The following is a 144,179-nucleotide window of genomic DNA, read 5'->3' on the forward strand; positions in this document are numbered from 1 at the left end:
ATATTTAAAACAATTGATTTTATATGCCAAATACTCAGATCTAGTTTATTGTCACAGTTTTGCCCATGATACCATCCTCAATAGCAAGTCATAAAGACTTTTCAATATTAACAGCACGAGGGGGCAACATCTATCTGAAAGTTCACACACACCCCTAAAAAGATATTTAGTGTCTCCTTATTAAACTGAAAGTGCTGTCAAACATGTTTCACAGGCTGAGCCCTGGTGATGATCTATCAAATCCACCTATGATTCAAAAAAGAAATAGACTGAGCAATATATTTGCATGTAACTCTAACCAGGGAACTTGGTTAAATTGGGACTGCATCCTGGAAACAAGCCAGGTAATATTTTGTTGTTGTTAACCCTCATATGAGGATATTTTTTCCAATAATTTTTAGAGAGAGTGGAAGGGAGGAAGGAGGGGAAGAGAAAGAAAGGAGGGAGAGGGAAGGAGAGAGTGGGAGAGAGAAACATTGATGTGAGAGAAACACATCGATTGGTTGCCTCCCGCATGCGGCCCAATCGGAGCCTGGGATAGAACCTGCAACCCAGGTATGCGCGCCCTTGACTGGGAACCCTTCAGTCTGTAGGTCGATGCTCTAACCACCGAACCAAAACAGCTAGGGCAGGCCAGGTAACTTTTAAAAAATGTATCATCCCACTGAACAGAGTTTGGGGGAACAGAATTTCTAGAGGCAGTTTTGTTATTATAAATTTATTTGTGTTTATTTAATATCTGTCTTTCTCATTCACTGCAATATCCACAGATCCTGTTGTAGAGTAGTGTTCAGTAAATATTTGCTGAATAAATAATTGGTTGCTGCTATATGGTCTTTCATTATCCGACCTCTACCCACCTTCCAAGTCCCATCTCCCACCATGCTCCACCAGGCACTTCTGGACTCACATCATATTGACCTTATTTTAATTCCTTGAGTGCACCATACTTTCTACCATCAAAGAGCCTATGATGTTTTCTTTGCTTAGAATGGCCTTCCACCCTATCCCCTAATTGTTACTCATTTGTCAGATATCAGCTCAAGTTTTAGGTTTAGTTTCCTCAGGAAAGCCTATCTTGAGCTCCATGACTAGAGCAAACCTCCTCTTATAAGCTTTGACAGGACCTCACATAGCTGTATTACATTTGTTTGTGTGATTATTTCACTGATGTTGGTCTTTACCTGAACTAGATAGTAAGTTACAAGAAGGCAGGTACTAGGTCTGTTTCCACTTAACATTATAGGTCACAGCACAGTGCTTGGGGCATGGTAAGTGCTTCACCATTATGTGTTAAATGAAGGAGAAAGTAAATGAACTGTGCTACTCTCTTGTCAGGTAGGTATCTAATACCATTTAGGATGGAGGAAGGACATTGAAGAAATCATTACCTATTCTCTCATTTCTTCAATTCTTTTTACACCCTTTATTCTCTTTCTTAGTTTGCTTTCTGTGGTTGGTCAGATGAAGTGGCCCTTAGAACCCTGATAGTCTAGGATAATTATTTAGAGCTGGGGTGGGCAAACTATTACACTTGGGCCAAACCTGGTCTAAAGCCTGTTTTTATAAATAAAGATTTATTGAAAACAAGCTATCCCATTCATTTTTATGATCACCTATGATTGCTTTTGCCCTACAGCACCAAACAGGACCTGTGCTTTTAACCACTCCATCATCCTGCCTTTCTGAATTCTTTTCTCCAAAAGAGTCACCCTATTTATGATTTCTGAATATGAAGACAGTTTATGTGCTGTTGTTTCCAAGTGGAAACACTTAGAGTTTTGAGGTTTGGAGGTAAGATGCAGAAATGCTTTTAAAATCCCAGTGCTTGGCTGCTAGACACATAAAATTAAATCAATAGATGTCATTGTTGTTGGAGGTGAGATGATGTTGAATATGCAGAGCAAGAAGAGAAAGAATTCTCTACTAGGAGTTTCACCTCATCCTCATTGCCAATGAATGAGTAGTTCCCTGTATTGGATTTACTGCTTAGGAATCTGGCTACCTCTGAGTTTATGAGAGGAAGTAGAAATATCTCAATACTTTGATAATTTTGTCCTTGTAAACCAAAAGGAAGATAGAAGCAAGCAGTAATTAATTATAGTATTGAATCAACAAGCCATACTCTATATATTTTTAAATAATTAAAACATAGATACAGAGAACATATTGGTGGTTGCCAGAAGGGAGGGGAGAGTGGGCTAAATAAGTTATGAGGATGTACAGCCTGGTGACTATAGTCAATACAGTATTGCATATTTGAAAGTTGTCAAAAGAGTAAATCTTAAAAGTTCTCATCACAAGAAAAAATATTTTGTAGCTATGTATGAGGATGGTAACTAGACTTACTGTGGTCACCATTTCACAGTATATACAAACATTGAATCATAATACTGTACACTTGAAACTAATAAAATGTTATATGTCAACTATACCTCAATTTAAAAAAACAATAACACATTTCACCAAATGAAATGTGACTGAAAACCTATTTCATGCAGTTTTCTGATATGACTTAACAGACTTCATCAAATAGTACTGTCATCACCACCACCACAATCAATGCTTAGCTCTTTTGTTTTTCTTTCTATATATTGTTCATTGTTCTTATGGGCTCTGTTTAGTTCAGTGATGCACTCGGACAGACCATCCTCTCCTCTCATAAAGTGGTCATATTATCTCAGACATGGACCATTTAAAGGAAAAATGGCCAAATTCCAACAAAATTGAGATTCCCTTCACAAAAAGATAGGCCATATTGTGCTTCAGTTTGCTCACAAAGCTTTGCTTCTGCCTTCTGTAATAACTGCACCATTTGGGGTCAACATTAGCAGCAGTAAATTTTGGTGTCCTCTAGTCTCTTGTTTGTGTTGCAATGAACTAATACTGTTACAATACCAGTAGCCTGATTGTATTCCAGGACTTGGTTATTGGTGAATCTATCCTGAAGATTAATGCTAATTATAGATTGTAGCTGACCCCAACACACCTAATTTGGTAAGATAACAAGTTTAAGGGATGCTTAGATGAGATGTCTAATTCCCATTAATAGGCCCATGCTGTTTTTGAGTCGGGGAACTTGTGAACTTGCTAGAATTTTCAAGGTAGTCAGATTTATTCAAAAGTTGCCACAGCCCAGTTGATGGCATTAGGGCTTCTGTAGGTCAAAATACCATGTGCAATCTTGATGTTCCTCCCCATATTTTTACAAAATCAGCCAAATGATCATGCCCATCAGAAGCATCTTGCTGTTTAATATCTCATTCTAATTCCTTGAGTTCATGGTTGTGAAGTGCTGTATGAGAAAGAATTTTGCCAGCCAGAGGAGTGGTAGGAATATGTTCTTTCTGTGTGCCTACTATGTGTCAGGCTATGTTCTAAGTGCTAAGGGTACAGCATTGCAACAAACCAGACAAGAATCCCCTGATCTCATGGAGCTTACATTCTTGCTGGGAGGGAAATGGACAAACAAATACAGTATGAAAAGTGGTTATAAGTGCTATGAAGAATAATAAAGTAAGATAAGAGGAGGGAGAGAGGGAAAGAGAGAGAGAAAGTGTTAGGGGTGTGTGCTACTTTAGGTAGGGTGGTTAAATAGGGCAGGCTTCTGTATCCACTGAGAACTGAACGAAATGAAGGATGTCAGAGGGAATTGCATTCTGAGTAGCAGCAACACAGGATTTGGGGGTAAGATAGTTCTTGGTTTGGTTATTCAAGAGACAGTAAAGAGGCTTTTGCTAATAGGTTAAAGCAGAGTGAGGGAAAAGGGGGGTGGTACAAGCTGAGGTCAAAGAGATAAGAAGTAGATAATGTAAGGTCTGGTGGGCTAAGTCAATGCCTTAAACTCATATTATGATACAAACTAATCTTGGTTTTACATTTGTCTTAGAGTTTCCATTTGTAAACTGAACCATTGATTAATATAATAATGCTTTATTTAGTTATTTTTATATTTAGTTGTGGTAGAAGCAGCCAGCATATATCTAAGTATCTCAGAAACCTTTATTTTCAAAGGAAACATGATTTTTAAAAAATACAGCACAGGCATAGTGTAACAAAGTTGTGTCTTACTCAAGGCAGACTAGTTCTCAGTGGGTGGCTTACTTTTTGGCATGATAATGTCTGACATTTTCAAAATGTTTTCAGATCTGTGATCTCATCAGACTATCATAACAACCCAAGAGATAGGGAAGACAGGTGGTATTACAGATACAGAAATGAAGGAAGTTGATATGGTTTACCCCAAACTCACCCAGCGTGAGTCAGTATCAGACTCCTGACTCTGAATTCACAACCCCCTCATTGCCTGCTAAAGGGTTATTGAGTAATTTTTGACTCAGAGGTCAAAATGTGGAATCAACCAAATTATTAGCTTCCTCTTCCCTTCCAGCTCTCAAGGGCATAAAAATATGCACTACAAAGTTTAGTAAGGGAAGGGGAGGAAACCTTTCTCTCTGTCTCCCACAGTAGGTCATTGACCAGGAGCCTAAATACTTTGAAAGCATAGCTCTACTTTCACAGAATGACTGGGCATGTAGAAACCCGCTACTTTGAACATCACAATAGTACAGGGGCTATCCTTTTCCTACCCTGGCAGAAACCACTCTGGAAGAGTACAGCAGACCTCTCTGAGTACCACATGTCTAGAAATAAGGCTTAATATTTTACCAAGTTAAACTCCTGCCATCATATTTTTCAATTTAACAGTATATTTACTAGCATCTTCCTAATAATATTTGATAAAAAGGATGAAGTACCACCTCATAGAAATAGCACAAGCCCCTTCAAAAAATGGAATACTGACTTTAAAAGGGTAGAGTTTGGTTTTGGACTTTATTAAGTGGTTAAGTGACAATGCAAAAGAAGTAATTCAGGATTTCTGAATTCCAGAAGTAGGGAGATAATCCATGTACTGTCACAGCTACTTTACATTGCAAATATTGATTTTTCCTGAGGCCCAGTTATCTCCAATCTCACTCTATACTCTCTCCCTGGGAAAGCTCACTCACATCCACAGCTTAATTATCACTTGTCCTCAGATGAGTTCCCCAGTTTATATTTCCAGCTCAAACCTCTGATTGGACCTTCAGATCAGTATATTTAAATGCCTCTGGACCTCTTCTCCAGGATATCCCAAATCCCCCTCAAACTCAACTTGCTCCTGAAACAGTCTTCTTGCAGCCTTTCCTATCTCAGTGGATTGTCTTACCATTCTATCCAGTTGTATGTACCTAGGGAGCTTTTGATACCTCCCTGTTCCTCTCTGACTCTGAACTCTGGTTTTGGTGGGGTTTTATGGCCTAATTTTGCTTATTTTACTTGCTAAAAAAATCTCCAAAATCCATCAACTTCTTTTCATCTCTATTACCACCATCCTACTACTATCACTTCTTTCCTAGACTACTAAAATTTTTCCTTATCTCCTCACATTCACCCTGGCTCCCCTTTTATCTGTTCCCTTGATTGCAGCCTGAATGGTCTTTGCATAAAAAAACACACATATTTTCCTCATGATTAAAAGCTTTATGACTTCCCAATACTCTTACAACAAAAACAAACCTCCTTAGTATGCCCTACAAAGCCCTGCATGATCTGGAACATGGTTATTTCTCCAGTCTCATTTTGAACACTCTCACTCTTCGCATTACAGCCACTTTTGTCTTTAAGTTCTTCATGTCACCATGCTCCCTCCTGTTATGGGGTCTTGGCATATTTTGATTTCTTTTTTGATTCATTTGTTGTTCCTTTCTTTGTCCCTTCTTATTCATTCTTCAGATCTCATTTTGAGTAACTCCTTCGGGGTAGCCTTTCTTAATCCCTTGAGTAGGCCAACTCCAGCTGTTATAAGATGTCATAGCACTGTGTACTATCCTATGTAGCACTTGTCAGTTCCTTTTGACATTTGATAATGTGATTACTTCATTATTGTCTGTCTTCCCACTAGATTGTTAGTTCCTTGAGGGCAAGAACTTAGTATTCCTAGTTCTGAGCACACACTATGTGTCTGGTACCTAGTAGATACTTAATAAGTCCTTGCTGAGTGCATGACTAAGAATATTTAAGTACATTGGGTCAGTACCTTTTTTCCCTGGAGTATAAATACTAAATGTTTTCAATTTTTTACATTCTTTAAGCTACTGACTGGATTCCATAGCCATGCCCAAATTCAAATCCTGCCTGTGTTTTGTAATAGTACATTCAGAATCGCCAAACTAGACCCAGTTATGGCTCCCATAAATTCAAATACCAGTGAAATGAAAGGAATAGAGTTTTGCAACTGGAATTTCTGATATAATCACTGAAGAGAATACCACCTTATAAATACCTTTGGAATAATTTAATTTTTAAATGATTTATCCATTGTGGATTTTTCCCCTTTTAAATAGACTTTATTTTTAGAGCAATTTTAGATTCATAGCAAAACTGAGCAGAAAGTACAGAGAGTTCCCATATACTCCATGCTCCAACATACCCACTGCCTCCCCAACTATCAGTATCCTGAACCAGAGTGGTACATTTGTTACAAATGATAAACTTGCATTGGCACATCATAATCACCCGAAGTCCATAGTTAACATTAGGGTTCAATCTTGGTGTTGTACATTCTGTGGGTTTTGACAAACATGTAATGATGTGTATGCATCATTACAGTATCTTACAGAGCATAGCATTTTCACTGCCCTAAAAATATTCTGTGCTTTACTCATTCATCCCTCCCTCCCCTCCCACCCCTGGCAACCACTGGCATTTTTATTGTGTCCACAGTTTTACTTTTTCCAGAAAGTCATATAGTTGGAGTCATATAGTATGTAACCTTTTCAGACTGGATTCTTTCACTTAGCAATATGCATTTAAGTTTCCTCCATATCGTTTAATGCCTTAATAGCTCATTTCTTTTTAGCATTGAATAATACTCTATTGTCTAGATGTACCACAGTTTATCTATTCACCCACTAAAGGATATTTGGTTGCTTCCAGGTTTTGGCAATTATGAATAAAGCTGTTGTAAACAGTCATGTACAAGTTTTTGTGTAGACATGTTTTAATTCATTTGGATAAATACCAATGAGTGTGAATGCTCAATCATACGTTAAGTGCATGTTTAGTTTTGTAAGAAATTCCCAAACTATCTTCCAAAGTGGCTGTACTATTTTGCATTCCCACCAGCAATGAATGAGAGTTCCTGTTGCTCCACATCCTCACCAGCACTTGGTGTTGGACATTCTGATAGGTATGCAATGGTATCTCATTGTTCTTTTAATTTGCATTTTCCTAATGATATATGATATGAAGCATCTTTTCATATGCTTAATTGCCATCTATATATCTTTTCTGGCAAGGAGTCTGTTCAGGTCTTTGGCCCACTTTTAAATTTAGTTCATTTTCATGTTGTTGAACTTTAAGAGTTCTTTGTATATTTTGAACAACAATCCTTTATCAGATATCTTCTTTCCAAAATTTTCTCCCAACCTATGGCTTGTCTTCTTATACTTTTGACATTGTCTTTCACAAAACTGAAGTTTCTAGTTTTACTGAAGTCCAGCTATCAACTATTTCTTTCTTGGATCTTGGCTTTAGTGTTATATTTAAAATACCACTGTCATACCCAGGTCATCTAGGTTTTCTCCTCTGTTATCTTCTAGGAGTTTTATAGCTTTGCATCTTACATTTAGGTTTGTGATTCATTTATAGTTAATTTTTGTAGACAATATAACTAGATTCATTATTTTTGCATATGATGTCCAATTGTTCCAGCACCATTTGTTGCAAAGATTGCCTTTTCTCCTTTGTCAAAGATCAGTTGATTGTTTTGGTGGGTCTACTTCTGGGCTCTCTATTCCATTCTATTGTCCATTTTGCCTATTGTTTCCCCAGTACCAGACCGTATAGATAACTGTAGCTTTAGAGTAATTCTCAAAGTTGGGTAGTATCAATCTTCCAACTATATTCTTCTTTAGCATTGTGTTGACTATTCTGGGTCTTTTACCTTTCCTTATAAGCTGTAAAATCAGTTTATTGAGAACCACACAATAACTTGTTGAGATTTTGATTGATGTTGTATTGAATCAATAGATCAAGTTGGGAAAAAGGGACATCTTGACAATATTGTATCTTCCTATCTATGAACATGGAATAGCTCTCCATTTATTTAGTTCTTCCTTGATTTTTTAAAATCAGAGTTTTATAGTTTTTCTCATATAGATCCTGTACACATTTTATTTGATTTAAACTTAAATATTTTATTTTTAGGTGCTCATTTAAATTGTATTATGGTTTTAACTTTCACTTCAGCTTGTTCATTGTTGGTATATAAGAAAGTGATTGACTTGCATTAACCTTGTATCCTGCAACCTTGCTATAGTTGCTTATTTGTTTCAAGGGTGTTTTTTGTTTGTTTGTTTTTGTTTTTTGTATTTTCGAAGATGATCATGTCCATCTTGAAACAAAGTAGTTTTATTTCTTCTTTCTCAATCTGTGTACATTTTATTTCCTTTCCTTGTCTTATTGCTTTATTTAGGATTTCCACTATGAGGTTGAAAAGGAGTGGTGAGGGTAGACACCCTTACCTTGTTTCTGACCTTGATAGGAAACCTACTTTCTTACCATTAAGTATATTTTTATCTGTATTTTTTTGGTAAATATTTTATCAAGCAAAGGAAGTTCTCCTCTACTCCTAGTTTCATGAGACTTTTACCATGAATAGATTTTGAATTTTGTCATCTGTTGTTTTGTGTGTTTTTTTAAATTTTATCTATTGATACAATTGTGTTACTTTTCTTCTTCTTTATAGTGCTGATGTGATGGATTACATTAATTGATTTTCAAATGTTCAATCAGCCTTTCCTATCTGGGATAAATCCCACATGGTCACAGTGTATAATTCTTTCTATACATTGTTGGATTTGATTTGCTAATATTTTGTTGAGGATTTTTGCTTATATGTTTCTGAGAGGTATTGATCTGTAGGGTTTTTTTCCTTATAACATCTTTGTCTGGTTTTGGTATTAAGGTAATGCTGGCCTCGTAGAACGAGTTAGAAAGCATTCTCTCTGTTTCTATCTTCTGAAGGAGATTGTAGAGAATTGGTATAACTTCTTCCTTAAATATTTGGTGAAATCCACCAGTAGACCTATTATGGCCCTAATGTTTTTTGTTCTAGAAGGTTATTAATTATTGATTCAATCTCTTTAATAGATATGGGCCTATTCACATTCTCTGTTTCTTCTTGTATGGATATCAGTAGATTATATCTTTTAAAGAATTGGTCCATTTCATATAGGTTATAAAATTTATGGGCATAGTGATATTCATAGTATTTCTTTATTATTCTTTTAATACCCATAGGATCTGTAATGATGCTCTTTATTTCATTTTTAATATTAGTAATTTGTATAATCTCTCTCTATTTCTTAGTTAGCCTAGCAAGAGGCTTATCAATTTTATTAATTTTTCAAAGAACCAACTTTTGGGTTTGTTGATCTTTTTCTATTCATTTCTTGTTACCAATTTTATTGATTTCTGCTCTAATTTTTATTGTGTTCTTCTTTATGCATGCTTTAGCTTTATTTTGATTTTTAGTTATGGAGGGTTCTATTGACATATACTCAAGCTCAGTGATTATTTCTTCATCCATGTCTGGTCTACTACTGAGCCCATCACAGGCATTTTTCATTTCTTTTTATTTTTTTTATTATTATTTATTTTTTTAGAATTTCCACCTCTCTGCTTACATTATATATTTGTTCTTGCATGTTGTTTACTTTTTCATCAGAGCCCTTAGCATATTAATCATTGTTTTAAATTCATTGGTCATTATTCCAACATCCTGGCCATATCTGAGTCTGGTTCTGATGCTCATATACTTCAAAGTGTATTTTTTGCCATTTAGTATGTCTCGAATTTTTTGTTAAAAGCCAGACATGATGTACTAAATGAAAATATCTCCAGTAAATATGCCTTTTGTGATGTGGTAATAATGTGTGAAGTGAGGGAAAGTGTCCTATAATCCCATGATTATAGGTCTCAGTCTTTTAATGACCAAGCACCTCTAAGCTATAAACTTCACCAGTGTTTCTCAGTCCTCCTTCCTCACCTTAGGTAGGACAGGATGGCTGAAGGGAGCTGGACTTTGGTATTTTCCTTCCCCCATGTGGAAGGCTAGAGGGAGCTGAAGTTGGGTTTTTCCCTTTCCCCAGAATTGTCCATTTTCCTTTCCTCATGTGGAAAGCTAGAGCAAGCTGAAATTGAGTATTTCCTTTCCCTTAAGTTAGGCTCTGGTAAAATAGATACTCTTGAAGGTAGTTCTTGTTAAGAAAAATGGTTGTTTTCCCCCTCCTCCTGCCAGAAATATGAAGGGATTTTCCATTTTTCTTCACTGTAAGGATATGGTAGAGAACCAGGAGATAAAATTCACAGAAGTGTGGGTTTCTCCTTGGAGTTTTAACTCACAGACTTGTCTACACTGAGCCTCTAATAATTCATGAATTATAATTCAGGCTTTCCTACCCCAGTACTGGCTCCTGTGACATTTCTGCTTTGGATTTCTGCTTAAGTAAGTTGTCACTCTCTGTATCTGCCTGTCTACCTCTCTAATTGTGAGGGCAGCATTTTGCTCTGAGACCTCATTTCCTTTGTAGATCTAAGAAGAGTTGTTTATTTTTCATTGTGTTCGGCTTTTTACTCTTGTTAAGATGGAGTGACAACTTCCAAGCTCCATATATGCTGGACAGGAAACCAGAAGTGCCTGTTGTGTTTTTAATGCCACCTTTCAATGTGGATGTTATCTCTGCTTAGATTTAAATTTAAAAACAAAAGAAAGTAATGCAATCTGTGTTAAAGAGTAAATTGCTTACTGAAGTGTTGGCTGACTAGAAAGGCACTTTATTGTATATTAGCTCTACAATTAATCAAATAGTTATTATTCTACCCAGGCAAAGGTTTTCTGTAAGAAAAGGTCTTCAGCCTCAGTGGGTGAAGAATTAATGGTTCACTTTCAGAAGACAGACATTACACCCCAAGCCATTCTTTCTTATACTTACTTTGCTTCATATCTGCATCATCATCACCTCCTCTTTTTTAAAAAAATGTTTTTATTTATTTCAGAGAGAGGAAGAGAGAGGGAGAGAGAGATAGACACATCAATGATGAGAGTCATTGATCGGCTGCTTCCTGCATGCCCCCAGACTGGAGATCGAGCCTGCAACCTGGGCATGTACCCTGACCAGGAATCAAACTGTGATCTCCTGGTTCATAGGTTGATGCTCAACCACTGAGCCATAATGGCCAGGCTCACTTCCTCTTTTACTATTAAAAAATGACAATGTTGGCAGAGTCCTCCATGTGTGGAAGAGTGACTGAAGAATCTCATAAGTGATGGAGTCTTACCTATACTCATGTGTGTAAGGAGATCTAGCTGCCATTTCTGTGGTCTTTCAAGGTTTACAGCTTAAAAGCTCTATTCCAATTTGCAGTCTGTCTCTTCCCAACTTTCTTCCAACTTTTCCCCAACATGAATCTTCTGCTCCAATTAGGCCAGTCTCTAGAATCTTTTTGCCATGCCGTGTTCATTCTCAGTTTCTGACCTTGCTCATATTTGTTTCTTCTTCCAAGGAAACACTCTGATGTCCTTTCTTCCCTCCTTCACTGTCCATCTACTTCAAATCTCTGTGAAACCCTCCATTACCTTGGCATTTTTGGACTTGTTTTGACACTTCTAGTGAGCACCACAACATTTATTTATTTAATTATTTATTTATTTTTATTTATTTTTAATCCTCACCCGAGGATATTTTTTCCATTGCTTTTCAGAGAGAGTGGGAAGAACGGAGGGAGAGGGAGAGAGAGAGAAAGGGAAAGAAAAATCAGAGTGAGAGAGACACATCAACTGGTTGCTTCCCACACCCACCCTGACGGGGGCTGGGGATAGAACCTGCAACTGAGGTACATGCCCTTGACTGGAATTGAACCTGGGACCCTTCGGTCTGCAGGCTGTCCCTCTACACTGAGCCAAACCGGTTAAGGCAGCACCACAGTTTTAGCCCATCTTTTTTGTTTTATAGCTTCCTCTGATTTATGTACTCAAATCTTGTCTCCACAATAAAAAATTATATCTTATGTATATTTCACATAACCACGGCACCTAGTACAATGGAAGAGGTATTGCAGCTTCTCCTTGTTCATGACTTGCTTGATTGCTGCCATGGGAAGATCCTCACAGCTTTACTTTACTTTGACTTTGTGACATTTTCTTGGGTAGAGAGGATACTTGTTTAGAGTTACCCAGCTTTTGTTTGCTATGTGGAACCTGTTGGTATGTGCACCAGATCTGTGTAATTCTTCTTAACTTTGTTTTAAAATATCTTTTTTGGTTATCCAGGAGTGATGCTATAGTTATTAAAGACCTAGACCCAACTCTGAAGATCTTGGTCAATTTAACGATTAATGTTGCTCTAACAGTCTTTCTATTTACTTAATCTCCTAAGGCGTTGGTTTTATAATTTTGGTATCTGCTTTGTCTAGATAGGATTTGTCAGTAGTTTTTTGTTGTCTATCACCATAAATATCTTAGGAGATTATGTAACATTTCTATGATATAGTTTAGTATATGACTTTAGTAGTATTTGAATTTATTTTCTTGATCCTCTACATGTCATCTTGTGAATATTTTCCATGGCACGCACTATAAGAGCACTTGAATCTTGTATGAATTAACATGTTAATTATAAAGCAGACTGGAAGTTTACTGTAAAAACTAGTTTCCAAGTTCCTTGTTGGGTCATTAGTCCTGGCTGCCAGAGATAAAAATGAACTTTCTATACAACCTTCTTTTACACCCTTAGTGATAGAAGAGAATGGTCAGGATACTAATATTTATAATATAACTGTATTATGATGAAATCTTAAATGGATCTCATATGACTCTTAGCAACAAGACATGTAGCAAAAGTCCATGAAAAACTGTGCTAACTCTTTTGTCAGTTATTAATATAGTCTAGAAATCTTTGTTCACTGATTTTTTTCTCCTCTGTTACATGAATGCCTGTTATTTCTTGTTGACTAAACAGTTTAAAGAAAATGAGACAAGGAGTAAAATAATGTTATGTTTATCCAAGGGTTACAACAGCCTGGATTTTCAGCAAAGTAATGGTTTGAAGGGACACACTTCATAAAAAGAAACATTGGTCATTGAAAGAAGCAAGTAGCACCCAGTGGGAAATGTTTGCAAAAGGATTTTCAGAGCTTACCAAGGGAGATAAAAGATAAAGCTAAATGTGTCTTCTGAAGGAAGAATGTCCTTGTTGACTTAAGAGACTAGCTAAGGAAGACTAGGGAATTTACAGAGGCCTAGAGCTGTAGCCAGTTACTATGATGTTAGATAAGATGGCCCCAAGGACTCTCAATGGAAACTGCAGTAGAATTCCTTTAGATCTGGGAGGGATAATGATGGCTTAGGCTTGGAGCAGCATTCTTCTACAATGTAGGTTAGCTTAAGAAGTTCAAGTTCTTATCAGAACCGAGGCCTAGAAAACAAGAATTATATAGCACAAATATTCGAGACTTTTTCAGATGGTGAAATGAGATCACATGAACACTGTTATCCAAATTTCATCAGCCACAAGGCCCCACCTGCTCACAAAGGAATTTAACCCCCTTCCAAAGATTCTTTAGTTGTTCCTCAGCAAGGGGAACGTGCTTGTTACAACATGTTACCTATGTACTTGTAACAAATGCACTCATGTACTTATAATCTGGACTACTAGTCAAAGCACCTCATCACTGCCTCTGTTGCTGATTCCCTTTGTACAAATAGTACTGAGCTTCCCGTCCTTGAGGTACTGAGGGCTGGGCCTTTCACTTAACTGTATATTAATTTTTTTCACTTGGGCCCTAAACAGCATTATCTGAGTCCAGAATCATAGAATGCCCTTCATGAAAGTGATTCCTTCAGGTTTGGCTCTATTTTCCCCAATCAGCCTTGAATCCAAAGGGCTAGACAGTGCACCAAGACTTTACTTTCCCCTCTACTCTTTCCAGCTCTCTTTCTTCTTTTGTGTGCCTCAGCAAAAAACTACAGACGAAACCCCAATTTATCACTCTTTCAACTCAAACCCCAAAGGTTCCACTCATACATACTTATGCAAATAGGTCAAGGAAAGGATAAGAGAAAATGTCACCTGATTTCTTTCAGACAAAGTTCTAGCATAAGCTTTAGCCCAACCAAGATACTCTGTTACACATATAATAAAAGCATGGGCTATGTTTCTATTAGGGCCTGGGTGGGAATAGGAATAGCATGTCAGAGGAAAGAAAATGATATAAAAGGAACCACAGCTTCACAAAGAGAATTAAACCTTGAAAGAATCAGTGCCTCTCTTTTTTGTTCTTTCTTACTGTTCTCCTTCATTTTTTTCTCAGTTTTAATTTTAATATTGAGTCAAACTCTTTTTTCCTTCATCATAACATCCAGAAGATGACAGAAATTAATTAGTATTCATGGTTGAACAACCACTAGTTAAGATGATTTATGATGTTGAGTTTGGCAGGCCTCTTTGCCTTAAATCAATTCTATTTCATATCCAAAGCTGAAGTTTTCTGTTCCATAATTCAGTGGAGTATCTTTCCAGGTAAGGCAGCCTTAATGTGAAGATAATATCACTTTTTTCTCTTTTTTTAAATTTGTCTTTATTGATTTCAGAGAAAGGAAGGGAGAAGGAGAGAGAGAGACAGAAACATCAATGATGAGTCATTGATCGGCTGCCTCCTGCACGCCCCCCATTGGGGATCGAACTTGCAACCTGGGCATGTGTCCTGACCAGGAATGGAACCACAATCTCCTGGATCATAGGTCTATGCTCAACCTCTGAGCCACGCCAGCTGTGCAAAGATAATATCACTTTCAAACCACAGTTACTGCAACAGTGAAGTGCAGGTAGCCCTTTTTAGTCAGCTCACGAAGAAGATTTTCAAATTGTAAAATATAAACAAATAGTGAAACTATTACCCCATGTCTTGAAGTAGAAGAATTTATGGACTTGATTTGTTAGATATTGTTACTCATGCGGAAAATGACAATGAACCCCACTTCAACTGATTTGTTGTGAATTTCCAGAAAAAAATGGAGAGGAGGAAAGTCTAGGAGCTGTGAGTGAGGACTCAGGAGATCTTAATGTCATAAGAAAAGTTCTTAAATATCAAGAATTGCTGATAACATAGAGAAGGACCTGGAGTTGGTAAAATATTATAAAGGGTGGAAAGTAAGGTAAGGAAAAGCAAATGACCTAGAGCAGTGGTTCCCAATCAGGGGAGATTTTTGTCCCTTAGGGGACGTTTGGCAATGTCTGCAGACATTTTTTAAAAAATAAACTTTAAAATTTTAGTATAGTTTTAGAGTTACAAAAAAGTTGCAAACACAGTATAGAGACTTCAGAATATCTCTCCTTAGTTTCCCCTATTTTTAACAGTATGATACGTTGTTACAACTAAAGAAACAATTTGACACCTTATTATTAACTAAAGCTCATACTTTATTCAGATTTCTTTAGTTGTTACCTAATATCCTTTTTTTTGTTTGTTTCAGTATCCCATCAAGGAAGTCATATGCATTTAGTTGTCATATCTTCTTAGGCTTCTCTTGACTGACAGATTCTCAGACTTTGCTTGCTTTTTTTGACCTTGACAGTTTTGAGGAAGATAGGTCAGGTATTTTGTAGAATGTCTCTCAGCTGGAATTTATCTAATGTTATTCTCATAATTAGTCTGGGGTTATGTGTTTTTATTTAAGAGGAAGGATGATAGAAGTGAAGTGACATTCTTTTTCTTTTAATATGTTTTTAAAATATATATATTTTTATTGATTTCAGAGAGAAGGAAGAGGGAAAGATAGAAACATCAATGATGAGATTGATTGGCTCCCTCCTGCACACCCCCTACTGGGGATTGAGCTGAACCCTGGGCATGTGTCCTGACTGGGAATCGAACCGTGATCTCCTGGTTCATAAGTCGATGCTCAACCACTGAGCTACACCAGCCAGACTGAAGTGCCATTCTTATCAGATCATATCTAAGGCTATCAACATGACTTGTCACTGACAGTGTTAATCTTGGCCACCTGCCCAAGATGGTGTTTGTGAAGATTTCAAACTGTAAGTGTAAAGTTACACCCCTCCCACCCCATCCCAGTCAATGCTTTATTCTTTGGAAGCAAGTCACTTTGTGCATTCCTCACTTGCAGGGTGAGTAGATATGTTCCATCTCCTTAGGTAGGGGGAGTAACTACATAAAACATTTGAAATTCTGTCTCTTTTTCCATATTTATTTATTCATCATTTATTTACATTTAGTATGGGCTCCAGCATAGCTATTGCAGACATTTTAATTTTTATAAGGGACCTGGGGTGAACACTTATGTCATCTAGTGGTAGAGACCAGGGATACTGGTTCTATAATGCACACGACAGATTCCCACAATAGAAGTTATCTGACTACAAATGTCAATAGCACCAAGGTTGAGAAACCCTGCTCTTGAGCCTTAGTTGTTCTACCCTATTAGGTGTTACATATGGAAATGCAGCTCTAATTTTATAATTGAAGTCAGTAAATAAAAGTTGTGTTTTCAGAGATGTTTGTTGGAATGCATAAAATGAGTATTTTGGTGTTATGTGGATATAAAATAGGTTTAGTCTCTCCAAGGCTCTGTATAAACAAAATGAGCTGGGAAGTTGGGGCAGCTATGCAGACTATTCAAATCCAGTGGTATCCTCCACCTACCACCCTGCAGAAAAAATTTGGCTCCATATATACACATTGGTAGTCTGCATTGAATGAATTTACTGAATGTTTATTTAGTACCAGTGTATGAGTTTCAGGAATAAAGAGAGGCTTTGAAATGAGCCTAGAGGTATAAAAGGTGAGATTAAAAAGAAAATGCCATTTCCTTCAAAGTCAGCCTCCTGTACATGGCCCCTTTTTACTTCCTTGCCTTGAACTAGAACAGTGGTACTAAAGCAAGTTCAGTTTTGCACTCCTCCAAGACATTTGGCCACATATGAAGATGTTTGGTGATAGGTGTCACAACCTCAAGAGAGGAGTGTCACTGGCATCTAGTGGGTAGAGACAATGGATGCTGTTAAACATGCTACGATACACAGGACAGTTTCCCAAATAAAGAATTATCCAGCCCCAAATGCCAATAGTGACAAGTTTGTGAAAGCCTGAACTAGAGGGGAAGAAAACAACCTTCTGGGTTGGTCAAGTTAACTTCTCACAAACAGAGAGAGGTACAGTTATCTTTGTGTGCCCCTTTTTAAGTAGCACACACATGCTCACGTGTGTGTGTGTGTGTGTGTGTGTGTGTGTGTGTGTGTGTGTGTGACTAACCCTTTTTTGTCGACATTACTGTTGGGGTTGGAAGACATTCCAGAGCATAGGTATACATGAGTAAAATAGAACTTTTACCCTAACCTATAAAACCCTGAAAACCAGGCTCTCCCCACCTTTCTCTCTTCTTTCCATGCCCCTCTGCCCTTGGCTCTCTTGATCTATCCAGCTGCACAAGGCCCAAGCCCAGGCTGGCTTTATCATCTTTGCACTTGATGGTCCTTCTGCCTGGACTACTCCTCCCTCAAACTTGGGCATGACTGACTCCCTTTCATCATTCCCATCTCAGCTCAAATGTCTCCTTCTCTGCAAAGCACTTCCTAATCACCCTATCTAAACTACACCTTCACACAAAACATACTCTCAACCTTATAGTTTTCTGTTGTCTATAGCACTTATCACTTTCTGAAGTTATTTGTTTGTCCTCTATATTAGCATAAATGCTCCCTAGGAGCAAGGATCATGTCTCTGTGGTCCAGCTTGTATCTGTGTGCCCTAAACCCAGTCTGGCACAGACTCACAGTTAAATAAATATTTGTTGAATGACTGAATGGATGGATGAATGAATTTGGAATAAAGACTTAAATTTTCTTGGAAATTCTGAATTTGTAGGAAATGTTTTGTGCTTCCTTAGCCTAAGGAAAAATAAAATTGGAGAATAAAATTTTAAAATATGAGATACTTCATTGCCCGGCAGGCGTGGCTTAGTGATTAAGCATCAACCTATAATCCAGAACTCAGTTCAATTCCCAGTCAGGGCACATGCCAGGGTTTTGGGCTTGATCCCCAGCAGGGGGCGTGCAGGAAGCAACTGATCGATGACTGTCTCATCATTGATGTTTCTATCTCTCTCTCCTTCTCCCTACCTCTCTCTGAAATCAATAAAATATATTTAAAAAAATAAAATATGAGATATTTCAAAAGAACCATTTATAGTTTGAATGCTTCATCACCTAGGAACACACTACATACTATTTAAATTTTGTTAGATTATAAAATGGTTATATTTGTTATACTGCATATAAATGAAGAATTTATTCAAGTAATTATGAATTTAGATTGAATTTAAAAATATTAAAATTTTATTTCTAGATTTTTCCCCATTTAACAGAAGCAGAAAACCCCTTGAAGACTGATGAAAACATTAATGCTGAAGCTGAAGGTTTTAGGATTTAAGATCCTATGCAGCAGTAGAACACATTCACTCTTACAAAATGAGCCATGGGTCTTCCTGGACCTAACCCTTGAGAATCTCACATTTTCTGCAACACTGGAAAATTGCTTTATTTTTTTAAATATATTTTTGAAATACACTTTTATTGGTTTCAGAGAGAAGGAAGGGAGAGAGAAATAAAACATCAATGATGCGAGATTCATTGATTGGCTGTGTGGACACTCAACCACTTAGCCACACTGGCTGGGCTAAAAGTTGCTTTCTGATATTGGTTCTTACAGGTCTTTAATATTTACTGATATAGTTAAATGAAATAACAGGAATGTCATAAAAGTACAGACAAGAAATAAAGAAGGCAATGGTAGATGGGACAAGTTAATTCTCAACTCCATGTATCCACTGGGTAAGAAGGAAGTTATAACCTGGAGTAGACCTTTGTACAGCAGTTTGAGCACATGAAGATAATCAACAAATAAATGTATTGGAAAAGTTTGCTCTTTTTTTCCTTCTTCTTAAAAAATTAGGTAAAGGAGAAGAAATCACCTTTCCTCTCAAAATTTCTACTTTCTTTCTTAAACATGCTCCACATAAATTGAATAGACCATATTTTCCCTAGGTATTCCTGCTTTTTTAAATCCTAGAAATTCAGAGTACTTTAATAAGTGTGGTTATGTTAATTTTTCTTATGGTCAAATTGCCAAACCTCTGGGAAATTGATATGATGTAAGCAAGGTGGTAAAGTAGGATGAGCTTTGTGGTGAGAGTCAGGAGATCTGTGTTCCAGTAACCAGTTCTGAAATAACAAGTTTCAGAAACTTGGATAAATTACCCAACCTCTTGGGGAGCCCCAGTTTCTTCCTTTGTAAATAAATGAATGATTGGATTCTAGATTAACTTTAAAGTCCTTTACAGCTCCAAAATTCTATTTGAGAAGTTCATGTGTTATGTACTTTAAATTTCAAAGGCCAGCTAACTCTTTCTTTGTTTACATGTATAGAAATTAAAACTGCTGCTTCAGTTTAAACCTGTATCAACAGAATACTTTAAAAGGGGGAAAAATGGCCCAGGGACACATTCTGAAGCCATGTTCCTCTGTGTACTGGCCAAGTGCTTAAGTGCACTTGCATGTGTGATGATCTACTCTCTGCCCTGAGGTTTCTTAATCTACATTTTGCAATGTGTGTCCTATATATTATCAAATGGAGTAAAACTGGCTCAGACAGGACAAAGAGTAATATCCCAGCCAGTGGCTGAAATGCTTCTCATCTCCTGAACTTTTCCAGTCTTAAATTTTATAACTTCTCTGACCTCAAACAAGATCACCTTCACTTTCACTTAATCTGATGATGCATTTTATTATCTGAAGGAAGATACTGGGTTTTGAACCCCCCCCCCCCAATTCACTTGTAAGGAAAAGTTATAATATATGGTAAAATGATTCTGCCTTGCCACCATAGGGGATTCCCTCCAGGCCTTCTAATACAGGACACAGGGAGCTCTCGGTCATTTCATTGCCAGGAGAGTACAAATGGCAAATTAAGCCCCTGACAAGGAGTCAAGAGCTTAAGTTCTATCTGGAAAAGATTATGTAACATTTAGGTGCAACATAGAATGAGCTTGTTGATAATTTTAGGATTAAAATACAAAGCCAATGGAAAAGGTGAAGCTGGTCATCTCAGATGAAAGTAGCTGACATGGTCTTTGCATTAGTATTTATTTCCAAATTTAGAGGTTTTTTAATGTTTAAAAACTGTACTAGATAAGATAAAGGCTCTATCAAAATTACAGAACTCTACCATGGAGCTGATCTGACCTGCATTATCTAAAGACCTTTTTTTATATTTTTATAACCTTGGCTTTCTTTTGTTAATTTACAGGTGTACTTTGCATCAGTGCTTTTCTTGGGTTTCTGTATTTAGCCTTTCTTTCAGCCCCAGGTGAGCTTGTTTATTTCCAAAAAAGTGGCAGCTTCTGCAAAATGCTGGGAAACTGAGTAGAGTATGGGATGTGGGGGAGGGAGGTGTGATTGAAGCTCAAGGGACTTTTAAGGTAGTGTGTTCTGTTTAAGTAAGCTGTTTCTCCCCTGACTTTTTCCCCCAGTAGAATGTTAAAATATTTACTCCTGCCAAAAGAAACAACCTCTCTACCCTGAATTAAACACATTTTTTTGGTATGTTGGTGACTTATTTCAAGAATCATTATATTTAATTTAAACATAACCTTTGTGATTCTACAGCAGACCAGTGCATACACTTGTTTTCTTTTGAGGGCCTATTTATCAATGGGACTATTTCTACAAATTAATTGTTTTCAATTTCTTTTGAAAATCAGAGTTTTGAAAAACCTTTTTGGTGATATGAGTCAATTACCTTGTAATGTATCATTTGATTCAGCAAGTCTACATGCAGTAGTTATTCTAAGAAACTAATTTGAGAGAAAAGCAAATTTATAATCAAGAATATTCATAACAGCATCATTTATAGTACTGGATAAATTTTGAAAGTATTCTAAATGTTGCACAAACAATAGGGGACTAGTTAAATAAATTATGTGACATCTAGATACATACTAGAATATTATGCACCCCTAAACATAGTGTTTAAAGAATTTTTAATAATATGGGGGAGGGCTCATGTTAAATGTCAAGGAAAAAAAGCACACAACACTATATATGGAGAGAATGGTTCTAATTTTGAGAAAAATATGTGTAAGAAGAAACTAGTAAAAGAAAGATCAAAATATTAATAGTGGCTCTCCAAGGGCAGCAAATATGAATTTAAATATGGATTTGGGTGTTTTTCATATTTTCTATATAACAGTTATTACTTTTAGAAAAAGATGTTAAAAGTTATCGAACATTTTAATGAAAGCAAATTAAACAACATAGCATTGTTTTTCTATTGGATTGACAAGATTTTTAAAGATTGATAATCTTCAATGTTTTCAAGAACATGAGTAAAATAGCACTCTTATACTCGAAGTAGGAGTGTGAATTGGTTTGGCCCTTTTAAAACACAACTCGACAGTATATTTTAAATTTCAAAACGCACATACTCTTTGACCCAGCATTATTTCCACTTATAAGGCCCCTCTATATAGCTGCTTGAACAAATCTACAAATATATATGCATAGGGATATTAATTGGAGTATTGTGAAAAATTAGGAAAGAAATCCTATCCTGAATAAGTCATATCATCAATAAGGATACGACTAATATATTATGGTATATCCATACTATGGAATACTGTATAACAGTAAAAAATGAATTATAATTCTTTAGATATCTATATACAAACATAATGACATGGGATGATGTTTCTGATATATTATTAAGTGAATAAAAGCAATTTGAAGAGCAATATGTATAATATATTCTCTTTTTAAGGGGGGAAGTATATGTGACTGTATATGGGCAAGACAAACATTTAGAAAAATATATACCAGATTGTTCATCATTGTTACCTTTGTAGAGTGGGATCATAGATTCTTTTATTTATGTACTTCTGTTTCAACAAAGGAGGTGAACATGCATTTCTTTTGTAATAAAAAAATAATGAAGAGCCCTGGCCAGGTAGCTCAGTTGGTTAGGGCGTTGTCCCGGTATGCCAAGGTTTGATCCCTGGTCAGGGCATATACAAGAACCAGCCAATGAATGCATAAATAAGTGGAACAACAAATTGATGTTTCTCTCTCTAAAATCAATAAATAAATTTTTTTAAAAAATAATAAAGAGATAGTCAGTGGAAAAGTAGGGCTTACTGTGTGAAAATTTGCTTTGTAAATAGTCTTTCAGGAATTTATTAGCCCATGTATAGTGATGTACAGTTACAAAGAGTTTAGAGACCTTCAAATAGGGCCTAATTTGCACCATGACTCAATAAAGAGAGAGAATAGTCACAGGGAGGAAGTTATTCATAAGCTGATCCAGACTGCCATACATAAATTTTGCCCAGTGGCAACAAAATCAGAAATTTATGATTTCAAAAATATCATTGAAAAGAGCTTGCACAAAGTTGACGTTTGCCGTCAATTCTGAAAGCTACCAGTATAGATGATATGGACTAGATGCATATCATAGCTAAAACTGACTTTAAAACTCTATGAGTTTACCTTCAAGGTAGTATTTGCTTCAAATGTCCTTTCATAGGAGGGGTTACCCCTGGGTCTAATATAGAAGTAAGATATTGCAAAATGAGACTTTGCTTCTCTTCTAAATGGGTTTATGTGATAATGAGATGGACATGTGAAACATTACTTTTTCAGCCATGTACACATTTTCCTCAGAAATAATAGCGTCTGCCCCATAGTCTTATTGTGAAGGTAAAAGGAAATAATACATGTAAAGTGTTGGGGTACGGGGTACAATGCCTGGCACATAGTAAGTACTCAACAACTGGTGGCCATTATTATAAACACAATGCTAAAGATCTTCCCTTTTTTAAAATAACTTGGCCTGTACCAGGTGCCATGTATGGTCCAAGTAAAGGAGAGAGATTTTTACAGCATTTTAGTTTGAAGAAGGATTGCTTTGAATAAATGTTTGAAGGTTGATGCAGAGTGAGTATCTAGGTATAATGATGGGGTTTGTCCATTTCACAGAAGGCATTATCAAAGGGTATATTTAGAGGATTGAAGGAAATGGAGGTTAGCTTGGAGATCACAGAGTGATTTAACGAATAAAAGTAAAGGTGGTGGTGGTAGATCACTTCTTAAGGAATTTAGCCCTTGGCTTTAAAGAAAGTCAGTAAACAGGAGAATGTGAAGAAAGACTGTTGTGGTATAATGGAAGAATATGAGTTTTGTTTCTAGCTTCTTTTTTTTAACTTATCTGTAAAATGAGGAGATTGAACTTGGTAATTAGTAGCCACCATTTACTACATACTTGCCATAAGCCAGGCATTTTATAAGCATGATTTTATTTAATCCTTTCTCAGAAGAGCCTTGTAATAAAGTAACATTATTATCCCCAATTTACAGATGAGGAAGCTGAGGCTCCAAAGAAATTATGTAACATGGTCTAGGATGGTCCAAGTTCAAAGCCCAAATTGTTTCCATCCTGCTACTCTGTCTCTACATGGCTTCCCTACTCCAATAGTTAATGATTCTGAGTAAGTGGCATTTTTGAATTTTGTTATTTGACTTGTCTTTTAAGAATGGGAGATGAAATAAAATCTTCTTGTATGCGAAAGGGAAAGAAAAATAGATTTTAAGGTGAGTTATGATATTGATGACCTTTTCTCCTAACTTAAGCTAGAATCACTGCAGAAAGTGGGTAAAAATATACCACAGGTAACTTTCTTACATACTTCTTGACAACCACAGCCCATTTCATTTGTCTCAGGCCTTATGGATAATATGAATATTTTGTGTTTTATTTTTCATTTTTGAGAAGGTTGGTAAAGCAATTTGCAAGGATACTGCAGAAGATTTTTATTTTGGCAGGATAGGAGTTTGCTTTGTTTTATTTATTTATTTATTTATTTATTTATTTATTTATTTTTTAAATATATCTTTATTGATTTCAGAGAGAGAAAAGGAGAGGGAGAGAGAAACATCAATGATGAGAGAGTCATTGATCGGTCGCCTCCTGCATGCCCCTGACCAGGGATCGAGCCTGCAACCTGGGCATGTGCCCTGACCGGGAATCGAACCCCGATGGCCTGGATCCTAGGTTGACATTCAACCACTGAGCCATGCCCGGCCGGGCACTGTGTTGTTTTTTTTCAATTGAATTTATTGGGGTGACATTTGTTAATAAAACCATACAGGTTTCAAGTATACAACTCAATAAAACACCATCTGCACACTGCATTGCGCGATCACCACCCAAAGTAAAGTCTCTTTCACTTTAAAAAAGACAAAGAATGAGTTAGAGACACTAAAATCAAATTCCATTAAAACCTTGCTGGGATTTTGATTTGGATTGAACTGACTTTATAGATTAATTTGTGAAGAACTGACTTTTTATAATACTCAGTGTTCCCATCCAGACACATTAGATGTCTTTCCATTTTTTTCCCAATTAATTAAAAAACCTGTAAAACGTACTGTACTGAAAAAAAATGGTTGAAATGACATGAATCATTTCTCAAAAAAAGAATATTTAGAACGAACTGCTATGCCTTTGACAATTTTTTAAAAGAGTAGCTTGGGTTATTATTTATGCTCACAGTGAGGCCATCTTCTGTCTAGGTTTCTGATTTCACCAGTTGTTTCAGACATGCCATTGAAGACAATATTGTCCTGGTTATGGGTTCTGAAAAAAATAAAGTCTTATTAATGACAAAACACAATTGAACTATGCAAAAATTATTATAAAATCCTGCTACTTGTAATTTCCTCCACAAGAAGAAATTGTTATTTTACAAACTTGTGAAATATGTTTAACACACAAAGGCTTCTTTCCCAGTCAATGAAGAACTGTTGTTTTCTGCCCTTCCATAAATAACTAATGCCAGCAGCCTGGCTATCTGTTTCAGCTTCTTATTACAGGAGAGTAAAATGGGCATGGCCTAAATATCAGTACCTGCTAGCAGAGCTGTCCTGTTCAATTCTGTTTGGCTTCAAAGAGTTTAATTTTCATGCTTTCAGAGCTTTTTATGTTGTATTTTGAATCTGTCACTTGCACTGTGCAGTTTCCTAACTCTTCAATTTGCATGTTTTTCTCTTCTGTTTCTAGTTGCATTGATTGTTCTGGAGAGGACTTATTAATGAGAAAGTATGATGTAGTGGCAAGCACCCCGGTCTAGGAGTCATCAGAACTGTGGTAGGGAATCCAGGCTCTATGACTAGTTGGTTGTGTGACTGGACAAGTCATTTGACCTGCATCTGGTTCTCTGTCTGTAAAATAAAGATAATAATCCCCTGTCTTCCTAACTAGTAAACAATGGTGCAAATGTTCTTTCTAAAATGTCAGACAGCTGGCAGAGGGAATGTTTTGCTCCTGGGTAGTGGTTCTGGAGGGTTTCTGATGACAAGGAATTAAACAAGGTTTGTTTTGATCCTGAAAAATGAAAAAGGAAAAGCTAGAAATAGTGTGGATTCACTTGGTTTCCTTTTGGGAGATGTAGCTCATTTTTCCTCTACATCTTGGTGTGACTAACTGTAGAGGAAAAGGTGAGCTATGGTAGGAGATAAAAATAACCAGAACTGTCAGCATTAATGAATAGCTAAGTAATAAAGATATTGAAAATTTAAGTAGTTTCTTGGTCTGATAAATATATCTATATTATACATATATGCATATACATAATAGTATTATGTACACAAACATACAAACAAAAAACTGAGAGCTTCAGGCTCTTTCCTTGAAACCTTGCAGAGTTTGAGGAACTGCAGCGAGCTGAGAATTCTGTTCAGAGGAAATTACCTAATTGAAAAGGTCTGGGCTAAGTGACTGACAGTACAGGAAACTGACGGAAGTACTCTTTAATTACAAGTTCTTTTTCATCTTGGTCCAACAGATTGATGTGTTACACTGGGTCAGTACTGCCTCTGTGTTTTTAAAACCTTGTTAAAATAGATTTAAATATATATATATATTTCTTATTGATTTCAGAGAGAGAAAGGGAGAGGGAGAGAGAAATAGAAACATCAATGATGAGAATCATCAATTGGCTGCCTCCTGCTTGCCCCCTACTGGGGATGGAGCCTGCAACCCAGGCATGTGCCTTGATTGGGAATCAACCCTGACCTCCTGGTTCATAGGTCTATGCTCAACCACTGAGTCACACTGGAAGGGCTGTGTCTGTGTTTTAATTCCACAACTAGACACTAAGTTCGTTGGGGGCAGGGATCATCATTTCTTTAGTTTCATTTGTGTTAACCTGACTATAGATGACAGTGCTCTCTGTATAGTAAGTCCCCACTTAATTTCATTAATAATAGGTCTTGCAACTGTAAGCAAAATGAGGTATAACAAAACCAATTCTACCCTAGGCTAATTGATACAAACAAGAGTTAAGTTCCTACAACATCTCATCAACATTATAATGAAATGATGTTGGACAAACCACTTTATTCAAGAACCTGCTCTATGCTATAGGTACCCAGTGAATTATATAGCTGACAAGTGATTATTTCTGGTATTACAACAAGATCTGGTGAAATAAACATGACAATTAAACTTGTTTGAAGTTCTGAACTTTCTAGGTCAATAGAAAAAGGAAGTTCCAGGACTGCCATAGCAATAAGTATAGGCATGTTATATATAAGTGGGTGGGCCTGTTGGAAATCGGATGAGTGATCCCACTTCAGAGTAGTAGTAACATGCAAAAGCTATAACTCCATGCTCTCTAATTGAGCCTCCAACCACCTATAGTGTTACCTGGAATGCTTATTAAAAATTCAAATTTCTCAGCCCCAGTCAGATCTGAATTACAATACTTGGGGATTGTATCTCCAGGCACCCATATTTTAACAAGCATCCCAGATTATTCTGATACAAACCAGAGTTTTAGAATGACTCTAGCCTGTAATCTGCAGCGAGACACACATGCATGTTGTCTCTGGTAATTCTACGGGAAAACGACAAATAGCAAGTGAAATGAAATGTCCGTTAGTAGCAGGAAGAGGAAGCTAGTCCTCCATTATGCATCAGGGAACTGGAAGAATGCTGGCGTTTATTATTATTATTTGTGGTGATACATTCTTGGTCGTTTGTCGTGGCTCATTTGCAATTATGGTCTGTTCCTTTTGAAGTCCCGAGACAGTTTGCCGGAATTTTATTTTTAACAGCAATTTCTTGACTGTCTTGGGAAGAGTGTTTGTAGGACTGGCTCACAAGCAACGATCAGGTCCAGTAAGATGTCACAGAGCTGCAGTGACTTTTCGTTATGCCACCTTGGATATGAAAGGCATAAAGTGAAAACCCTGCATCTTTGTGATATTTCATTACAGGGAGGGAGCGGGGGCGGGGGTCTTAACGCAGTGAGAGGCGAGATAAATGGAAGATAGAGGCACTGGCTCAGGCTTGGAGGAGCAAGGTGTCTTTAATCAGATCGGTAAGCTCTCTCTCCATAGGAAGGGCACTGAAGCCCAAAGATGAATTATCTGCAAAGGGCAGCTGGAAGATGACCTGAGAGGAACTTTCATCCTGGGAAGCCAGCACAGGTGCTGGCGTGGGCCGCTTCAGTGCACCTGGCTGAAAACAGGCGCAGACCTGGACGATGCGGCCAGCCCGCCTGCCCAGCAGAAGCTGCTAGGAAGCCGGAGCTCTAGACCCTGCGGCGAGCCGGCCAGGCGCCGTTAGCCGCCACGGCACCGCCGCAGCGCTCCTCCCTCGCGGGCCTGTGCCCGCTCGGCCCCGCCTTTTCGGCTGACGTCCTGGGCCCGCGGAGGCGGGAGCGTGGGTGGGCCGAGCCGTGGGCCGCCAGCGATTCGGCGGCTCAGCCTCACCACCGCGCGCCTGGACTCCGCCCGCCCCTCCAGGCGCGTCTTTTCCGGGCTCGCGCCTCGCCGCTCCTCGCTCCGCCTCCGCCGGTCGTTGGGGTACGCGCGCGCCGCTGCGGCTTTTTCTCGGGCCTCTCCGGCGCGCCCCTCCTCGTCCCAGCGCTAGCGGACGCACGCCTCCTTTCCGCCAGTTTCTCCAAGGCCAGGCTCCCGCCAGCCGAGGACGCGGTGGGCGACGCCTCCGGTGAGTAACCCCCGCTGGCGAGGCTGTGGCCCCGGAGCCACTGCTGGTCCTATACCCGGCCCCAGTGCCGGCGGCGCCACCGTCCCACGTCTCAGCCCGGAGGCGGTTGAGAGAACGTTCCGGTACCTGGAATCGGCTCGCTTTCTTCTTGAGCCCGAGCGATCTATCGGCCCGCCAACCCCGGGGCCGGGAAGACCCCCTAGATTTCTACATCTTCCCCTTTACTGAACTCTGGGGCCCTTGAGACCCTGGGCTGCCTTTCTGCCGCTCACCGTTCCCGGAGAGCCAGAAGCATCTTGCTGATGGGGGTACTACCTTTTGCCGTGCTCGTTTCCAAAGGGGCATATTCAAGAGCCTGCCAGGCTTCCCAACGACCTTTAGTGCGTCCCTCAACTCCATTTTGTCCCCTCTGGCTCGCTCTGTATCGGAGGGTAAGCAGGTTTATCTTACCCTAGACTGTGATCCACCTTCTGATGTGAGGGATGCCCTAGCTTTCGCTATCCCCTTAGCTTCCGTATCTTTACGTATGTTAGAAAACAGCTGAATTTTAGCAGAAGCATGCTCTTATTTTTTCCTGTTCTTTCTGTCTATATCCCTGTCCTCAGTGGATGCTATATATTTAGTATTAGCTTTATTCACTTCCTCTTCCTCTCATTCCAGTGTACTACAGAAAGAACGGTGGCTGGTGTCTATAGCACATAGAAAAATCGAGGAGACTATGATTCATTGCCTAACCCCCATCAAGGGGTTACATATTTTAAATAAGACGTCATTTCTCGTAGCATCTCCTCCTTCAAAGGCATTTTTTTCACCCTCTTGTAATGAATTTGCTCTATTCGCTATTTGACCTGAAAAAAAATCAATCATCACAGCGGTGAGATGCCGAATAAGGGCAACATGGCATTTAAATTAATCCCTTTACAAAAGTAAGCAGTCTGCTTTATGGTTTAGTCAACCATTTCCTGGTCATTGCTCACCACTTTAGTTTTTGTTTTATTTTGCTCCTAACAAATACTTAAAATTTTTTTTTTTTAATTTACTGAGTTTAGAGAGAGAGAGAGAAACATCGATTTGTTGTTTTACTTATTTATGCACTCATTGCTTGATTCTTGTATGTGCCCTGACCCGGATTGAACCTGCAACCTTGGTGTATCAGGATGACTCTCTAACCAACTGAGCTACCCGGACAGGGCTTAATTGTTCTTGATACATAAGACTGCATACAAATGGAGATTCAATCACATTGCTGTCCGTGAGCATACCAACCAAGATTTTAATAGTGAAGGTCTCTTCCTTGAATTGTAAAGTAGCTCGTGTTTTCCACTGAAGCTGGTAAAGTGTAAGATATGTAAGACTCCTGTAAGAATGAACAAGCTCTCTGCCACTGAGGTGGAGAATGAAACATTAAACATGTTAGTATAGTATTTGCACCATAGAATAAAGTACCTTATTGTTCTGATCTGAGAAGTAATTTGACACCTAAAAGTCCACAGAGGATGTAATGCAACAATGAAAACCTTGAGTAAATTCAGCACCCACCCCCTTAAAAACCCTATTTAAAAAATAAGTGATTTAGCCCTGGGCTGGTAGCTCAGTTTGTTAGAGCATCATCCTGATACACCAGGGTTGTAGGTTTGATCCCCAGTCAGGGTACATACAAGAATCAACCAAAGGCTGCATAAATAAGTGGAACAACAAATAGATGTCTCTCTCTCTCTCCCCCCTTCCTCCCTCTCTCCCTCTCTTTTCCCCTCTCTCTAAAAATCAATAAAAAAGAAATGATTTATATTAAGATTTGTTTCTGTTCTTTTTAAAATTGAATTTATTGGGGTGACATTGATTAATAAAATTGTACAGGTTTCAGGTATACAATTCTACAATACATCATCTTTATATTGTATTGTGTGTTCACCACCCCAAGTCAAGTCTTCTTCCATCACCATTTATCCCCCCTTTGCACTGTTCTACCTCCCCCGATCCCTTCTTCCCTCTGGCAGTCACCATACTGTTTTCTGTGTCCATGGTCGGTTTTTTTTTTCTTTGCTTAATTCTTTTGGGTAAGGGTGGAGAAAGGAGAGTCGTGCCCAATTCCATCAGAAATGCATTGGGATGCTGGAGAGGCTCAGGTTCAGTTCCAGCTCTAGTTAATTTTTTAAAAATATATCTTTATTGATTTCAGAGAGAGGAAGGGAGAGGGAGAGGGGGAGAGAGAGGGGGGGGGAGGGGGAGATAGAAACATCAATGATGAGAGAGTTGTCATTGATCAACTGCCTCCTGCACGCCCCTGACTGATGATCGAGCCCACAACCCGGTCATGTGCCCTGACCCGGAATCCAACCGTGATATCCTGGATCCTAGGTCAATGCTCAAATGCTGAGACACACCTGGCCGGGCAGCTCTAGTTAGTTTTAAAACCTCGGACAAGTTATTTTACCTCTCTTAGTTTTTGCATCTGTAAAAACATCTTGATGGTTGACAGAATGATCCGTAAGTTCCCCAATTTTCATTCTTTGTTCTTATACAAATATGTATTTATCTATCTGATACAATTTGCATCAAGGTTGTGCCATATATAATTAGTTAGGCCAGTTGTTTAGAATGTTTTTCTCAAAGATCTACATATATTAGCTCCAACTTATATATACATAATTCTTAATTCATACTTATCAAATGATTATACTATACATGGAAATCTCTAAATTGGGAAGCATTTTACAAAAAGTCAGGTATTGCTAATTTCTGTCTGTAAGTAAAATGTGTGCATACCACACTTTTTAAAAATTCACACCCAAGGATATATTTATTGATTTGAGAGAGAGAAAAAACAAGAGAGAGGAAGATACATCGAGACATCCATGTGAGACAGGTTGCTTCCCATATGTGCCCTGACCAGGTATCAAACCTGAAGCTTAGGTATGTGCCCTGACTGGGAGACAACCCGCAACCTTTTTGGAGTAGGGGATGACATTCCAACCAACTGAGCCACTCCGCCAGCCTCATACCACAGTTTTGTGTTTTTTTAATGTTTCTATGACTTTTAGAAATTTGTAAGGGGATGTATAACTACTGCCTTGTAACTGTAATGGACTAAGAACTTTAAAAGACTATGCAGGCATCTCATTCATTCATTTATTCATTCATTTAATTTATCTTTTTCCTTCATCTGTCACTTATTTTGTGCCAGGCGACCAAGATATAATGGTTAAGACAAGCCCTACCCTATGAGTTTAGTCTGGGATGGTAGTGATAGAGGTGGGGGTTGTGGAGAGATATATGTATAGACAGTTTATTTTTATTAACAACAGTCAAATCATGGAAATAAAGTTATGAGGATATTGAAGCTCTACAGGGGAGGAAGAGGTTGGTGATCGTATCAGTTGTAGCCTGTAGACTCTCTTCTTTGCATTCCTTTTTTTTTTTTTTTTCTTCCTTAACTTCAAATTGCTGAGACTTTAGCAAAAATAAAAGCATTTTTGTACTCCTAATACTCACTGGCTTGTCTTACTAGTTTTCTTTCTTTTTTCACTGTTTATTTTGAAATAGTTGTAGATTCTTAAACTGTTGTTAAGAAATGATACTTTATCTGATTTTCTCCAGTGGTAACATCTTGCATAACTGTGGTATACTGTCACAGCAAAGAAACTGAATAGATACAGTCCATCCACCTGATTCAGAGATCATCAGTTTTACATATAGTCATATTTGTGTGTGTATTTAGTTCTATGCAGTGTTATCACATGGTTAAATTTGTGTAACCATCACTATAGCCAAGATACAGAACTGTTCCATCACAGTTTTGTAGCCACAGCCAATCTCTCTCCCTCCCTGACCCCTGGTAACCACTAATTTGTTTTTCATGCCTATACTTTTGTCATTTCAAGAATGCTATATAAATGGCATCAAACAGTATGTGACTTTTTGAGACTGGCTTTTTTTTTCACTCAGCATAATTTCCTGGAGATTCATGCAGGGAATGTGTCTTGTATCAACAGTTGCTTTTCATTGTTGAGTTGTAGTCCATGGTGTGGATGTACTAGTTTTTTAAACATTCACCCTTTGAAGGACATCTGGATATTTCCTGTTTTCTTTGGGGGTTTTTGTTTTGTTTTAAACCTGTTATGAATAAAGCTCCTATGAACAGTCAGATAGTGGTTTTTATGTGAACATAAATTTTCATTTCTTTGGGATAGATGCCCAAGAGTGCCATTGCTGGTTGTATGTTAGTTGCTTGTTTAGTTTTATGAAGAACCACCAAACTGTTTGCCAGAGTGGCTTATCATTTTATTCCCACCAGCAATATATCAGCACTCCTTATCTTTGCCAGCTTTTCGTGCTGTTACTATATTTTATTTTAGCCATTCTGATAGGTGTCTAGTGGTATCTTGTTGTAGTTTTAATTTGCATTTCCCCGATGGCTAATGATTTTGAACATCTTTTCATTTGCTCATTTGCCATCTCTGTATCTTCTTTAGTGAAATGTTTGATCATGTCTTTTGTCAATTTTCTAGTTGGAATTTCTATTTTTACTGTTGAGTTCTGAGAGTTCTTTATGTATTCTAAATACTAATCCTTTGCTAGATATGTGGTTTGTAAATATATTCGCCCAGTCTGTAGCATGTCTTTTCATCTTCTTCACAGGAATTTTCACAGTACTAAAGTCTTTAATTTTGATGAGTCCCATTTTATCATTTTTCCCTTTTATCTGTCAGTCTTTCGGGTCAAGGAGTCTTATGTACCTTTGTTATTTAATTTATCCCTTGCTGTTTTCTATGACTGCCAATATTTCTGTGAGCAGTTTGAGTATCTTTCTTCTTTCACAATCCTGGAGTTCCAGTGTATCATGTGAACAAGTGGTCTTGATGGCTTAGAGTGTGAATGGCATACTCACACATGCTCTCACTATATTGAATAGCTATGTCCTTAAAAATATAATTTCTGTCTTACAAGGCTGTCAAATCAAAATGTTAAAATTAATACTTTAAAATTAAATAGGTACACAATGTGCCAAGGGAATTTTTGGTTTCACTTTCTAAATTAAAAATATTTTGGCAAAACTGTATAGTGTTTGTTGTTTTTTAAAAAAGATCAAGGTTTCTGGTAAGCGATCCAAAGAAAAAAATTTGTGTTCTCACTTAAATGTACTTTGGAAAGTTACTTCTGCATTTTGAGTAGTGAGGTTGCAAATCATGACCATGTACTTAGGTTTTTTATACTCATTATTTATTATCAGAATAATGAATAAAAAACTGTTGAATTTGTATGTCTAGACTGTATGTTTTCCTTTTATAGTAGCTACTTAATGTTCATTTTAGTTATCTTTTAAAAAAAACATTAGCTTTAAGGGGACTCGCAATTTTATATTTTGAAAATGTATGTGCTCATATTATGAAAAGAACTTACAGGAAAAGGTTAGTGATTAACTTTGAAAGTATTTGTTTCTGTAAGGTGGTACTGAAATGATTACTTGTCCTTTCAGTGTCACCATATTTGCTCAAATAAGTATACAGCTAGGGTAGTGGATCCCTATGAAAAGATCAACCATTGGTATAATGAAAGAACCAGCAAAATACTGTCAATGGCCAAATCCTGCCCACCGCCTGCTTTTGTAAAAAACAAACAAACAAACAAACACAAAACAAACAACTTCTATTGTAACACAGCCACATCATTTCATTTACGTATTGTGTGGCTGCATTCAAAATTTTAAAATACTATGTCAAATTTGAAACAGAGAACTTATTGCCCTAAAAACCTGTTTAATTTCCTTATAGAAAAACTGTTCTTAGGGACAAAAGAACCTTGCAAGTCATTGAGTCTTTATCTTATAAAGGAAATTTAACAAAATTTACCTCAACTCTTAATATCTCTTAGTTCTATGTCCATGGGAAATTGTGGTTGGGAAGAGTGTATTTTTTTTTTTAACCAAATCCACAAGAAACTTATCTAGGAGCAGCATTAAGAAATGGATGAAGAAAGTTGATTTTGTTGTCGAGTGTGGGCTGTTTTACTGTGAGTGTAAATTTACAGGTATGGCAACTATTGAAATTCAGAAAGAGGCCTATGTGGTCCTGATGTCCTTTGGTGATTCTGTTGTTAACAGAGTGGTAATGAGAGAGCCAGAAATGGGAGTGCTGTTACTCCTGCTCCCAAAACTGCTATGTGACTTTTAAGTACATAGTAGTTTGAGCCTATCAAGCTGAGTTTAGACTGTTGGTTTATTAATTATTATTATTATTATTATTTTTAATCCTCACCTGAGGATATATTTTCCATTGCTTTTTCAGAGAGAGTGAAAGGGGCAGAGAGACAAACATTAATGTGAGAGAGACACATTGATTGGTTGCCTCCCACATGCGCCCTGGCAAGGGCCAGGGATCGAACCTGCACCCCAGGTACATGCCCTTGGCCGGAATTGAACCCAGGACCCTTCAGTCCGCAGGCTGATGCTCTAACTACTGACCAAAACTGTCTAGGGCAGTTTATTATTATTTTTTAACATAACATACTTTTGTAAGTTAGAAGTTGACACTTTAGTTCTTTTTTCTTAAACCTCACCTGAAGATATGTGTTTATTGATTTTAGAGAGAGAGGAAGGGGAAACAGGGAGAGAGAAACATCAATTGGTTGCCTCCTGTATGTGTCCCGACTGGGGATTGAATCCTCAACCTTTTAGTGTACCAGACAACTCTCCAACAAAGCGAGCTACTCCGCCAGGGCAACACTTTAGTTCTTTTAGAGGACTTATGTATAGTGTTGAAAATGGAAATTGAGTTAGGACATTTGGCTATACATTTGGAAAGAAATTGATTCCCACCTCACATCATACACAAAAATAGATTAAGGATATATTTAAAAATATAAGCATATATTTTTAAAATGTCTGGAAAGCATAGGACAACCATAACAAAGTTAAAGACAAATGAAAGACTGAGGAAAATAGCTTCTACATATGCAGTAGAATATTTAATTGACTTCCACTTAACTGACTCACTACATTAAATGATGCTTTTCATTTCCTTTGTAAAATAAACTGTGCAGTGAACACTCGCTATTAGTAAGCTGGTCTCCAGTATGCCAGTATGCTTGAGTACCCATCAGCAGAACAGATGCTTTTATCACTGGACCTATATATGCTAGTTGTTCTTGTTTTTGTAAATATGTAATTGATTTTTATATTTTGTAATGTGATAAAAGATGAGCAGGGGGTATTGAAATTCTTACTGAAAATTTACAGATGAAATTATTTGATGTCTGGGATTTGCTTCAAATGATGTGAGGGATGGTGGAGGTGCAGAGTGCATAGAGATATAAAAGAAATAAAATACAGCACATGGGTAATTTTTGAAGCTGGGTGATAGTTACATTAGGTTCATTTTTTAATACAAACCAAATTTTTGGAAAGAGTCAAAAAAAGCAAATTATTACTGTCCAATTAGGGTAAAATGATAAAAGATTCGTATAAAATAAATATAAAAATCTAAAAGAGTTCGTTACTCAGTACCTTGCCAATGTCTTTTAAGTTCTTTGAAGTTCTTCTATGTTGTCTAAGAATCCTGTTTAAATTTCTTTACGCTCAGTGGGCCTGGAGTTAAAGAAAAAGTTTTGTCTTCTTGGCCCTATCTCAAAAGTTTGATGAATGGGTGTACATTTACTACTGATAAAATGAAATGAAGATAAATGTTTGTCATATGCATTTTTATGATTATTTACCTTAATTGACCTTTTCAATTAACTAATCATCTGTTCCAAATAACATTAGATTAAAAGGCTTCTACTTTATATCCATGATATATAAAGAGCTCCTGCAAATCAATAAAAAAAGCACCCATTATTAAAAGTGGTAGAGGTTGTGAATTGGCATTTCCCAGAAAAAAAATGAATAAAAAAGAAAGGATACTCAAATTCACTCTAGTAATTAGGGAAATAAAAACCATTGTTAAAGAATAGAATTCAATCCAGTAAATTTGAATCTCTGATTGGCTTTATTAAGCAATTTATGAATCAAACAACATTCCTTCTAGCAACTAGAAGGGTGTTCTGAGGGGTTGCATAAAATGGAAGGTTTTTATAGGAAGAAGGATGTGGCAAGAGTGTTATTAGTAAAAGAAAAGAAAGGATCAATTTTAGGCCAGGTCATATTCTTTTTTGGGGGAGAAGGCAATGGCAAAGGTTTTCAAGATTTTTTTAATTGATTTTTTATTTTTTAAGAGAGCCAGGAAGGGAGAGGGAGAGAGAAACATGGATGTGAGAGCCAAGCATCAATTTGCTGCCTCTGGCACACCCCCTACCGGACATCAAACCAGCAACCTTTCAGTTGGATAGCACCCAACAACTGAGTCACACTGGCCAGGGCAGGAATGGCAAAGATTTTATCATACAGGTTACCTCACTGGTATTTATCAGGAAATTTCAGACTGATTGGTTTGAATTTCCACTCTTGGGGGTAGACTGAAACTGCATTTAGGTTATTTATTAAGTTTTGGTTTGGTGGCAGGGCTGAGCAAAAGTGACTCCATTTTGGTTGCTGTTTCCTTTTGTTAAACATGATTTTCAAATACATTTGACAAAAACTGTAATATCCACTTTTAGAAAGAACTGGGCAGTGTCATACACTGTTAATGAGGGTGCAAATTGTTTAACTTTTTGATAAAGGATACCAAAATCCTCTCATTTTTAAATGTACATATATTTTTACCCAGAGATTCTGTTAGGAACCTATTCTAGGGAAATATCTGCACATGTGTATAAAGATATACATAAGATTTTACTGGTGAAACAGGTCATAACAGTGAAAACTTGAAAGTAACCTAAATGTCCATCAATAGGGGAATGATTTCAATAATAATATGCTATTCTATGGAATACCATAGAGCTTTTAGAGGAAAGAAACCCCTTGGACCTATATAAACTGGCATAGGAGTTCCAAAGCATTGTTAAAGGGGTGAGGGGCAGGGGAAAGAGTTATAGAACAGTCCATACATCATTATTCCAATTATCTAAAAAAACCTCACAAGACCTTACCTAATGTGTATGTATAACACAAAAAGGTCTATTTGATACCACGAGTAATTACTAGAGGAAAAGGGAGTGGTGTTAGAGGAGAGCCATTTAGGGACTCTTTTACTTTTTATTCTCTACCATTCTACAGTGTATTTCTAAATTTACGAGTACTGTTTTGATAGTAACTATACAGATCAATAATATAAAACATTTACATACTGGAAGACACTTGCAATGCACTTTCTTCATTGTATATTTTATGACACCGTGCTAGAAATGTAGTGCCTTGTACTTAACGAGCACTCAGGTATTTTTAAAAATTACTTTTCTCCCTTTGTTAAAATACTATTTGTATTTTCTAAATTTTCTATGTTGAAATATAAGTATAAAGAAAAATAAAGACACCTAATCTCATCCCCAGAGAGATCTATTGTCAGCTTTGAATATATATGCTTGTGCATGCATGTTTGTGTACATGCATGTATGGACACTCACTGCCCATATATACACATGGACATGCACATGTGCAAGCATGTATCTTTCTACAAAGTGGGTTCTTACTGTACACAGTGATTTGTAACTTTCTTTCTCTAATTTGCCTCTATGTTGTAAGCATCTTTCACGATTGGTCACTCTGAATAAGTGAAAAAGACATCTTGGTGAGAAAAGAACAACATGGTGCCGTGTAAATATAGTGTTCTATTCTAATTAAAATAACTTCTAGAACAAACTATATAATCTTTAAAAAAAAAAGTCATGGTCACCAAAAGTAAATAACCAAGGAATTTCTAATTCCTCAATGTTGAACCAGTTCAATTCTGATTTGAATTTAACTATGATAATGAATAAGTGCAATATATTAAAATGCCATTAGGAATCTTTTGTGGGTGGAGTTTGGTTTTAATCAAGATTTTAAACTGAGCTTCACAGTGTTTTTGTTCAAGGAAAAACCAACTGCTCTAATTTTTGTTAAAGGTGTAGGCCTAGTTATATTTGTTTACAACTTATGAAAGTGAAGAAAATCTATGTATCTATAGCAACATGAAACTTTGTCTGTGGTACCTCAGGCTATACTATATAAAATTGAATATTAAGAGAACTGTGTTGGAGAACCAGGTTTGACTTGGGCAAGCATGTATATATTCTGCTCTCTTATATGATCTAGAAATATTTGCTAAGCACATGTGCTGAAGACTCAGTATAAAATCTTCATATTTATACTCTGGGTCTTTAGGGTGTAATGCTTTACTTTACACTGAAGACTTTTTGATACTTTAATCTTTTTTCCATGGATTTAGTAGAGTCTTTTATAAAAGAAGAGTCTACCATGTAGACAGTGGTGTTAACATGAAGGCCAGTTAGCTGCTTGTGTTTTTGTTATGGCAATTGAAACAGCATCCCTGATCTCCAGGGCTCTGCTTCGTGGCCTTTTTGGAATTGATTACGCAGCATGAGGATTTTTCTCTCATAGGCACTGTCAAATTACCTGATTTTGTGGGGGACACAGGATAGAAACTCCCTATTTCTCACTTGATTAATGAGAGGGGCATGTGAGATTAGACTATCAGAGAGATGTGGTAAACATTAATGGTGGATTCTAGTGGTTATGAAGTTAATGCAGTAGAAGTCATGGTGAAATACCTATTTTCTCTGAGGTATTCTGCTTCTTACCTATGTATTTAAAGTATTTTTATACTATAAAAAAGTAATGATAGGGTTTTGAAGGACCACAGCCCTGGAGGCACCTGAGTGATGAGTCATCAAAGAAAACCTGGAGAAACGGACAGAGCTGTTATCACTGAAATGGTGATCAGTCATTATGTTCAGAATACAGGTTTCCCTCACCTTCTGAAAATAGAGCATTCTTATGAAACCTTTCCTAAGCTCAAATGGAGTAAAGTGAAGAAGCAGTTACCTTAGGACACATCTTGCTAACAGATGCACAGAATAAATGAAGATAGTGCACAGATGCTCACCCAGTTCAAAATTTTGGTGGCTTGATGCTGACATGCTGAGAATAGGTCCCAGGAAGGAGCTGGGCAGGGCTGTTCTTGCTGTTGGGGGTGCATGCTGCCTCTGTAAGGGCTCACTGCAAAACAAACACTGAATACTATTTTCGCACTTCATACTTTTTCATAAAAGCAAAAATCTTCAGATTTCATTTTGTTAGCAAAACAGGTACTATTGTACCTTTTTTGTAAAAGTGAATTGGCATAAATTGAACTTTTTTAAAGTGGGAGACACCTGCATGTTAGTCATTTCTGCTTCTCAAATGAACTGAAAGCTGGAAACTTCCCTCAGACAGGAAACAGGAACTTGGGGGAATGGGTGTAAAATTCAGTCTTGGCTTTGAAAGGAGAAGAGAAGATAGAACTAGCACTAGTATCACATTAGATGAATCCAAGTGAAAAGTTGCTATGTTCCACATGACCACTGAAGATACCAAATTGAGAAGTAGCTTAAAAGAGTAGTTGACAAATCATAACTTGACTGATAGGTAGAACTGGGCAGAATGAGCTACAAATAATTGTCAGATGAATGTGTTTCAAACAAAACAGGAAAAAAAAATAGACCAGGGGTCATGGTATTCTTATACTTGGAACAACAGAAGCCTCCAGGATTTGGTCAAATGCAAGGTAGTCTAGGATGGTTTAGAATATAATATTTGGAATTCCCTATGTGCTCAGGCAATTCCTTACAGGAGTAGGTTAAAATTCCTGTGAAGTAAGTAGTTTCCATAAGGTGGAAACTAGAAAAGGCAGGGTTCAGGCTCAGTGTCCACGAATTATAGCAATCTGCTGATGGGAGTCAGTGTAGTGTTTATTTCCCCCAATAGAAAGAAATGTCATACATATTCATTCAAATATAGTTCCAGATTACTTTTAAGCAAAATGACTGAACTTGTAAGGATGTTATAAAACTCAAATATCCACCCCCTACCTCCCAATTTTGGGGCTTTGGATTTTGTTTTTAGTGTCAAGTACGAAGGTCAGGATTTTTATGTGGAAGAAAGTTTTTAATTTATACACATGTTCACATTAATTTTAATATTCTCTTGACCACCAGGTGATTGTTGAGTATTAAAATGTTTGCAGGGGAGTAGCTTTATTTAGGAAATATCCCCCCTAAAATTTACTTCTTTACAGATGGTATCCTTTAAAACAGTTTTAGAACTGACAACTGCAAAACAGAAACCTTCATGGTAAAACCCCCATCTCCTTTTTTATTTCTGTTTTGAAATGGAGTTTCCCCACTTCACTTTTTCAGCATTTCTTTTGGGACTGAGTGGGTAGAACAGAATGAGGGATGATTTACTACCCCAAGTATTCAGTGGGGATAAAAAAACACTTGCACCAGCCCCATTAGCTGTCTTGAATCCTAGTTCCATGGGGGTCTATAAAGGTGGCACCTCTGGCCTTTGGAAGAAGATTCCAGTGCTCCAGTAGCCACTCCCCCAATCCCTGTCTTACCTTGGTGGTGCCGTGAATTTAGGCCATTGTTCTTTGGTTACATGAAATGTTGGTGTGGAGTGATTGGCTTATGGTTGCAATGATAACCTTTTGTAAAATGGGAGATTTGTTCCTAATACAATTTTCAGACAGTTGATCTTTTTCTCAAAAAAGTCCTAACCCTAAAGATAATAGTTTATTTTCAAACCTCTTTACCGAGAAAGTTCGTGCTTACAGTTTTGTTTTTAATTCGCCTGAACTAATGAAGACCATTGACTAGCTCCCTCCCTGCCTTTGTTTGAAGGTGGATGTTGCTTAGGGTACTTCTGGCAGGAAAGAGGAGGTGGATGCTATACTAGGACATTACCAAAGGAGGAACAGGTGGCAGTGAATTTATGGTCTATAGCCAGAGTGGACCTTGAGTTTTGAAAAGCAGGAATCTCAACTCTAGTTTGTACTTTAGAGATATATTTAAAAAATAAGTTATAGCCTGTGGGGTTCCTTAAGCTAAGTGTATAGCAGGTCCTCAAACAGAGTCATTTAGTTCAATGTCGTTTTACTATAACGTTGTGAGTTACTGTTGGAAACTAACTCATCAATCAACCCATGATAACAACAGTGGTTTTGCTTAAAGTTGTACAATCTATCGATGATGCTAAGTGAGGATTTACTGTATATGTAGTGAGAAGCCCTGCAGTGTTTAATGATAGCCTCCAGTGGAAATCTGCAGTATTGAGTCAAAACTACTTGTAGTTCTCAAAGGTGTGATATTGTTTTTCAACTTTGTTGATTTCTCTAATATTGCATCATTCCTAGCAAAAGTAATACCGAGGTCATTTTATTTGTCCATTCACTTCTAGAAGTCATAACATTTTCTCATGAGTTCATTTCTTTTGCACTGGGAGGAGTGATTAGGAATGTGTTTAGGATGGAGTTTGGTGCTTGGCCAGATCTGGGGCTGCCTCGCTATTGCTAGACCCTCTTAAAAAAACTTTTTCTTGCTTTTAAGTGGCACTGCCCCATTGCTTTTGAAAGATCAGGATGTTGGCCTGAGCTTGGCACCAGACACTGAACCTCACTCAATGCCTTTCCCCTCTACTTTCAGGAATACCAGCCCTGGAAACCATAAGATGAAAGTGTTATAAGCATTTCGGTAATACCTTAAGATACTGTCATGTAACCATCAGACGTCAAGATGTATGGCAAAAGAGAACTTTTGCTTTCAAAACTTCCTTTGTGTTGACCTTAGTTTTGCTTTTGAAGAGTAAGCAGCAGATCGCCATAGATGTGAGACAGCAAACTACCTTCTTAACTTTTATTGCTGCTGGCATTGGTTGCAGATACTTCAAGGAGGGTTGAATTATAACCTAGTTTAAAGATGGTATGTTTTAGATTAAATATTCACAAAAATAACCGCAAAGAAATGTCTTAAAGGCAAATTACATTGTAGATGCAGAAGTTAAATGCTTTAGGGATAAATGGGTGGTATCTACTAGCAGGAAATAGCAGCACTGTTGAAACAGTAGCAGGTCCTTGGCTGACCTTTGTACCGGAATACGGAATACGGAACACATAACCCCTTCCTTAAACAGTATTTCATTGAGATGGGAAAAGACTTCTGCTCTGCTTGGGAGTTTTTAGTACTTTGGTGCTTCTCTTTAAATCTCTTCTTGAAATTCTTGTTTTGGATCTTATCCTATGCCTGGTATTAAGGAATTTAAGTACTTAAGTAATGAAACCTCCACTTGGTGTGTTCTACAGTGGAATTAACCTATTCCAAAATTTACACTTGCTGGAGTAGTAGTATAACCAGAAGGCAGTGTTGTTTGTAACAGCTGAGAGTAGTCCACAGATGAAATTGATCAAGCCATTTTCGATTTCTGACTGTGTGTGTTTTGTTTTTTAGCTCTGTATGCATTTCCTTTCTCCAATATTTGAAAGAAGTTAAAAAAAAAAATCACGTTTAGGCAAGCCAGTTGATACCTAAGCAGTAACAGGTATAACTGGATAATCCCAGAGGGTAGCTGTTATTATTAGCTTTTAAAAAATATATAATTGTCTGGTTGGGCGTATTATTATTACAGGGTTGAGGGTTGCCTCATGGGTGACCCTCCTTTTCTATTCTACCTATGTCTACTCTCTGTGTTAGTCTAATGTTCACTTAAAGTATTATCTATTGAAAAGTAAGCTCCACAAGGAAGAGGCATATGTTCACTGAATATTTCTTAGACAAATGCATGTGCCTGCATCTTTCACTGTCCAGGAAAAGGGTCGTTAGTGGCTGTACTTATTTTATGTACTTATTTTTAAGTACCAAAAATTTTATTATGGTACTTAATCTTCAGTGATGATGTTTACAAAATGACAGAAAATAGAGACTTAATCATTTGTTTTCTGCTTCAATGAGTCTGTGCTCAATAGGGTGACATCACTTTCATATTTTGGAGAGGCCATATTATGTAATAGTCTATAAAGCTTTCTGTTGCCATGCTAGAAAGTGTAGTGACTTACTACCAGATAAGTTTTATTCTAATGTATTGTTTATATATAGGGATCTCTTAACCAAGTGGATTCTTTCTTCTAGATTTTTAAAAAATATGTTTTTATTGATTTTAGGAGAGAGAACAGGGGAGAGGGAGAGAGAGAGAAGCATCGATGAGAGAGAAACATCAATCAGCTGCCTCCTGCACACCCCTTACTAAGGATTGAGCCCACAGCCTGGGCATGTACCCTGACCAGGAATCAAACATGTGACCTCCTGGTTCATGGGACAACACTCAACCAACTGAGCCACATTGGCCAGGGCTTTCTTCTAGATTTTTAAAATGTGATCTTATTACATGGCTTATTTTTAAAATGAATATTTCAGTTTGGAAAAATTTTAGATTTACAGCAAATTTGTAAAGATAGTCCAGAGGTCCTATATATCTTTACCCAGCACACCCTAATGGTAACATTTTACATAACATTGGTACAGCACTTCTAATTAAACTATAGAATTTATTTGGACTTCCCTAGTTTTTCTATCAAAGTCTTTTATTTTTTCTGTTCCAGGATCCAAAATTGTTATACATGTTTATTTTAGAAAACATGTAGAGATAAAAAGACAAAATGACTGCAATTCCTCTACGCAGAGACAACTACTGAAATCTTCTGTATTTTTTTCTATGGATAATATAAATCCATACCCCCCAAACATTTGGATTTTCCTAAAAGACGGGTTAGAAATGTGTTCCATATACTGTTTTGTAATTTACTTTTTTACTCTTAATATGGTATTTACATTTTTGTGAATATCTTCCCATGTTTGCTGTTTTTAATGTAGTTATAGTTTAATCTATTCTCTCTATCCTTAGGTATTTTGTTTCCATTTCTTTGGTAATTTAATTCTTCATTACTTAAGGTCAAACTGTGCAGGTGTTCTCAACCTTTTCCCCCCTAACAAACCTGAAAATATGACACACTCTTATCAGTAAAAGTAGCGCATTAAGTCAGTGATTTAAATATGTGTGTATTAGGTTGAATCATTTGAAAGTGCTGGGTTTTGTATGTAACAGATTTGTGACTGTTGGCAGTTTTATATGGTTCAACCTAATCGTTTGGAAAAACTTTCTAGATTGTTCTGATCCCTTTCCTCCCTTCTCATTCCACTGAGAATCCCTGGCCTCTCACTCTACTGAGAATTTCTGCATGTTAGAATAGTGAGTCAACTCCGAAACACATTGGAGAGGCAAAAATGTTGAGAAACACCTTTCAGGTGGCTCTGAAAAATACAACATCCTTAAGATCTATGCCATGTGAATGGCATATGCAGAGAACTTGAACTCCAGTGAATTGCATCTGCCCATCAGTATATTGAAAATAGACTTCTGAGCACTCAACCTAAGCTCTGCAAGGTAGCCCCACAGCTGTCTCCTGGTTCCATATCTATATTGGATAAGCAGGGCACTGGTGCCACCCAGTGGTACCTTACAGATGCTGCTGCTGTACTCTAACATTTCAAATACTTTCACTTCTTTTTCTTTTATGCTCTTCCGTGTTCATGATCTTGCCTTCCCTTTCTCTCCACTTATGCCAGTGGCACTTATGTGTTTCATTTAGCCCAGCTGATAATATTCTGGAAGCTATACCAGCCGTGTAATTTTGCTGTGATATTCTTATTTAAATAAAGGCTTTGGAATATGAGACATGAAATAGAGGAACCACACTGAATCAACTACTGTTTCTCTGCTATGAAGCCATGATCCCTACCCAAAATGGGTGTTAAGTTTTACTCTGTCAGAACATGGTACTTCTCACATTTAATTTCAAACTTCTCAGTATATGAGAAGAAGCACTCCTATGTATTTCAGATGCAAAGAGGCATAAATTACTACCTAAAGTGAAGTATTTAACTCAGAAGACATTCTTTGGTTTCCTTTCTCCTGAGTATGACTTGTTATTTCATTCCATATTCATTCAAGAACTATTTAGTAAGCACCTACTGTGTACCTGTACTGTGCTACATTCTGAAGAGTATAGTGGCGGTCAGGATAGACCAGACTTCTGCCTTTAATGGGCTTGCAGCCCAGCAGGGGAACAGAAAACTGAACAAGTTTAAGTGCTGTTCTCTACGGGTACTTGGAGAGCAAATAGCAGAGGAACATAACATAACATGGGGAGGTCAAGGAAGGATTTTAGAAGTGTCATTTAAGCTAAGACCTAAAGGAGGCCAGAAAAAGGGAAGAGAATGTTCTTGGCAGAGGGAAAAGCATGTGCCAGATACAGAGGTGAGATATTAAACTTGGTGCTTTTGAGAAATTTATGGTGGCTGAAGCCCTGAGATCAGTCATTTAAGCCTCACAACAGTCCCCGTAGGTAGTACTATTCCCTCCATTTTAGAGTTGTGGTAAATGAAGCAAAGAGGTTAAATAACTTTCCCAAGGTCATCAAACTCAAGGAAGTGGCACAGCCAGGAATTAGACCCAGACCATCTGGCTCCAGGATATTGGCCCCTAACTACCACAGCAGACTTCCTCTCAGCAGAACATTGTGTCATGTTGGAGCTTCATTGGCCACCTCTGTGGACTTCCATGAAGCATAGCATCTTATCCTGTTAATCTGTGGCCTTTTTTTTCTGATGGGCAATGTTAAATGAAATCTTTCTTAGTAAACTGTACTAGTCACAGACTATTCCTAGAACTGGAACTTATAAGTATGTGAAAAAAATCCCTTAAGCTTATAGTATATGGGTTAGCCCAGCAACTCTCTGGTTTGCTTTAGTCTTTTATCGCTGATTGGAAATCAAATACCTTGTTTGTTATACAACTCTTAAGTTTGCTAACTGGTATTTCCCAGAACAATCATAGATAGGAAGTTATAATTGGTTGCATTTATTTTATTTTTCTTTTTTGCAAAAAATGAGTATAAAGTATGTGCTGCCTGCAAGGCTAGAATTTTTGTTCAGGATGTTCAAGTTAACTTGGTCATATCCTTTTCTCTGACTTTAATAGTTAAAGGGTAAACACAACTTCTTAAATAGGGCTATAGTCTTTTTAAAAGTCATATAAATTAAAAATCTCTACATGGAGATATTTTCTTACAGTGGATCTGATTTATTCTTTATGTACCTAAAATACAAGTGCGTGTTTTGTAAGACGAGGAATTGACTTCAGTGTGAAGTTATTAGTTAAGGTTTTACTCTAGATTTTAAAAGTTGGATGTTCAGTTATACATAAACTATTTAAGCTTGTCACGATTTGATATTGGAAGTGGAAACATGGAATAGAGAGTTTAGTGTGTGTGCACGTGCATGTGTATGTGAAATGGCACAAAGCTGGTGCTTTCATTTACTTTCCCATTTGCATATGACTGTGGATTCGATCAGGAGCTAGTACTTGGAAATGTAGTGAGGGTTGGCTTCTGCTGATGTAGCCATACATTCTTGCCTTGTTCTCTGGGGGACCAAGAATTAGCGTTATTACTAGGGTCATCACTAGGGATGTTTTTGCAAAAAAAGAGGGGGCTCTGATAATTATTACACTGAACAATAAGTGTAAACGAGGGGACATATCTTTTTTTTTTTAAATATATCTTTATTGATTTCAGAGAGAGGAAAGGAGATGGAGAGAGAGATATAGAAACATTAATGATGAGAGTCATTGATCGAGCCCGCAACCAGGCATGTGCCCTGACCAGGAATCGAACCCCAATCGCTTGGATCCTAGGTCGACGCTCAACCACTGAGCCACGCCTGGCCGGGCTAGGGGACATATCTTGACAAGGTGGGAAATGTGGTCACTCTCATTTTAACCAATTCATACAGGGATCAAATTTGTGAACTTAGTTTTAGAAGCATTGGCTCAAATCAGTTGAGGTAACCAGCAGCCACAGGTAGATTTCCCTTTACTTTGGAGCAAAACCATTACATTTCAAGTAAGTGTATTATTGTATATTGCAGTGGAATTGTATGTGTAGCAGCTGTATTCTTTTTACAAGCTTTTGCATTGTGAAGTCTGTGATGTGAGGCCCTGTTGAGGTTCTTGAAGGACACATTCAGAACTGTGAGGCCTCACAGGAAGTGAGATTACTTAATGATACCCTACTGTTGCCCAAAACATTTTGAAATGAAAACTTTGAGGGAAAGAAATGATTCAGCCCTTTCTGACTCCTAATTCTTTTAGACGTTAGCTTAGCTCATACACATTTGTAACATGTTGTTACAGTTGATTGTAATGTCTAATGCAAGACAGTCTTAGGTAAGGTGATATCCTCTGAAGTTTGAGTAGTTAATCCCAGAGTTCAGGTTGTAAACAAGATGCTACTGATGGACAACTAACTTCTGAAATCCCCTCCTTTCATAATTCCCGTTATCACCCAAGTGGAAAGCAGGGAAGTGATACCCATTTGGTGCCTTTTGGCTTGTGATACCTTTTCTGGTGGCAGGCCTCGCCATAAAGGGGCTGGTTCTGGTCAACTGAGAAACCTTTCCCTTTTGGAGCAGAAAAGTGCAAGTATGACGTGGTACTTATTAAATCTTATACAGATATCATCTGGGTCTGGCATTTGAGTTCCTGTTTGTTTTAATAGGATAAGTGAGTGGAGCTCCTCTGAACTTTAAAAAAAGTTACATTTCCATCTGTGCCAAAACCCTCATGGTTGTCTGCTGTTTGATATTTTCTATTCACTTGCTGGTAGAAGTCAAATTTTGTCAGTCACATTTTGACATGGGCGATTGCAAATAAACATTTAACATTTTATAGTAAGAGAAAGAAAATTTAATTTTATTTAGCTTCATAGATTATAGTACACAAGTAAAAAAGAAGTGTCCAATCTTCTTTCTGTAGCAGTTGAGGTCAACTTGTGGCTCCTTTTACAGTGTCACTTTGCCTCCTGAGTAGGTCCACATAGCCATATTCATTGTCACTTATCAACATACACAGAAACACATGAGAATTAATTAAAAGACTGGTACTATATTTTCTACTTATTAAATGGCAAAAGCAATATATTCACTGTAGAAATTTTAGAAAATTTAAGGATAATATAAGGATAAAACAAAATCACCTATAATTCCACAACCCAGAAATGAACTTTTTGTCTTGTAGCCTGCATATATTTTAAGAAGCTGATACTGTACTTTAAGTTTCATGTTAAACCAGTTTCACTTGGTATATTTTCCCATATCCTTAAACATATTTGATAATGTTGCTTTTGATGACTACAGTATTCAGTCATATGGATACATCATTTTACCAATCTTCTTTTGAAGTTATTTCTAGTTTTCCTGTTATTTATATTACAATGATGACTATTGTCTACATTTTTGTGTGTACACTTCTGATTATTTTCTTAGCATATCCCTAGAATTAGGAAGTGAAATTACTAGGCTATGAAGTAAGACTTAAGGCCTCTTGGTACATATTGCCAAATTGCTTTCTAAAAAGCTTGTACCAATTTACACTTCTGTCAACAGTATATAAAGTACCATTGTAAAATACATTTGACAGCACTGAGTAATTTCTTCATTCTTAATTGGCACTATTTTTGAGGAAACCTCAGTTCATTGCTGTCTGTTTTAGTAAGTAAAATTATTCCTGGTAAAAATGAAAGTGGGAATATAATATAAAAGGTAGTACTGCAAGGAACTGATGGCCCCAGATACTTTGAGAATCATCGAAACAGGCAACATTTTAGCTCTAAGAGTCTGTGTTTCTAAAAATATATTTTTTTATTTCTCAAGTAGTTTATCATTCTTAGCTTTAATGTAACAGAAAGTGCTAATTTTTTCTCCTAAAATTATTGCTTCATGAGCACTTATTGTTCATATTAGTCCTTTCTGTGCCTATGTTTTTTGGCTCATATTTTGTTGTCTTTAAAAACAAAATGTAACTTCTGCCAAAAATTGCACAAACTTTTCGAAAGTTTTGATTGTCACACAGGAGTACTTTCTGGTCAAGATCACTTAAAATAACAAACACTCCTTTCAAGTATTGTTCAGGTATTTAGTATTTTAATGAAAGCCTTGTAAATTCAGAACCATCCATGTTTCAACACACTTCTGGAATAAACTTGGAAGGAAGAGATTTGGTAAGTCCAATCTTTAATATTATGCAATCTATTTATCCAAAATATTTAAAAAATAAGTATCATAAGATTGTTGGTCTTGATTCAGTAATTACCAGTGTGACAGCAATTTTCCTCTATTAAAACATTTGCCCCCAGTGGTTGTTTCATAACAGTCAAGCTACGTCTTAGGCAAACCTTACAAATGAGATTTATTGATGTTTGTGACTTTAAAAAATTCTTATTTAAATGCAGTGTTTTTGAGATACTTAGTTTTTAAAAGAGAATGTGTTTTTCTCTTTTAAAAATATTTTTATATGTTTTTATTGATTTCAGAGAGAGGAACGGAGAGGGAGAGAGAAACATCAATGATTAGAGTCTTTAATCGGCTGCCTCCTGCACGCCCCCTGCTGGGGATCGAACCTTGATCTCCTGGATCATAGGTCGATGCTGAGCCACACTGGCTGGACTGTTTTTTTCTCTCTAGATACTGTGGTTAATTTAATCCTAGGTAGCTGAAAGGATAAAAATAGTACACTCTTTTGTTGTTTTCTAATATTCTGATGTTCATCTTAAGAGTAAAACTAATCAATACTGATTAGAAAGAAATTCTTAATTTTACTTTATAGGGAAGATTCTAATGTTCTAGAAAGTGGAACCTATTTTAGCTCCTATGGTCTTTTGAGGGGAGATGGAGAAGAGTTTCTGATTTTAAAGCCTATTTTGGCTCTGAAAGCCTACAACTTTGTAAGTAAGGAGTGAAGTAAATTTGCATGTGGTTTATCTTCCTGTCCCAAGTGAAGTCTGATACTTATATTGTAGACTAGGTACTTTTATTTTTATACACGTACAATTTATGTATATATGTGTGTGTGTGTATGTATACGTGTATATATTTGTGTATATATAATTTACCATATTAATGGTAAAACTTGTCAACCAAAGGTGGCCACCACCAATCTAATGCCAATAGGAGTCTCCAGTCTGGGATTGGGAAAGCAGAGAAACTTTATTCAGATGAACAGTTTGCAAATCAGAGAAGGACAGCCTCTGGTGGAAACGGAAAGTGTGCTCCACCATGATAAATCAGAGGCCACCTTTTTAAATGAAGGCTTTTTTTAAAAAAAAAAAATGTTTTTGTTGATTTCAGAGAGAGGGAGATAGAAACATCAATGATGAAAGAGAATATGGATCGGCTGCCTCCTGCATACCCCCCACTGGGGATGGAACCCGAAACCTGGGTATATACCCTGACCGGGAATCAAACCATGACCTCCAGGTTCATGGGTCAACACTCAACCACTGGGCCACACTGGCTGGCAGAGAGGCCACCTTTTATAGAGAAAGTTCCTGCCTTGGTTCTGGGTTAGTCCATTTTTATTCAAATGAGGTATCAAAATTTGCACATTCTGATTGGTTGTTATAAAGCTGCTGTGATTGGTCAATATAGATGCAAGTTCGAATATAGCTGTGCAGTTCTGATTAGATGTGGCAGGTCTCAGTCTTATTCATCTAAAGATGATGCCAGGGGCTCCCTTATAAGGCAGGAACTCAGTGCAGGAGGTTGGCAGCTTAATCAGGCTTTCCCCTGAAATGCAGAGTGCATGAAATGCTTCTGCCAGCAATTGCAGCTAGACTCTGGTTATGAATTTGGACCCAGTTAACCACAAGGAGTCCTTTTTGGCAGATATATTCCTTCTTGAGGTTCACAAACCGAGTGTGTGCGTGTATGTGTGTGTGTGTGTACATGTGTGCATGCACATGCATTTACCATGTTAATTATAAGGGGAGAAGTTATGTAACAAATGGGTGATAGATATTTCTTAGCTAGAGTTGAAGTATTTCTCTTGGTATTCAAAATAACTCTGTCTTTGAGGTTGGGTAAAGGCAATGGGTGCAGTATTATTTACCCCAGAGTACTGCAGATTTACCTATGCAAAGAAATATCCACTTGTTGTCATGTAATTTATATGTTCTTCCAGTACTGAAAACGAGATTTGAGTTATGAGTAGAACCAAAGATTTTATGTTTGGCTGAAATTGGTTGTCATCTTTCTAAAATACCATGGCAGCTTTTGGTATAAGTACTTTCCCAAAATATCTACTGAAGATGATAAAATAAAATTTTAAAAATCTGGCAAGGCGGTTTGGTTGTTCATTGGAGCAGCTTTTTTCTTTTGCTCAGTGACTGCAGCTCTTCCTTCGGCAGCAAAAGCAGTGAGGCGGTCCAAAAAGAGGCCTAAGACTTACAGCATTGGGTGAAAGAAAATGGCCTGAACCAAGCAGACTGCTTGCAAATCCACAGATGGGAAAGCTCCCGCAAACAGCGGGCCACTAAGCTGCCAGGGAAAGCGCCCCCCACTAGTGGCGAGGTGTAAAAACCTCATCGCCACAGGCCCAGGACCATTGCTCTTTGAGAAATCCTTCATTAGCAGAAATTGACCAAGTTTCTGATCTGGAAGCTCCCTTTCCAGAGGTTGGTGAGGGAGATCACCCAGGATTTCAAAACTGACTGAGGCTTCAGAGTGCTGCCATTGGTGCACTACAGGAGTAGTGCATACCTGATTGGTTTATTTGAAGATACTAATCTGTGTGCCGTCCACACTGAGAGTCACCATCATACCCAAAGACATCCATTTTGCTCTCCAGATACAGGGAGAGAGCGCTTAAGTGAAGGCAGCTTTTATGGTGGTGTAGTAAATTCTGTAAAATACTTTGGTTTAATTTGTGACTTTTTTGTAAGAAATTGTTTATAATATGTTGCATTGTACTTAAGTCATCCCATCTTTCTCTTAGGATGAATGTGAAAAGTTACTGTTCACATACTTTAGTGATGTGAGCACTGTTGCTCAGGAGTGACAACTTGCTGATATGCAAAAGGGATGGCTCATATTTCTTGCTTCTCATATTTCTGTATGTTAATGACTTGTTGCATAGCTATTAAGGTACTGGAATTGATAAATGTGTACAGGGGCCTTTTGTAACAAAACTGGTTGTGAGTTGATCCAAGTGTTTTAACAATTGGGGCTAAGTGTGACCATGCATCACTGTGATAAAATGTAGAATGTGGGATTTTTCAAGGGTGAAGATACAAGTCTTAACCACAGTGTAACTTATAGTTTCCTAAAAAATAACAACAGTAAGTAACCTGGCAGCTACAGAATACATTATTTGCATTTATAGTAGTTGTTTTATATATAGTAGTGTCAATGTTTTAAAATTAAATGTTTTACATTCACATGTGGGGAGTCTTGTCTTTGAGGTGTATGTAATTTAGGGTCCAGATGGTTTTCTCCTAACTAGACTGCACTTGTTTTCATAGTAGTAAAATGTTTAGCAAATTATACCTTGCATAAGTTTTCATTCTACCACATGTTAACCCTCTAGCTGATAAACACTAACGGGGGGATTTTATAAGGGCTCTACAATATAATACAAGTTATTCACACCAGCATCATCTGTTGCTAATATTCTGATCTAGTTAGTGCAGCTTTTCTTTGTGTTGTGGTTGGTCTCATAACTAGGTTGAGTTTTTCTCTACCAACAGGAAACAATACTGAAGTTATTTTCCTTGTGGAATTGGTACTATAATAACCCTTAGAGTGAATTTGCTGTGAGGGAGGGGCACATAGCTCCTGCTTACTGAACCTCTGCTAGTTAAGATGACATCCGCTTAGGTTACATCTGGAATATGGTCCTGGGAAGATCACTTATAGGGGTGATTTTCAAAGTAGTTTTTACATTTATCCTTCTATTGACATTTTTAGGTCAGTTATGTATGTTGACTAAGTTTACAAATAAACTTGTTTATTTAAAAAAACTATCTTAAAAATTATTACAAATAAATGAAATGAAGGGTGATATTAATTGTGAAGGAAAAAATGACTTAAACCAGCCATTTTCTCTGACAATTGTTCTTTCTCTTACCCATTCCAACAAATATGTGATGCTATTTCCAAATTAAAGTGGGATTCAGAGATAATAAGACACAATCCTTGCCTTGAGTGAGCTTACAGTTTAAATAAATGATTACGATAAATTTATAAATAATACAAGGTAATTTTAGAGCTATTAGGGGAGAGCACTATAGAAGTTCAAAAGAAGGCTAGACATTTTAGCTTGATATTGGTGAAGGTGTCCCAGCAAAGTTGGCTTTTGAGAAGAATTCTAGGTGGAAAGAAGAACATGAGTAAAGTTTCTGAAGCAAGAGAATGTGAGTGGCAGTTTTTTAAGGTAATAAGTGGTTTATTCAGGGTGGAATACAGGTAAGGTAGATACTTTTCCTATTAATACAATTGTTTTATAGTAAAATACTTAATGCTGCGTATGGGAGTATAAATAGATGCAGCCATTCTGGAAAGTAATTTTGTAGTGTATATTAAGAGCCTCCTTTCCCAGCCCCACCCTACCACACACACAAAAAAACCCTTCTATCTTGGACCTAGTAATCACACTTTTAGGAAATATGAGGGAATACTTTTAGAATCTTGAAGTGGGAAAATGACCCAGAAGCTACAATGGAGACTAGAGATGATATTTTATTACTTAAAACTTAGAAACCAATATTTGGTCCAAAGCACCCAAAATAAAGAAAAAAAGCTGTGCTGGGAAAGATATTTGTAATACATCAGACAAAGGCTTCTCTCCTTAGTAGACAAAGGCTGTTATAAATCAATAAGGAAAAATGAACAACCAAGTGAAAAAAGGGCGCAAAGGACTTGAATAAGTCACCCATGTAAGAAATTCAGATGTAGTTAAATATTATATGCTCATTAAAATTAAAACAGTGTTTTGGTACCTATCAGAGTTCAGTCTAGTGTTGGAAGTGACATGGGGAAATGTGCACTCCTGATGGGAACATGAAATGGTATATTCTTTTTTAGAGGGCATTAAATTTTTCTCTTGGAAATAAGTTTTAGACTCTTATAAAAGAGTTGCAAAAACAGTACACAATTTCCATGGATCCTTCACCTAGTCCCCCCTAATGTTAACATCTTACATAATTATGTTTTAGTATAATTACCAAAACTGAAGAATTAAACATAGATACAATACTATTAATTAAACTACAGACTTTATTCAAATATTATTAGTGTTTCAAATAACATTTTTCTGTTCTGGATCCAATCCAGGATCCCACATTATATTTAGTTCTCATGTCTCCCTAATCTTCTCAAATCCATGACAGTTCGTCAGCCTTTGTCTTTCATGACCTTGACAACTTTGAAAAATACTTGTCAGTTACATTGTAGAATGTCCCTACTTTGGGTTTATCTAATGATATTTCTTCATGGATAGATTTAGATTGTGCATTTTGGGCAAGAATACCACAGAAGCAAAGTTGTGTCATTTTCAGTGTGTCATGTATGTCATATCAGTGTGCCCTATTTCTGGTGTTGGTGATCTTGATCACATAGTTAAAGTGGTGTCAACTGTGTTTTACTACAGTGAAGTTACAATTTTTCTCTTCGCAATTAATAAACATTAACAATTATACTATATTATATTGTATTAATACATGTTTGGGGGAGATGCTTTGAGACCATAAATATATCCAGTTCAGCTTTAAACTTTTACTCACCACTGTTAGCATGCATTGATGGCTTTTGCCTGCAGCAATTATTACTGTGGTATGCTAATGGAGATTTTCTATTTCCTTTATTCCTTCCACATGTATTAATTAGACGTCTCCTGTAAGAAACATTGGTCTCTTCTCCCTCATTTATTTATTTATTCAATTGATTGTTTGTATTAGTATGGGCCCATGGATATTTATTTTATTCTTTGGGATATAATGTAATACTATCATTTGTTTTGCTCAAGTTATTCCAGCTTTGACCATTGGGAGCTCTTTTGGGTTGGCCCCTGTGTCCTTTTGACATGTCCTCATTTTTTTAAAGCACTTTCTTACTTTTTGGCACCAGAAGATACTAGGCTTAACTTGCATTTTTCCTGCCCTGGCTCTGGAATCAACTAGTTCTCCAAAGAACCTTGGTTTCTTTTATTGGAGAATGGTAATTGGAAACCCAAGATCTGGGTGCTGGGCATGATCATTGCAGCTAAGGTATCTCTGCTTCTAGTACTAAAGGGCAATTTTAATAGACTAAAATCTAAAATGGTCATACCCTTTTGACCCAGCAATTCTGTTAGAAATATATCCTGTAGAAACACTGGCATAAATATATTGCTGAGGATATTCATTGCTGTATTTCTAATGAGAAATTAGAAGAATCCAATATGTCCATCAATAGGGAAGAATGGTTAGACTTACTTTTGATATGGTCATACAATGGAATACCATAGAACTGTTAAAAAATTATTAGGTAGATCTATGTGTTTTGACATGGAAAGACATGTAAGAGAATCATTTTTTAAAAGAAACTGCAAACCTGTGTGTCTGTGTATTAAAATATACTTTTAAGACTCCCCAAGGGTAACCATCAAACTCTTAAAAGCTGTTATTTCTAGAGGATTGAATAAAAAAGATACTTTCACTTTGTATTTTTATTTTGTAATGTTTCAGTTTTTTAAACAGCTTTGCTGAGATATCATGAATGTTTTAAAAACACTTTTTGTTTTAGGTTACCTAACTTTTCCATGAAGCAACATTCTCGTCTATGACAGTCTGGAATTATCTTCATACTCTATACACTGTACACAGTAGATATTAGGTTGTTTGACTTAAGCTATAACATTTTGTTTTGTTTTAAATTGGTGAGAGAGAGAGAAAAAAAAAGAGAGAGAGATTTGTTGTTCCACTTATTTATGCACTCATTGGTTGATTCTCGTATGTTGCCTGACCCGGGATCGAACCCGCAACCTTGGCGTATCTGGACGACTCTCTAAGGAACTAAGTTACCTGACCAGGGCAGGTTATAACATATTTAAAATAAATTTTAATGTTTATGAATCAAGTGACTCACAATTTTATGACCATTTAAGGCTTCTGGAACACTTATACACATGTAGATTCTTAAGGGGAAAAGAAAGGATTCTGCTCTAACTTAAATTCTGAGCAGTAATCTCCAGTAGGTACTTTGACTGGCTTATAACAGTCCTGTTGGCTTATTTTAAATGAGTCATTTTCTTGTTTCTTTATGATTTTTATTTTATTTTTAAATGTGTTTTTATTGATTTTTTTAGAGAGAGAGAGAGGGAGGGAGAGGAGGAGGAGAGAGAGAAACATCAATGAGAGAGAACCAACATCAATTGGCTGCCTCCTGCATGCCCCCTATTGGGAATTGAGCCCGAAACTCGGGCATGTTCCCTGACCAGGAATCAAACCAATGGCCTACCTGTGCGTGGGTTGATGCTCATCCACTGAGCCATACCGACTGGGCTCCTTTGTGATTTTTAAATCAAATTTTAAGTAAACAATTTTTATTTATGAAAATTTTGGAAGATACTACAGCACAAAGAATATAAAGTGTAAAACAAAATTCACCTGTAATTCTACTACACGGCAATAAGTAGCATTAATATTTGGTCTATATCTTGTTAATATTTCTATGAATATGTACCTACTTAAATATATATGTATATAATGGAGTCACACATATTGTTCTATAGCTGTGTTATTTCTTGATTTCACTATTTCTAATCTTTGAACTAACTATACTATATAGTAAGCAGTTTTTATCTACTACTACTTGCCGATATAAGATATATATATTTATCTAAAACAAGACCTATAAAAGACCATTGCTTAGGGAGATGTTTTGTAAGGGACTCACCAGAATTTACTTTTAGATATGAACGCTATGTGCTTAGGACTTTGTTAATATTTTCTACTCTTTTCTGAAACATTCATTCTTATTTTTAAACTTTTTAAGATTGGCCTTTGACATTTAGTACAGGAGGAGGATTCATCATGCTTGAAATATTTCCAACAGATGTTATCACAAGTTTAGTTAGTATTTACTTCCAGAAGAATGTTTCCAAAATATTGGTTAACAGACTAACTCATTTGCAGAGAGGGCATAAACTAAGCACATTAATGGTTTGTTTTTAACTTTGTCTCAAAATATGAGGGTTATCTGAAGGCGAACACCACCACCACCTTGGATTTATGTCACTTTTTCCTTAATCACTCTGTTAGCTGCACGGCTGCTGTTTTGCTCCCTGGTATCCATTCAGTGAGTAAGGCTTTTTCAGTGCTGCCTCATTTCCTAATTGAAGATGATAAACTCTAGATGCTATATTATCTCTTTTTTTTCATACCACCAGGTGATTGTTAAATAGAATGTTGTGTTATTCTGGCAACAGCCTCATATATCTTGTGTTTATGGTGTCTCGATTGCATCATTTTCTCTTCTGCTTGATTTAATATCATGGTGTTTTGCATAGTAACGTGCTGTACTTTTAGAGTGTACTCTTTCTACTTATAAAAATATATAGTATAGTAAATACATAAACCTGTAACAGTTGTTTATTATCATTATCAGGTATTATGTACTGCACATAACTGTGTGCTATACTTTCATATGACTGGTAGTGCAATAAATTTGTTTCCAGCAGCATCACATGAGTAATGCACTGTCCTATAAACTCATGTTATGACATCACGAGGCAATAGGAATTTTTCAGCTCTGTGATGATCTTATAGGGTCACCATCGTATATGCAGTCCATTGTTGACCGAAATGTCATTAAATGTAGCACATGACTATATATGAAGTTACCCGCTTTTGTGTTAACATCAAATGTTAGCCCTCTGGAAGAAAAATAAGAAAATGTTAAATAGCATGCTTTCTGTTTATAAATAGTCTTAACCATTTGTATTCACACATCTACTGATACTGTTGCCAGCACCCCCCTCCCCAAAAGTAGATTGTGGATAGTAACTTGATGTTGAAAAGTAGTTCTATTAACTACCAATTAATTAAAATACCTGCTAGCGTGGATGTTTGTTTTAGGACTTCCATTGGGGTGTCTAGATTTTAAAAATTGAAGGGTTATTCTCACAATCATATGCAAGTAGTACTTGAAATAAGAAGAATGGAAATAAAAGCTTAGTTCTTCAGAATCATAACATCATGCCCAGGACACCCCGGGGGAGCTGAAATGTGAGCAAGCAATATCAAATTCCTGGAGGGCCTTATTTTACTGTCCAAGTATTCAAATGGCAGGGAGGTTTTGCCTGCTTGATCCTCAACTGCAAAATGATCCCTAAACCTTCATAGTGTGTATAGAACATCACAAAACTGACCTGTGTATCCCTTGAGGGGGGATGAAAATATCTCTACCTTTCTACTTAGACCAGTGCTAATTTGGAAAGAGCTGTGCATTATTTAAAGGAAATTGTTCATTTTTCATTTTGATGGAAAATAGGTGCCTGCAGCCATTTGGGGTAGGAGTGTCTATCTAGTCCTCTCTGGTCAGCCTTTGTCTCTGTCTCTGAACTTGGCTCCTATCCTGACTGTGGAGGAATAAGGGGAACAAATAAAACTGTTAAGAACATGACTGCAGCTTCTTGCATTTTCTTTTCTTTTTATTGAGATATAATTGACATGTAACATTGTGTAAGTTTAAGGTATGTACTGTGTTACTTTTATACATTTATATATTATAATATGGTTACCACCATAACTTTAGCTAACACCTCCAGCATGTCACGTAACTGTCATTTCTTTTTTGTGGTGAGGACATTTAAAATCTAGTCTTTTAGCAGTTTGAAGAAAGTAACATAGTATTTTTGATTATAATCACTGTGCTGTATAATAGCTCTCCATAACTTATTTAGCTTCTAGTTGCAAATTTGTACCCCACATTTTCCCCCTAACCTCAGCTCTTGGTCACCACCATTTTATTCTGTTTCTATGCCTTCAGCTTTTTTAGATTCTACATAAAAGTGATATCATACAGTATTTGTCTTTCTGTTTGACATATCTCACTAAGTAGAATGCCCTCAAGGTCCATACATGTTGCTGCAAATGGCAGGATTTCTTTCTCATTTCTGAATAAATATTCCATTGTATATGTATACCACATCTTCTTTATCCATTTATCTGTTGGAAGATGCTTAGGCTGTTTTCATATCTTGGCTATTGTGAATGAATGCTGCAGTGAGCATGGGGATGCAGATATCTTTTCGGTATCCTGTTTTCATTTCCTTTGGATATATACCCAGAAGTGGGATTGCTGAATCATATGATAGATCTACTTTTGGTATTTTGAGAAACCTCCAAGCTATTATTCATAATGGCTGCACCAATTTACGTTCCCACCAACAGTGCACAAGAGTTCCCATTTCTGCACATCCTTGACAACACTTATTATCTCTTGTCTTTTTTATAATGGTTATTATAACAGGTATGAGGTGCTATCTCATTGTAGTTTTGATTTGCATTTCCCTGGTGGTTAGTGAGGTTGCACACCTTGTCATGTGCCTGTTAGCCATCTGTATGTCTTCTTTGGAAAAATGTCTATTAATTCCTCTGCTTATTTTTCAATCTTGCCATTTGCCCATAGAATTTGAACTGCTGTTTCTTAGAGTCAGGCTCAATTACTTTTCTGAGATCCTAATAGCACTGCTACTAGTGAGACACTCATCTCTTATCATTTCTTGTTTCCCCTTTGGTACATGGCTCATCATGAGCTAAGGTGCATATGTAATGTGAAACAGCACTTGAGGTTTTTTTAAAAGGGGTTCTTTATTCATGTCATTGTACCAATAAATGTTGTCTCTTATTGCAGATTGAAATTGTGAAAGATATTTGTGTTCTTCTTAAGAGAAGAGGAAATCTGTAAGTATTCATTCTTTAAAAATTCTAAACTTGTAATTATATCAGCTTTTAGAGAAAATTAACTGCCCATAACAGCAGGCATCTTGACTCTTTTTATAGTGGAAAAACCCTGCCAATATTTATATTTCTGTTAAAAGAAAGGCAGCATTTGGAAAAGTAATAGGAAAACTTTTTACCTTGTGCAACTCTTAGGATTGAAACCATCTGTCACTCTTTATAAAAGGGAAAATGATAATTAATATCTAAATAAAATCTTAAAAATGGAGTCGAAGATTAGAATTCCAGTCTAGTGAGGCTTATAGGCTGTGTGTGTCTTTGACAAGCTATTTAGCTTCCCTTTGTATCAATTTCCTCATCTGTAAAATGGGCTTAATAGTAAGTATCCAGTGATTGATTCATTATTATTGAAGTTCCATTTGTAGTAGTGTATACTTTCGTGCAGTACATTGAAGCTTATTCTAGTTACTTTCTTAAACTGATTTAAATATATTTCTGATCTTCAAAAATTTAAGTATTAGTACTGTGCTTCACTGAGGCACCTATTCTAGACAATAATATAGAATAAAGGAAATACAGCAGATTACCTAAAATTAGAATCATAGTGTTTGAGCCTTGGACCTTGAAAATTACCTAGTCTAGTAGTTCCCTAACATTGATTTTTAGGCCAATGCTTGTCAGTGAAGAGTTTTTACTGATCCATGGTGAAGTGCAGGAAATAAGGACAATAGGCCATGAATTTTTTTAAAGCTAAACTTTTTCCTCTTAAAGGATTGCTTCTTATTATAAGATATATCCTTCTCATTTTGGGAAATTAAACATGTTCTATATTTTATGAAATGATTGTGATAGTAAGTGGTAGTTGTGTGTGTGTGTTCTTTAATGTTCATACCTGGCAAAAGGTTGACAGCTGTGTTATTCCATTTACCATCCTTCTTTCTTTATAATTTTTTTACTGGTCTGTGATATCTTAAAATATGAATCCAACTTTCTCCTTTTATAGATGATGAAACAGAGTAGGAATTATTTAATTTGTTTCAGGTCTTATAGCTCAGCAAGCTGCTTGAACCAGAATCAAAACCCTATATATAGTGCTGCCGCTCATATTTCTGATCTTCTGAGAATTGCTTTCATTATAATAGGTTAAGAAGTTATAACAGAAAATCTACTAGTTTGTGTGTGCTGGTAACTAATTTTGAATTTCAACTATAAAGAAATTTGAGCGACTTAATATTCTTCTATTGCTGAGTGCTAAAATCTACTGATTAGCCTGCATTTAGAAGAATCTAAAACATGGCCAAAGATTTTCTTTAGCAGGCCAGAATTAGCTGTCTCTGAATTCAGCTACTTAAGCAGCATGCTACCCCGTGATTGACAAAGCAGGTATGATGTCAATAAGATTAGCATTTCCTTTGGGAAAGAGACAATGGTGTCTTTATGAGGGCTGTAGTTTTCAGGCTTCTAAAGTTAACTTATTTACCCACAGTGTTTGCTTGCTTCCTCATGCTTGCTCTCTCTCTCTCTCTTTCTCTTTCACACACCCACACCCACACCCACAACCCCCACACACACACCCTACACAGACAGACAAACATCTGTAACACTTGGCCTGCAGCCCATCTAGATGTATAAGAAAAAGCTGCCAAGGTGAAGACTGAGAGTTAGCAGAAGCATTAACAGGAACACCTGGCCAGTCTTTTCAGGAGTTTATAGCCACTTTGGAGTGTCTGTGACACTTTAGAGACTTCATTGACATAGCTTTGCCTTGGCTATCCCAAAATACACTTAAAAACAGAAATACCTAATTTCCTTATCTCCGTTGCGTCACTCACCTTAGTGAAGCATGCCTAGGACAAAGTAAAGAAATGAATGTGAAGGAAGAGAACAGAATGGAAAGTATCTCCCCATCCCTAACATGGAAACATTAACTCTAGGAGTCCTTTTTAATGGCTACTTATATTTGGCTTGATGTGGCTTCCTTCTTTAGTTAAGAATTCTCTCATACCAATAAATTTAATTAAAAAAGGAGATCTTTAATTTCTGAAACATTAGACACACCCATAATGAAATGTTAAGAATAAAAATACATTTTGAGTTATCTGCTGCCTTTGGAATATCTGTGTTCTTCCCTTCTTTACTAGTGCTAATATTTGAGGGTTGACTGAATGGGCCATAAGATTTCCATCTTCAACAGATTTACCAATATTTGAGTTCTTCTTTTATTAGTGTCACTCATAAGCTATATTTAATACTGAAGAGCAGAGTGAGTTTTTTTTTTTTTTTTTTAAACCATGATACAGTTTCACATTATGGTGGCCAGGTAGCTGACTTACTTGTTTCAGTGGTTTATTAGGTCATTTTGTAAGAAATGGTTTAAGAGTACATGGTTGTATGATTTTTAACAGTATGAAGGACCAGGGAACAACATTAACAAAGAGCTAACCTATTAAACTGGCTCCTCCTCTAGCAAATGTAGAGGGTAGATGATGTGGCAAAAGGTGTAGTAAACTCTCCCTGTAACACAAAGATATTCCTGTGGGCACTATTACTGCTATAGTAAATAGATAAGATGACAGGAGATAGATATACTCTGTACAGTAGTCCTACCTTATCCATGAGAGAAATGTTCCAAGACCTCCAGTGGATGTCTGATACTACAGATAGTACTGAACTCTATATATACTATGTTTTTTTCTATATATACATACCAATGATAAAGTTTAATCTATCAATCAGACACAGTAAGAGATTAACAACAATAACTAATAATAAAATAGGACAATTATAGCAATAAAATAAGTGTTACTCGAACACAGACATTGTGATACTGCCATAACCGATCTGATAACCAAAATGGCTACTAGGTGTCTAGTTGGTGGGGAGCATATACAGCTTGAATATGCTGGACAAAGGGATGATTCAAATCTTTGGCAGAATGGAGCGAGAAAGGGTGAGATTTCATCACATTACTCAGAATAGTGCACAATTTAAAAATTATGAATTGTTTATTTCTAGAATTTTCCATTTAATATTTCCAGACCACAGTTGACCATGGGTAAGTGAAACTGTAGAAAGCAAAACCAAAGATAAATGAGGACTGCTGAATATTCATCACTGGGACAAAACACATTTATTATTACAGTGAGTTATTTTTTAAGTTCAATTATGTAACTCAATTACTTTGATTAATTTATGTTAAAATCATAATTGTGTTCCCATAGAGAAAACTACCCAGTAAGTGGAAAACTGTAGAGGCAAAATTGAAGTCTACACCATGGCACAATGGTCCATCTTTTTTTTTTTTAATATATAGGAATTGGCTCACTGTGTTCTTTTTTTAATTTAATATATCTTTATTGATTTCAGAGAGAGGATGAGAGAGGGAGAGAAAGAGATAGAAACATCAATGATGAGAGTCATCAATTGGCTGCCTCCTACATCCCCCTCGCCCCCCCCCCCCGCGCTGGGGATCGAGCCCGCAACCCAGACATGTGCCCTGACTGGGAATCGAACTGTGATCTCCTTCATCATAGGTCAATGCTCAACCACTGAGGCACACTCAGCCGGGCACGATGGTCCATCTTAATTTAGCAGCAAGATTTTGTCTATATGGACCTGTAGCAGTTACTCTTTAGCAGCAGCTGTTGAAATTGTCATTGTGCTATCTGCTCCCCGTCTATAGCACTGAACCCTTTATATTTCTCTCCAAACAACTCCCAAAAGTTTGTTTTCTCCCTTTTCATGATGTCTAATAAAGTTGGATTGTAACATCATACTTTCTCAGTAGATACCACTTCTAGCATGACTTAGCCTTAAAATTCCTTAAATATAGACTTTGGATTAAACTATATATAGTTAACTCCTAACTTTAGAATGTTGCATATTTTAAAATCATGTTGTGCTCCAGCTGGTTTGGCTCAATGGTTAGAGCATCGGGCCATGAACCCAAGGTTATGCGGTTCGATTCTGGTCAAGGTCATGTACCTTGGTTGCAGGTTTGAACCCAGCCCCAGTCATGTCTCATGTGGGAGGCAACCAATCAATGTGTCTATCTCACCTTGATGTTTCTCTCTCTCTCCCTTCTACTTCTGTCTGTAAAGCAATGGGAAAAGTATCCTCAGGTGAGGATTAGGAAAAAACATCATGTGATCACTGAAATGAGGAAATACATGTACACAGTGTATGTGAAATGTATAAGCAGCAACACTCTCTCCTAGATCTCCTCATTTCAACACATATAGATAGGATCCCAATTATACCATTCTGTGACCTAGAAAAAACATTATCTGATGCATACTGGGGAAGTTCTTAAAGGCATTATGGGAGGGAACTTGTGGTAGAGCATGAAAGATCTTCAACATGGCAGCTGAGGTGCTTTCTTTGCTGGGAAAAGCTGGGAAGAGACTGGCAGGATGGAAACTTCAGCAGTTAATACCTCTCCAAGTAATGAAGTAAACAGGTTTGACTAATCTTGTTAGAGAGATGCATCCAAAGATCAGTCATAGTTGTGAGATACTTCTAGTCAAAATAGCAAGGCACAGGTGCAATGTGTTGGTATATGGCATCTATATTATTCACCCTAGGTTTTTATTTTGTTTTGTTTTGTTTTTCAGTTTTCAAGTGTATTTATTATAATTTATTATAACAATAAATGTATTTAGGATCATTTTCAAATTTATTATAATTATCAGGTTTAAAGTTTAATTGTACAAGCTATTTAATATTGATTAGATTGGTCTACCAATTTAAGTCAGATAAGATAAGGAGCAGACTGAAGTATATTCCACATGATTATTCAGTCTTATAGACTGATATTAAAAGATCCTGCTAGCTACTCTTAATGAATTTTATTTTCTTAAAATATTAAGTTTTAATAGTAATATAAAGTTAACTGTATTGTAATGTACCTTCTGTAAAGTTTGATTTTATTAACCAAATGCAGCCCTTAACATAGTATTTGAGCCTTCTCCTGTATGTTTTAAAATCATTTGGAACTTTTTAATAATGTGTGAAAAAAAACAAGATTTTTTAAAAAGCACTCCACCAATTACAAAAGTCTTGATGGTGCAACATCTATGGAGAAATATGTTCTTTTAAAGTGTAATAGGTATAGTTATCTGTTTAATCTCTTGAAACTTTCATAATGGTTTTCTTTTTTAATATTTAGTACATAAAGCTAATCCTTTTCAGAAGGCAAATTATCTCTTTATTTGGCATTTGAATTACCCTTAAATTACCTTCAAATGACTTGAAAAATGTGATTTCTTAAAGTAGTATTTATATAGTTAATCATTGATTTTCAAATTGATATTTTTTTACACTTTTATAAAGTCTTATGTCAAGGACAGATTAATTTAATTTGTCTGTATTGAGTGTTTCAACTTGGCAGATGCAAGGATCCTTGCTTGGTTTAGTCCATTTTCTAAAAGTTCTGAAAAATTATCTTGGCCTTATATAATTTCAGTTTATTAGTTTCTCTCTTTCATTCTTAAATTGATGATTTATCTGTAATATGCTTCTGGGGATGATGATTTCTTCTTTTAAATTTGGACTTTAATCAGTATGTAGTATTTATTTCCTTTCTATACTAGAGCTTAATGTATTGCTAATGCTTTTTGTGTTTAGTCTAACTATCTCAGAACTTTTGAAGTAACTGGAATGAAATAGTTATTATTAAGCTTGGCCTCAAAACAAAATAATAAAATAAAGTTGCATCTTATTTTTCACACAAACTTTTTTTTCCCTCTATAAAAATGCATTAATTTGTAGGGCAGGTCAGTGCTCAAAATTGTTGCCAGGATTTCTTTATACACAAAGTTTGTCACTCTTATCAATTTAGATTACACCAGTATGACCAGAGTCACAGACAGTGTAGCTGAAAGCATGGATTTTAAAATCAGATAGACCAGGGTCAAAAATCCCTACTTAGCTATGTTACCTTGGGTAAATTATTTAATCTGTCTGAGATGGTTGTTACATCAGCAGTAAAGTGAAGATACTACCTTAAAGGGGTTTTCTGAAGGATTAAATAAAATAATGTATCTAAAGAATTGAGCACAGCCCGGCCCATAGTAAATGCTCAATAAGTGGTTATTAATATGCTTTTTATATGGAATGGTAAACCTCAACATGAACAATCAACTATTCCATGACTGAAGATGATGTCTTACCCTTTTCCAGCTGATGTAGAAATAAATGCATTACTTCAAGGAAGCACAACTCAGAGTTCATGTACTACCAATTGTGGGGCAGCAGTGTTACACTTCATCCATGGAAGGACAGCATATCTTTATAAAGACATCTGTACAGAAAGCACATATTACAAACTGTATAGCCCTCATGTTTTTATAACACCAATCTTTTCCCTCTGTGCAACAGTTTGTTTAGTTTTATATTTTTTTATTAAGCAACTAAAAACATGTTCAAATTTATTTTAAGTACCAGAGATTTTAAGAGTATACCATCTCCTAGAGTATTGGCATGGACAAGCGATTTTTTAAAAGATGACTAAGGTTGGTTATCTTTAGGCTATTGTCTTGCATATATATTTGTTTATAGTTTCAGAGCAATTCCATGTATGTTCTTATTTCAGTCAACAAATTTATTGAACAACTAACACATGTAGGTATTTTTGTAGTTGCTGAGGATTCAGCAACAAACAATAAACTCTTCCCTCAAGAAGCTTGTGTTCTAATGGGGACTTTGTTAGTGAACATGAAAAATAAAGCATGTGATGTATTAGTGATAACTGCTAAGGAGAAAAATAAAGCGGGAAAATGATTGGAATGTTGGGGTTCAATTTTAGATAGAGTGACTGGAAAAGGCCTCACTGAGAAGGTGATATTTCATTAAAGACAAAAAGGATGTGAAAAATAAGCTATACAGGTATCTTGGAAGAACATTCCAGGTGAAGAGAACAGCATGTACAAAAGTCCTGAGATAGGATCATGCTTGGTATGTTCCAGAAACAGCTAAGAACAAGTGACTATAGCAGAATGATCTAGGGGAAAGTACAGTAGAAGTTTAAGTCAGACACTTAAGAGCTAGGGGAAAGACCTGTGTTCGTAGTAAAGACTAGTTTTTCCTAAGTGAGTTACGTGAGGATTCTTTGAAAGGTTTTCAGCAGAGGAATGACATACATCTAACCTACGTTTTAATTAGAACACTGGCTGCTGAGTTTAGAATTTATTATCAAGATGGGAGCAGGGAGATCATATTGGCTATTGCATTTGTCCAGGTAACAGATGATAGTGATGGTAGTGGCCTGAACCAAGATGGGAGGAGTGGAAGTGGTGAGAAGTAATCGAATTTGATATCTGTTTTGTAAGTAGAGCCAGTAGGATTTGCTGATGAATTTGGTATGGAATTTATGGAGGAGTGAAAGAGGAAATCTAAGGTTTTTGGTCATTCCAACTGTAATTAACGGAAATGGGCAAGACTGGGTGGAAGAGGTTTGTGAAGGGTTATCAGTGGCTAAGTTTTGAACATCATAAGTTTGAAGTACTTAACTGATTCTAAATGGTTCTATTGAGGAAACAGTTGGATATAAAACCTGGTGTTTAAGGGAGACTTCCAGGCTAGGGAGAGCAGTTAGGAAGTCACCACCATATACATGCTGTTTAAAGCTGTGAGACTAAATGGGATTATCATGGGAGTGAGTATAGATGAAGAAGAGAAGAGGCTCAAAGACTGAGCACTGTAGCCTTTAGAGATCAGGGAAATGAGGAAAAAGCAGCAAAGAAGATTGAGAAGGAATGACCAGGGAAGTAGGAAGAAAACCTGAAGCATATGGTTTCTTGGAAGTCAAATGAAGAAGTTTCAAGCGGGAAAAGTAGGGTCAACTGTGTGAAAGGATGCTGGTGGGCCAAGGGAAATGAGGACTGAGCTTTTACTTGACCTTGGGATCTGACAACATGAAAGTCACTAGTGACTTTGATCTCAGCAATTTGGTGCAGTTGTGGGTGGCAAAAACCTGAATGTAGTGGGTTTGAGAGAAAATAGGAGAAAACATGGAGAGAGCGTAGATGAATCTTTTAAGGAATTCTAAGGAGCAGAAAAAATGGTGCTGTAGCCAGAGAAGAAGGTATAAGAGAAGGAACGGTGGCGGGTTTTTGTTTTTGTGTTGGGGTTTTGTTGTTCTTTGGCTCTCAGACTGATCTTTAGAAAACAAGTCTGATAATATTACTCCCTTCATTACAAAATTTAGTGGTTTACCACCAACTCCTTAGCATGGCATGTTGGTTGCTTCTTCCCAGTTTGTCCTCCGTCAGCAATCAGGGAATGGTTTTTAAGATGAAGGAAATAATAGCCCATTATAATGCCTATGGGAGCAATTCAGAAGAGCAGGACATTAATGAAGCAAGAGAGCAAGGGATGAAATGGGAGAGCAGCACCTCCAGGTTTTTATAGCTTGACAAGGTGCCCTGCATGGGTGAAGGGTGTGGCCTTACCTGGGAGCATCACCAGTTCATCTGTAGTCACAGGAGTGAAAAGAGCATGAGGCTACATATGCTAGTAGGTGGGTAGACACAGTGGTGGGCCATGGGAGCCTGTGAAAGTTCTCTTCAGACTTCCTTAGTTTTCTCAGCAAAATAGTAAGCCAGGTTAGCATCCGAGAGTAAGGATGGAGGGGGAATATTGGTGGTCTGGGGAGAGAGAAGAAGGCATGCAACCCTGGAGAGTGGGCCAGTGCATGGATTAGTGCAGTGCAGTATGGCCCACTTGAGGGAGCAATTACAGATTTAAAGGGGGAAATTCAGCATAGTCAGGTTTTTGTCCAGTCAAATTCAACTGTGTGCATACAGGTGCCTATTGGGTGGAGACTGGATTTAATCAAGTCATGGTTTAGTCCAGTAAGTACAACAAAGTAAGAGAGAGGCAAGATTATTGAGAGTATATTCCAGGGACTGATTATTATTGCCCATGGAATTTAAGCTGAATAAAATGAAGGATGCCACCAACAAAACCATGCAGTAGCTACGAGAAGCAGTATTCCTCTTTTACATATGGTGGCGCTGATACAGAGCTTTTCAGTGAGAGGTCACATAACTTGTTCAAAGTCACACTTCATAGCAGACACTGAGGTTAGAATCCAAATCTCCTAACTAATTTCAGCCCATTTACCATCCAAGAGGACATCAGATGTTCTCTCTTTAGAGAACATCCCTTAATATAATAGCAGGGTGCTTAATCTTGAGTCACCAAATTGTCATATGCATGTGTCTGTCAGTGTATAGTTGTAATCTAGTGAAGTTGACTCTGGAATAATTCAATTTTCCTCTTGCTTTGGATCATAAAAGTGAAACAGCACTTTGTACAGAGAGCATTAAAGCATCTGCTACACTACGTGCTGCTTTTCTGATACATCCTGTACTGTTCTGCTGCATTCATTTGCTCATCTATTTGTTCTCTCTGATCAAACTGTCTTCATTTCCCAATCATTACCCTTTCCTTTTGAAAACACAGGCATCCTTCACACCCACTTCAAATGCTATGTTCTTTTGTGAAACCTTTCCGGATGGTTCTACTTCCTCCCTCTTCTCTTTTTCTCCAAAAGTGGATGCACTCCCCCTGCCTTTTGAATATCTTTAGCATTTTATTCTTGTTTCTCTTATGGGATTTATCACATTCTATCTTATATATTTGTGAACTGATGCCCCTGCCCCTTCCCATATATAGGGTATCCCCCCAAAAATATACACACACTTTGAATAATTATTAAGGCAGTGTTTATTAAAATATGTTTCGTTTTCAACATTGAGCTACCAGCTGTTAAAGTATGTATACATTTTTTAGGATACCCTGTATATGAACACATGTACATGCATACATGCATACAAAGAATGCAGGGCATGTTTTACTCATCTTTGTATTAACTGCTCAAAACTATACAAAGCAGCTCTGCTTTTACTTTTGACTGTATTTGTATTTTCATTTACATATAAAATTATATTCAAATGGATGACCCTCACTACCACTAGAAAGAATTTGAAAACATCTGGACTAAATGATCTCTCTGGTGTCTCCTCACCTGAATGTACTTTGAGGTCTGCCGTGTGTGTGTGTGTGTGTGTGTGTGTGTGTGTGTGTGTGTGTACATGTATGTGTCTCTATACTATGAGGATTTAAGTAGAAGACACTTCCCTACCTCCAAGGCTTAAGACAAACATGTATAACAGATTAACTGTATATAACAACATGAATGACTAAAAAACATACAGTACAGTTTAAATCCAACTAGATTATAAAGCCCTTCAAAAGCTGTCTTTTACTTCTTTATATGTATTCAGCCCCTAGTCTGACACTTTCTCAATTTCTCAAGTGGTACTCACCTCTTAAGGGCACTTCATCAATTAGAGACTTTTGTTTGTTTTCTAGTATTATCCCTGAGAATATGTATGTTGAAATAAGTATTATTTTATTTTGAATTAATTTCTTTTTGATACTCCTTTATAATACCAGTAAGGAATTTTAAAAATTATGTGTGTAGGTGGGTTATTATCTATTACTATCCTTTAAGGTTTATTAAGTAGTGTTATAAAATATTTGGTGTAAGAAAGAGGTGTTGGATTTGATAGAATGGAGAACTACTGATCTGTTTGGGTGCTTAGATATTTGGAAATGATGGCACAATCAAGGATCAGAATGAGTGGTAGACATTTCAAGTGATGAAGGAATTTAGAGAATGGAAAGATTTGTGGATTTGAGTAGTCACAAAATGTCTGATGAAGGAAAGGATTACTAGAGGGGATCTTGCATGTTGAGGACCAGGCACTGTGACAGACACTTGATATACCTTATCTTTTTAAAATGTTTTCTTTAATAAGACATTATAGCATACAACTGAGCCCTTGGTCTGTCAGTTAAACAAGGGGATGTAGATCATAACTTATCTCAAAGAAATGAATGACCAGACTTGTGAGAGAGACTGAGAAAACAATATTTAGGTAGGGTAAATCATAAAATGTGAAGTTGAAAGGGCCCCAGGAAATCATCTAGGCCAGAAATTCTTAGTTCAGGGTTGGTGTCATCCTTTGGGGTTCATGGGTACATTTTAGGGAACTCATGAATCCCCTGAAATTGTGTGTAATGTTTTACATATTTTTCTTAGGGGAATTGGTCCATAGTTCTCACTGAATTCTCAAGGGGGCCCATCACCTCCAATTAAGGGCTACTGATCTAGTCTTATCTGAAGCTCAAACAGATGGCTTTGCTCAAGGTTACACACAGCCAGTTAGTGAACAAGATGGGGACTGAAACCCAGGTCTTTTCACTTGTAGTTTCTTGTTCATTTCACCACACTCAGTTGAAGGACATAAACAAAAGCAGAGGTAGAATTAAGCTACCATTTTATAGAAGTTGGTATAAAAACAAACAACTGTCCTGGGATCAGTAGTCTGCCTGTCTGTTTCCACAAGATTTGCAGAAGGATGAACTTCAATTTGTCTCCAAGTGAACTCATATTTTAAGTTTATGGTTAAAATACACTGCCACTCACCAAAATATCTTTCTCAGCTGAAGGCACACTCCCTGATAGTATCCTGGAGGCTGTTTCTGCAGTTCCTTTCCAATTGGCACTGTTCTCCTGACCTGAAGTAGCCTCCTGCTTTCTGCCTAATCAAATCAAAACTGCTTTGCCAGATTTGTAAGATCCTGTACTATTGTCGCCTATTTAGCCAACAAGTACTCTGTGCCTCAGTCAGGCTAGTGTCTTATTATTGGCACTCTCTACACTCCCAAAGTCCTTTGATTTCTACCTCTGTATCTTCATGTTTTCCTACCGGGAATGCCTTCCATTTTTCTCCTTTATTTCCATATCCTCAACATAAGGTTCAGCTTAAGTCTAATTTCCACAGATCCTCCACTAGTTACTCTTGGCAATTTTGCACTTCGTCTGAACTCCTACTGCATTTATTGCTTTTCCTGCACACCAAAGCACTTACGTATTTCTGCAGGGCTTTTCACTGGAAATGCTTCTGTGGTAACCTTGGGAGTAGGGTTCTAGGAAGTTCAGGGTGGGACTCTGGATACTTCCAATCTTTGCTGCAGCCAGAGCAATTCCACTTTAGTTTTATATCAGGGTAGTCTGCATGGGTTTTTATTTGAAGAAGTGGTTTAGTGGTCTGCCCCCCCCCCCAAAAAAAAAAGAGTTTGAAAATTGCTGGATCTATCTGGTATGCTGATTGCCTCATAAGCATTAACTTGTAACGGGCAAGGGCTGGGACTTACACTACTTCAGACTTAATACTACCACTCCCAAGCAACTGGTGCAATTTTGAGCACAAAGAGGACACTTAGGAAATGGTTTTATGATTGTTTTGCTCTAATTTTTTGGAATAGGAGATAGCGAATAGCATTATCTCAGAAGCTTTCCTTAATGAAGAACTCAGAATAAGATTTATGGGTTGATCTTTGAGAAATAAACCTAAAATGCTGGATTGGTTTTCCCTTTTGGATACAAAACCAAATCTGACTTAAAGCTGATTTGCATATACTTATTTCTAGGTTACATATACATATTTAAGAGAAACACATTATTGGCATCCCTACTCTCCCAAAGTTCAGCCATAATTAAATATCATATTCATTCATTCATGTAAGTATTAGTGTTACACAACTAACTTACAGAATGATGCCCAGAGTATCAATTATACCTAAAAACCTAGGGAAGATTCAATTCAGACGTTTATGGCAATAAGATGAAAATGGGAACTGCCAATCTTTCAGACCAGTTATTTCAGATTTCTGTATCAAATCAATTATATAAACTAATAAAGACCTGAGCATTTAAGTCAATGATGCTATCAACTTGTTAATGCTCTTTTGTTTTTGTTTTGTCTTTTTTTCCTGCTCTCTGCCTGGCTCATTGTCTTCACCTACAGGTGTACTTTATTGTCGGCTTCCAAAGATTACTAACTTTTATCTGTATCATTAAAATTGAACTGCCTTGGCTATACTACTACTCTTGCTGCTGCTTCCATTATTGCCTTCTTCAGCACAATAAGGCTTTTCAAAGCCAAAGAATAACAAGAAATAAACAGCATTTTAGAAGCCTTGCCACTATGAAACTTAAGCTAAATGTGCCCACCATTATTTTGCTGCCTGTCCACTTGTTAATAACAATATACAGTGCCCTTATATTTATTCCATGGTATTTTCTTACCAATGCCAAGAAGAAAAACGCTATGGCAAAGAGAATAAAAGCTAAACCCACTTCAGACAAACCTGGAAGTCCATATCGCTCTGTCACGCACTTCGACTCACTAGCTGTCATAGACATCCCCGGAGCAGACACTCTCGATAAGCTATTTGATCATGCCGTATCCACGTTTGGGAAGAAGGACAGCCTTGGGACCAGGGAGATCCTAAGTGAAGAAAATGAAATGCAGCCAAATGGAAAGGTTTTTAAGAAGGTAAAACATTTTTGTGCTTTTCATTTTTTTAAAATGGGGAGGGTACATTTTACTTTATCATAAATCAGGTGCATTTTAAATATCCTTGCATTCCATTATGGTGCTGTGTAACTGATTCTCAGAAGGCCTCCATAGTTTCGATATATTCACTTAAGTGCAGTTGTAGAGTTTCGCACTTTGAATCATTTTTTAAATTGCTTGTTTGAATAAATGTACTAATATTAGAGAATGTCTCACTTTAACAGTTAATTCTTGGGAATTATAAATGGATGAACTACCTTGAAGTGAACCTCCGAGTGAATAACTTTGGTAGTGGACTCACTGCATTGGGATTAAAACCAAAGAACACTATTGCCATTTTCTGTGAGACCAGGGCCGAATGGATGATCGCAGCACAGACCTGCTTTAAATACAACTTTCCTCGTAAGTGCCTTGTGCATTTGGAGGGGGGAGAGAGGGCTTTGCTTACATGTGAAATTGTCCTGAGATCTTCAAGTTTTCAAAGTAGGTGTCCTTTAGTCATTTATCTGCCTAAATTATATTTGTAAAACAGTGTTTAATGTAGTTAAAAGGTATTTGATAACTCCTGTTAAAGATAATAACTTTTAAGAGCTAGTATGGGATTTGGCAGCTCAATAGATAGAATTTAGAATTTTACTTTTTATTTATTTATTTAATTTATTTCTAATATATTTTTTATTGATTTCAAAGAGAGAGGGGGAGAGAGAGAAAGAAAAAAATCAATGATGAGAGAATCATTGATTGGCTGCCTCCTGCACGCCCCCTGCTGGGGATCAAGCCTACCTACAACCCAGGCATGTGCCCTGACCAGGAATTGAACCAGTATCTCCTGGATCATAGGTCTATGCTCAACCACTGAGCCATGCCGGGCAGAATTTTACTTTTTAATTGGAAGTGAATTGTACTTGAAAATTTGCGGGTTCAGAGGCATTTTGGGGGGCAGCGACCCACAAATAATCACCAAAAAATCATTGCTTAAGATAATTCTAGTTCATTGTTTCACTTCAAGGTCTCTTACTTTACTTTTTCCATTTTACATGTGAAAGAAGTATGTGATAGCTTGAACTGGAATTAGATATGTTGTCCTGGAAGTAAAATTGGGTATATTTCTTTAGCCATTGTGCAAGAAATTATTTTAAAATATTAATAGTCCATAACAGTGCCTGTCACATACTAAGCACTCGGTTATTTGTTGAATGAAATAGAACACTCTAGGTGTGGTGTAGGAATCAAGGGTTTGCATTTAAAACAAACAAAAATAGATAATATGAAAATGACCCCCTATATATGCATCACCCAACTCGAACATTCAACAGCATGGGAAAAGTAGCTGTTCTTAACTATGTTTCTGTTTTGGTTACCAGCTTGGAGCTGAATTTCCAAGCCTATCTAAGTCTAGCAGATGTCCTCTGATTCTAACTGATCTGGGTTTCAGTTTGTTTTCTTTGTCTGTTAAATCCTAAAGAGCAGATGTCCTTCTCCACTCCAGTTTAGGCTTGGAGATCTCCAGTCAACGTGGACTTGAGACCCACTAAAAAAGCTTCTTAGAAGGAGTGAGAACATGATTCATGGCCTATTTTCTGGCTTGAGATCCTCAAAATATGAGGATTCTCAAGGACTTACCCTTTCTTTGGTGCTATGACCAATGAAAGTGAAAGTGTGTGTCACAGGGGAGCCCTTCCTGGGATAGCTCTGACTTGCACTGAGAGTTCAGCCAGACCATAAAAAAGAATGAAATCTTACCATTTTCGACAGCATGGATGGACCTTGAGGGTATTATTGCTAACTGAAGTCAGTCAGTCAGAGAAAGACAAGCACCATATGATTTCAATTATATGTGGAATATAAAGAGCAATATAAACAAACAAAACAGAAATGGAAAAATAGGTACAGAGAACAGACTGATGGTTGTCAGAGGGGGGCAGTTTGGCGGATTGGATGAAAAAAGTGCAGGGACTAAGTACAGATTGGTAGTTACAAAACAGTCATGGGCATTTGAAATACAGTGAAGGAGCCCGGCTAGGCGTAGCTCAGTGGTTGAGCATCGACCTAGGATCCAGGAGATTGCAGTTCGATTCTGGTCAGGGCACATGCCTGGGTTGTGGGCTCCATCCCCAGCTGGGGGGTGTGCAGGAGGCAGCCGATCAGTGACTCTCATCATTGATGTTTCTATCTCTCTCTCTCCCTTTCCCTTCCTCTTTCTGAAATCAATAAAGATATAAAAAAGAAAGCTTTTAAAATAAAATAAATAAAATACAGTGAAGGAAAGTAAAGGAAATGTAGTCAATAATATTGTGTATGTGATAACTATATGTGGTGCCAGTTGGTTACTGGAAATATCAAAGGGAACACTTTGTAAAGTATATGGTTATCTACCAGGGGTGGGGAATGTCTGGCCTGTGGGCCGTAAATGGCCCGCAAAATCATTTGGTCTGTTCCTGCCAAGGCAACCGCAGGCGGGACTTGAAATTCAATAAATTCAATTAAATATACCAATTGATCAAATATAAGTATACCAATTGACCAAATATAGCAGGCTAATTTTAAGTTGATAATTTTGTATGGTCCTCAAATGATGTTATAAATATCCAAATAGCCCTTGGCAAAAAAAGGTTACCCACCCCTGGCTAACCACTAACCTGTACACCTGAAACTAATACAAGATAATATTGAATATAAACTGTAATTGAAAAAAAAATTAAAAATTAAAAAAATACAAGTTAAAAAAAATAGTTCAGCCAGAACCTATTGGCCTTGACCATCTTAATTGACTTATTTTTGACCAATTGTGGCACTTTCTGTATTTCTGGGTCTCATCAGGTTTATAAAGTTAGAATTCTGAGAATTTGTGAGGAAAATTTTGGACTACCAGGAAATTTGAGACTAGGTTGAAGGATAATATAGCAGAGACTATGAAATCAAATTAAATTATAAAATGTCTTTGCATCTGTGAGTATCATTAAAGGCTGATTTAAATAATATACTGAATAAATGTTTATCATTTAACTTTTGTGTTTATTTTTTTATTATGTAGTTGTGACTTTATATGCCACACTTGGCAGGGAAGCTGTAGTTCATGGGTTAAATGAGTCTGAGGCTGCCTATCTGATTACTAGTGTTGAACTTCTGGAAAGTAAACTTAAGGTAAGTACGAAATTTTCTTTTAATTCATGGTAGTGTTATCTGACAGGACAGGAAAAAATGTTCAGTAATTGAGTTAACTGCAGGCCCATATATAATAACTGGATTTTCTTTCTGCCCAACAGACTGCGTTGTTAGACATCAGTTGTGTTAAACATATCATTTATGTGGACAATAAGGCTATCAATAAAACAGAATACCCTGAAGGATTTGAGATTCACAGCATGCAATCAGTAGAAGAGTTGGGATCCAAGCCAGAAAACTGTAAGTAAAGCAGTTAAAACAAGTTTATCTGTTCAAGGTTATTTCAGTAGGTTGGGAAAAGAAGTGACATGAATGAAAAGTGTAAAGTTCTTTGATTAAGAAGTTTAAAAATGTTTAAAAACTATCAAGACCATATATTATTAAGATTTTCCTAACCTTTTTCCTCTAAAAGATAACCAGTGTTTTAAAATTTACTAAGTAGTAGAGATGTATGTAATGGTTCAGACTTTATGGCAGTTGCTGCCTAACTTTTCTTTTTTTAAATAGTCTACTATAACCTTCCAATTTGGGCCTCATACAAGGAAAAGGTCTCAGAACTTCCATTCAGTAAACTTTTTTTAATACTTAATTCTAGTGATCTTAATGATGTCTTAGGGGATGCAAAGCTGTTTGCCAATATTCATGCTTGGATTTATTCTACCACTGAGGTGGTAAGTGCTATTTCATTTGAAACAAGTAAATCCACCTTGTAGCAAAATATCAGTTGGTCATTAAGACAGAGGCTTGAGGAAATTAAACACTCCATTTAAATAGTTTTTCTGTCATGTTTAATGTGAAGGTCACCATACTGTCCTAGATGAGGAAAGGATTCATTTTGGCAGAAGAAAATGTTGGTTGAACCTCTGTTTAGCTTATGAATATTTTACATAGGGGCTGTTGTTTTACCCAACTTGTAAGCAGACAAGTGAGGCTGCCACAGCTTCTTGGAGACACAAGACTCCTGTGTCAGAGATGGACAGTTTTTTAATCACAGCAATAGCAGTACCCAGAGTATCAGCATTTGTGTTGCTTCCTTGTGTCCCAGTTTCCACAGAGCAGTGTGAAGAGGGTTAGATGACCCCTGCACATGCAGTGGGTTGTGTTATAGGAGAGGAACCCTGAGCTTAGGGAACCTGAACCTTACAATGGGCAGTAAGTATGCCTGTCCTGTGTCCTGGAGAGAGAGATTACCTCTGTTGTATCGGACAGTAAACAGAGGCTTTGGAGGGAGACACTATCTCTGTCTGCTAAGTCTGTTCACTGTACAGACTTTCTTGAAAAGATATTCTAGAATAAAGCCAGTGCCTCTACTCACAAGACCCATGTGTGGAAGCTCAAGAGACCCATGGAGAATTATCTCTCAACATCAGATTGACCCTGCAGGATTGGGGTAAACTTGAATGGGAAGTCCTGATCAGTAGGGATCTGTTGTCAATTCTGCTAATTCATCAAAGGATGTTGGCACGAAACTTTGGGGATATTTTGTCCTCATAGCAATATCATGATAGATCACATGTCCCACCTAGTTCCACTAATCTCTACACTAGATAAGGTACATATTTTTTGTGATACTTTATCTGAGGAGATAGTTGTTATTATGATGATAAGAAGTGAAATGTCACACTGTGTGCTTAGACTGAGAAGAGCTTAACATACAGGGTGAGGAAAAGTAGGTTTACAGTTGTGAGTACATGAAACACAGAGTTTATTCTTATATTATTATTTATCATTGTATGATTTTCCATATAAACTACTGTAAACCTACTTTTGCCCCACCCTGTATGTACTGCTGCTACATTCATTAGTCATCAAACGAAGGATCTAGTTCCAATTTTCTGGATTTTTAAACTCTGACAGCAGATATCTTTAAGGAGCGTTAGCATTAGCCAATTTACATATAACTTTACCTTTGGTTATTTCAGTGGCAAAATCACACTGTTTAAAATTTTTATTTTAACTTGTGCATAAAATGTAATTCAGTTTCATAAACTAATTTTTTTGTTTATTTTGTAGAGCAGTTATAGATTCACAGCAAAATTGACAGGAAGGTACAGAGAATTCACATATATTCCCTGCCCCTACATACACACTGCCTCTCACACTATCAACTTTTCCCAGCGGAGTCGTACATTTGTTACAATTGATGAGCCTACAGTATTGACACATCATAATCACTCAAAGTCCATAGTTTACATTGGGGATCACTCTTGGTGTTGTACATTCTATGGGTTTTGTATAAATGTATTACGACAGGTATCCACTATTATAGTATCATACAGAGTATAAACTGATTTTTAAAAATCCAAGAATCTTGTTAAACTTTTATTTAATTCTGATAATATATCTCTTCTTGGATATTTTGGTATATTCTGGGATAGAAGGGAGGTTACTAGGTTAGCATGATACACTATCTTAAAGTTGAAGCCCCAGTGTGCTGTTTAAAATTTAGCATGTTAGAATTTTAGAGTTGAAGTCACCTTAAAGATAAGTTAACAACAAAAACAGAACTCAAAGAAACTCAGGGAGGTGATGGATATGTCTATTACCCTGATTATGGTGGTAGTATCACGAATGCTTGTGTATCTTCCAGTCATTAATATGGTGCTTTTTCATTCATTTAGTAAGCATTCCTCCAAATAGACCAGCTCCTTCGGACATGGCTATCGTCATGTATACCAGTGGTTCTACTGGCCGACCTAAGGGAGTGATGATGCATCATAGCAATTTGATAGCTGGAATGGCAGGCCAGTGTGAGAGAATTCCTGGTCTGGGGTAAGAGAGAATCATTCGATTTTCTTCTTAGAAATCAGAGCTCACATTGGCGTTCTCTGAACTTAATCTATATTAAAAAGATAAGGTTATTGACATTTCTAATTTACAGTGCCTTTTTAAGATAAGCTAAAATGTTTCTCTTCTTTTTAGACCAAAGGACACGTATATTGGCTACCTGCCTTTGGCTCATGTCCTAGAATTGACAGCAGAGATATCATGCTTTACCTATGGCTGTAGAATCGGATATTCTTCTCCACTTACACTTTCTGACCAGGTGACAAGCTTTTTAGCATATTGGCATGATCAATGGCAAGTTCCATTGTTTGGCTGAGAACATATTATTAAAGCATGAGATATTTTAATTCAGCTAAAACGTATTCCATGACTTCAAAAATCGTTCCCATGAGCAATGTGTAGCTGTAGAAAATAAACTTGTTTTTTACATTGCTTTATCTACGTATTTTTAAATTACTTTGAAACTAATCATTTCTTTCAGCTTATCTTTATTGGATTTTTATTTCAGAGAGCTAGGATAGATAATATAAATACACTTGGCCTTTTTTGACATATTACTCATGAACATTGGTGGGGTTTTGGAGAGATGTGTTGGTAGGATTTTGGCCCAGTTTTGCTCTGAGTTTTCTCTCGAGTTGTGCTGTCCAGTACAGTAGCCACTAGCTACATGTTGAAATACAGAGTAATTAAAATTAAATCATAAAAATTCAGTTTTTTAATTTCTTTAGCCACATTGCAAGTTCTCAGTAGCTACATATTACCTGTGGCTACCATATGGATAGCACAGATAGCAGACATTTCATCATCGTGCAAAGTTCTATTGGACAGCATTGCAGCATGTCCAAAGGCAGCCTCCAGATTTCTTCCCTGAGTCAGGCTTCTCCCTTCTCCCTGTTGTTCATAGCAGGAAGCCCAACAATGGGTAGGGCTAATTCATGAATTTTAAGCCCATTTGAATTCACACATCTAATACCTACTGTCCGTAGCTCTGATTAATTTCTTCTTTGGCTATAGAAAAGCTTCAACCAGACATTGAGGGGGAAAAAGAGCTTCTAAGGGAGCTGTGGAGTTCAGAATGCTGAAAGATAAACTGAGTATAGGTAGGAATGACTTGCTTCTCTTTGTGACTTCTGCCACTCCCATCACTGGAGGACAGCTGTCATTTTTAAGGACCCCAGGCAATGCTGCCTTTTATTTGGGTGTCTTGATGGAGCATGCATTTAGTAGGAAGATGTGCCCTTGGTGTTCAGTTAGAAACTGTAATATTTTTTTTGGTACACATACCATTTTAGGTAGAAGTTAGGTAAGTTTTTATAATATTAAGACAAAAAAGTTAGATTTTTTTTTTATACTTATTTGAGATTGCAACCATCTTTCTCTGTTTTGGGGGGAGGGGATTTAGATGTAAACTTAAAGTGCACACACCTTAAGAATGAGCACTGCTTGATTAAATTTAATATACACATACATATATAGACCTCTGTGATGATCACCATCTAGATCAAGGGGGGTGGGGGGAATAACATTTCTAGACTCTAGAATGTCCCTGTGTCCCTTCCTCATCATTACCACTATCCTACCCCCAAGGATACTACCCACTATCTTTTAAGTGGCTTCACCATGAGAAAATGTTCTGTGTTCCAAATAATTACCTATTTTGTACTTTAAGGACCACATCTTCTTTATAAGATGGAGAGCTTGCTGTATTTCACCAAACCACTCAGCTAAAAATTCACGTTTAAAATCCGCTAGAATAGTAATGGATAAAATAAGTAAACTGTCAAGTAAACTGATAAACAAGACTTGATCTAGTGAAGTAGTAATAGACCTATGAATGAGACTGGGGCTTAAGTTATTTTTAAAATTTAAAGAAAAACCTGTGATGATTACATTTGATGCAGTGTAGTGAGTCTTTCTTATGTTCGGAGATGTTTTCAAAACAGCTTATGATGTTTCAATAAGCTTTGCATATGATTTCCACCCCAGCAGGGAAGTACACAAAACCCTTGCTTTCACTGCGTTTCTGAAAACAATAGCCTCACTGTGGGGATCAGGGCAGTCGGAGTCTGTTGCTGGTCTCACTTCATTCATGCTGTCTCTCAGGCCAAGTAGTACATTAGAATCCTGTTACAAAACGGTCAGGGCCACTCATACCTACTTTTAAAATAAACTTTATTATAAAGAGTCTCAATCTGACTAGGAATCAAAAACCCAGGAGTATCCCTTATGTAGGAAATCAGAAAAAGGTGGGAGACCAGAGAGGCCATATTGGAAGCTAGCAGATGACAGTGATGTTGTCAAAACTGGGGTTACTGTGATCACAATAAAGACAAGAACTGAAATATTACTGAGAATTATAAAGAAAGCCAAAAATGACTCCTTGTGGCTACTGATATCCTGGAACTGCTCTCTATAGCAAAAACTGGTCAGCAGCATGTGGAGATCAGCTTGGATTTGAAGGACATTAGAGCCCATCTTGTTCTCTACAGAACAGCCCTCTGTGTGTGGTGTGCATGTGCGGGTGTAGCTTTTCACTTGCAAACTTGCACACACTTGCACGTACGTGAAACACAAGGAATAATTTTATTTCCTCTGTCTTAAAGAAAAGTAGGATAAAAGCTATCGAGTTCTACCAGCAGAACCTTCTATGTGGCAGAGCTGGTGGTACCAGAGGATCCCACTGCTTCTGAAGAGCTGTTGTGTTTTGTTTTTATTATTGTTAAAAATATCACAGATGTCCCCCTCTTTCCCCCATGAGCTGCTTTTCTTACTGCCTATGTTGGCCATTGCTAGCACGTGATGCAGCTAAACTTACTAACTGCATTATAGCAGATTCTTATTTTTGTCTACCTCTTTCGGTGAGCGACTATCAGTTTTTCTACCTTCTGCTCTGACATTTGAAATATTAGATAGTATTTATGTATACAAGAAAGAAAAGAAAAGAATAGAAAAAACATATACACACATTTACAAATATATGTGCATGTCCCCACATGGTCACTGCCAGTGTCTTCAGTATTCTGTCAACCAAAATGTTATCAAATTAGTATTTCTATGTGTTAATTGATGTTCATAGCAGTACTTTGAGATGATGATTTTGCCTTTTAGTTAATCAAAGTTAAAATTATCTTCAGTTTTGTTTTAGTGTTTGATCTACCTTAGTTGAGGGGTTTTGTCTCGTTGAAAAATGTATGGTCAATGCTGTATTTGATGGTAATGTTGTAAGAATGCTTGATTTACCAAAATATCCCCTTCTCCTACATCATAGTTTCTACTCTAGGCTGAAATGTGCTAGAAGAAATAATCTGTGGGATAAAGCACTAAAGCACTTAAACTTCAGGCTCAAAGGTTATGATAGTTTTAACCAATAACTCAGAGCAGTAGATCAAATTCCATGTGTAAATTTCTGCCTTTGTTATTGTTAACACTTGAGTGATAACAGTTTCTTGCTAAGAGTAGTTGCCCTAATCCTATTTACTTACTCTCTAATGTAGTCCAGCAAAATTAAAAAAGGAAGTAAAGGAGACTGTAGTGTACTGAAGCCTACGCTCATGGCAGCTGTTCCGGTGAGTGCAGAGTATAAATGGCATTTGTTGCTTGCAATGTAGACTTTTTAAAAGTAAAACACTTAAGTATTTGTGTGCATTTTGAGACATTTTTTCTTTGTGTGTATTATGGCAAATATGTTCCTTAGAACCTTAGATAAGTATTGGGAGAGATGAAGTCAAAAACTTCTGAAACGTGTAGCTGGTAGAGTTTGCTGATACTTGAAAATTAGATGCTGAAAATGACCAAGTTCAAATTACCTAGAGCAGTGGTGGGGAACCTTTTTTCTGCCAAGGGCCTTTTGGATATTTATAACGTCATTCGAGGGCCATACAAAATTATCAACTTAAAAATTAGCTATGAGAAAAGGTCCTAGATTTATTGAATTTCAAGTCCTGCCTGCGGTTGCCTTGGCAGGGCCAGACCAAATGATTTCACGGGCCTTATATGGCCCTCGGGCCAAACGTTCCCCACCCCTGACCTAGAGTGAGGATTGGTCATAATACTTTAAAAGTAGAATATACTCTAAAGATCATTTTGTTTAGTCACTTAATTTAAAAAATGGGGAAACCTATGCCATCCTGGAGAATGGAAGCAGCATATCCAAGGTTACGGAGCTGGTAAGTGGCAGAGTTGAGTCTAAAATCCAAGCCTCTTGACCCTTATGATGACCTAGAAAGCTGTCATTTGAGAGCTCCCAAAGAAAAATGTTTAATTCTCCTTGTTCAAAATCCTTGTGTGAAGTGCTGCCCTTTATATAAATAAGATGTTATGTTTTATAGTCTCATAATGACAAATTCTGAAATATTTAATGCAATGTTTCAAACGTGTATAATTAAACATATTCTACTACTTTTAGGCTTTGAAAATTCCAGTGGGGCTGGGTATCACTACTGCTTGTATTATGATCAGACTTTAAATCTTATCCCAATATCTTTCACAGAATTGTCTTTGCACATGGAGAGTCTAAGATTAGATAATGCAATGTTCAGTGTAAGTTTTTCCAAGAATTAGAGATGGAAGATACTGTGGGGTTTTTTTCTTTTAGCTTCTAATTACAAAATTACCAAGTAACCAAAGAATTAGAATAAGTCAGAGCAGCATTTGCCTTTTTACTTAGAGGTGCTGTAGAATTCAGCAAGTTTACAAACTAAAATGTTGCTGATAATAGGTAGGGTAGTACTTACTATGTTCCAGGCACTGTGCTAAGTGCTTTATTTAGGTAGATTATCTCACTTAATTCTCCCTAAAATTCTGCTAGTTAGGTCTTGTTATCCACATTTTATAAAGAAAAATATTTGCCTAAGGTCACACAGCCCATAGGTGGTAGAGTTGAAGTTTGAACTCTACCAATCTGATCCCAGAGTCTTAACCACTATGGCTATCCATTTAAGAATGTTTTTGTTGTTTTGTTTTGGGAAATAGTATGTTAGCTTTATTATCCAAAGTACAGGAGCCGCTCCTAATAAGCCCTATCAGGGAACATAGTTAGGGAGTGGGAAGCCTGAGAAATCTAGGAAGTAATGTCTGAATTTAGGCTTGAAGGATAAACAGGAGTTAGATGATATGCTGTGTATTTTGCAGTTGCCCATTGTCTATTCTTCTTTACTTTGTGGCTTGGGAAGCTAACTTCTGTGACCAAATTACCAGGGCCTGCCTGTCTTCTGATTTCTGGCTGGGTTCAGCCAATTGTTGGTGCTCATGAGAGATCAGAGGGTAGGAAGTGTGAGAGAGGGATCTGCATACTTACTGTCTTTGCTCCTTCCCTACTGGGCTGCAGTTTTAATTGGGCAGCCTCTTTCCCATTTTGTTTGTTTTGTTTTGTTTTTTATTTTGTATGTATTAGCGTGAGAGCCAGTTTATCCCAAACCTAGTCCTACCTCTAATTTTCCAAGGAGCTGTGAACAAGAATCCTGTTCCTTTTTTGTTTTCTAAGCTTCTATTAAGATGGAATAGAAATGTCTAAGTTACAGGGACATAAGAATTTTAAGAAACTATAAAGCTCTCTGACATGCTGTAAGAGTCAGAAAGTACTAGTAATAAAGAGAAAAACATTAGGATTAGAGTCAGCATAGTTGGACGTTTTGGCACTATTTGATAATAAGTGAATATATTTGAAAGAATGGAATTTTGAAAAATTACCTTTATGTGAGAGGTGAATATTTTTAATCTAATTAACATTTTTAAAAATTTAAATAAATTCAGTGTATAGACCTGAAGAGACCCCTATACTTGTCTTTAGTTTTTTTGAAATAGGAGACAAGTCAGTGAAATTAACTATGTAATAAAGTAAATATATTTATTATACTAAAGATAATATTAGCATAAGATGTTGTAAATAAGGTATCTTCAACTAAAGACTGTCTCAGTGTTGGTGTAATTTTTTTCAGATTATTGAATATTTTGCTTACCTTATAGGAAATCATGGATCGAATTTATAAGAATGTTATGAGCAAAGTCCAAGAGATGAATTATATTCAGAAAACTCTATTCAAGATAGGGTATGATTACAAATTGGAACAGATCAAAAAGGGATATGATGCCCCGCTTTGCAATCTGTAAGTACATTTTATAGACTATATTTTGAGTCTTTTTATCTTTTTGTGTTTTTACCTCTGGAAGATAAATAAGTAAATGGCAACTTAATTTGATTTAAGCACCACCAACATGATCATAAGGTTGAATTTTTTAAATTTACTTTTAAGTCTCATTGCTGATATAGCAAGCAGAGGACCTTGGCAACTTAACAAATTTTAATAATTGGATAAATATTTGAGATTTAATTATAAAACTTGATCTCATGAAGAAAAACTAGAATAGAATTTTGAATCCATGAAAATTGAGTTTAAAAACAGTGTCATTTCTAACTTTTAAAAAGTGATTTTCAAGATTTATTCTGCGTGAAGGTTTCTGATTTATTGGTTTCATAAAATAGTGTAGTAAGTATGTGACTATAACAGTTATTTTAAATGCAGTGCTGGGGCATGGAGATGGGGAAACGTTTTTCATTGGAAGGGAGACAAGATAGATGACTAAATGTTCCAAAATAACTTAAAATAGTATTCCTTTGACATCATTTTCCTTCATTTACTGTGCATCAAAGCAATTTCCCAGCACTGCATTTTGTTTTGGTATTTTTTTTTAAAGAGTCTATGTGGCATTTTTTCAAGGTGTTATTCTTTGTTCCCTTGTTACCCTCTCATCATCATCATGGTTTTGAAATTTGGATGTCTCAACCAAGCTTGAGAAATCTTTCCCAGAGCTTGTAAAGTAACATGTTTCCAAGAGTAATGTATACATGGACTACAATAATTTGCCCCTCATTTTATTAAGGATACTATTTAAAAAGGTGAAAGCTCTGCTAGGAGGGAATGTCCGTATGATGCTTTCTGGTGGAGCACCGTTGTCACCTCAGACACACCGATTCATGAATGTCTGCTTCTGTTGCCCAGTTGGTCAGGGTTATGGATTGACAGAATCGTGTGGTGCTGGGACAGTTACTGAAGGTAAGCATTTTTTAATATGGCAGTTCCATATTAGTTGCTACTCATAAAGTCCATTTATGCTACCTTTGTGAGCCATGGTCATATTATACCTCATGAGTAATATCAGGAGTCAGTGCAAATTTACATAGTTTTAGTTTTAGAAACTTTTAGTTCAGTATCATAGGTACCCTTATTTTTAAGCCTTGTAAATATGTATTTATGCCACATTGTCAGTCCTCAAAATTCTGTCACCCTGGTCCTATGACCTTTTCTTTCTAAATGATCTCTTCTTTGGACAACTGCTCCCTTGGAACAGTACCACTTTTTTTTTTTTTTTCTGCCTCTGAATCTATATTCCTGCCCTGACTTCTTGTTTGTATTCTCTCCTGTTATTTTCAACAGCATATAGCAGTTTTCTTAACTTGGACACTACCGAAATTTTGAACCAGATAATTCTTTATTGTTGGCAGTTCTCCTGTGAACTGTAGGATGTTTAATGGCTAGATAATAGTAGTAACCTACTTCCCCCAGTTGTGACAATGAAATATCTCCAAACATTGTCAAATATACTCTGAGGACCAAAATCACCCCAGGTTCTGAAACAATGGCTATAGTAATGTTTGTGGATTATCCCACTTTTGCTTTAAACTCATTGTGTCCAAAATTGGACTCAATGTCCAAATGCCGTTATCCCAAACTGTCTCTTTGTTACCAAACTGTTTGTGACAGTGGTGTTACCATCCCTAAAGCCATTCAGACTTTGAAGTCCTCTGATTATTTTTAATATACTTAAATTTGATCAGATCTTCCCATTTCTTCATTGGATCACTCCCTCCCCTTCATGCCACCTTTGGCATCCAACTTTTATTACTTCATACTGTTCTTAGGTAACAGCCTTTCAATGGCTGTGTCTGCCTTTCAACATCTGGGTCTGACTCTAATATATAACTTCTGAGTCATCCTGTATACTTCTGTCAGAATCATCCACCTCACACATTGCTTCATACCTGGTGAGCCCAGCTTTCAAGACATCTTTAATCTGACACCACTGTACCTACCCATTGTTATTTTCCATTTCTCCCCCATGTGTATATACGCCTGGCTCTTCTCTCCAGACAAGCCAATCTTCTCACCACTCTTCATGTATGCATTCTTTATCTCGCCTCTCTGTATTTTCTGTTTCCTTCTCTTGGAATGCCCCCCTCCCCTTTTTTAAACTGGTCACAGCCATCTTCTAGTGTGTAACTCTTCAATTAAGTCTTCCCCAGCTATTTCATTTTACATAGGCCTTTCTAGTCTCTAAGGTCCTGTTGTGATCACCGTCAGTACCATGCAGTTTAGTATTTAAATGTACTCTGAACTGTTTCACGTGCATGTCTTCCCAGGTAGTTTGTAAGCTCATTGAGGGCAGGGTCACCTTATTCTTACGTTGTCCTCACAATAGTTAATAAAATGTTAATTATATAATAGGCTGTCAATAAATACTTGATATTGCTAGTAGTAGTCACAAATTACAAAATGATAATAGCATCATCATCTTTGATAATAGCAGCTTACATTTATTGAATGATTTATTTTTACCAGGAAGTGTTAAGCACTGACCACGTATCATCTCATTTAATCCTCACAGCATGTTTCTATATGAAATAGGTTCTGTTACTATCCCAATTTGATAGATGAGAAAATGGGGGCTTAGAGAGGTTAAATAACTTGTCTAAGTTGTGCAGCCAATCAATGAATGGTAAGGAAGGAATTCCAATCAAAATCTGTCTTATCAGAATCCACATAAATAATGGTGGAGCCAGCTTTCCTCCTTTAACAGATTTTTGTACTTAATTATCTGAAATGTAGCCATGAGAAGCAAAAATAATGTAACAACATTGGAATTGATTGCACTGTTGAAATGAAGCTGGCATATTGAAAAATGATCACAGTTGGTGCTCCTCTCATTACATTCTCTTCTTTCGTCATCTTTCAGAATCTGGCTCTAGCTCCAGTATTCCTGTTATCACATTGGTGTGGGTCCGGAATGTGGTATGCTAATATCTTTGTTGTTTTTCCCCCTCATAGTTACTGACTATACTACTGGCAGAGTTGGAGCCCCTCTCATTTGCTGTGAAATTAAGCTAAAAGACTGGCAGGAAGGTAAGAATTTTATGGCAAGTGCTAGTGATTCTAGTTATGTTGCAAACCACTGTGAGCCTCATGACTTCTGTTTCTTTTAAAGTGTTAGGTTCTCTGTTGTTACTTGTTCCCTGTGCTTTCTTTTTCCTCTAACATCTGTAGGTTGCCAAGAGGAAAAGAAACTCTCTTAAATCTAGGCATGATGATTCTAGATTTGGGAATACTTGATGGTAAATGGGAAAAATTTTTAGTGGGGTAGCCCTGGGTTAGGGGAAGGATGTGTATCATTTTCAGGGGATTGAGTGATTAATCTCTTTCTCTCTCTCTCTTTCGCGTGTGCGCACGCACACACACACAACTTCTTAGATCCTGACCCAAACAAACATTTTCATAGGTGAGACTCAATGGTCCAGCTCTTTGTATAATTGAATTTTTATATGTAATTGCAAAGGCAAGCCACTTAAAGGAAACCTGCCCTTATAGACATTGGTGATAATCCTTTTCACAGATCCATTGAAGACAAAAGGAAAGCGCTTTATATCTTCCTATGATGAAATTGTGAAAAAATGTTAAACATATACATCAACTGCAAAATTAACAAATAATTAACAACCTAGTATTGCCAGATAAAGAAAGAATAATTAAAAAGCTTAAGGTTTTAAAAGATAATATACAGCTTGGGATGGAGCCACAAACTGAGAATTTAAAGGATCAGGACATCCCTTAGGTTGGTCAAACCCAAGAAAATGAATAGGCTTTATCTGACATAAACTTGAAGTTTCTAACAGTGTTATTATGTGAATTATCTTTGGTGCTTTATGGGCAAATAACCATTTTTAAAAATACCATATTGAAGAGCTAATTTCATTATCAAGTGTTTTACTTCGTGGGAATAAGTTCTTTCTCCCATGATAAGGCCCATCCAGTTTTTGAATGAAAAGCTGAAGAAAATAAAGATAATTTAGGGGTGGGCAAAAGTAGGTTTACGGTTGTAATACAAATAATACAAGAATAAACTCTGTGTTTTGCATACTTACAACTGTAAACCTATTGTATGTATCCTTGTATATTGGGCACCAGCTTCAAAATTGTTTTATGCCATGAGTTATTTATTAGGCAGTGTAATCAGAGAAACAAGGTATATAGTAAAATTTGATAAGAAGAATTTTGCCCTTAATTTTTATTTTCTGATTTCCCAGTATTGTGCTTCAATGTGAGTTTTGGGAAGTGGGTCCATTTTTGGATATGTATTTATCTGGAGTTTTCCTTGCTATGAAGGAAACTTTGCTTTAAGTAATAGGCATGATCTTAATGTTTTACACATAGTGGGTTTCATCTTCTTGAGATATTGAATGGTTTTCAATTTAAAGAGCATCTAAAAGCTGAAGGGAATACTGCTTTTAATCCTTTTATAACATAACATCTAATTAGCGTATCAGTTTATAAATTCAGATTTTTGTATATTTTCCTTAGAGTAAGCTTTATTCAGTAATAAACAGGTAATAGTGATTAAATATTTTAATATTATCAGTTCAGTGTTTTAAATTTTAATTAAAAAAATATATCTTTATTGATTTCAGAGAAAGGAAGGGAGAGGGAGAGAGAGAGAGAGAAACATCAATGATGAGAGTCATAGATCGACTGCCTCCTGCACGCCCCCGAATGGGGATCAAGCCCACAGTCCGGGCATGTGCCCTGACCTGAAATTGAATCACCATCTCCTGTATCATAGGTTGATGCTCAACCACTGAGCCATGCCCAGCCGGGCTAGATTTTAATTTTTAAAGTTATGACTGGCCGTAGGCAAAATGAAGAAAATAAAATTTCTCTCCTGTTTCCCATGGCTTCCCTTTCTCACTTAGTGGTATTTCCTTTATAGGCACTTACTACCTGCTCCCTTTGATTAAAACTGCCTTAGAAACTATCTGAAATGCATTGTTATCAGCATATTAGTAATTTACTTATAACAACTTCCAGTGTTGCCCATCTTGGGAACAATATTATCTTAATAGATCTCAGTGTATCCTAAGCTTTAATGATATACTAAGTGTGAAATTTTATGGTCATGGGAAGGTTTGGGTAGGTGGTAATTGATGGTTGTCACTGAACCAGGTACTCCTGAAATCACAGTCATCCGCTATCATCACATAAGTCTGAGTAAATACAAACTGATATTCCCCCCTAAAGTGATGCACAGTTTGATCAGCAGGAAAATTTTTCCAAAGGAGCTTTCAGAAGTAATGAAAATAAGTTTTGTTTTAGAACAAGAACTGATTTGCTTTCATGACTTCCAGGCGGTTATACAATTCATGACAAACCAAACCCCAGAGGTGAAATCGTTATTGGTGGACAGAATATCTCCATGGGATATTTTAAAAATGAAGAGAAAACGGCAGAGGATTATTCTGTGGATGAAAATGGCCAAAGGTGGTTTTGTACTGGTGATATTGGAGAATTCCATCCTGATGGGTGTTTACAGATTATTGGTCAGTTTATTTCCTTTTTTTGTGGTTTTCTTTAGTTGTTGCACCTTCAGTGTATATGAAAGGTAATACTGATTGAGTCATTAATGGGGTTGATGGTTCCAATGGCTTAAACTTTGGGCAAGTTATTTAACTTATATCTGTGCTTTTCCATCTGTAAAATAGGTACAAGAATACTGACCTGGTATGGCTTTTGTTAGGATTAAATGAGTTGATATATGTCAAATGTTCAGAACAGGGAAGTCAGTGCCTCCATTTAAGTAAGTGGCAGTGGCCGCAGCAGCATTAGAGAGAGGGAGGATGGGAAGGAAAATAGCAGATGGGTAATAAGAAAACAAAAATGGCTCAGAAGAGGTGTATATATATATATATATATATATATTTTTGTCAACTGCATGAGGTTTTGTATAACCATCTACTCTAACACCCTATTCTATTTGTTCCTCCCCAATTATCCCTCCCCCCAAGAGGCAGTGTGGCATAATTTCCCTAGGGGCCATTTATATGGCTCTAACTAGCCCTCAACCTTAGGAAATTATAATATCAAATCCTCAACATTAATCTGTTCTTTTAAGAATGTCAATTCGTTTGGCACTGTCCTTTTTGAACCTATTGAAATAGAGTTGTAAGTTCAAAAAGCTACCCAAAATGGCCCTTATGCTGTTTACTTTAATCAGGCAAAAGTTAAAATAAAAATTTGACTAGCTCATAAGGACCACTCGGTAGGGTCTTTGTCTGGTCCTTTTAAAGCCATAAAATTTCCTCAGTCATATTTCTAGTGATCCATTTAAATCTGTCTTTCGACCCATATGTGACCTGAATATAGTTAAAGATTTCCATGGAAATTTGACTTTTTATCTAGAAGTTTGTTCTGCTGGGGAAATTTCTATGAAACATGGCTCATTCTATAAGCAATACCCCCCTTTTTGATCCTTTATTGCACTGGAATCAAAGATTGTTTCTTTTGGCGTGTACAGTGGGTTCCCAGGCTATGGGTAGGCAAGTCAACACTCACATGAAGGTCATAAGGCAACCTGATGATTATTCATGCTGTGCCATCGTGTGCCAGCACACTCTTAGAGCACTGTCATTTTAACAAGATAATGTCACCTATGGACAATGGGGAACTAACATTTGTTGACCATGTTCTCTATGCCGGATATTGTACCGCATGCCTGTATAAGGTAGGCATCATTATCCCTGATAAAATTGAGGGTTGGAAAGGTCCACTGACATACCCAGGATCACATAGCTAGTAACGGGCAGAGTTACCATTCAAGTTTAATGCTCCAAAGTTCTGTTCCTTCTATTAACTTTGTTACAGTGTTTAAGAGTATGAAATATTAAAGCTTTCAGTATAGTGTGCAACATTTTAGCTTATACTTCTTTATTTTAACTAGGCATTTTCTTAACTGACATGTATAGGTAAGCATTATGCATAGCAAGATTTTAGAGAAGAATCTTTGCAAATAAATATTAAGGCAATGAGATTAAAAGAAAATCATAATTGTATAGACCTTAATAAAATGGACTATGGATAACTTAACATTCTTCATGACTCACAGATCGTAAGAAAGATCTGGTAAAGTTACAAGCAGGAGAGTATGTATCTCTTGGGAAAGTGGAAGCTGCATTGAAGAACTGTCCACTTATTGACAACATCTGTGCTTTTGCCAAAAGGTAATTTTTAAAGTTATGCTTGTGTTTCATATACTTACAGTAAAAGGATAATTGGGAAAATTTTGATTATGTATAATCATAAGGGAAACATGAAACTTTCATCACAGTTGGGGAATGTTATACATTTCTGAACATTCTTGAATTCAACAGCTTGAAAATTATTTGAAATAATTCAGATAATTTGACTATTAGACCCCTACTGTGTCTTGCTAAATACTTAGCTATGCCACAAAACTCATTTCATTTAACTTTAATAACAACTGAGACTTAGCATAAGTGGTTTTTCCAAGAAGATAACACAGCTATTACAAGTTTTCCAAATAAAAAACCTGAGAGATTGAACCATTTTCTTTATATTTTAATATGTGTTATTTTTATGGGCTTTATTACTTCCTTTAAAAATTAATTCTAAAAAACACAAGACAAAATTTAGCATCTTAACCAATGCTAAGTGTACAGTTCACTAATGTTAAGTATATTCACCCTGTTGTGCAACTAATCTGCAGAATTTTTCATCTTGGAAATCTCAAACTCTATATCCATTAAACAATCCCCATCCCTATCCCCTACGCCCTGCCCCTGGCCACCACCATTCTACTTTCTGTTTCTGTGAATTTGACTATTCTAGATACTACATATAGATAGAATCATACAGCCCAGTCAGGCGTGGCTCAGCGGTTGAGCATCAACCTAGGATCCAGGAGATCACGGTTTGATTTCTGGTCAGGGCACATGCCTGGGTTGCGGGCTCGATCCCCAGTAGGGGGCGTGCAGGAGGCGGCTGACCAATGACTCTCTTATCATTGATGTTTCTATTTCTCTTTCTCCTTCTTTCTTCCTCTCTCTGCAATCAATAAAGATATATTTTTAAAAATTTAAAAAATTTAAAAAATCATACAGTATTTGTCTTTTTATGACTGACCTATTTCACTTAGCATAATGTCTTCAAAGATTAATCTATATTGTAGCATGTGTCAGAATTTTCTTTGCTTTTAAGGCTAAATTATATTGCATTGTATGTATAGAGACCACATTTTGTTTAACCATCCATCCATCCATCAATGGACAGCTTGGGTTGCTTCTACCTCTTAACTATTGTTAATATACTGCTATGAACATGGATATGCAAATATCTCTTCAAGACCCTGCTTTCAATGCTTTCAGATATATACCCAGATGTGGAATTACCAAATCATATGGTAGTTCTACTTCTATTTTTTGAGGCACCCCTACACTGTTTTCCTTTCCATGTGGATATCTAGTTCTCTCAACACCATTTGTTGAAGAGACTGTCATTTTCCCATTGAGCGGTCGTGGGACCCTTGTTAAAGATCATTTGACCATATATACAAGGATTTATCTCTGGGCTCTCTGTTTCATTGGTTTAGATTATCTGTCTTTATGCTAGTACTATGGGCTTTATTACTTCTTAATGACACTGTAACAAAAAGAAATATGCATTTGAAATTATTTTGTAATGTACTATTTCATTGAAAACTTTACAAATACTTGTTCTAGTATTTTAATTTCTATTTTGTTTTATATTTTTTTAGTGATCAGTCCTATGTGATTAGTTTTGTGGTTCCTAATCAGAAAAGGTTGACACTTTTGGCACAACAGAAAGGAGTGGAGGGAACTTGGGTTGATATCTGCAATAACCCTGCCATGGAAGCTGAAATACTGAAAGAAATTAGAGAAGCTGCAAATGCCAGTAAGTAAGAAATTGCTTGACTTTAAGTCCCTTAAAGTCATTTAATGGTGTCTTATGCACTAGGTTCTTCAAGATGCTTATTTATTTGTTTTGTTTTAATAATAAAATATATGTGTTTTTTTTTAAACCTGCTACTTAAATATGTATAATGAATTTCTATGTTGGAAGGATTCTTAAATGTTATATAGTAGAATAATCTATCTATTTATTGCATGTTGCAGCATCCCTGCTAAATGGTCATCTAGCCTGTGTTTGGAATGGTCCATCTTTGTTCATAACGATAGTTCATAATGATGTGACCTTGCACGTGTCTTTTATTGTTTATCATTGTGTATACTTACTTGGTGTGGGCCCTTTCAGTCTAGAGGTCTCTGCCCTGCAGTGCTGGGAAATATCCATGTATCATCTTTTGTTTGTTTGCTCTTCTTTCAGTATTCCCCTTCAAATTCTGTGTTTGTGTTTTTACCTGAGATTATTTTTATGTGGAGGTTGAACCCCCTGCTTTAATCCTCTAATTTTCTTCATTTTTCTCTTGTTTTCTATGTAATCTTTTGGGTTTATATTCTGGCAGCATCCTTAACTTTATCATCTTCTATCTTTTGAATTTCCAATATCAGAATTTTATTCCCCAGAGCTCTTTCCTGCTTTCTCAGTGTTCTTTCAGTACCACCCTGTTCTTTCATGTCTGCAGTCCATGTTTTTGTCTCTCATTCTTCTGAGGATGTTGAAGGGATTCCTTTTATGAAGTTTTCTTCTGTTATTGGCTATTTCCTCCAAGTTCCACTGGCTGCTTGCTTTGGTCGTGACCCTTCGTGTATCTGCTGATCCTTGTCCATTGACATTTGAGAATGAGATATTGAAAACCTGTTTGTAAATTTTACTGGGCTTCACTGAAAAGTTATTCAAATGTTAGTGTCTTGGGTCATTCCATTCTCAAAAGATTACTCTTCAGTCTCTTTTCTCGAGGTTATTAGCCTGACTGCCAATACTCTGGTAGCCAAATAGAGGAAATTGGAAAAGGGCTGATAGTGGGGTGAGTGAGTCTTAACATTGAATCCTTCTGTTTCCAGCTTTCTTCTCTCCTTCTGTTGTATCTATGTTCTTGAGCTCAGAATCTCTAGTTCAGGTTTTCCAAAAAGTAAACCTGTCTCTAGCCTGGTTGGGCAAGAGCAGGATGAAGGATAACTGTCCTCTGAACAGTGTACTGCTCATCTCTGTCTTCAGAGACACAAACTCAGGAGGCTGGTTTGCTTCTTGTGGACTTCTTGTTGGCAGTTAGTTTTTGGCTCTCTTGGCTCCCAAACAGTGATTGCTAATCCGTTGCTTTTGGTCCTCTAAAATTTCATTGAACTCTCTCACCCAGTGTCCTCTTTCTTTCGTTTCAGTTTATTTTTCCTTGTGGTTAATGCCTTTTTAATTTTTAAAATTATTTTAAGCTGTTTAAATGATTTTACAGGGGGAGCAGAGATGAACTGTGTCACCTTCATTTTTAATTGGAGGCCGTTAACCTAGTTTTAACCTTTTGTTTTTCCTCCTAAAAAAATAAAAGTATCATTTTCCTGATTGTAGATTATCTATATTCATTATAAATATTGGACAATATAGAAAATTATATAAGGAGGAAGTAAAAATAACTTGATAGTAGTTGTCTTTGGGTGCTGACATTGCATTCTGGTATATATTCACCTATCAACCTCACCAATATTTTCCTAAGTCAGTAGATACATTATAATTTTTAATAACTAAATTGTATTCCAGTATAAATGTATTAATTTCAGTTCCTGTTGTTGGACTTTCCAGATGAGTTCCACTGTTTCCCTCTGACTGTAAACAAATATAACACTTATCTTATATACTCAGTTATTTTCTTACATAATTATTTTCTTAGTATGAATCTCTAAAAATAGAATTTCTGAGTCAAAGAAAATGTATATTTTAAAAGCCTTTTCTATGGTACCAAATAGCTCCTCTTTCCCCAGAAAAACTGGACTAGTTTATACTCTTGTCATGGATGCACGAGGACACCTATTTTTCTAACCAGGCTACTATTATTAATTTTTTAAATCAACTACTTAGGTTCCATTTTGGTTTCAAAATATAGATAGCAATATTAGTTAGAAAGCTGATGTTGGAAAACTATATTTCCTCAAAAAGAACATTCTTATAGTCAACTCTGGATACTGTAAAGTTATTTAAATAACATTTGCCTATTATAACCATAGAGACAGTGACTTAATTTTTTTCTTAATGATGGTTTTGTTAATTATGGTATTATTGATATAGCACACTTTTACTATCACCAGGCTACCAGAATTTTTATTGGTACAAATCCTGATTTTTTTCCTTTAAATGTAATATTTCAAAAACTTTCTCACCCAATAGGCTGTTATTCGTTGTCACTCTCTGAATGTACTCATTGAGTAGAATGTGACTTGAATAATTTGTCATTGCATATGTAACAGAGAAAAGCAATAATGGGGAAGGCAAGCTGTATCACAATCAGGTGGAAAAATCCAATAAAATTCTAAGACTCACTGGGCCCCCATAACTTTTCTGTGCTGGAACAAGGAATGAAATTCAACAAGTCATGATTTGGATAATGAACTAAACATGAGCTAAATGTATAAATCATAAGCTTTTCTGTGCCATAAAGATTTCTCTTGCCAGCTGTTTCCTTGAAATTATAATTTCAAGACTTATGCCAAAAAAGTATAAAATAGTCTTGATTGTATTCAGCTTATCTGTCTGAAATTACACATACTTCATAGCAGTCCTTTTCATGTTTTAAATATAAGTGTGAGGTATATGTCGTATCATAAGAAAGCAAATTACGGAATTGTTTCCAGGTGATTTGACAACTACCAAAAATTGTCCTTTGCTCTCACCTGCTGGTCACATTTTATAGAGTTCTAGGTAATTCAGATAAAAATGCCACCTTTAAGATCATTTTTGTTTTTTCTTTCCATTAATCTTGCCTACTTGTTGGCAGTTTATTCTGCTTATAGGAAACTGTGACTGCTCTTTACTCTTTGCCCTCTATAGCCTGTGGTACTAGATGATGTTTAGGAGTTCCCAAAACAAATCCTGTAATGTAGCCTTTTTTTTTTTTTTTTTTTTGCTTTGAACAGGAATTTAGTTAATAAAGATTAACTATAGGAACTTTTATAAATGTGCTGAATTTGCTTGTGTGCAACTGAAATAATGTGCCTGCCTTGTCTCAATTTTGTCAGTGTTTCTGGAATAGAACCTACTTTTTGGAGCCAAATCTGTTGTTTCCTTGAGATCCAAATGTGACTTTGGGAGCAGATGAGCTTATTTCAGGCACCCCAGAGTAACTGGGCTGTAATATATCAACATGATTAATTTGAGCAACTTTTTGTTCCTTTACTACCTGTTCAGGCATTACTTTTGGGAAGTTGGTTCTAAGTAATTTGAAAGAGATTATTTTACACACTCAGCTTTATATTTTTCTCTCATTTTAATGAGAAACTCACTAATTCAACCAAGCGTTCATAAAACTCAGACTAGCAATAGGACAAAAACTTCCATACTTTGAGTTCTTTTGTACGTGTCACTGAAACCAAGTTTTCTAAAGTCACCTAGGCTGTTAGCAGTAGTTTTTAACATACAGATGTTTGCTGCTTCAAAACTGCTGTTTTAAATAATTGCATATAAAATGAAGCTCATGTGTAGATTCACATTACTGTTAATAGGCCTTCAGAATTTTAAGGATGAGCTTGTATTAATAACAAGTAACTTGATGAAATGTAATTTATTGAATTTAAAATTATTGAATACTGTATTGATTGCTTCTATGGCCTTATTTTCTTACATTTCTTTCAACATGTTGAGGTGTCTATCTCAAATAATGTATATGCTGCATCTTATACCACTTAAAAGTATGAAATTCACAATCCCCTTTTTGATTCTGATTTGAATGTGTAATAAAACTTATGAAGAACAGCTATCTAGGGGCTTACTTTTCTGTAGGATGAATTAATAAATATGTATGTATTTATTGAGGGCTGTCAGTGTAGCCCTATGGATGACAGTGAGCAAAACAAAGACCCTGCTTTCATGGAGCTTACATTCTAATAGGTGACACAAATATATAATGTCTTGAGTGGTCACTTTTTTTTGAAGAAAACATAGTGTAAGAGGCTATAGAGAGACAAGAGGACTTCTGTTTTGTTAGGAGTGGTCAGGGAAGTCCTCTGAGGAGGTGGCATTTGAGCGGACATTGGGATGAAGTAAGGAAGTGAACTGTGAATCTACAAGGGGGGAGACCATCCCAGGCAGAGGGAACGACAACTAGAAAGACTCTGAAGGGGGAGGGTATCTACATATATATTAGAATAAAAACTCCATAGACCAAAACTGTCCAACTGAAACAATTTATATATACTTTGAGAAACATAAAATGAAATTGTACGATAGTAGTATCATTAATTAACAAACATACAATTAGTTTGCCTCATCACCTGTATCATCTAGGTAATTCCTGCAAAATCCATGTTTTATTAACTGTTTCTCTCCCACTCTCCCCACTTCCCCACCCCCCTACACCCCACACCTGCCCCCTTCTCATTTCAGTGAAGTTGGAGCATTTTGAAATTCCAATCAAGGTTCGCTTAAGCCCGGAGCCATGGACCCCTGAAACTGGTTTAGTCACTGATGCTTTCAAACTGAAAAGGAAGGAACTGAAGAACCATTACCTCAAAGATATCGAGCGAATGTATGGGGGCAAATAAAATGCTGCTCTCTTTACAATTGTGCAGGAGTGGCCTGGTGGTTTTTCAGTTCTAGAGTTTTAAGCTTTGTTGGAATGTAAAGTATATCATTCTAAAGACATGATGTAATAAAAAAACACCAAAAGTGATTAAAATAATTGTTGAGTCAACTTTAACTTAGTTTTGCATAGTTCTAGTGAAGCTGAAATTGAAAAATTGTTTCCCTTTAGCTGTGTTATTAATTTTAGAGTAAAAATTCTGTTTTTAAAAATTAGCCTAAGACACTTGTTTTTATGAGAAAACTATTTAATGTTGAACAAAATAAATTGGAGTTGGAGTAGAATGTAGTTTGAGGAAATTTGCAGCTTCCAATGTTTATTGTCTTCCTAGTTCAGGAGAAGCTTAAAAATATTAAGCATGACAAAAAATATGTATTAACACTACTCAAAGCAGAAGTGCTACAGGCCTTTTAAATTCTCTTCCAACCATTTATCCTGAATGGGAAATTCAGTCATAATATAACATCGAAAATCAACACCTTGGAAACCATTTTAGGATTTATAATTGTTGCATAGGTTAGACATAGAATTATTGTATATTGTGAATAATTACAGTGCCTGAAGAATAAAACAACATAAACACACCAAAAATACCTAGTAATGTATTTAAAAGGAAATTGAACTGTTTTTTTTTTTGAAACTTGGAGGTCTAAAATCAGTAACTGTAATTATTTGAATGACTTAAGAGTACTTAACTATATTTGAAAAAATGTTGAAAATCGCCTTTCTTTGTTTGTTCAAAATAGAAGACTGAGACCAAGAGTAAAATGATAGGTAGTTAATCAAATTTTAATAGGAAGCATTTTGTCTGTTAGAAAAGATGAAATTATAAGTGCTTACAGTTATGACTCTTGCATAGCACTGAACCTGGGAAAGGATTTAGACTCTGAATTTATCTTTGATAACAGAGACTTATTTTAAAATGTGTTCATATTAAATTACACTTGTAGTATAAGGTCTGTTTGCAGTTCTCACTGGATTCTTGAGCAATAGTTTGTACTTCAGAAAGCCTTTCATTTTGCTTTAATTTTATCAAAGCGGGTTATGACTTCCCCAATATCTTATTTGAATCTATGAATAATTAATTAACTTGCATAAGTTTGGGGATGTTAAAGGGAAGAACACACTGTTACCACTTTTTTCCTGTTTGTGAAAAGAGTTTAGAAACTGGAAAATGCTGGATTCGGGAGAAGGGAAGTTACTCAATAAGGGACTGATATTTGTACAGTAACTAGGCGTGTGGGCTTCTTTTTGAATTTTAATTAAAATCAGGGATTATATACCCCTGATAGATATTCACACTTGAACCATAGTTACTGTAAACAGCAAAAATTCCTAATACTGTTACTCTTTGCACTTTTTTCTTAATCATTTTATATATATACATACATACTTAGATGTGTGTATATATATATATATGTTGCTTATATTGCTTTGTACAGATGTGGGCCACCACTGCAACAAAATACATTCTTTTTGCTCTAAAATATTTATAAGGAAAATATTTAAATGTTATGTATATGGTGGTAAAAAGGAAAAAATCATCTGGTGTTATAAGCAAGAATGAAGGTTTTTGTAAAGATTTCTGTTCAGTGTTCTGCATTGTAAAATTTGAGGCAAGTTCTCCCTGTAGTTATGTATATGTGAGTATTCTCATTCTTCCCAACTTGCCTTTGAGGAGTGACGAACCATCATTATCGAGTAGACTACTACTCAGCTTCTACTGTTCCTGGCCCACTGTTGGTCCTTTAAAGATGGTTTCCTTAGACTTTTTCAATATGTGACTTTCCCCCCCATTTGGAATGGTGATTTTAAATGTGCAAGTGCATGCATATTCAGATATTTGCACCCCCACCCACTTCCATCTCCCGAAAGCTAGAACACTGCCAACTAATCTGTTGTATAGGTCCTTTAGAGACACGTAATTAACACTTAAGGTTGGGTGCTGCTAATTCTTTGCGAAAATCCAAATATTGTTAAGGGACCAGGGAGATGCCACTACCCCCTGATTTTTCATTAGGAAATATACATATTTATGTAAACAGATCTTTCCATATTCATAGTGACTTTTCAAGTACTTGAGCCTAAAGATTTTGATCCTACATTTCTATACGTGTTTAAATCATTCACTGTTCCTACATGTCAGCCATTCAAATAAAGTGTACTTTAAAAATTTACTACAGTTATGTGCATTTCTAAGTCAAACACTTGTGAACTTTGCTGTAATTTCTTGAAAGTATCTTGCCTCCTTGATATTTGTATTGATTCTTTTTTTTTCTAGAGTGAAGATATAATTGTATGGTTTTTCAGAACTGAGATACGGGTGAATGATTTTAAAAGTCAGAAGTTAAGGAAAGTAATGTTTCTTTGGTCATAAAGGCTGATTAAAAATCCTCATCTATATTTTCTTGATAGCATAGGACAAATGTTTCTGAGGTAAGATGAAAACAGGTTAAAGATTGTGTGGTATTTGGGATTTGGAGAGAAATATTTTAATTTTCAAATGTAGTTACAAATTAGAATGAATTCATATTTGTACTTTCTGTTTAAATGCACGATTGCAGGATTGTTACTTAGATTTTTGTGTTTATTCTTGATGAAAAGCTCTGTTCTTGTTTTTAAGTTTGTACTCCAATCTCAAGAAATAAATCCACCCATGTTATCAAGCTAATTTGTGCTTAATTATGTGCTGAGAGAAAAATCTGCAAGTTTGAAGAATATTAGCTAAACTTTTAGATACATATGTTTGAAGTACTTATGGAATTGCATTAAGTAGTTAACCTGGCTTGTATAAGATCCACCCATACTCCACTTTGTAGTATTTGAACCCAAAGCTGTTACTTTGATGCACTTCATAGAGTAGAACCCCTTTAACACTGATATTGTGAGACAAAACATAGTCATATTGTGTGGATTATTAATAGGTGCTAATAAATGATAACTGTTGCATTTAGCCTAATTAAAATTTATGGAGAAATTAATTTACCTGAATTATATGAAGGTGTATATAAAATAGTGTTAGAGCTCTGGAACCAGACTTCCTCAATCTATTTCCTGGCTTTGCCATTCACTGGCTTTGTGACTTTGGGCAAGTGACTTAATATCCCTTAGCTTCATTTCTCCATCTGGAAAAGTGAGGTTGACTAATAATAGGATCTAGCTCATAGGATGATTGTGAAGTAACATGAGTTAATCAATATAAAGGGTTTAAAACAAAGTATAGTTATGTTAACTATCACCATCATCATCATTATTGTATTTAGACAGTATTCATCAGCCAGATTGTTTAATGTACTGGCTAGCACACTCAGAGCCTTAAGGGATTTATTGCCTGCCACTGAAGACTTTGTAGAAAGAGTTCTGGTTTTAGAGGTGAGGAGACCTGGGGTCATTCTATCACTAGCTTTATAACCATGAACAAATCTCATAACACCCTCTCACCCTCTTAACCTTAATTTCTTCTTCCCTTTTATTAAAAAAAAAAAAAAAAAGACTAGACTTAAAAGATGTTTTTGCAAAAAGGGAAAGATGAATGGCAGGAGACTTAAGGAATGTAATAGTCTCTAAGGTCCATCACAACTAGCTTTCATATTGTAATTTTGCTGTCCCTAGGGGTTTTTTGTTTGTTTGTTTTTTATTGATTTCAGAGAGATGAAGGGAGAGGAGGAGAGAGAATCATCGATTGGCTGCCTCCTGCAAGCCCCTGACTGGAGATCAAGCCCAAAACCTGGGCTTGTGCCCTGACCTGGAATGGAACCGTCACCACCACTGAGAGACACTGGCCAGGCAACAAAAACAATTTTACCATAGGCTCATTGATACAAACAAGAGTTAACTTCCTATGGCGTCTCATCAATATTATAATGAAACATTGAATGAAATGATGCTATTGGAGGTCCTGCTTTACTTCTGACCATGTACAAGAATGATTATAGCAGCACTACCCATAATGACCCCAAATTGGAAACAACTAAAATGGCCATCAACAGAATAGATGAAATTGTGTTATATCCATACGAAGAAATTCTACATAGCAAATAAAAAATTAATTATAGCTGCATGCCCATGAACACAGACAATAGGGTGGTGAAGGCCTGGTGTGGGGTGGGAACTGGGTGGTGGGGGCAAGGAGGAAAAAAAAGGGACATTTGTAGTACTCTCAACAAAAATATTTTTTAAAAAGCACATTATGATTCCATTTATACAAAGTTCAGGAACAAGCAAAATATCTATGGTAATAGAATACAGAAAAGACTTTTCTCTGAAGAGGGTGGTGGTATTGCCTGCAAAGAGGAATGTGGGAGTCTTCTGGCATGCTGAAAATGTCCTATATCTTGTTAATAGGAGCATCTTGGGTGGAGTCAGACATGTTTGGCCTGGACGGGTAAGACTGGTAGTACAGAAGAGAAACAAAGATGGGTATATTTGGGTGTGTTGGAGGAGAAGAGGATGAACCAATTAGGTTCATCATATTCTGTCCTGCATGTGCTAATCCTAACACTGGAACAAGTGTGTTTACATAAGTGTGCAGGAGAGCCTGAAAGACTCATCTGATGAGGAGCATCTTTGTGGGACTGACAAGGGGAAGCAGATGTAGGCAGCTATGAAATAAGAGGCCCAGACAACTTGGTGAACTTAAAGTACCTGAATGTAGGTCAGTATATATCAATGTTTACACCCACTTGTAGTCTCAGTTGGGCCTAGTTTTTGAGACGTGACATCTCAATTTACCAAAAAGTTCATCTCTTCCTCTCTTCCAACTATTACCACCCTAGAATCAGGCCCTGACCTCTTTTCACTAAGAACTATACCAACCTCCTAACTGGTTTCTTGACAAGTCTTTTGTTTCCATCCCTGCCCATATATTCCACCTTGTACATAAACCTGCCAAACTTACCTTCCTAAAATACCACCTCGTTGATGCTATTCATATTCTAATCAAAATGTCAGCTTGGTATTCAAGTTTCAGAATCAAAAGGTCTCTCTTTACCTACCTTACCTCATCTCTCTAGCAGGAACCTTCCATTCTGTTTCACTTCTGTATTCTCCAGTATGCCAAGCTCATTCTCCCAAGTGGTTCTTTACCCTAGCTGCACTCAGGAATCACATGGGAAGGTTAACATCAACAACAAAAAACAAAACAAAAAACGGTATCCATGCCTCATTCTCTCTCACTGACCAACAGTGGCCTTACTGCTAGATCTGTAAGTTCCTTTATAAGCACCTCTCTGTAGGATTAAATCACAAAATAATTCACAAAAGGGAGGGCAGTCTTCACAGGTTACCAAAGAAGGCTCCTAGTTAACTGTTGGTTCCCTTAAACTACTGTTTGCATGGGATCAATTTTTTCTTTACTTTGGCAGATTAGCTATTTCTTCCGATATTTGAAAACCTCAGAGATTCTGAAAGAATGAGTATAGGTGAAGGACATTTCTTGGAAGACACTCCTAAGATTATCAAGAATCAAAAATCAGCTCTAATGGTGGGCCACTTGGAAGTGCTAAATATCAACTTTACCTAATTTGTACTTTTTCCATGGGGTTGTAAGAAATCAATGAAACAATGGAAAAGGGAAAAGAAGACAATGTATTGATATACTCAGGTGTCTTTCCAGAGTGACTGCAGTAGAAATCAGAAAATTCTTTTGAAGTCAAATATTTATTCTTGTGCCTAGCTCTTTGCTAACCCATGAGTTATAAGCAGCTCAGAATCAGATATACATGCATATATATTACAGACATGGCCACATATTTTCTTCTTTATGGCCATCAGCTCTACCTTAGCTGTATCTTCAACATTACTTAGAATAGGGCACTCCAATGGTCGCATTCAATATGGGATGGTGAATAGCACACATTCACACAGGAAAGTAGCACTGTGGCTCCCCAAGTGTGGGTGAAGGACAGGGCTAAAGAGGGAACTCAGGACGCCTTCCTGCTCAGACAGTGACTGAAGTATGAACTATCTCAGGGAGCAATGCAGAGATGAGTTAAAAATCTGTCAGATATGTTCCCCAGACTTCTTGAAGTCACATCTTTTTAAAATCCAAATCTGCATTTCATTAGCCATCAGTATGCATGATGGTGAGAGAATTAACCTTTCTAAGCTAATCTAAGTGAAGGAAAGGATACAGAGTCTTCTGCTTCATTTCATCAGGAGTCTTTGTTTTCTCTGCAAGAGGCCCCTTGGGCTCTCTTTGCTTGTTAATTCTTCCCTTTTCTTACATTATAAACAATAACTCTCTCGACCCCATCTCCTGGTGTTGTGGCGTATCTTGGTGGGCCTTTGGTTTTGTTCAGAGAAGGAAAACTCCAAACTGACCTGCAGCTGTGAGGATTCAGTGTCCTGTCTCCAGGAGGAAGGTTGTGTGACTTCATTCTCTTACAACATGGGGACTTTTTTTTAAGTTGTTAAAGATGGGTTGGGCACTGGACTTTTCTTCAATAGTAAAGCCATTTCTATTTTAAGGCCCTCTTCAGTTCCAATAAGGTTCCTTTTGTCTTACAACATGATAACAAATACTTTTAAACCCTTTCTTGTTTAGTATTGCTAGGTGCTATAGGGAAGAAAAAAGAAGGCCTTGCGCTGTCAGCACGCAGTAGAGTAAGTCCTCACTTAATGTCATTGATAGGTTCTGTAACTTTAAGTGAAAGGACATATAAGGAAACCAATGACATTATTTGAGTACCAGCTGTATCAGACTAAAGCGGTGAACTAGAAGCTGAACTGTGAGCTGAAGACTCAAGTATGTAGGAATTTGGCAAAGACAGAGATCCTTTTATACTTCAGTTTTCTGGGCAGGCTTCCTTGGAGCCTCGAGTCTGAGCCCAATGCTGAAGAGGCAAGAGGGACTATTACCAACTTCTAGCTAGTAACAGAGTGTGTGTGCATCTGCAGCAGTATTCCTTCTGTGACCATCAGCCTGCAAGGACAAAGTGGGGTGATAGTAACAGCAATATCATGGGCCATAGCTTGAAATTCTAGATCAGAGATCTTCATAGATTGGAGGTGTGCCTGAGATATTGATGCCCTCTACCCTTGGGGTGGCCAGAGCTTTCTGGCAGGTGGCTTTCTTATTCATTTATTCCAGGGGATCATATATGTTATCTTTGTTTGTTATGTGGTGAAAACTATCGGAAAGTGCTATTCTAGATATAGCCCTCTTCTTGGAAAGCATTGGTAACACATGGTCACAATGCTTTTGTTTTCATACCTGTAGTCCCAGATAGACTGTTAGCTTTCTGAAGGTAGACAGACTGTGTGTATCTTGTTCTGTGCTAAATCTCCAGTGCCAGGCACTGTGCCTGGCACATAATAAGTTCACAAAAAATATTTCATGCAGGTCACAACCTCAATGAGATATCACCCCTCATGTGTAGAATGGCTATTATAAAAAAGACAAGAAATAACAAGTGTTGGTGAAGATGTGGAGATAAAGGAACCCTTGTGCAATATTGGTATGAATATAAATTGGTGCAACCACAATAAAAAACAGTATGGATGTGCTTCAAAAAATTCAAAATAAAACTGCCATATGACCCAGTAAATTCTTTTTTAAAAAAATATTTTTAATTGATTTCAGAGTGAGGAAAGGAGAGGGTGAGAGAGAGATACAAACATCAATGATGAGAGAGTCATTGATTGGCTGCCTCCTGCACGCCACCAACCGGGGATCCAGCCCACAACCCGGGCATGTGCCCTGACCAGGAATCGAACCCCGATCGCTTGGATCCTAGGTCGATGCTCAACTGCTCAGCCACGCCCAGCTGGGCTGACGCAGTAAATTCTGAGTATACATCCACTTCTGAGTATACATCCAAAAAAGTGAAAACATTAATTTGAAAAGATATATGTACCTCCATCTCATTGCAGCATTGTTTACAATAGTCAACACACACACACACACACACACACACACACACACACACTGAAATATTAGTCAACCGTAAAAGGGAAATCTTGCCATTTGCAGCAAAATGGATGAATCTTGAAGGCATTATGCTAAGTTAAATAAGTCATACACAGAAAGACAAATACAATATGATCTTACTTATACTTGAAATCTAAAAAGAAAAAGAAAACAAACTCATAGATACAGAGAACAGATTGGCTGCAGGGATGAAGGGTGGCAAAATGGGTGACGGGGGTCAAAAAGTACAACCTTCCCAAAACACTAATTCAAAATAATGTATGTACCCCTATGTTCATTGCAACATTATTTACAAGAGCCAAGATTTGGAAGCAGCCCAGTGTCCATCAGTAGATAAATGGATAAAAAAGCAGTGGTACATTTACACAATGGAATACTACTCTGCCATAAAAAGGAAGAAAAAATTTACCCTTTGTGACAGCATGGATGGACCTGGAGAACATTATGCTAAGTGAACTTAGAGAAAGACAAGTACCACATGATTTCACTCATATGTGGAATTTAATGAACAAACTGAACTACCAAGCAAAATAAAGGCAGACTCATAGAGAGAAGGCAGACAGCTCTGGTGGGGAAGTTGTTGGGGGATGGTGGAGGGATTGAACAAAAAAGGGGGGAAAAAGAGATAGAACTTCTAGACAACAGTGTAGTGATGGCAGGCAGTGGGGAGAGAAGTGGAAGAGGGATAAAGGGAATAAATGGTGATGGAAAATAAAACAAAACAAACAAACAAACAAAAAACAAAAGGAAAAAAAGAAAAAAGTACCTTTCCAGTTATAAAGTAAATGTCTTTGGGATGTAATGCAATGGTGACAATAGTTAATAATACCATATTGCATATTTGAAAGTTGCTAAGAGAGTAGATATTAAAAGGTCTCATCACAAGAAAAAAAATTGTAACTATATATGATTACAGACATTAACTAGACTTATTACGGTGATCATTTCACAATATATACAAATATATCATAATGTTGTATACCTGAAATTAATATAGTGTTATATGTCAATTACACCTGAATTTTTTTTAAAAGAAAATATTTCATGAATAAATGAAAGAAATGAATGAGAAAGTTTAGACCTTGAAGAATGACATGGAAAGGTTAAAGGTTTGCAGGAAGAGTAATAAGAATAGAGTCAGATATGATCATGGTATGTGCCAGGCACAATTTGGAGAGCAGCTGAGAGGCCCAGAACTGTCCGTATTTGTTTGTTTTTACCATTTTTTTCCAATTATAGTTGACATACAATATTATATTAGTTTCAGGTGTAAACCTTGGTAATTAGACATTATATAGGTTTCTAAATGATCATCACGAGAAATCTCATACCCATCTGGCACCATACACAGTTATTAGAATATTACTGACTATATTCCCTATGCTGTACTTGCATCCCCATGACTATTCTGTAACTACCAATTTGTACTTCTTTTTTTTTAATCCTCACCCAATGATGATATTTTTTCCATTGCTTTTCAGAGAGAGTGGAAGGGAGGGAAGAGAGAGATAGAAACTTGGATGTGAAAGAGACACATCGATTGATTGCCTCCCGGACACAGCCCCAAGGCCGGGGAGAGCCTGCAACTGATGTACGTGCCCTTGACTGGAATCCAACCCGAGACCCTTCAGTCTGCTGGCCAATACCCTAACCACTGAGCCAAATAGGCTAGGGCCCAATTTGTACTTCTTTAAAAAAAAAAAAAAAAAAAATATATATATATATATATATATATATATATTTATATATATATATAATATATATAAAATATATATATATATATATATATATTTATATATATATATTATATTTCAGAGAGAGGAAGGGAGAGGGAGAGATAGAAACATCAATGATGAGTCATTGATAGGCTGCCTCCTGCACACCCCCTGCTGGGGATCAAGACCACAATCTGGGCATGTGCCCTGACCATCAATCAAACTGCAAACTCCTGGATCATAGGTCAATGCTCAACCGATGAGCCAAGCCAATTGGGCAATTTGTATTTCTTAATCCTTTCACTTTTTTCACCTATGCCCCCAAACCTCCTCCCCTCTGACAACAGTGAAAATATATCTATGAGTCTGCTTCTGTTCTGCTTGTTTATTTATTTTGTTTTGAGACAGTAGGAAATTAGCAGGTCTCATACTTCCTGTTTAACATAATGCTGGATGAATAAAGAACCGCTGAAGCATTATTGCCCCCAAACAAAGTCAAGATTAAAACAAACACATGGTAGTTGACTTAACTGGTTTGATTTTTCTCTTTGTATCTAATTTCAAGTCAAGCTCTGCCTGCCCACTGTGGAAACCAATTTATCACTTGGTCTGGGTCCCAATTTCAATAATTCCTTAGTGTTCCCATATCATCTTCCAGCTCAGAGGCCCTCACTGAAACTCTTGGCACCCTGGAGACAAAATATACTGGGCCATCCCCCATGATGTAGGAATGAGGAGAGATAAACCCTTTTGTTTTCTTTATCCATATGTTGTCGATATTGCTTTCCACATGGAGAAAGGGTCCGAGTGTCTATTTCTAAATATCTCAAGTGTCACATCCTCAGGACAGCTACTCTGAGCTCTCTAAGGTTGAGTTAAATACCCCTCTTCTGGGTCTCATAACACTGCCTGCTTACTGTTAATGATGAAGTAACCACAGCTGATATTGTAGAGTACTTAATATGTTCAAAGCATTATACTAGGTGTTTCCCAGGTATTATCTTATTCAATCCTTGACACAGAAACCTTATAATAAGCACTTTTATTATCTCCATTTTAAAGAAATAGGAACTGGAGCACAGATAAGTTGAGTGACTGCTCAAGGTAACACAGCTGGTAGGTGGCCAAGGCAGAACTAAAATGCAGGGTTGTTTGAGGTTGGAGTTGCTGCTCATGCGCGCTCTACTATGTGCCTCTAACAAGGCCTTTATCAGCGGGTGTTGTAATGGTCTGGGTAGGCCCCGCCCCATGGAATGTTTGCACCATGGAGGCAGGAGGAAAGCCTCCAGTGCATCTCCAAACCTAGAAAAACATTCTGAATGAGGAGAAATGAAAACCCCGGACTTCCACCAGATGGCACTGTGGGAGTCCAAGAGAAAAGTGCCCTCAAGACTTTTTATTCACCACTCCTTTCCTACAGAATTCCTCAAGTATCTACATTGCTTTCTTCCCCTTTTGGGAGAAGGCTGAGTGAGTGGGAGAAACATTTGAAGATAATGTTTAAGCATGGATTGACACAAATTTGACAATTTATTTTATGACCTTATGTTGGCCCCAAAACCCTTTTAGAGTCATGCGCTTCTTTGAAAGATCTCAAAATGATTCCCAGATTCTTGTCGTCATTTAGAAGCTAGAAATAAAAATGTGAATTGCACAAAGCATTGAAGGAGGCTGTGCAGTGGAGTGGAAATGTTTCCGGACTGGGAGTCTAGGGACTTGGATTCTGATGGCGCTGTTATTAATTAATGGGGGACTTCAGGTGAGACCCTTCTCATTTCTGGACCTCCTTATCCTCAGCTGGAAAATAAGAGGGTCAGGTGAGCCTTACAGCACAGAAGTTGTTTTCTGTAGTATCTGTCCAAAGAACATCATATAGAAGCATTATAGAGCAGTGGTAATAAAGATTATGGACTCTTGTTCAAGTCTCAGCTTGGCCACGTACAAGCTACATGAGTTTGGGCAAGCTACTTAACCTCTTGGGGCCTCAGTTTCCTCATCTGTATAATAAGAATCATACTGTACCTACCTCACAGGGTTCTTTTTAAGTATTGAGATAATGGGTATAAAGTGCTAACACATTGCTTGGCACACATAAGCTTACAGCAAAAGCTATTATCACATAGAGCTGAAGCTCACATTTTGACAACTTTGTCTAGAGTTTGGGCATTCATTTAGTAGTCAGCAAAATAGGAGGGAGACTTTAAGTAGTAAAGCACAAACAGTCAGGCTTTGCCCTTTTATAAGTATAAGGGTAAATATTTCATGGGTACAACAGAAGGCTAAGTGTGCAGTTGAAGTAGAGAGTTGCAAAAGAAACCACAAACAACTGGAAACCTCAGATATTGTTGGTGGACATATAAAAAGATACAGCCACTTTGGGAAAAGGTCGGCAGCTTCTTATAAAATGAAACTATGTCTTCACAGTGACCCAGCATTCCCACTCTTAAGTATCTGCCCAAGAAAAAGAAAAATATACATCCACAAAAGGATCTGTATGAGAACATTCATAGCAGCTTTATTTTTAATAGCCAGAAATCAAATATCTATTGGCAGAAAAAGGGATAATAAATGAACAAATGGAGTACTACTCATCAATTAAAAGCAACAAACTACTGATACTTGCAACAATATGGATGATTCCTAAAGACATCAGGCTGAGTAAAAGAAGTCTTAAACAAAAAAATTTCATACTAGCGCTGGTCAGGGTGGCTCAGTTGGTTGGAACATTATCCCATACACCGAAATATCACTGGTTCAATTCCTGGTCAGGGCATGTGCCTAGGTTGCAGGTTTGGTCCCCTGTCAGGGCATGTGCGGGAAGCCACAGATCAATGTTTCTCTCTCACATCTATATTTCTCTGCCTTTGTCTCTGTCTCTCTCTCCCTTCCTCTCTCTTTAAATATATATATATATATATATATATATATATATATATATATATAAAAACACACACATATATATGTTATATATATATATATATATATATATATATATATATATATATATAATAGTTCATACTATGTGATTCCACTTATATGAAATTCTATGACAGGCAAAACTAATCAATGATGAAAAGTTCACAACAGTGGTTGTCTCTAGGGGGGAAGGAAGGAGATTGCCTGGGAAGGGACAAGAGGAGACTTTCTTGAGTGGTGATAATGTTTTATATTTTAGGTGTTTAAGTTACGCAGTTACATTTGTTAAAACTCAGCAAATGTGCAATTTATGTTTGTGTATTTCATTTTACATATATTTTACCTCAAAAGGAAAAAAGAATAAAAAGCAAATACTGATAGGTGTATGGAAAGTGCTTAGGAGCAAATTGTACCAATGTCTGCAACTTGAAAAAAAAAAAAAAAAGCAGTGGATAGATAGATACATAGGTGATGAATGGATAAAGCCAGTGTAGAAAAACATTAGTGGTAGAATCTAGCTAGTAAGTAACAAGGTGCTCATTGTAAAATTCTTTCAACCCTATATTTGAAATTTTTTATAAGATTTTTTTGGAAAAAATATTACCACAAAGTTCCACATCTTGCACAGAACAAATAATTTTCAAACTTCAAAGGCTTCATTGGAGGAAGTCCGACCTCAGACCTAGGTAAATATTTCCTGAGCACCTACTATATGCCAGTCACAGTAATAAGCCAGGGGAAGGATATAAAGATGAAGAACACAGCACTTGCCCTCAAAGGGATTGTAAGGACCAGCTGACAAGCATGTGTATCACTACTGTCATGAGGTTGCTGAGGAAAGTGAAATTTCATCTAGTTGAAAGTATCTTAATTGTTCTCATTACAAAAAAAATATGGTAATTATGTGACATGATAGAGGTGTTAGTTAATGCTATGGTGATAATCATATTGCAATATATAAATGTATCAAATCAACATAGATACCTCAAACTTACACAATGTTATATGTAATTATATTTCAATAAAAACAATAATTTAAAGAAAGAAAGAAAGAAAGAAAGAAAGAAAGAAAGAAAGAAAGAAAGAAAGAAAGAAAGAAAGAAAGAAAGAAAGAAGGAAGGAAGGAAGGAAGGAAGGAAGGAAGGAAGGAAGGAAGGAAGGAAGAAAGAAAGAAAGAAAGAAAGAAAGAAAGAAAGAAAGAAAGAAAGAAAGAAAGAAAGAAAGAAAGAGAAAGAAAGAGAAAAAGAAAGAAAGAAAGAAAGAAAGAAAGAAAGAAAGAAAGAAAGAAAGAAAGAAAGAAAGAAAGAAAGAAAGAAAGAAAGAAAGAAAGAAAGAAGAAAGGAAGAAAGAAAGAAGAAAGGAAGAAAGGAAGAAAGATGTCTGACATTGAAGACATACTGTGTAGTTATTGCTGCAAATATGATCGGAAGGCATATTCAAGTGAGAGCAGAGTGTCTTGAAGGTCACACTAAGGTGATAATTTGGCCTGCCCATTCAAGAATTTTGAGCCAACAAGTGACATCCTTAAGAAATTGCTGGGAGAAAGGGATGGCTGCAATACATATTACTTTAGAGGGATTGCCAGGCAAGGGGGCTTTTAACTTAACTGCAATGAGCATAGAGAGCAGGTAGAAGCAGGGAGCAGGGAGGAGGGAGGTTCTGAATGACCCAGGAAAGCTCGGAAGCTGGAGATAATATCATGGGTTCATCTTCTGGGAAATAGGAAGGTATTTAGTTTGTGCCACTTTTCTACTTCTTCCCCCCATGATGTTATGGTTCTATAAAGCTATACTGGTTGTTTACAGCCAGGAATTATTCTGATTGTCAGTCCATTCTGGCTGGTCCTTGACTAAAACATACTGCTGTTAAATATTTTTATATCAACTCTTCCCACCTCATAGGGTTGTCATAAGGTTAATTACTATAATGTATGTAATATGCCTAACACATGCTAGGTATTTAATAAATGAGATCAGGGTGCATATCTGATGCTTCAGTGTATGGCCTGGATATAGGGTCACTTCATCACAAGTCCATCAAGACCCCCAAGAAGTCTCTAAGATCGGTACTTGAAGCCCCTGTGGTCCATTCCAACCCACAAATATTATGATCTTTATCAAAGCTCAGTCCCCTCAAAATATTGCACATATTTCCATGGAATAACTGAGATGACCCAGTTGGATCCAGGAGCTGATCCATTTATTCTTCCCCTCTTGAGAATGGACTTACTGTGGTGGGGTGTGGCAGGCCACACTCTCAAGATGGTACTGTTAGGAGCAGGTAAGATGAGTTCCAGCAATAGTGAGCTCAGACTACTTGGGATCTTCCTCTTTTCAAACAAGGCTTTGGACTCTAGTGCTTAAAGCTTGAGTCCAGGGTCAAAATTCTCTCCAAACCAGAATTCTGGTTTGCGTTTATGACCACTGATCTTCCCCCTCCAGATCCTGGCTCTCTTTGATTTTCCCCAGTTCACAAAGAAGTGACTGTGAGAGTTATAAAACTATAGACAGTTCACCAATGTGTCCCTAGGACTGGCATAGTGCTTTGTACAGTATAACATGCAATAAATATTTATTGAATGAATGAATGAGTGACTCTTTCTCAGTCTGTAGTTGATGCTTCATGAAGCCTCTTTCCTCCCCTCCCTCAGAACCCACTGTGGCTTTGCCAGCCTCCTGCACTCCAACAGAGCTTACTATCTGTGCCTGTTCTTTGGCAACCAGCCAAACTCAACTCAGTTCAATTCAACTGACTTCCATGGAGCTGCACTACTGGCAGAAAGCACTCATAGTCTCAAGGAATGGTGAAAGCATTTCCTTACCCATGGAACCTCAATTGTACTTTGAAAACAAACTTCGCATGGAATAGAGCTTTTTCCAAGACATTTTGGAAGTCTAAATACATGATTATAAATTACTCCCCTTTGTCAGCATACTTGATTACCATTCAGGAAATAATTGAGTTCTGAAGATGGATAAACAGATGATTATTCCACAGGTATGAGGCAAGTGTAGAAGGGGGGTGGTGGAAGGGTAAGGAGGAAGGAGACTCAATCCTTGTCTGATGAATTTGCAGCTACATTAAGCATGGTGGAGATAAGGAGGTTGGCATCTCAGCCATTCAGGGCTGGCCTGGGACAGGGAATTGAAGGGACACCCATCAACCCCTTGCAAGAAAAGAAAGCCAGAATACCCCTACACACGCTCGCGCGCGCAAACACACACATACACACACACACACCTGTTGGTTTTTTCTGAGGATTGGGCCTTTTAAATTTTATAACTATTCTTCATTCCTGTTTCTACCCCCTTTTACACATCTCCTACTTCTGATGTCAGTCTTCTGTAAATTAATAATGTGCTTTTTCTCTGGTAATTATTTCTTTTGTTGGAATTTCAATTAGTCTTGTACGTGTTTATTAAAACATTATTTTTAATAGCAAGATCCCAGAAATAAAAAATCTTACAATAAGAGATAATTTAAATATATATTGATAGATTCAAAACCTGGAATACTGGATAGACAATAAAATGATGTTATAAAAAATAAGAGCTGACAGAAAAAAATCATATTATGTCATTAAGTGAAAAAATAGGCTGCAAAATCATGTGTGAGCTGCTTGTGTGTGTGTGTGTGTGTGTGTGCGCGCGCGCGCGCGCATGCAGCACATAGGTGCAGTATTGGTAATTTTTTTCTTGGTGTTTTTCTGTACTTTCCAAATTATCTGCATTGAATGCTGCAGTATGAGTTGGGGCATTACAAGGAAGAGTGTAAAGACTCTGAGAACACAAAGGTTTTAAGCAAGGCTTCCTTCGGTCAGTGAATTTTTAAGGCAAAAGACAGAGAGCATTGGAGAGGAACTCCAGGAATATGCTATTTTACAAGTGCATAGGTGAGGTGAGGGTGTCTATTGGTGGTGAGGACTTAAGGCCCCGCCAAAGATGGGATTCCATTAAAAAAAAAACTGTGTAGAGAAACTCTGGGTTTCTGAACAATGAGTAAATTGATGGAAGTATTGTTGGAGAATTATTTTAGCCATAGAGGGGTGGATTGGGTTGTGGGCAGGGAGATCTGCCAAGAGACTCTCAGTTTGCATATTTGACCTGAGGCAATGAGACCTTGGATTAAGCTTGTGGCAATAAAACCAGAAAAGAAGGAGTGGATGGATCTGAGAGATGTTACCAAGGAAGAATTAGAGCTAGAGATTCAAATTTGTCTAAATATATGCCAGGTGGCAGTGGAAACCATGTAAGGAGCCAGTTTCCAAGGAAATGGATGTTAAGAGAGAATAGCTGAGGAATGTGTCTTTGGGGATTCCAACAGTTAATGGGAGGAGGAAAGAAAAGGAGCCAGCGAAGGAGACAGAAAATGATGGGTTAGAGAGATAAGAAGAGAAAATTGAGAATGTAATGCCATGAGAGTCAAGAACAGTACAGTTACAGGAAGGAGTAGGTGGTTGATGGTATCAAATTCATTCTTGAGGTCAAAGATTCAAACTGAGCAGAGACCCTTGAATTTGGCCAAGAGGTTGTTACTGAACTTACTTACAGAGAGTGGTTTTGGCAGAGTGTTATGGACTCTAGAAGGTTCCAGGGAAGGGAGAGGTAGGGAAATAGAGGCACCTCGTAGATACCACCAGCTTGACTAGATTAATGTGTTATGACTGAGAACAATGTCACACTTTATCATTCTAATTCTGCTACTTAACCACTTGAACTTGTTTCCTCTTCTGAAAACAGGAATAATTCCCACTAGCTCATAAGCTGTTGAAAGTATAATACAAGTATAAGTTATCGTTTTTATGCTACAGTGAAGGGGCTTCTTCCTCCCCCCATCCCCCAAATAATCCCTAGAGATTTCTGGACATGTTTTAGCACATAAAGAGGAGTATTTTAGCTTAACAGTCCCATCCCTAGGTTGGTACTGCTTTTACAATTTCCTATCTGTGCCCTCTGGCATTTGTCATGCCAAGTCACTTTAACAATTCTTACCTGAGCGCCTCCAAAGTGAGGACACTGAAGCAAGGTGATTAGTAGGGAGCCAGTGGTCAGGGTCATGTGAAATGTCTCTGAGACCTTTGTAGAGGCTGTTAAGCAAGGAAGACTCTGTTTGAGAGACCCTGAATATAATCTGTGCCACACATTCCAGCAACAGAAGAAGGTTGTAGCCCCTGAGAGGATGGTAGGCAGAGGCACCAGAAAAACCTTCCTTTTTAAACCATAGCACCTGCAAATTGAATGGCTCCTAGAGTGCACAGTCTGGAACAGGCAGCTTGATTTTCAAAGTGTGCATGGGGGCATATACTTTTCTTTCATTCTTTCTGTTTTCACTTGGCAACCACTTACAACCAGAAGTACCTCATTTTTCTTTCAACTTACTGTCTACAAATTGATCCTTTGAGCATTTTTCCTTTGTGAAGTTGAATTTGTCCTCAGTTTGATATACTGTGGATTGATCTTTGTCTTAGTGCCTTGTTTCTCCCTAAAAGAAGATTCCCTCTGAGAAAAAAATGGCTACCATACAAGCCAGCAGAGCCTAGACCTGTTACCAAGCCCTGGAGAGGCACAGAGGTGGGTGCTGGCCCAACTGGATGCGGGTGTGGGAGGTGAGTATATTTTCTAGAACTAACACTTTTCAGATCCTGAGACATCTAGAGAGTGTAGTCAGAGGGCTGTTTCAATGTCTCTGCTCCTTTTAATGAAATAACTTGTTTTCCTTTCTGGGAAGATGGCTTACCTTGTTAAAACTGAGTCACATCATGGATGGTGCACACACATGCTAAGATATGTGGGCACTTCTAAAAACGTGACAGGAGATCAGAGAAAGGGTACTTTCAAGGAAGCAGGTACATATTCAGAAAACTTATTGGAAGACGAAGGAGTCCTACTCTGCTTTGGTTTTCTTGCAAGTGCCTAACCATTCAGCCTGAGCATCTTCTGAATAACATATTCTCCTCTGTTGGGAGAAGGAATGAGGGCTAAAAAATTAGGTCAGCGTCCTTGTCTATGACGGTAATTGCAGTAATATGATGATAAGGAGTCTTGACTAACACTTTACTGAAGAGCTGAAGGAACCCCAGGGAAGGGCCTGCTTTAGGAGATCAACCGCTGTAAAGCGGGGCCTTGTAGGGCAGGCTGCCAGAACTTGGAAGGAATTCTCTTCCGAAGCCCAGGGTCCAGGCTTGGCCCCAGCAAGCTGAGGTCCGCTGTCAGCTCGCCCCCGGAGTGCTGCCCGCCCTCACCCAGGGCACCAAGGGGGTCTAGAACCACAGCCACAGCTCACTTTCGCCTTCGTCATCTCTTTTATCACTGGGCTTGGTCCCTGCCTTTTCTTTTCCTTCCTTTCCAGGGTTGGCCTCACCTGAGGCCCAGTGATGAGAGACCTTGTCTGCCACCCTACCCATTCCAGGCCAGTTTCTCCTTCTCTCTCCTCTCCCCCATGCCTCCATCCTCACCCCACACATCCAATTGCATTAAACTGCCTCTGCTCTCTTATCTTCAGACAGCCCACGCTCCAGCCCTCTGGGAACTGAACCCAACACGTCCAACACTGGCATTGAACTGAAGCAATGAAGTCTATCAGAACTCTGGGACGTATAACTGGCAGCTGCTCCAGCGGATGCCAGGGGCTGCTCACTCTGCAGAGGCAATGGACTTGCCATCGCTGCTAGGCCAGCTGCAGCAGCCCCAGGTTGCTTGTTGCCTTAGGGACAGAGACAAAGAAAATGAAGAGACTCCAGACATCGTTTTCCTCCTTCCCTCTTTCACTGGGGAGCCAGCAGGACATTAGGACCAGTCTGTGGGATACAATGAACATAATGCAGACTGAAGGAGGAGAGGGGCACAAAGGGGAAGGGACCCAACTGTATGGTTTTCTTGCACCCAGTTGTCACCCCAAAGGTAACTTGCCTGATTTTTTGTAGCTTTGCCATCCGTCTTCTGCCATGAGTAATCATTGCTAGATGCATCACCCCAATACCTCCAAATGCTTGTCCTCTATTGATTCAGTTGTTATGGCAGCTGTCTGCTTCATCCATGGCAGCACAAGGCTCAGATGTCCCCTGGGGAATATCAGAGGCAGGCAATAAAGGTTGTTTAAACAATAACCTAAGACTTTTCTCTCAAGGATCCCAGCCTTGAGACCCAGTACTATTTAGAGAAGTAATTTTTGTTTGTGTTTGTTTGTTTTGGAAATGATGTTTAGATTTGGGGGTTGGATTGTGGTGATATTTATATCCACGTATCCAAGTTCCCATAGGATAGATGTCATTGTGGGTGAAGAAAAGGTTTATATGGCTAAACGGGTTATTTTTCAAGTGTTTCAAAAGTTATAACGACTTTATTACTTCTCTTCTCATTTTTCCCTAATTCTGAAGCACTTTGAACTATCACAATGCTAAGTAAGGATTTCCCACTTTCCTTTTGCAGTTTTTCAAGATACATTTAAAAAAAACTCTCATACCTATCATAACTGTTATCATAGTTAATTTTTAGAAGGCACTTTTGTACTCTATCAAACAAGTGGCTTACTAAAAGAGAAAAAACTACCAAATAGTGTAAATCTTGAGTCAGAGGGAAGATGCTTGAACTAAGCAATCTTAACCAATGATGGGTAAAGTTAGAGGCGTATGTTTATTGATTTGTTATCCTTGTCTCAAGAAGGTCACTAGAAACTTGCCTGCTTACGGCTTGCTTAAGTGCTTATATCTGATGATAGCTGCTTGGGTTTCATCACACAAAATCACCTCTTAACACTAAGCCAACTTGCTTAAACACTCCTGGTTTCTCAGTAATAGCAGGACAAAGACATTATAGGTAACTTAAATACATTGATACTATACAAACCTCATCCAAGGTGTTGCTTTTGACCCTGTAGCCCATCTGGTATTTTGCTGGAGCTATTAATAAGTTAAATGAACTTACTTTCATTCCCAGAGTCAACTCCTTGAAGATACATTGGCCTTGCTTCATTGGCTCTTCTCCAGTCCTAGTTTTAGCACTAAGATAGTCTCCTGTCCTTGCAGGTGGGGGCCAGGGATTGGGCAGCAGTCCCAGACAATATTGGGAAGAGAGGGGATGTTGTGAAACCATCTCCAGGTCAGGCAGGAAGGCTTGAATATGGTGTAGAAGGAGGACACAGATATTTAGCCATGCTGGATGCATTCAGGGAGGGGGGGCATTTCCCAGAAATGTATTTCAAGCACAACAGTGTCCCTCATTTATCTGGAATAATGGGGTGACAGATAATTACAATAGTGTCTGTATTTCAGGTACAATAATGTCACTAATCTGGCATAACTGGAGACGCAAGACTGTTTTATTAATGAAACATATAAAGGGAGGGAGGGAGGGAGGGAGGAAGGAAGCTGGGAGCAGTTTAGACAATGCCATAATAAACATTAATGTGCTACCTATGGCAAACAAATCCCACAGCAAAAAAATAGTCCTGTTTTTAAAAATATTTTAACCTTTTTTATGAAGATTAGATTACCCATTAAGAACATGTAGCAAGAGTAGTTACAGAACTCTCCTGGTGGAAAAAAGTGAACTAACCTTGGAAGGGTAATTTTCTTTACTGTCAGTCACTTTCTTCAAACACTTTCAGGGTTGTAACTGTGTCCCAGATGATGAAGTTTCGCAGAAGTCTGGACTCTCTACCACCCAGTGGGAGTGTCAACAGCATTAAAGTGATCATATTGTGTTCAGCTAAAGAAAGAGGGAAGAAAGAAAACCTAGGTGTTTGGCCAGCCCCCAGTTTTGATAATGTATTCCTGAATAGCATGAGCTATTGGGAAAATGATAGCCTTCTCCTTAATGTGATTCTAATAAATTAGAGTATTCTTTTTTTTTCAATCCACCCCACAGTCTATTTCTCTCTTCTGTGTAAGCAGATCCTGTTTCACTTCAGGTTCAGAACTTTGCTCCATAATAATAATGAAGAAGACCCACGATTCCTTACTTGTAACTCGAGGCTTGCAACAAAGCAAAACTAGTTGTTTTGAGTTCCAATATCTGAAAGTGCTCATAGATAGTGCAAAAAGAAACGGAAGCATTTCTTCTGTTGCAGACGTAATTCTGTGTTGTTGATTCATTTTTCTAGTGGGAAATAAATGGGGTCTTTCATTTGTTCTTATTTACAATCTTTGTTCCAATTTGCCATCCCTTTTAGAAATCAAAGATCTGCACATGGTTTGTATCAACAAACAAATGCTTTCCAAACAGTTTTGACTGAAGGCTAAAGCAAATGTGCTGTGATGTTGGAAAGGTCATCCAGTACCAGAATTAGGAGAACTGAGGTCCAGCATTAGCTTTGCTAATTCACAGGCTTTGTTCTCAGAAGGAACTGCTTAACCTCTCTGGGTGTTCTCCACCAGTGCTGGATCTAAGATCCTATCTTGTCCACTAGAATACTAATACACACACATAAACACACAAACACACAAGTAGTGGTTTAAATATTGATACTATTTCTTCTATTGATACTATCTTAACAAAGTTGTAGATGCTCTGTGTTCTTTGAACACTCATGGCTTATTATATATCCCTTTAATCAATATACCAGGAGAGCCACAATATCACAATTTTATGACAGAAGTGAAGTAGTTTGGTTTGATACACAAGAGCACATTTACCACATAAATGTTCAACTGTAGCTTGCTATTCAAAACGTTTCACAAACCACATTGAGTAGAGTTCAGAGGACTGTATGTGAGCGTGGGCAGATCGTCCTCTGAGTTTTACTCAATTCATTTATATAGGCATATGGATGTACAGCCCCTTCTCTCACCTATTCAAAATAAAAATAGCATCATACTATGCAGAATACTCTGCATCTTTTTATTTTATTTTATTTTTTAAACATATCTTTATTGATTTCAGAGAGAAGAAAGGAGGGGGAGAGAGAGATAGAAACATCAATGATGAGAGAGCCATTGATTGGCTGCCTAGCCCACAACCCGGGCATGTGCCCCGACAGGCAATCGAACCCCGATCTCCTGGATCCTAGGTCAATGCTCAACTGCTGAGCCATGTCCAGCCAGTCTCTGCATCTTTTTAAACAACAACAATATATCATGGGCAACTTTCCTGGCAAACAGATATACAGTTATAGCTCATGTTCTATTTGAGCATTTCAGTATTCCAGTGTATGGATGGCTGTCTTGTAACTTAACCATTACCATTTTTTTTTAATTTTATTTTTGTTTAAAATATTACAGATGTCCCTTTTTCTCCCCAATGATCCATTCCACCTTGCCCCATCCTTCTCCCCAGTCCCTCTCCCCACCATTGTCCTTGTCCTTGGGTTGTGCATATATGCATATAAATTCTTTAGTTACTCTCTCCCCCTCCACCCACCCGCCCTCCTCCATCCCTCTGACATTTGTCAGTCTCATCTATGCTTCCATGTCATTGAATCTATTCTGTTCATCAGCTTATTAAGTTCTTTAGATTCCACATATAAGCGAGATCATGTGATGTTTGTCTTTCTCTGCCTGGCTTATTTCACTTAGCATAATATTCTCCAGGTCCACCCATACTGTCCCAAAGGGTACGAGATTCTTCTTCTTTACAGCTGCGTAGTATTCCATGGTGTAAATATCCCACAGCTTTTTGATCCACTCATCTACTGATGGGCACTTGGGCTGTTTCCTGATCTTAGCTATTATAAACTGTGCTGCTATGAACATCAGGTTACATATATTCTTTCTGATTAATGCTTCAGGATTCTTAGGATACATTCCTAGGAGTGGAATCACTGGGTCAAAAGGCAGTTCCATTTCTAATTTTTTGAGGAACGTCCATACTGTTTTCCATAGTGGTTGCACCAGTCTGCATTCCAACCAGCAGTGGATTAGGGTTCCCCTTTCTCTATACCCTCGCCAGCACATGTTGTTTGTTGATTACCATTTTGATAGACCTTCAGATTGTTTTTCTTTATTTATTTGTCACTGCCAACTGTAGTGAATATCCTTGGGCATAGGTCTCTGATCATTTGTAAAAATAACATATTAAGATAAACTTCTGGAAGAGGTTTGCTAGATCAAAGGTTTGTACATTTTAAAATTTTGATAATTACTACCAGATTACCTTCCAAATTGGTTTTAACAACTCACTCTTCTACTAGAGATACAAGAGTCTACTAAAGTAAGAGAGTTGCTTTTTTGCCATCTTCTTGCCAGTACTGAATGTTATCGATATTTTAAAGTGGTCCCAGTCTAAGGGGCAAAAAATATACTATCTCAAATTTATAATATTTTATATCCTTGACAAGCTATGAGGTTGGAAACTTCTCATACTCTTATTATTTGTATTTCCACTTCTGTGATTTGCCCATTCCCAACCTCTGCCATAATCTTTAGGTTGCAGGCTTTTTCTTAGATAATTTTAGGAATTCTTTATATTATAGAGCTATTAAACTGTTTTCTCTTATTTGAATTGCAGATATTTTCTCTCAGTGAGATTTTTACACTCTTTCACCCCATAGAAAGTTCGAAATTATTCTGTCAAATTTGTCAATATTTATGGCTTCCAAATTTCCTGTTTTGATTAAAAAGGTCTCTCCCACTCTGAGGTTATAAAAATATTCTTCTTATTTTCTTCTAAGATTTTCATGAGAAAATTTAAATCTTTAATTTATCTGGAATTTATTTTATGTGTGGCACAAGGTAACAGTCTAACAATTTGATTCTAGTTATCTAGCCAAAGTACATTCTTTCTCAGTGAAAAACAATGGGTGCATTATCATATATTGAGTTCTATCTGTGCAAGTGGCAACCACAGATGGCCTAACCCGTGGGCAGTTCCATACAGCTACCAAGACAAACACAACATTTCCATTTGTCTTAACTTTTCTGTTTCAGTGCAGTGGGAGATCAAGGTCTTTCTCAAGAAGGCCTGAAGCAGACTAAGGCCTGATGTTGCCTCTTTACTCACAGTAATTCCAATAGTATTCATCGAATTTAACTGAATAGTCTATCAAATTGAGGTGGTTTCCTTCCAAGTTTGGTTTTTAAAAGTTTTCTTATCAGCCATGCCTGCTGAGTTATATTAAATGCAGCTTCATTACCTTTCATAAAATTATATAATTCATCTATTTTAATTTGTGGATATAATGAATTATATTGATATTTTGCCAAATTTAATGATATTTGCATTCCTCAAATCCTGCTTAATCAGAGTGAATTAGTTTCTTACTACTATGCTGGAATCCATTTGCTAATATTTTATTAAAACATTCTGCATCTATATTTATAAGTAAAAAGGTGGTCTATAGTTTGTTCTTTGTTGTATTCTGTTGTCACACTTTTTAAAGGTCAGGTGTAGAAAAAATTGGGGTGATCTATGTAAATCTGGGATAGTGTGAGTAGCATAGTTTTTTTTTAAGAGTAGATTGAATTCAGAAATTTCCCTTTTTTCCCCCTATGGTTATTGGAATCTGTGCAGATTTCCTACCACTTTTTGAATTAATTATGATACTTTATGTAATGCTATGAATTTGTTAGTTTTCTTCAGATTTTCAAAGTTGTTGAAAAGTTCCTTATATTTGTGTCTTAAAATTAATTCAAAGTTTTATTTAAGGGGTTATATCTCATTTTTCATTCCTAATAGTGTACATTTTAATCTTCCTCTCTTTTAAAAAATTAGAGTGCTGAAGGAGGTGGTTTATTTTATAGACTTTTTGATTTTTGTTTTATCCATTATCCTTTGTGTGTCTGTGTCTGTGGGGGATGTGGTGGGTGTGCTGGGTGGTAGTAGTAGTTTTTATTTCTTTAATTTTAGTTTCTATCTTTATTAATTCTTTCCTTCTACTTTCTTTAAGTTAGTGTTGTTTTTTTCTCTATTATTTAAGTTAAATTCTTAGTTCATTTATTTTCACCCTTATGCTAATAAAAACAATATTTGAGGCTATAAATTTTCATCAAAGTTTAACTCTAGCCACATCTCATAGATTTTATTTTATGAAGTGTTCTTTAATTAATCTCTAGATAATTTGTAACTTCCATTTTGATTTCCTGTTCAATGCAGAGACTGTTCAGAAGAATATTTCTTCATTTCCAAATATTCAATTTTGGGGAATTATCTATTTTATTAATTTCTTGTTTTATGTTAGCTGAAGAATGCAGCTCTAAATTTCTACCTTTTGGAATTTATTAGGCTTTCTCTGTAGCCAAGTACATGTTTGTTTTTTAGAAGTGTTTTATGGATATATGTTAAGAATGTGTATTTTCTGGTTCAATTTTATATTAAGTTGAATTTGTTGATTGTATTAGATTCTTTATATAATTGCTTACTTTTGCCCCCTTTATTTGTTAAATAGTCAAAGAGGTATATAAATTTTCCCATAGTACTATGGCTTTCTATTAAGTTGTTTTTGCGTTTCTAGTTTTTTCCTATGTATTCATTGCTACATTGTTCAATGCACAAGGTTTATGTCATAAATTCTCTGTGGAATGTGACTTTTATCAATACAAAAGCATATCTTTGCTCTGCTTAATTCACTTCTCTTTGAATTTTACTTTATCTGATTTTAATATTGCTACTTCTGCATTATGTTTGCACTTGTGTGATGCAGTCTTTCATTTTTTGAGGAAAGGATAATATAACCCAACCTCTCTTATTGTGACAACAAATATATTTTATCTTATTCCTCCCCTCATGTTTTGTTTGTTATACTTCTTGTCCTTTTCTTGGTTTGGTTTTGTTTGTGTGTTTTTTTTACTTTTGCTAGATATATCAAGTTTTTAAAAAATCCCTTAGTTACCCTTTCCCTCTCCCCAAGGAATTTAGGAGTTCTCTAAATATAGCTCTGTTTTGCTAGCAGTTACATTCTATTTTTAGCAATCATTTAATCTTTGTTTCTCTTTAGATATATCAACATTAAATAATAAGCATGTTCCCCTCATTCTGTTATACGTTTTATAAAAATTAATGACTACTGCAAAGTGAATTGATTACAAAGGACTAATAAGATGTGGGGAGACCAATTAGGCAGTAATTGCTGTAGTTCAGATAAGAAGTTTTCCTTGGTGTATATATATATGTGTGGCTAGAGCAGTGATTCTCAAACTTGAGAATGCATCAGAATCCCCTGGAAGGTTTGTTAAAACCAATTACTGGGTCCCACCCAACAATGTTGGTAGAACAAACTTTTTCCCCCTAAGCTGTAGGAAGGTGTTTTTATATTTAGCTTTATATATTATAACCACTGTTTCTTGGGGACCTAAATCTTTACTTATCTTGAAATCTTTATCTGATTTCATTTTAATTTGATTAGGTAGTTTCTTCAGTAATTCTTTGAGTCCTTGAGAGTTTGAAAATGTCTTTTGCCCAGATGAATGACACCTTGGATGAACATAAAATTATTGAATGGTATCCCTCTTCTCTCAGTTGTGTATAGATATTATTCCATCATCCTCTTGCTTTCATTGAGGAAGATGAGAGCCTTAGTCCTAGTCTGCTTTCTTCTTGATAAAATCAAACAAAAAAAAACCCTCTACTTTGTCTGAAAGTTTGTAAAATTTTTCTCCCTTATCTGTGGAATTTGTAAGTGCAGGGAAGTTTTCTTCTATCATTTCCTGCTTATAACTTATACATTTTTTTTTTCATTCCTAAAATCTATTACTTGTATATTAGGTTTTCAGAGTATATTTATAAGTATATCTCTTATATTTTCAATCATAATTTCAATTTCCCGGTGCTTTTGCTCTAATATTGTGTGCTATTTCTCTAGTCCATCCACTGGAAAACTAATATTGTTTTCAGCAGTGACCATGTCTCTACTGAAGTTTTAAATTGGGCAATAATTTTATTTTAATCTCCAGTAACTTTTCTTTTGTATCCTCTAATTAAATCTACTACATGTGAATTATATTTATCATTAAATTTATAATAAAATCCAACAAAGTTATTAAGGCTCTGAAAAAATAGAGTGATAATTAGAGAGAGGGACAGAATAAAAAAAGGTACTGATCATTAAACACAGAATGGAGGTACAAGAGAACTTACAGAGAAGAATTCAAAGTGGGCAGGAAAAAAAAAGTTCCATGCCATAACCTGGAAGGCAGGAAGCACGTGTAATTAGTATCTGTTTCAACTTTCAACCTTCAAACCAACATATCACCCTCATGCTTCTGCCATCGTATAAATTGATCCCTGAATGTCTAATATTGTTCTTGGCAAATATTCTACCACTCTCCTTGTTCCAAGATAATTCTTCATTTTTTGGCCTGCTATTACCTCCAACATCTAACAGCCTAATTTAAAAGGTCAATATATTATATATGACTCTGCTCTAGTCCTTAGAAGTGGATGTTTGCATCTTGTCTCAATAGTTCTTGATATTTTTCTCCATTTCAAAGACTTGGGCTTGGAATGGACCTACTATTCTCTTTCTCTTACTGATTTGGACAACCTGAAAAGTTATATCTGCCTTTGTGGCCCCTGGAAACCCAACCTCAGACTGTGATCTGCTAACTGGTATCAAACCATTCTACCCTATGAGTGCAGGGATTTCAGACTGGCTGGACAGGATGTCTTGAAAGATTGATAGAATATTAAAAGAATATAAAAAAAACAAAGAGCTCACCACGAGGATGAGAAACTTGTGTGTGTGTGTGTGTGAGGTGCTCAGTGAGTAAGCAGATTTACTGAGATAGAAAGTTTAATATACAGGCAATGGTCATGAAGCTCCTCTGATGGGGAAAAACAGGGAGATAGTGGATGAGTTGCATAGCTGGAAGGGTTCCTCATCACCAATGTTGGTGGAGCAAACTTTTTCCCCCTAAGCTGTAGGAGAGTGATGTTAAAGCCAGAGCTGTATGCAGAACCAAGAGTCAAGTAGGGAGCCAAGTCCAATAAGGCAGAGACGAGATTTGCACCAATCCATCAAACCAAAGGGCAAGGCTCAGGTTTTCCAATCCAGGGGATAAGAGCCAACTGATTAAGAGAAATTAGGAATAGTCCAGGGACAGTGCTTGCCATAGTCATGGCTAACATTTAGCTTCCTCCTAAAATATGACACCTACAATATGAACATGATCACTAGATGAGGGATAGATGGGTGCAAAGAAAAAGGCCAGATTCTGCTGGGTCTTAACCAGCAATTTAGATTTGAAGCAGTGAATAATAAGAAACTATCAAAAGGTTTTTGAGCAGGGAGGTAATATGGTGCAAACAATGTTATTATGAACAGCTCTTTGGCAGTTTGGAAGGGATTGAAAGAGGGGAGACTGAAAACTATCTTGAAGATCATTCAGGTGGGAGATGCTGAAAATTTAGAGTTGGATAGTGAAAAGGATTAGAGAGTGACATATCCAGGAGACATTGTGAAGAAACATTAAACGGGATGTTTAGATGCATCAGGTGAGAAGAGAGAAGGAGCCATCAAAGTAAATATGAGCTTTCTTACCATGGAGAGTGGGGAAGTTTGGGTATGTTGAATCTGAAGCAGTGACTGTATATACACTTGGTGGAAAATTGTTTGATATTAGCCTGTAGATATTCAGTCAGAGGGCTTAGATGTCATGCGGCATCAACATAGAAATGATCATTGAAATCATGAGAGTGAATGACAAGAGAAGAATGGAGAAGGAAGGATGTAAGGGCAGATGGTTGAACATTGGACATACATTCACATTTGCTTAAAGGGAAGAGGCAAAGAAGACACTAAAGGAGAAATAAAAAACAGGAGGAATTAGAGAAACCAAGGATGAGATAGTTAAACAAAAGGAGGTGGTCCAATGGATTCAGTTATTACAGGGAGGTGTGAGAGGTGGGTGGTCTGCCAAGGAGGGTGATGACTTTTAAAAGCTTTAGATTTGGCTAAAGTAGTGATTCTCAAACTTGAGAATGCATCAGAATGCCCTGGAAGGTTTGTTAAAACTGATTGCTGGGTCCCATCCCCAGAGGTTCTGATTCAGTAAGGTCTGGAGTGGGACATGATAATTTGCATTTCTACTCAGTTCCCAATTGATGTCGATGCTGCTGGTCTGGAAACCACACTTTGAGAAAATGTGGTTCTCACCTTTCATTTGTTCACTTCTGTCCCTAGACATCTGAGTGCTATGACACACTCCTATTAATAGTTTGTAAAGGCAGGAATTCTTACCTAGGGCTGGGGACCAGGGTATCTGGTTTTATAAAGCATTCCCTCCCACCCTCAGATAATTCTAAGTACCCTTTACTTGGGGAGAACTAGTGAACTGATGCATGACATTATTAATTTTTTTAAACTACACTTTAAAACACACACACATTGGAACCATACCAAAACAGATCATTCTTTCTTTGATGATGTAGAATGCACTTAGGGATCTGGTCTGCTTTGGAATGCAGTTGCATGTCAGTGGTTGTCCCTTCTATTTTCTGACCCTCAAGGTGAGTCTTTAGCAACCATCGGTGTGGGAAACCATTGGTAAGGGGAAATGAACCTTACTGTCTCTCCAGCTGGATTGTCATCCATGGGTGGATTATCCTTGAAACCTTGTTGCCCATAGTCTTTTGCAGGTAGGTACCCCTTGCTACCGCATAGTTCACAAAAGTGCTGTGGATATCCATTGAGGGAGTAAGGCAGCTGTTTCTCTCTTTGACTACCTGTTCTGCTACCACATTTTGCCTTTCTCTAAAGTATACCATATACCTTGGACTCTGAAGAAAGTTTAAGCAGTTTTCAGGCTCAGGTGATTGATCCAAAGCCACACCAAGTTGAAGGTGAGGATAAGCATTGTGCCCATAGCCTAGCTACCTCATTCCTTTAGAAAGGCACAAGGCCTCACTGCTTTGGTTCTTGGGTGCATCACATGTAGAAGCTCTCCAGGACTCCAGTGGATTGTCATCCTTCACAGATTTGCCCCCTTTCTTTATACCTCCTATAAGTCTTCTCCCTTTTAGCCTTTTTTCCCCCCATGCCTTTGTTTCCCCTTTTCCAGAAACATGCTCCACCCCTCCCTACAGAAGTGATCATGTTCCATGTCTCTTCTGTCTCCCGTGTTTGCTGAATGTCAATGAATTTCCTCCTCTGACCAATTTCTGCTGAATCTGCTGAGAGGAGGAGAGAGTACAAGTCTTTCTACCAGATTTAATTTAAAAAAAATTATCATATGATAGTTTAACAAGTGATATGTAAAGAAATATATAGATCACTTTATCCACCCCCATCGCCGATCAAACCCCCTAAAGTAGCCAGTGTTAACAGTTTGGTGTATATCCTTTCATACTTTTCTCTATATTTTTACAAGTGTGTATGTGTTCATGTGTTGTTGTTTTCCTACGGTAGATAAAATATTTTATATAAAACCTTATGCATTACTCTGCAACCTGCCCCTCCAAACAATATGTCAACTCATTATCTTGTGATTCTGTGAGTGGTGGGGTTAAATGCACTTTGATGTGTGGTAAGGAAGATTTCCACTCTAGACTGTGGATTCTACAAGGATTAATTTCCTTCTTGACAACACTTCTCCAATCTGGTTTGCAAGAGATATTCATATTTCTTCTTTTAATGTAACTTTTATAAGTTATTTCTTGTGAGCCAGTAAGTGTGGCCTCAGTGTATTTATCAGGCCTCTCCCTTTCAGCTGCCTAATGGGCAGATGATTATTACAATATCTGTTTCCCCCCATTCCTGGCTGCCCCCAGGCTAGACTTTATATATTGGCAGTTATTCTTGTTGTTCCCTACCACACAGTGTGCCTTTCCAATGCTTGGCTATCTTAGACAGACTCAGGATGCCCAGTTTCCGCAACTGAACCCAATCTCCGGTCCTTGACTCCTGGCACGGCACCTGTATCAAGTGCTTTATTTGTCCTGCTAAATTATTCTGAGCCACCTTATCCTTTGGCTCAATTGCATATCTGTTAAGCCTGTTTCCTTCTTCACTCTTGCCCCTACCTTAAAGCTGAGGTCAGTGAACAGCTGGGACTTCTATGCAAATATCAGTAAAGGGGAAGTACAACTGGTGGAGTCCTTACTAATGTCATTTGTGGGCATTGCCAGAAAAGCCACATGTTGACTTCATTGCCCCTTTTGCTTAGGGTACAACATCCTCACACATTTAATAAAGTTGTGTAACTGCGAGGTCCATTTTTCACTGACCTAGATTGGAGTATTCTCAAGTTTTAGATCCAATCCTCCCAACCCCACTTCAAGCACAGGTACAGATTCTTCCCTTCCATGCTATTAGGTGTCCCAAGGTCTCCTTGGGTCTTAAAGTGGTCCTGATAGGTAGACTCCTCATGGAGGAGTTTTACAGTGTTAGATTGAAGATTCACAGCACACTGTCTTGAATAACTCCCAATTTGAGGACCTGGCATTGAGGCTTCTCTGCCTTTTCTGCTTTCTTCTGCCTCTGGACTCTGCCCACTTTATCTTTTCAAACCAAAACTATTTCCTCCTCCCCAACCCCTCTTTCTCTTTCATGTCAACCCTCAGTGGCCAGGTGTGAAATCTCTGATGAGCCAATTGACTTAATGATAGAAGAGCCCAAATCACTGGAAAGCTGATAGTTACCCACTCTCATCCCTTTCCATTAGGGCAGTGGTTCTGGTGATACTCTTCTTCCTAGGGAGCAACTGAGAAATCAGTAGGGGCATTTTTGGTTGTCACAATGATTAGGAGACATTATTAATATGAGTGAGGCTTAAGGAAGCTCAACTTCAGTAAGGCTTACAGTATTCCCACACAACAAAGAATTGTCCCATGAGGCCTTCAAATACAGGGTGGGGCAAAAGTAGGTTTACAGTTGTTCATATGGAAAATAATTAATAAGTAATAATATAAGAATAAATTCTGTGTTTTGTGTACTTATAACTGTAAACCTACTTTTCTCCCACCCTGTATTCTGCTGGGTAGTCTAGTGGGTGCAAAACCTGATTATAATTATCTGAGTCCAGAACCTAACACTATGTTAAGTGTAAATACAACAGAACTTTAAAAGGGTTTCAATATGTATTGAGTTTCCAAGAATGTAGCTACCACATAAATTGAGAGAAAACTGAGCTATGACTTGTTTGAAATTTTACCAAGAATTATTTACCATTTTGGAAAAACCACAACACTGACCAGTGGTGATATTTCAGTTGAAAATACCACAAATAACACTGATCAGGTCCTGTCACTGTCCTGCCACACCGCCTCGCCTCTTATCTCTGGGCCAAATCCCAGGAGATCAGAGCAAGCAGCCTGGACCATGTTCTGGTGCAGCCTGACCATCCTTGACCATCCTTGACCACCACCACAATCCTGACGGCTTCAACTGCAAAGATGAAACAGAATTTATTTATTTATTTATTTATTTATTTATTTATTTATTTATTTATTTATTTATTTATTTATTTATTATTTATTTTTAAATCATTTTTTATTTTTCAATGACAGTTGACATCCAATATTATATTAGTTTCAGGTGTACAACCCAGTGATTAGACATTATATAACTTATTAAGTGATCCCAATAAATCCTGTACCCATCTGACACCATACATAGTTATTACAATATAATTGTCTATATTCCCTATGCTGCATTTTACATCCTCATGACTATTCTGTAACAACCAATTTGTACTTCTTAATCCCTTCACCTTTTCACCCATCATCTCTCCCATCTGGCAACCATCAAAATGTTCTGTATATCTATGAGTCTGTTTCTGTTCTGCTTGTTTGTTTATATTGTTTTTTATATTCAATTGTTGATAGATATGTATTTATTGCCATTTTATTGTTCATATATATATATATTTTTTTCCTTCTTCTTTATTGTTTGGCTTGAAGACCAGAAAATCAGACACTACAAGATTGAAGACAAAAGTAATTTAAGAAACATCCGCAGCAGTGACTGGCTTAAATTCTTTGAGATGTATCTCAGAGAACACTGGTTTTTTTGGTTTAGCTGTTAGTCTTGAATATGGAGATAATGCTGAAAAATACAAGGACTTGGTACCTCATAATAAAAAAATGCTGACAATGCAGCTAAAAATGCAGAGTTTTTATCATTTTGGAGGTAAATGATTTTTAAAAATATATGTGTTTTTATTGATTTTTAAAGAGAATGAAAAGGAGAGGGAGAGAGAGAAACATTAATGAGAGAGAACCATTGATGGACTGCCTCCTGCATGCCCCCCTACTGGGGCTCTAGCCTGTAACTGGCACCCTCTCAGTGCATGGGACAAAGCTCAACCAACTGAGCCACACTTGCCAGAGTTGGAGGTAAATAATTTTGATTTTAAGGCTGGTGTAATGCTTTGGCTAACTTTCAGGTTAAGTGTCATGATGATTACCTGGTAATGTTTAAAACAATTCACAGTTTGGTCCAGGAGCTCCTGACACAGGATGCAGCTGCTAAAATAAATCAAACAAAAGAGAGAATGCCTGTTGCTTTAGACAAGCATATTCTTGGTTTTGACACAGGAGATGCAGTTCTTAATAAAGCTGCTCAAATTCTGTGATTGCTGTATATAGAAGAGCTCAGAGAGCTACAGACAAAAATGAATGAAGCCATAGTAGCTGTTCAGGCAATCATTGCCAATCCAAAGACAGACTACAAACTGGGGAAAGTTGGAAAATGAACATTTTAGGATTTCAGCCTCTCAGCTACCTAGTACAATTGGGAACCGTTTATGCTCTGGCATATATTTGGAAAACAAATGTCACCTTTTCAAGGGAAGAATTCCAGAAAATTGACTATTTATAGAGATTTACTGTAGTTGCTTTTTCTTTAATAAAGTTTGGGAAAATGGGGGAAAAAAACCACTGATCACTCATGGTATTGGAGCTGAAAATATCACAAACTACCACCATGCTGTTGCACACATGGCTGTTTCAACGTAAAGGTATAAACAATCAAATACTTCAATATTTTTAAGTAAAACCATAACCATGTATATATTGAAAAATGAATTAGATCATTCCTCACACTTAATTTTTTCATACCAGGGTGGGGACAGTAAACAAGGTTTAGGTTAAACTCTGACGGGGAATTGAACCAGGGGTCACAGCAAGGCGAGAACTAAGTTCTAACCACTACACTACCAGAGATGTATGGCTCAGATTCAATCTTTCATCTTTTTAAATATACTTTTTGATACATAAAACTGTATATAAGATACATATATTAAAATTCATAATAATACCTATGAATTTACCACCTAACTCAAGTAATAGAACATTATTAATCATTTACACCTATCTATTCCACCCCTCTCTCTCTGTAAACCCTGAATATTTGGGTTGCCACAAATATTTGCTGTTATAAACAGTACTTATATGAACATTTCTATTTTTGAATCCTGGTACACATGTGCAAGAAAACAGAGCAAGGAGTGGAATTGCTGAATTGTGAAGTATACAAATACAAAATTATGCTAACTTGTTTCCCAAAGTAATTGTACTTAACCACAGCAGAAATGTCTAGGAGTTCCTGTTTATTCACATCCTCTTCAACATTTGGTATATCAGATGTCCTATTTTTTGCCATAGGCATGAAATATTATTTCATCTTGGTCTTAATTTGCTTTTCCTTGATCACTAATGAAGTTTAACATCTTCTCATAGGCTTATTGGCCGTCAGTATTTCTTCTGCAAATAACTGTGCATGGCCTTTGACCATTTTTACATTTGTTTTATTTTTAACTTGTAGAAATTCTTCATATATCTGGTTAGGAATCAATCCTCTTTTGGCTGTATATATTATAAAAGTTTGCTCTAAGTTTGTAGCTTGTTTTTTCATTTTTAAATGGTCTCTTGACAGAAGTTCTCGGTGTTAAAGTAGTCTAATTCCTCAGTCTTTTCTTATGGTTAGTGGTTTTTTGTGTTTTGTTCAAGAAATCTATTACATCCTTAAAGACACAGAACTGTTCTCTTATATTTTCTTCTAAAAGTTTAGCATTTCACATCTAAGTTTTCAATCCATCTGGACTTTATTTTATGTATGCTATATAATATGTATCTATTTTCTTTTCAGCATATGGATAACCACTTGTTCCAAACCAGTTATTAAGTAATCACTCCTTCCTCAATAATCTGCAGTGCTGCCTCTCTTGTATATCATAGTTCCATATATGTGTGATCAGCTATGGTATTTGAGTTGAAAACTCCACAAATATCATTGATCAGTCATGGACTTGATTTGAAAATACCACAAAACAACTTGCTGTTGCAGGCATGGTTGCTATTTCTGAGGCCCCATTTACTTCCATTAGTCAATTAATTAGTCCCTGCATCATGCTTAATGATATCTTAATTACTATAGCTTTATAATAAGTCTCAATAAGCCTTTATAATGTCTCAATAAATCTTAATAATAAGACTTTATACTAAGTCTCTGATAAAGCAAATCTTCCCAGCTTATTCTTCTCTGGGAGTAGTCTGGCTATAGGTACTTTGTTATTCCATATAAATTTTAGAATCAGTTGCCAAATTCAACGAAAAATACTGTTTGAATTGTGATTGGAATTTCATTGAATCTATAAATAAACATGTAAAAAATTAGTATCTTTATGATTATTGAGTGTGACTAATTATGAACATGTAACATCATTCCATTTATTTTGAGCTTCTTTTATGTCTTTCTAAAAGTTGTTTATAAATTTTGATGACTAGGTTTTGCAATCTTTTGTTATACTTAGTCCCAGGTACTTTATAATTTTCATTGTTATTATAAATGGCATTTTTTATTACTAAAATTTTAACTCTTTATTGCTAATATAAATATGCAAATGAATTTTGAATATTGATCTTACATCAGGTCACCTTGATAAATCTCTCATAATTTATAATCACTTGTATATTTTTAAGGGTTAAAAACAATCACATTCAATAATCACAAAAATGTCAATTTTTAATGAAGATAATTGTATTATCTGCAAATGATGTCTTAGCTTCTTCCTTTTATGAAAGGAAGGAAATACACTGTAATTCTATATACTGTTAATTTCTTTTATTATATTACTTCAGTGACTTAGTCCTTAAGTACAATATTGAATAGAAGCAGTGAGAGTCGTTATCCACGTCATGTTTTTGATTTTAACAAAATGCTTCCAAAATTTCTCTATCAAAAATAATACTTAGTGTTGGTCTTGTTTTGTCTTTAGTAGATAACCTTTTAAGTTCTCTTTCCACTTTGTTAAGAGTTTATATCATGAGTATATACTAAATTTTATTAAATGTTTTTTTCTGTATTTATTAAATTAATCATGTTTTATTTTTCTTTTAGTCAGGTTTTATAGTGAGTGACATTTACAGATTTTTTAAACTGTTAAATGACCCTTGCATTCTTGGGATAAACCATACTTGTTTATGGTATATTTTTGTGTGTATAAGCTTTTTTGTTGTTGTTGTTAATGCTCACCTGAGGATAATTTTCCATTGATTCTAGAGAGAGTGGAAAGGAAGGAGAGGAGGGAGAGAGGGAGAGAGAGGAGAGAGAAACTTTGATGTGAGAGAGTCACATTAACCGGTTGCCTCCCACACTCTCCCCCAACTGGGGCAATGAGGTATATGCCCTTGACTGAGAATCAAACCCCTGACCCTTCGGTGCACAGGCCAACGCTCTAACCACTGAGCAATGCCAGCCAGGGATGTGTATAAGCTTTTTGTTAAAGTATAATATAGATACAAAAAGAAAAACAGTACAAAAATCATAAAGGTACAGCTTTATGAATTTTTGCAAAGTAAATACACCTGTGTAGCCATCTCTCAAAGTTGTGGAGTTCTAAGAGCTCTAGCAAATCTCATTATAGCCACTCCATTAATTTTGATGTAATCAAGTTAAAACTAGTCAGAGGTAGCCTTTTCAAATAATAGCTATTATACAGTTATTCAAAGCATTGCCATTGTATCCTTTAAGGTATTTCACAGAAATTTCCACATTTCACTTCTGTTTTCATTCCAGTCACATGACCTAAACCTAGCTGCAAGGGAGATTGGGGAATGTAGTCTTCAGCTGGGTTGTCTAGTACCCAGTGAAAACTTGGGGTTTCTATTACTGAAGACAGAAGTAAAGAGCACATATTGGGGAAAAACTATCAGTTTCTGCCACATTGCAGCAGGGCTTGTGTACAACTGGTCTGTAGAGGTGTAAAGGTTCCAGGTTGTAAGTAGACTGCAAGCAAGTATGCATGATGCCAGTGTACCAACTAGTCAATGGATATTTTAGACTTTTGAGGATTCTGATGTGCTCTTTATAATACACAAATAATATCTTGGAAAGGCTGTACAAACGGTTTCAGCCATGAAGTAAATAATCCTAAACTGATCTTTGTTTCATTGGAAGATTGGACTGAGAATTGGCACAGAGCTCAGTGGGTAGTATTAGAGTTATAATCAGCAGTGGGTGGGAAAGAAGGAGCCTTGCTGGTGGGGCAGATATGAGATTCCTCCACAGACATGAGTTATTCTCGTGGGCATGGTAAAAACTATCACCAGTGAATAGGGTACATGGTTTCCCTTACACAGACTATGGAAGCAGATATTATACCCTAAGAAATAAAGCCCCAGAGTGCTGAGGACAGTGTTTTGGGGGATAGAACAAATGCTAGAACTAATTAAGTTGTTGCTGTTTGTCTGAACAAGTATGATCAAAGATATCCAAGAAAAAAATGACCTCTATCTTCTAGGTATGCTCACACATGTGTGCAAAAATATATGTACATACAGGATGTTAAATGTTGCATTGTTTGTAATAGATAATAAATGGAAACAACTGGTATATCCAATGATGATAAATTGTTAAATAACTTATTGCTCAGTCAGCCTGGAATACTAGATTTCTGTTCAAAAGATTGACCATGTGATAATTATGATGATGATGATGATGGTGATGATAATTATTATGTTTTTTTACTGAATGCTTACTGCATGTCAGCTACCATGTTAAGTGTTTTATTTAAATTAATTTTTGTAACTCATAGTCATTTTTTTCTATTCATTCATTCATTCACGTAACAATTATTTTGGGGCACCTACTCTGTGCCAGTTCTGCATACTAAGTCCATAAAAACGGACCCATTTTCCCTGGACCAGATGTTATTCTTTAGCATTACAGCGCCCTTTGAGAAGCCTATAAAAGCTACAGCATCTGTCTTCAGATAAATACTCATAATGTTTCCTTGGGGAACGACAGACCATCCTCCTGAAGCTCCAGCAGGTCTATGGACCCCAGATCAGATTCAGAATCTATGTTCTGGAAAAATGGTGTGAGGACAAACTAAGGCAAGAGGGAGAGGTAGGAAGAAGCAGAAGGCCAGGTCATACAGAAATCTTAGGTAGGACAATTTGGAAAGTACTGGTTAAGTGCAGATTTTGCTTCCAGGATGCTAAGATGCCAGGATGCTGGGTCCCTTAATGAATACTAAATTGCTATCAGGGCCATATACTCCCATTCCTCAGCATTTCCTTCCCCACATCTCCTGCCCTTGCCTTTCATGCCTGGATAGCCTAAGTGTCTCTTCATCACATCTTTTTTTTTTTTTTTTTGAGCTGAGATAACTTTATTAATTTAAGTTGTTGTTTTTGTTTTAACTTTTCAGTTACAGTTTACTTTCAATATTATTTTGTATTGGCTTCATGTGTCTTTATCCCCTTCTTCAACTCCAATCCTCACAAGGCCAAATGCAATCTACCAAGTCCCCAAGCATTCTTCCCAGCTGGTTGGGAAGCCTCTCCCACAGCCAGGGTGTGGAGGTTTGCAATTAGTTCGTCTCCTGTTTTTGTTTTCGTTGCCTGTGGAAGTTTCCATGGGATACTAGGATATCTGCCTGAGAAGCCACCAGACATTCACACTCAATATTGGTTAGTGCTTCAGTTCAGCAAAGGACAGGCAACAAAATCCCTGGGTCAGTTTGAGTTCTCTAGTAAGCAGATACTGAGATGGACTTAGGAGTAAACAAGGTTTATTGGGGATCAACATCTAGGAAAGATAGAGGGAAGAAGCAGGTTTGAGGAGTGAAGTCTTCAGACATTGATGTATATCTGACCCTCCTGAAAGGAAAAGGGGACGGAAGCAGAGTTAGGCAGGCTGTGGTGTGGCTCTAAAATCTTGGCCAATCTAGGGGAGAGCTGCGGACTCAAGATGGCCCATTAGAGAAGTTCTGCAAGGGCCTGGCTTTAACATCCTTCTGTGTTCAGTCATTCGCTAGACACTGCCCCAGAAAACCATGACTTTGGCATCAGATCCTGCAGGCACTGCAACTGGAGGCTGTCAGCTCAGTGCCTTCCTCACAACTGAAAGGTAAGTCTTTTTTGAAGGGTGAACTGGGCGGTGTCTCCAGGTGCCACAACCTCTAACCCTTTCTAATCACCAGGTAAATGCACAGCATGGCCATATCTAGGCAGATCAGCAATAATGCAAGGTATCACCTTGTGACACTTCCAAGGCAGGGTTTGTAACTTGGGCTGGTTTCCTCTGCCTTTCAAGGAGTGGGGGTGAGAATGCCCCTCCATCTGTGTTGTTGTATTTTTTCTTCCAGATATTAACCCAAGTTTCACCCTTAATTGTGATGTATATACTAATTATGCTTCTCCATGTTTACCCTTGGCTCTAGGAGCCTTCCACCAGGGAGGTAAAGAAATAAGATGCTGACAAGACATACAATGAGTGGGCACATATACAGCATGTCCCAAAAAATCTATACACACTTTGAATGATTATAAAGTCAGTGTTTATTAACATAGAGTTCATTTTCAAAATTTAAAAGAATTTACAGAAATAAATAATTTTTTTGTCGATGCCTGTTTTCAAACTGATGACCATTCTGGTGCAGGCACTGCTGATAACTCAAAGCAATGGAATTGCAAACATCAAGAATCATTTTGTTCAGTATTTGTGTGCCCTCAATTCATCGATTGTTACTGGGTTTTTTTGTTTGTTTTTTACCATAAACTCTATTTTTTATGTATCCTTATTAAAAAAATCTATTAGCAATTTAGGGTAAATTTTCTCTGTTCAAAGCTTAGTCTGGCTTCACCCGTAATTTCAAGTCAGATAAACCAGAAAAGGAGTGAAAATTAAGTTATCAGTTGTTAAAGTGTATATACATTTTGGGGGACACCCTATATGCACTGGGTATGTACAGCTAAGTCTCCCTCAGGCTTGTCTCTAAGAATGTACAACACAGCAAGTATAGTGATCTCCACCATTTGCAAAGTACCTGTAGTTCTGATATCATAATGGTTAAAAATCACGAAGGCCTAGTTTTGAATCCTCCTTCTGTCACTGAGTGGCCTTGGACAAGTGGCTCTCTCTCTGAGTCTTGATTTCCTCATCTGCATAATTGTTATGACAATAGTACCTATTTCCTAAAGTTATTGTGAGGCCAAATGAGGTAATAATGCATGTGAGGTGCTTAGCATAGCCTGGCACATAGAAGTGTTTAATGATAGTTAGCTATAACTGTTTGCCTGGCACAGTACAGCAATGATCTCGTTCAAGCTTCACGATAACCTTGCAATGTAAGTATTATTTCTCTCTCCTTTATAGATGAGGAAATGGTGGCTCTGGTAGAGAATTAATAACTTGCTAAAGGATCACACAGCTAGCAACTGTCAAGTCCACAATCAACCTCTTGGTCTCTTTGACCCCAGAGTCCAGATCCATTAGCTCATACCACACTACCTTCTAGAGTTTTTCTAGGCTGGGCCTCTGCAGGTTAATAAGCAGCATGGGGCAGAAACAGCCCACTAACTAGGTGAGAAAGCAGCATTGAAATGAAAGTCATTTATCACAATGAGTAGAAGTCAAAAGAATACATATGTGCGTGATTATATGGCAGGCTAATTTATAGTTCATGAAAAATAGCTCACCTTCTGCAAGGTATAGTTTGAGGGGCACCAACCTTCCCTCACACTCAAATATGTGTCTGAAAAGCCAAGATTAGCTAAGTATTCATTTGAGTTGTGGTATTGTTCCAGCTGCTTCCAGGCAAAATGCAACAACCCCAAGAGACAAAAGCCAATCACCTCCACAGTGAGCTTATGAGTTAACAAACAACTTGAAAGTGGAGGGTGGGGGCTGAGGGAATGACTCTTAGGGCAAAGAAGTTTGGATGGAAGGGAAGTGGGATTTGAGGGAGGGCAGGATAGGTCTAGAGTCTGCAACTGTGGGGACCTTGGGAAGCATAACAAAGTAGGGCCCCAGAAGGATGGGAGAAAGTGGTGTATGGAGGTAAAAGGCCCTGTAGTTCCTAATTTTGCCACTGGTTTCCCAGAGATTTGTGTGTGTGAGTGTGTGTGTGTGTGTGTGTGTGTGTGTGTGTATACACACATATATATATGTGTATTATATATATATGAGTATCCCAAAAAAATGTGTACACATACTTTGAATAATTATAAAGGCAGTGTTTATTAAACTACATTTCATTTTCAAAATTGAGCTATCAGCTGTTAAAGTGTGTATACATTTTTTGGGACACCCTGCATATTTTAGCTGCAGTTATTCTAAAGTCCAAGAGCTTCCTCAACCACTATGCGTTCCCTCTCAGAGTGGTTATAAATTTCCTGTCCAAGGGAGGCTATATTTTCTGGTTTCTCTCTCCTGCTTTCTCCTCCTTTTATTTTCAGTTGTTTGTAAGGCACTATTTCCCCAACTGTCCCACCCCCAATCCCCAGCTAATTTCTCCTCTGGTCCCTTCTCCTAGGCTTGCCTTCTCTCCAGCAACTCCCAAAGTCAATGAATTATTACCTCCGAGATTGGGCCCAGGACACTGGGAATCTTGGGTGCCACAGATGGACAGATGAGATATTAAAGAAATCATTCCCAAAGGTTCTTCCAGAAGTGGCATAAAAGGATCAGGGGAACAAGGAGCATGTTGGCTACCTCAGGCAGGTCAGGGTTTCAAGGCACAGCACCTGCAATTGGTAAGTGTTGCGGGCTCCTCTCACTGACTTCCTGTCCTTGAGTAAGAGAATTCAAATGAAAAAGTTCCAGTCTATATTTTTTCCCATTATAGAAAGACCTCTAGAAAATATATTTGCAAGTTGTTATCCTTGCTTCCAGTCAAGGCCCTGAATTTCTTTTTACAGTCAAATAGTCATCTCTATCTGGATCAATCTAATCATAGACTTTTGGCAGAGCTGGATAAGTCTTGTAAAGGCAGTGGCAAGGTTTAAAATGATATAAACAAAAAATAAAAAAAATATGAGTGTCTGGTTGTGGGTGGCAGTCCCTATCAATTGTTTTACTCTAAGAGTCAGAATTTGGGTAGAGGGAGCAGCCAGTCAACAAGCCCCAAAATATAACAATTGTATTTGTGCAGCACTTTGCAGTTTTCAAAATATTTTCACATTTGTCCCATTTGATTTTCACAATCATCTGGTGGGTCAGGTAAGGCAAATCTCTACTCAACAGATAAAGAGAGAGGTCACAAAACATAGCAGGGGCAGAATGGCCTTAGAATACAGTCTCTTTGGGATCTGGGACCAGGATTTACACCTTAGAGACCACCACAACCTCTGTCAAACCAGGGGGTTGATATGCAGATGTTTGGAGTGTCCAGAAAGGGAGGGAAAGGGGAAAAAAAACACATGAAATTGACCTACAATAGACCAAAATACATTTTATGTGGTATCAAATCATGTTCAAAAGTGGTTCTCCTGGAATGCTTCTTAATTATCTGCTTAGACATCTGAAATAGGACAGTGCCTCCCTGTTTCAACTCATTTTTATTGCCATACGCCCTATTCCTAAATTCTGCCTAAAGTTTAAATAAACATTTGCTTTCTTAGCTCTGAACTTCAGGTGCAAGATAAGGAATGGGAGGAAAACAGTACTGCTTTTCACAGTCCTCCTTAAATATGACACGCCTGAGAAGAGGAAGTTTTTCATCATTTCTAAGTCAGGGGAACATCACTGACACATGGCACTTTTTGAAACCAACCATTCCCTTCTACTAGAAAGTGATAGTCAAAGTATTATGGTTGCTCTATTTTTGTGTTTCCCAGACTGCTAGTACAATCCATTAGGAAATTGTAAAAATCAACTCAGCAGGCTATAACCAGCATTCGAAAAATTAATAAATAGAAAATGCCAGAAACATCGCAAATACAATTGACCCTTGAACATCATAGGTTGAACTGCGCATGTCCACTTATGTGTGAATTTTTTCATCTTGTAAACAGACGATATAAACTTACAGTATTGATACAGTACAATGCTGTTAAAGTATTTTCTCTTCCATATAATTTTAACATTTTTTCTCTATTGTATAAATGCAGTATATAATACATATACAAAATATGTGTTGACTGTTACTGGTAAGGCTTCTGATCAACAGCAGACTATTAGAAGTTAGGTTTTGGGAGAGTCAAGTTATACATGGATTTTCAACTGTGGGGGGGAGGGGTGGATGGGTTGGTGTCCCTAAACCTTGTTGTTCAAGAGTCAACTGTAGTAAGCATGAGTTTTACTTACATAACTTTATTAGTTATAATTATGCATCTGTGTACTGGTTTATGACATCTTATACTTCTGTGGGATAAAGCAAAACTTTGGGAAGCCACTTATGTAGAAGATGCATTTACCTCAATCCCACGTCTAAGCTGTATCTTAAGACCCTCCATCTAAAACATTCTTTCAACAATACTCAACATTTCCTTTTTTAGTGCTTCTTTAGGAAGCAAGGCTGACCTATAAAGCCCACTGATAAGATACTGAGAAATCTTTTGTACAGAAAGTTTCATTTGGCAAAGGACAAATATTAATAGAATACAGCAGAGTTAGATAGCAAGTATTTTGGTGAAATATTTTTATTGTATAGAGCCAACTGTTAAATCAATAAGCCAAATATGCCCTATCATTTCCCCCTAAATGTGTTAAGGTTATGCTTAAAGCACATCTATACTTACTTTTGTTACCCTGTAATAAATCATATTTTATCAAAAATCAGTAAATGAAGCTTCCTCTACCAAATTTCCTGCCTCACTAATTACAGGCAGGAAAATCCAGCAACATTGCAAAATAAATCATGCTACCTTGTTGGTTTTGACTTTTGCTCCTTTCCCAAACACTGCACTTACCTTTAACATCATTGGGACTACCTTTTTAAACACACCATACATTATTAGGTAGCTTTCAAAACCTAAGAAAATATGACTCCTATTTACTAAGGTACATGCATGCTTATAAATAAGGTCTGTGGCTCTTCCAGCCATGAGCTGGTCATAAAATATAAATAACTAGGTGACAGTTTGAGTCATGAATTACTAGCTTCTTAAGCTTATAGGCTTTTACTTGAATGCCTACAAATTCGGACCTAAGTCAATGTATTTCGTCAGTCTAAGATGGCATCGATTATAAGATTCAACAGTATTTTATGTACCACGGAAAAGGGGGGGGGGGGAAGCTGATTAATGCCCTAGCTGGTGTGGCTCAGTTGGTTGAGCGTTGTCCTGTGCACCAAAAAGTTACCAGTTCAATTCCTGATTAGGGCACATACCCAGGTTTCAAGTCTGGTCCCTGATTCAGGAGGCGACCAATCAATATTTCTCTTTCTCCCTTCCTCTAAAAAAAA

The 144,179-nt window shown here is 37.0% G+C and overlaps 1 protein-coding gene and 1 pseudogene across 5 annotated transcripts; both read left to right on the plus strand.

The window, feature by feature from the left end:
* The first annotated feature begins 27,923 nt into the window (after nucleotides 1-27,923).
* Nucleotides 27,924-101,787, plus strand: ACSL4 (acyl-CoA synthetase long chain family member 4). Of its 4 annotated transcripts, none has more exons than XM_081126772.1 (16): nucleotides 27,924-28,185; nucleotides 59,872-59,921; nucleotides 72,800-73,330; nucleotides 73,576-73,753; nucleotides 76,386-76,495; nucleotides 76,618-76,756; nucleotides 79,138-79,288; nucleotides 79,439-79,562; nucleotides 82,798-82,869; nucleotides 85,268-85,407; nucleotides 86,183-86,355; nucleotides 88,405-88,479; nucleotides 90,753-90,944; nucleotides 92,507-92,621; nucleotides 94,175-94,332; nucleotides 98,926-101,787. In XM_081126772.1, exons 3-16 carry the CDS (start codon nucleotides 72,980-72,982, stop codon nucleotides 99,081-99,083), a joined length of 2,136 nt encoding a protein of 711 aa, XP_080982898.1. In that variant the 5' UTR covers nucleotides 27,924-28,185; nucleotides 59,872-59,921; nucleotides 72,800-72,979; the 3' UTR covers nucleotides 99,084-101,787. The 4 variants fall into 4 exon arrangements, with proteins under 4 accessions (XP_080982898.1, XP_080982899.1, XP_080982900.1 ...); XM_081126773.1 differs by having other exon boundaries at nucleotides 27,974-28,185; nucleotides 73,091-73,330; XM_081126774.1 differs by having other exon boundaries at nucleotides 28,017-28,185; nucleotides 73,094-73,330.
* Nucleotides 101,788-128,199: 26,412 nt separating this feature from the next.
* On the plus strand, nucleotides 128,200-133,241 carry LOC308551740 (RNA transcription, translation and transport factor protein-like; annotated as a pseudogene). The gene is made up of 4 exons: nucleotides 128,200-128,278; nucleotides 131,887-131,954; nucleotides 132,432-132,676; nucleotides 132,883-133,241. The product of its transcript is annotated as an RNA transcription, translation and transport factor protein-like (transcript).
* Nucleotides 133,242-144,179: the final 10,938 nt, after the last annotated feature.

The sequence above is a fragment of the Miniopterus schreibersii genome (genome assembly GCF_964146895.1).
Source record: "Miniopterus schreibersii genome assembly, chromosome: X".
Classification (NCBI taxonomy): domain Eukaryota; kingdom Metazoa; phylum Chordata; class Mammalia; order Chiroptera; family Miniopteridae; genus Miniopterus; species Miniopterus schreibersii.

What these genes read in the sequence shown, in the direction of transcription:
- ACSL4 (XM_081126772.1), top strand. Translation starts at nt 72,980, where the DNA reads ATGAAACTTAAGCTAAATGTGCCCACCATTATTTTGCTGCCTGTCCAC. An exon ending in CGCTCATGGCAGCTGTTCCG is followed by an intron (nt 82,870 to 85,267) that starts GTGAGTGCAGAG and finishes CTTACCTTATAG; the next exon opens with GAAATCATGGATCGAATTTA. An exon ending in TGCTGGGACAGTTACTGAAG is followed by an intron (nt 86,356 to 88,404) that starts GTAAGCATTTTT and finishes TCCCCCTCATAG; the next exon opens with TTACTGACTATACTACTGGC.